Genomic DNA, 138,686 nt, shown 5'->3' on the forward strand with positions numbered 1-138,686 from the left:
AACTATATTATTAACTATATGTATAATATGTACTGTGTTAGAGTGTCATTTTGGTAGGTGGTGTGCCCCAGGATTTTATAAATGTAAAAAATGTGCCGCGGCTCAAAAAAGGCTGAAAATCACTGCTGTAGAGTCAGAATTAATGAGGAAAATCCTGGACAAGCAAAATATCCCATTCTGGGACCAAGGCCTGAGCAAGAGCAGAGCTGAGCTCCCTGGAGCTTGAGGCCAGGGCAGCTCAGGATTGCTTACTTGACACCGAGCACCTCCACTATCAGGTGGCTTCTCTGTGTCTCTCCCCTTTTTGAAAGGAATCAGTCATCGGATTTAGGGCCACCGTAATCCAGAATGACTTCATCTTAACTTGGTCACATCTGCAAAGATCCTGTTTCCAAACAAGTCCCATTCAGAGGTACCAAGGGGTTAGGACATAGACATTCCTTTTGGGGACACCATTCACCCCATTACAGCAATGAAGGGCACAGAGGCAGGGACATGGGGACAGAGTCAGTACCTATGTAATTTCTCCTATGACAGTAAGCCATACCAGCATTCCTGCACATGGGGCTGTCCCAGGTACAACCTACACACCCATGTACCGGGCACCACTGTGGGCATCACAGGGCCCAGGGACATCCATGCCTTCTGGGACTCACTCACCTCTGGCTCCCCCACCCACATCCCCAGAATGGGCCATCCTTTCCTGCTTCCACTGAGGATGTGGCCCCAGCTCGGGATGGGGGAGTAGTCATGTTGCTCCCCCCAGTCCTGTGTAGGGGGATGCAAGTGTGCTGTGGCAAAGGGGAAGGGATCTCCCCTAGCTGAACTTTTCAACCCAGGAGAAGCCCTGCCCATCAAGCCCACCACCATAGCTGTGCTCTGCAGTGTGAGGATGAGGGCTTCCCACCTTTGCCAGAGATCAGAAGGCAGGGTATAGCCCTCCCAGGAAAGGGAAGATGTTTGGAGTTCCAAGTTGGCCTGGCTGGGGCCACCCTAGCCATCCAGGGAGACACACTATAATCTGGGAATGGGGCTTGAAAGAGCTTCATCCTTAAGTAAAAATGGCTCCAGGAAAAGAAGAGCTAATTCCTTACATTTGTAATGCTCCTGTCACAGAGCAGGGCTGGCTGCAGTCTCTGCAGGGTCCAGGCTGCAGCATGGGGGCCGGGGAACAGGAGCAGCCATCTTGCCTCTGCAGTCCTAGGCCCCTGAAAACCCACAACTGCGCTTCCTAGAGGGCAGTGTCTGCCATGCCTGGGCACAGGGGGACAACAGTGTCCCCAGTGCTGTGAGGGGGTCCCCGTGGCCTCCAGGCCAACTCAGCCCAGAGCAAGCAGCAGTGGGCCAGGGCCAAGGGCGAGGAGAGGCTGCCCAACTGTGGGCAGAAATGAAACCGGAGGGCTGCCTGGGGGACCGGCCATCTGTCATCATGGGGGCAGGTGCTGGTCCAGGAGCCCGCTGGCACATTCCCCACCCATCTGGTGGCCAGGGTGGGTGCAGATAGGCCTTCCAGGACACACTGCAAACTGGCAGTGCCACCCTCCTTCACAGGGCCACACAGGTCAGGCAGAGGGGTTGCAGCTGACCCTCTGCAGACCCCTTGGTGTTCCTTCTTTCTTCATGGTTTTTAATTTATGCTTTATTAAAAGCTGTTTCTCACTCAGCATATATATTTTTTTTTATGGGGTGAAATTCACATAACATGAAAAACCACTTTAATGTGAAGAATCCAGGGCCAATTTGTGCATTCACTACTGTGTGGGTCCAGAATGTGTCCATTGCCCCAAATCAGACCTCTACCCGTGCACCCTAACTTCCTAGTATCTTGTCCCCAGCCAGCAGGCACTGTCTGCATCCTGTCTATGGATTGATCACCTCTCCTGGTCACTCAGTGGAGCAGACGCTCGGAACAGGTGGCCTTGGTGACTGGCTTCCTCTACCGCACAAGGGTTTCATGTTCAGCTGTAGCACGCTATGCTTCTCCCCTTCACGCCAAGAACATCCCCCTGTGGGACGCAGAGGGGTGTCCGTGCCGTGGGGACAAGGCCGCAGTGTGAGGACATGTGGGGAAGTGGCCCACTCCAACAGGGCTCAGGCACCAGCTCGGTTGGGGAGCTTTAGGGGAACGCTTTAACCTTTGGGAGAATAGCCGGGTGTGTGGACCCTTCCAGCGCTCATCCTGGTCACCCCACTCTTGGGAATGAGGCACACATAAAACACTGTATGTAATGACAAACACGTGGGGGCCTGTGCAGAGTCCAGCGGCAGACGACCAGCTGAGGAAGTCACTTGGACGTCCCAAGCTTGCTGGCCAGACATGAGCTGTTTGAGATTACCCAGTGGTGGTGCCACACAACAAATGTCCACCAGGCAGGAGGCCCCAGTGGCTGCTGTGGTGCAGAGGAGATCTTGTGACCCAGGGGTTAGGAAGACATTCTGTGGTGCAAAATTGGGTAGTATGTCCCTCTCCGGTCCCTCTTTCGCATCCTCATGACTGCACTTCGGGGGCCCTGCCCAAGGAGAGAGGCCAGACTGGCCTGGAGTCACTTAGCCCTGTTCCCTGTGCCCAAGGGAGTCATCCTGGCCTGGCTCCTGGGCCCTCCACAGTGAACCAGGAACACAGGACACTGTTCAGCCAGGCTGCTTACCAGAGGCGGCCTCACTGTGTAGTGCCTTCAGGGACCCACTGGCCAGCCTGTGCCCCTCAGTGACTGTGGTAGCCCTAGCCAGCCATCTCCAGGACCATAACACTCCCTTCCCTCTACAAGGCCAGGAGGCAGGGTGGGACCTCCTGCAACAAACAGAAACTCTGTCTGCTCCCCCACCCTCACCCCAGGCTCTATGGGCCAGGCAATGCTGGTGGTCAGTCTGCCCAGTCCAGTGTGGATGTGCTAAGTGCCAGCGAGCCCATGGGGGTGGCCAGTGCCAGGCCAGAGTGCCCAGGAGGGGTGGGAGGACAGCTGCAGCTCCAAGCTGTAAACAGGCCAGGTGGCAGCAGGTATAAAAGCTGGAGTCTCCACCGCCTCTCAGCACCCAGACTGACCTGCCTCCCAGAGCCCTTGAGGGAAGCCAGGCGGAGGTGAGCCCTGCTGGGGAGGGGTAGTGGGGACACTGAGCAGCTCAGCAGGACCTTGGGGCTTTGTCTTCATCCACAGGATAAGGAGAGCCCCTGGGGTCTGCGTGGACCCCAGGGAGGCGTAGGGAAGGCAGGACCAGAAGGAGGAAGGGGAGGGGCAGCCCAAGGGAGCCCCAGTCTGAAGGTAGCTGTGTGGGCCTGGGTCTAGGAGGGAGGGTGGCACATGTGTAACATATACCTGTGTGGGGGAGGGGGTAGCTGAGAGTCAGGGTCAGTATGGGGAAGCTGAGACCAGCTCACCAACTTCAGGACCCCAGATGCTGAGTAGGGAGTGAAGGGCCCAAGCCCAATGGATCTGCCGACTCTGACAGGCACACTCTGGCTCTGTCCAGCCCCGTCCCAAGGGCACTCCTGCTGCCCTTATCACCCTTTCTCACCCCCTCCAGCCCATGAGGCCTTTTTCTCATGTTAGCACCTGAACTCATCAGGGATTCACTGATCAGTGCTGGATGCACACCACAGCAATCAGGAGGACCAGGTGGACGGTCCAGAGCGGTCTGGGGGAGGTTCTGGCCAGCCCTGGGGGGGCATCCAGCACTAGCAATGCTGGGACATGTGAAGGTCTGAGAGGGTAATCAAGCCCCAGCCAGCTCTGACTGGAGGGCAGTGAGGTGGGAGGGGAGGGAGGCTTTGGGTCCTTCCCCTACAGCCTCCCTTCCCTATGGCTCCTTGTGTGACCATGTCAAGGGGCAGGCAGGGCAGACAAGGTCCTACTGGGCTCGGGAAGCAGGACCCGGTGCCAGGGCTGCCAGGGTTGAGTGCAACCTTTGACCTGTGGCTTCTCCACTGGAGAGGAAAGTAGACTCCTCCAACCATAGCCCAGCCCTGTTCAGACCCATGGGCCCTGGGGCTGCCCCTCCCAGTGGCAAGAGCATGTTCCAAAAGGCTCCACAACCTGGTGAACTTTCAAGAGGGCCAAGGAGCCTCTGGAATTAGCTTGCTTTGCCACAAGCCCCAGAACCCAACCCGCCCTGGGGACAGCAACCTGAGAGCCCAGCGGGTCATAAGGCACTACTGTGAGGGGCACAGGACAGCCTGGTCCCGACTCCTGGGCCTTCGCCTATGCCCAGACCCCCCGCCCACCTGGCTGGGAGCCCTGTCTGCCTGCCTCCCGTGACTCTGCATGAAGTGGGGACAGGGATGTGTGTACCTCCTCATGGGCCGTGGGCAGATGCACCTCTGACTGGCCTTCCTGAGGGCTTAGAAAGTGGGCAGTGATCACTCTGCTCAGATGGAGAGTTCTGGGCCTCCCTCAGTCCAACAGCTCCAAACTGGCTTGTGCCCAGCACCCCTCCACACACACACACACAGAGGGGGCGAGCATCCAGCCAGGAGGACCAGGGCCCACTGGTCTGGGGTCCCAAAGAGTGAAGCCAAAGCCTTGGGCCTTGAGTTTTGGCCAGAGGAAGGGGTGCTTTGGGTAACCAGGACAGCTTCCCAGAGGAGGTGGCTTGGCGATAGGCCTGGAAGGACAGAGGGACTTTCCCCAGCAACACTGAGAGGTCAAATGGTCTGGGCAGAGTAAAGGAACTGGTATGCGTCACTTACCATCTCGGACCCTCATTCTCCTCTATGAAGTGGGGGAACCCTCAAGGTAGCCTGCCAGCGAGAGGTGGGGGCTCAGACTCATCTTCCTCGGGGCCTTGGGCACAGGAGCCTCTACAAGTCCAGGGGCCAAAGAGCAGCTCAATCTGGGCCCCTGGGGACTCCACTTGGAAGGCAGAAGCTAGAACCGTGCAGGTCCAAGGAGAGTGCCTCCTCCCACTGTGCATATCACCAAACTGGCTTGTGTCCACCACAGGGCCAGGATGGATGAGGATTTCTCCTCCCAGATGAAGAAGATGGCCTTGGCCATGGGCACATCCCTGTCAGACAAGGACATAGAACTGCTGCCCACAGACATGAGGCACCATGGTACAGCCTGTCCCCTCCATGGCACCCCCAACCCAGGCCAGATCAGCCATGGCTGAGGAAGCAGTGGACACAGGAGCCCATCTGCTCCTCCTTCCCGGGGCTGACGGGCCAGGACACACGGGGGAGGGATAGGACCCAGCAGCCCTTGCCCCAGAGCAGGGTCTCAGGGTCTCCTTCTGGGCCCCACCTCCTGGGCAAGGTGGTCCCATTGACCTTTGCCTGGTCATCCCAGGCTCCTTCAACTACCTCAAGTTTTTCGAGTACATGCAGAAGTTCCAGGCCTCGGGGCAGCTGGAGGGTGCCATCCACAAGGCCTTCCAGACCCTGGACAAGGACAAGAGCGGCTTTATAGAGTGGAACGAGATCAAGTAACAGCCAGTGGCTGAGGATGGGGAAGGGGATGTGGTGGGGGGCGGGGTGGTACTGAACCCTGGACCCCTGCCCAGTCCATGCTGCCTCGCCACCCCAGTAGACAGGCACTCTCAGCAGGACCCACCTGACCTTTCCAGATGTAGGTCAGGCCATCTAGGGCCACAGGGACAGCACTAGACCCAGGCCCAGAGACCCATCTCCAGCTGGGCCTTGGTTTGACCACCCATAAAGTGGAAAGTGAGCACTTTGTAAACCATTGGGTGCTGGCGAGACACCCTGGCTCTGATCCATGCTCACCTGGCCCAGGTACATCCTGTCCACCATACCCAGCAGTGGGCCCACCGCCCCGCTGACAGATGAGGAGGCTGAGGCGATGATCCAGGCAGCTGACACTGATGGGGATGGGAGAATTGACTTTGAAGGTAGGTAGCAGATAGGGGTATTGCTCAGGTCCCCGGGGTCAGGGGTCAGTCACACTCAGACAGTTTGCCCGATACCTGTCATCCCTCTTGGTACAGAGCTGAGTGGCTCCTTGCTGCCAAGTGTTGACCCCTTCCCCCAAAGCTTAAAGCCTGTGGTGGGCACCACCAATCCCAACTCACAGATGGAGAAACTGAGTTTCAGAGATGCTGAGTGTGGCAGAGCAGAGGTAGCCACTGCAGGCTTCTGAAGGGTGGCCTGAGGTGGCTTTGGGGAAGGTCACCTGGGCAGCTTCAAGCCAATGGTCAGTGGTACATGAATAGGAAGGGGGCATCGGAGATGGGCAGGGAGGTTTGGAGGCAGCAACCAGGGCTTGAGGAGTTGCAGGGGTGGACAGAGAAGGAGGGTGTTGGGGTGGGAGAGGGCTGTGGCCCCTGGGGAGTGGGTGTGAAGTAGGTGAGGTAGGGGCTACAGGCTTTTCCTGAGGTTCCATGGGGTCAGTGTCATCCTGCCTCCCCCCACTCTCCCCAGCTGCCAGTCCCAGGCCTGAAGGGCAGAGGGCAGCCAGACGGCCCTGGGGAAGGCCAAGCACAGGCTCAGAGCCCCAGATCAATGGGCCTTTAGACACCCCTGCCAGGTGTGGACCTATCCTCAACCCCAGGTCTCTACCTCCTGCCCACAAATGCCTGCAAACCCTGACTTGTGGGGTAGCCACAAGGTTTAACAGGTTGAGAGGTTTGCTTAGGACTTAGCCCCCAGCCCCTCTGTGCCCCAGTTTCCCCACTGAAGGCAGATAGGGGCTCTAAAGGGAATTTGGAGAGTCTCCACAGAGACCCAGTCCATCGTGAGCCCCAGGTGAGTGGGTGTAGAGCACCTAGCAAGTATGGGTGTTTAGGCTGCGGAGTTTTGGTCCCTCCTGTTCCCACCGCAGGGCTATGGTGGGCAGGGCACAGGGACCCCTAGACTATGGGGTCCCTGCTTATAAAGGGGCACACCTCCCCATCGGGCCTGCAGGGCTCTGGGTGGAGGCACCAGGCGGGGGGAGGGCGCAGTGTTTACCAGACATTTGTCTCCTGCTCCAGAATTTTCTGAACTGATCAAAAAGGAGAAAATTCCAAAGAAGAAGTAGCACCATGCCCAGCCCTGGCCCAGCAAAGGTCCCCAAGGGGCAACAGGGAACAGTGTGCCCACCAAGGAGGCGATGGGGGTGGACAAAGCCTGTGCCAGGAAAATGGAAGAAAACCGGCATTAAACAAACGACTTGGCCCATGTGTTTGTGGGGGGTGCGGTGTGAACTGGGGAGTAGGGCGACAGGTCTCTGAGGATAGCCGCGGGTAGGCAGGAGCGTGGCGTGCAAAGGAAAATGGGAGACAGGGTGGGTGTATCAAGCCCTGCCCCTCTGCCATCCCCTTCTCCCGACCTCATTGCAGGCTCCCATGGAGGGTGGGTGGTCCCACCACCAGCCCTGGCCCCATCGATTTGCCCTCCCAGCACAGTGCTCTCTGGGCCTAGAGCCCCAGGACTCTCTTCCAGACCCCCAGCTGGGGTTTGCTCAGGATTCAAGCCAGGCTGGTTCCTTGGCCCTGTAGTCCCAGGGTGTGGCTGAGGGGGACCCTGGCATTTGCCTGGGCCATGCACTCTGGGCTGGACACATCCAGGGCTTGGTTCTCTGGATACATCTCCTTGCCTCCTCCAGACCCCTCCTTCCCAAGTTCTTCCTAAGGGAGACAAACCCCTGCCTGGACCACCCCAGGCCTTTGACCCAGTTATACTTACCCACTCGGCCAGCTCCTGCTTTGTGGTCTAAGCACCACCTGGATAGTGCCAGCACCCACTCAGACTTCTGCCCTGTACTCTGGGCTCCTATGCCCATTTTGGCTCCCTGATGCCCCATTTCATGTGAAGGAGGCATCTGGAACTTTACACGCCCAAAACTGAACTCCAATCCGCCCAGAGCCCCACCAGCCCCAGCCTTCCCATCTGTTAGACCTCTGCCAGGAGAGGAGGGAAAAGCTCTCCATGCATAGGACCTGAGGTCCCAACCCAACCCAGAGGGGGATGGGAAAGGACTCATGAGGAGTCTGCCTCTGCACTGCCCCCCCCCCCCCCGTCATCCTGGTGGCAGTCAGGACTGACCCTTGATGGGATCACACCAGCAAGTGACCAGATCCCCCAGGGTGTTCAAGGATGAGGGAGGGGCTCCATAGGCAGCCAAGGCAATCCATGGACAGTGGTTTCCCCCACACTGTGCAAGAAGGGATCTCCTGGCCAGCTCAGGGTCTTCCAAGTGGCTTGGCCCCCGCACCATCGGCTCCATCGGCTGGGGCAGCAGCATCCAGATAGCCCAGCAGAAAAGGGGGCAGTGAACCCTTGAGTAGGAGAACCCCATCTGTTGCCCTTCCACTCCCTTGCCCAGACTCCACCCTCCTTGTGGGCTGGGGCACCTGGCAGGAGTGGGAGAGGAGGCTCAGAGCTCCTTCCAGGGCGTGGTAGGTGGGTAAGGGGGTGCGGGAAGCTCGCCAGGGCCAGGCTGGAGCAGATGATTAGAGCCAGGGGTATGTGGCGGGCCTGGCTGAGAGCAGAGCTGAGCCAGGGTCACCCCGAACTGGCCACTCTGTGGAGGGAGCTCTTGGGTGGCCTGCAGCCCTTCCTAGATCCCAGAAGAGAGACAGGCAGGGAACAGTGTTAAGAAACATCTCTTTACTGTTAAAACAGTGCCCTGCCCACAGGACAGGAGTATGGGGCAGAGGGAGGGACAGGGCGACGGGCCGGGGACCACTCCAGGATCCCGCCTACTTCCATCCCCACCACACCATGACAGCGGTGTCACTTGGCACTCAAAAGTGGCTGCCTGCGCTGCTCCAGCAGCTCCTCCAGATGGTCAGCCCGCTTCACCACGGCCTGCAACACGTGCCCAAGGTGGTCAGGCTGGACCACCCCCACCCCCAAGCCATCAGCTGCCGCAGGACCCACCTCATGCTGTTTCCGAAGGCTGTTTATGGCCTCTTCCTTCTTTGCCAAGGCCAGCTTCACTCTGTGGGACGTACAGTGGGGTTCCAGGGGAGCCTGCAGCTCCAAGTGTAGCGGGTGGCTAGTAGGGGCCTCTACCCCCACAGCAGGAGGCGTAGCAGCCCTGCCTACCCTGTCCCTGCCTGCTGACTGCAGACACTGGGCTGTCTGTAGGGGTTGGTGACAGAAGTTGTGAGCCCCACAGAACCAGCCTCCAAGTGAAGTAGTACCCAAAGCAGGGACCTTACAGGTGCCTTGGGAACTCCCACCCCACATCATCTCTCAAAGTGACTGTGGTAGGCACCAGGTGGGCAATGATCCAGGGAGGACTATGGGTCCTGTACATGTGCGAAGCCCTCCGTGCTAACCTCCGGGAGCCTCCACGCCCTCTGCACAGCACCCACTTCACCCAAGCTAGGGACTGGGGAACTGCACCTCTGGGGACCCACATGGGCTTGCCTGGCCTGGCCTCTGGGATGCATGGCACTCAGATAGCTGGCTTCGTCCTGGGCCCTAGCACCAAGCACCATAGAAAGGACCCAACCTGGGGTCTCAAACATGGAGCCTGAGTAGCTGCTGTGGATGGCTCGCTGCGTGTCCACTGGAGAAGGGCCCACTACTCACCTTGCTCAGCCCGGCTCCTCCCCTCTGGAGCTGGCCCCCACCCTGCCATGCTCCAAGCGCTGTTGTTAGCTGGCACCTACCTCCTGTGCACGTCCTCCAGCTCTGCCTGCTTCTCCCGCCTGAGCTGCTCCAGCTCTAGCTGCTGGCATGCCTGCAGTTCGGCCAGCTCGACCCTGACCTTCAGGTTTCCCTCCTCGGAGGCTGCCAGCTGGTCCGTGAATTCCTGGTGGAGCACCTGAGCCAGGTTGCTTCTCTCGCTAGTCAGCTGCTCATTCATCTGGCCCAGCATAGACGGTGGTGTGAGCCCGCAGAGGATGGAGTGGGGGCCCAGCCACCAGCTCCTGCCCCACTCACTGTCTTCACTTCGGCCAAGGCCTTGTCCTTCTGCCGCATCAGGGCCTGCAGACATGCGTTCTCCCCCTCGGCCTCCGCCAGCCGCCCCTTCAGCTCTGCGCATTGGTCCTGCAGCTTCTGCTCTGACTGCTCCAGCTCCAATAGCTCCACCTCGTACTTGTCTCGGATGTGCTTGATGCTGGCAGATGGAGGCGCAGGGTCAGGGGCAGCCCTGCATGGACAGGCACGGTGCCCAGTTGGCGCCTTGTGGGAAAAGGCCTCACCGGCTCTCGGTGGCCCTTTCACTCTCTTCCCTGGCCAGTGTCATGTTGGCCTCTAGTTGGCAGATGATCAGCTCGATGTCCTTGTCCCGTCCTCTCTGGATCTCTTCCCTCAGCTCCCGTTCCCGGTTCAGCAGCCATACTTCCTGCAGGGGAGGTGTATGGGACTCCGTGGGGATGGCTAAGACATTGGGAGGAAGCCCAGGGCTGGGCCAGGGCTGGATTCATGGGGACAAAGGGGCCTCAGCCTGCTTCAGGCCCCATCAGTACTCAGGGAAGGGGCTGTGTCCTGTCACTGGGTCCAGTGTGGGACGGCAGGGGCACAACTGGGACTGTTCTCAAGAGTGGCTGAGTGAGAGCCACAACTGGGTGAGAGCATCAGTGGGGCAGCCTCTCAGATAGGGTGGGCACTGGGCATATGCAAACACTCCCTTGACCTGGGCCAGACTCAGTGACCCCTCGTGCATGGATGCAGGAGCAGGACTGGGCAGCTGCTCAGCCACCATGGACTTGGTTGCCAGGCCAACGGGCATGTATATGCCCCACAGATGGCCAAGTGCGATCTGCTGGTTTGAAAGCAGCTATCTGGATGGAGGAAGGGAGAGAAGCATTCTCTTCCAGTCACTAGGGACCTGCTGGTACTGCTGGGGTCCCACAGAGCCCACTCAGGCGAAGAGCTGAGGCAGCACTTGGTATAGCTCAGAATGGACCACCAGCCCGAAGAGCCAGAACCCTACCCACCAAGAGGCCCAGAGGCAGAGCCCACACCGATGCCTGGGTGCTAGGTGCTGGGTACTGGCTGTTGGGTGCTGGGTGGGAGGGAAGGGGAGGGGCCGGGGCCTGCCTCCACCTGCTCACCCCTACCTGCCTGTTGTGCCTACCTCCTTCTTGGCACAGCTGGTCTCCCACATCTGCCTCTCCACCTGCACCTGGTCCTTCAGGGCCTGCAGCTCCATCTGGGGGTGGGTGATGCTGTGAGAACAGCCTCCCAGGCAGCTACCCTCTGGGCTGGTCTGCAGGGAATGGGCTAAGCATCCTGTTCTATGAACCCAGGCTTGCCATCACTCCAGGAATGGCCCTGGTAGTGCCCCTGACACAATCTCCCCCGTCACCCCTAAGACAGGCCCCTGGGACTGGGCTAGCAGGGACAAGTGGGGACAGAACCATAGACCTGATGCCGGTGTTCTAGCTCCTCTCTCTTCTTCTCCAGCTCAGCCCTCAGGGCCTGGCCCCGGGCAGAGCTGCTCTCCTCCAGCTGCTGCCTCAGTTCCTCCAGCTCTGCCCGCTGCCTGCAGGCCAGCACAGGTCAGCACATGGGGCCACAGGCCGTGGGGCAGGGGGTAGGGGGTGGGTACCCCTCCCACAGCACCTGGCTGCCTGTTGGCCCAGCCGCTCCTTCTCCTCTGCCACTTCACTGTAGAGCCGCTGTCGCAGCTGCTGCAGGTCCCACTGCTCCCGCTCCAGCTGCTGCTCGAAGCTGCAGAGGACAGAACAGCTGGCGATGCAGTAGGCATCCGACCCCACATCCTGGGCGTCCCAACCTCACATTGCACATTCCCACCTCACACCGCATGCCCCAACCTCACCCTGGGCCATCCTGGCCTCACTCTGAAGTCCACACACACCCCAGCTCTGCTATGACCTTGGCCCCTCAGTGATCCCATAAAGCTGCCAGGATGGGGACACTCACCGCCGCTGGGCATGCTCATGCTCCTGCTGGACCAGTGCCTCTTTCTCCTGCTCCAGCTGCTCCCGCAGCGCCTCTGCCTGGCGCCCATAGTGCTGGGCTGCCTGCTTATCAGCCTGCAGCAGCTCAGCCGTATGCAGGCTCCGCAGACTCTTTACCTCCTGCTTGTGCTTGGCGATCAGCTTCTGGATCTCAGGCTCCAGGCCTAGGATGGGGGCACAGTGCTGCAGGGACCTGACCTCTGCCCATTATGCGGCAGGGGCCATGCCCCCACCACCGATGCTATAGAGCAGGGGTCCCCAAACTTTTTATACAGGGGGCCAGTTCACTGTCCCTCAGACTGTTGGAGGCCGGACTATAAAAAAAAAACTATGAACAAATCCCTATGCACACTGCACATATCTTATTTTAAAGTAAAAAAACAAAACGAGAACAAATACAGTATTTAAAATAAAGAACAAGTAAATTTAAATCAACAAACTGACCAGTATTTCAATGGGAACTATGCTCCTCTTACTGACCACCAATGAAAGAAGTGCTCCTTCTGGAAGTGCGTCAGGGCCGGATAAATGGCCTCAGGGGGCCGCATGCGGCCTGTGGGCCGTAGTTTGGGGACCCCTGCTATAGAGGACCCCTAATTCTCACCCACTGTAATACCAGGGCTGCAGTCCAGCCAGGGGACCCCCACCAGGGGCTCCAGCTAATTCCTCTCCATGGGCAGCATTGCAACACCCCCCTTGTCACTCTGGCCAGTGGGCTGTCCCCCCGGCAGTACCCAGGGTTCTGGGAGGAGGGAGTCCCTGGGGAGAGGGTGTTCCAGGGCAGGAGGGCCAGGCCCCATCAGCCTTTAGATCTGCTCTCTAAGTGGGAAGGTACCACATGACAGGTGGCAGAAAACCTGGGATCCCTACCCTGAGCTCCCACTTAGCTTACTCCCCTGGAAGCTGGGAACCCGGATCCTGGGGAGAGAGCCAGCTGAGGGAAGGTGAGGCCCACTCTCCTGGCCCTGGCCCTGGAGGCCCTGAAGCCACACCACCCGAGGTCTGTACCATCCTCTCCACCACCATATACCTGAAACTAATGTCTTCACCCAAAGGCCCCCGGCTGCCTCCTGCTTGAGACTGGCCAGCATGGAGCAGCTGGCGGCTGCTCACCTCTGACCGTAATCTCCTTGATCCTGCGGGTCTTCTCTTTCATCCACTTCTCCCTGCCGACTTTCTCAGTGGCGCTCATTAGCTCCTTGAGTTTCTTAATTTCCTACCGGCAGGAAAGCAGCCAGTCGGCAGAGGAGCTGTAGGAAGTAGGTGATGCACACGACACCCAATCGGGCCACCTCCTAAGTTTTGGCAGAAGGGCTCTCCAGGTGCAGGCACACACTGCATCCTCCTGCGATCCCATCACAAGCCCCGTGACTGACACTTTGAGGTCAGGGAAAGAGGCTCAGGGTACCTGGTCTGCTGTCAGCAGGCACCTTGGCCAGTAGCAGTGGGTTGTTGGGAACCTGGGGGACTCACCAGCTCGTGCTGCTCCTGTATCTGGGCCTCCCTCTCTTTGCATCTCTGGTCCCCCTGCTTCAACTTGGCCACCAAAGCCTCACACTTCTCCCCCAGGGTCTTCTTATCTTCAATCAGCTGCGATCAGGGAGGGAGGTGAGCTGTTGCGCAGAGGTGAGGCCCTGTCCGGCATGACCTGACACCCCGTGTGACCCCCATCTCCCCTTGCCTGGGGGCCAGCACACAACTAGGGCTGGGCTACTACACTTCACCTTCAGTCGCCCCCCACCTGGGGCTGGGAGGGTTGGTCATATGTGGATAAGGGGCTGTAGCTTCTACCAGCCCTCCACTCCCCCATCCTCCAAGGCCTAGCTGGTGCCAGCGAAACCCGGATGGGGACTGCTAGGGATGGTGGCCTTGACTATAAGCCCCCTCACCATAGCCACATCAGGATTTTCCCTGGGAAGGGGGTCATTCCATCATTCTCATCACCCAGCTCATGGAGAAGAGCCTGCTCACTGCCTGTCAAGGGGTCTCTGTGAAGCCCCCTGGATGGCAACCTCATTGAGGGCTCCAGGCAGAGCCTCGGTTGGAAAACACCTACAACTGCCACAGAAAGTGTCCTTAATGGCCACTAGAGGCCACTTGGTTCCTCTGGGCTCCTTCCTTTCCTCGCAGAGCCCACACCTAGCATTTTGCCCAGAACAGGACCCAGCACAGGTGTGGTTGAGTGCAGGGCAGGGTGGAAGCTTCCATGGCTCTCACCTGAGGAACACTGGCTGCCCACTGGCCCTACCAGACAGGAGCAGCCACTCCAGACATGACAGCCCCAGAAAGCATGGAAAAGGCTCAGGGTGTGAGTCCGGGGGACACTTCCTACAAATAGGTCCTATGAGTGACTACTGTCTGGGTGTCCCGGCTGCATGCCCACTATGCTGGCCTGGGGGGGGGGGGCATGCTTGTGGGACAGTACCCAACAGGGTTGGTGAGCTTTGGACCAGCCCTTTGAGTGGTGGCCACCTCGTCTCCACAGGGCAAGATACTGCCCACTTCTAGAGAAGGGAATAAAATGCCCAGCCAGGAAGGCTGTGGGTCTAGAAGTCTCCCTGAGCTGAGGCTGAGCTGATCTGGAATTGGTCCTGTTCTCCTCCCTGACCCCAGGGGCCCTGACACCCCTGTCCTGGTGCCCCACTTTCTGGGTGGCATTACCTGGTTGATAAAAGACAGGTGCCGCTGGATGGTGGCCTCGTAGTGCTCCCTCTGCTGCCACAGCTGTTGACACAGCTCCTTCTCTGTTTCCTTGACCCGCCGGACAGTGAGGTCCTGTTGATGTACCTTAGGGGTGTGGGGAGGGGGACACAGAACACAAGGACTACTTAGGGTGGCACAGGCAGGCCACTCCAGGGGGTGACCTGGTATAGCAGCGGTGGTGAAGGTGATGGCGGGGCAGGAACTGGGCGGTGATGGGAGGTGGGGAAGCCACGGTGTTACCAGCACCCTCTGTAGCAGCACCAGCGCCTGCTTCTTCTCCTCCACCTCTAGCTTCAGCCGCATCATGCACGTGCTCACCTCTGACGTGGACTCCAGGCGCCCTGGCCCCTCCTCCAGCATGAGGCCCTGAGGATGAATGTGTGTCAGGCAGGGCCAGTCACCTGGGAAGACCTGCTGTCCCGTCTCTCCATGGGGACTCCTTCACACCTGGGGAGCAGAGGCTGGCCGGTCCTGACCCGACTTCTCCATCTCGTCCAGGAAGCTCATGATGCTCTGCAGCTTGGCCTCTGAGAGCAGTGTCCTATCCTCAGGGGGACCGGTGGACGTGCTGAACTTCCCAAATTTCTCCAGGTTGTCAGCTGTCAGGCAGCTGGCATCATCCTCCTGTGGGGGAGATGGCACAGCAGTGGGGGCTGTCAGGTAGCCAAGGACTCTGAGGTGGCCTTTCAGAAGCTCCTCTGGGATGCCCTGGGTAGAGCATGGGAGGGGAGAGGGCAGCTGCGCTGGGTTAGAAGGGCTTCTCAGGCTGCTTGGACTCTCACTGGGCACCACTGGCAGAGACGGTGTCCACACCGCCCCAGGTCCTACACCTTAACAAGCTCCTGGATGACTGGGGGTTCAAGTCTCTGTCTGGTACTCATTAGGGTCTGAAGGAAAGCAGGAAGAAGCCCAGTGGACTTCCCTGGTCCCTGCAGGGGATGATGGCAGTGCCCGAAACTGGATTGAGAGAGGGGTGTGCACAGCCACCTTATTGGTCCAGGTGTATCTATCCCTGTGATAGGCCCTGGGGCAGGGCAGTGGCTCTGGCTCCTCCTCCAGCAGCTTCAGTGTGTCCAGCAGCTCGTCCAGGGTCGCCTTGCACTTGGATCTGCTTCCACCAGGGCCCACCCTCTCCAGGGCTTCACCAGCCATGTCCTGGGAGCTGGCATCCTATAGCAAATGGGTGGGCAGAAGAAGCTAATGAGGCCACAGAGGTCAGCACACCCAAGAAGCATGGGAGTGAGGATGGGCATCCACTCAACCAGGTGGACTAGGCAAGCCCAGGCTCACCTCCAGGGGAACAAAACAGTGGCCAAGTGGGATGTGTTGGGGCCTAGCCTCTTCAGCCTAGTGGCCTTGCTGTCACCTAACCTCTGAGCTCCCAGCTTTCTCTGTGGACATCTGTCACAACCCAGCAGAACCCCAGAGCCATTCCTGTGGTAGAGCAGCGAGACCCACCTGGACAGCCTTTCCTGGCACAAGTGACCCCACAGCTGTGGAGGCTCAGGGACAGAACAGAAAGGGCTATGACCAAACCTGTGGTTTGTCCTCCGGGAACTGCTGGGGCTCTGGGGAGGAGTTGGGGACAGGTTGGCAGGGGTCCTCTGGGCCTATGGCATGGAAGCTGGCCTCTGTGAAACAGAACAGTGTTGGCCCACCTGGGCACTGCCTTGTCTGGAGGAGCCTATGGGAAGGGGCCAGGCACTGTCAGCTTCATGGAGCAGAGGGGACACTGTAGGGTCCCATGTGCCGCTCTGCAGAAAGTGGGGCAGGAAGGGAGGAGCAGGGCCTGGGGGTGCCACACAGCTGGGGCCCCTCCTCCACAGGGAAGGCGAGCCAACAATTGGGCAGCAGGGACCACAGCCTATTCTAGGGATGGGAGCTGGGAGGCAGAGGGAGGCAGGGGCGGGGTAGCCCCTGGATTCTCTCGGCTCACTGATGTTGTTGGCCTTGTGGGTCTGATGAACACTGTCTCCAGGCCTCAGGGGTGTCTCCTGGGCTGGCCGGGGCTTCCTTGTCTCCCGAGTCCCCTTCAGCAGCTCAGGTTTAGCATCGCCTGACTTCTGGGTTCGCTTCTGCTGCAGCTCCTGTGAGGGAGACCTAAGCAGCCTCGCTCATGGGACAGTGTGGTCCCCTCCCCCTCCCAAGCCAAGATGCCCAAGGGCCAGTGTCTAGGGGACCCCTCAAGTGCAGTGGCCCTCAGGCACACAGTCCTGCCTCAGCACTGGGCCCCCACAGGCTCAGGAGCCCCCAGCACCTGAATGGCAGTCTGTCGGGCCTGGCGTGCTTTCTCCTCCCGAGCCTTTTTCCTGGCTGCCTCCCTATGCTTGTGCAAGTCCAGCAGGTTTCCCTCTTCCAGCCGCTGCTGCTCCCCCTGCAAAGGTCACAGCTGTGGCAGGTTTGACTAGAAAGATGGGGTTTCCAGTTCAGGTATGGGTTTCCACAGCACCCTCACTGGCCCCCCAACTTGCCATTTCTCAGCACACAGAGGATAAACCTCTATCCTGGTGGTCAATGGCTCCTCTGGGTAAGAAGACACCTCGGCATCGTGTAGCAGGTGCCCCCAAACCAGAAACCAGCTCAGACTTCTCTGCTAGGGTGGACCCAGCTGGCATTTTCCAACATCCAGGCCCAACTAAGCGAGCGACACAGGGCATGGAGGAGGCTGGGCCCATGATGGGGTGTAGACCACAGGCCAGTGCAGTTTCAATCCACTGGCCCCAGAAACCCTGCTGTGTACAGCAGGAACCCCTGGGTTTTCACTTGCCCCCCAGGTGCAGCTCTCACACCTACACCGACCTCTTGTTTAGACGCAAGCAGGTGCTCCAGGCTGGTGGCACGGGCTTGGTGCTGCTGTGACTGGTGCCGGTACCAGCGCTGGATGGTGATGGCAGCCTGGTTCACCTGGTGGATAAACCTGCCCGGAGAGTGGATTCAGGTCCCATGAGGAGGTAGGTGGCTGAATAATAGCCCTCCCTCCACCAGAACTCGGGAAGCCCAGCAGGGCAGAACATTTCGCCATTGCCGTTCTTCAAATAGCCAAAGGTCCTATCTACACATACTCCACAATTTCCCAAAACTGGAAACAACCCTGAGGTCCACCACCTGCCCATAGATGAACACTGTATGTATGGAGAGCAGCTGCTACTCATGAACAAAAAAGCAAGAGCCTTGCCAGGCACAAAAAAAGATGTAGGCTGCATGTTCCAATCATAAAGCATTTTAGAAAAATAAAGCCACCAGGGAATAGATTGGTGTGGTTCTGGGTGGGGTGGGGAGACTCTGAAGGGAGGGAATAAGGGGACCTTGGGGGACATTCTGCATCTTAGTATATCTATAGATATGACTGTGCATGTGTCAAAACTCACCCAATAAAACACCTGAAAAGACGTATTTTATTGTACATAAATTATATTCAATAGAGCTGTTTAAACAGGAAACTTCAGCCCTACCTCTTGGGACCACGTGTCAGTTTGCTCGGCAGAGGCGCAAACAAAGCATCCTGAATGTGAGTGGTCACCTGCCACGGGACATGTGTCCAAGGGACCCTCGTGCTCAGAGGTGCCCTCCACCAAGGGGCCTCACCGAGGGGCAGGCAGGTGAGGGTGCATGCAGCTCCTCTTCCCACCTGCATGTTCCAGGGCCTGGTCCCCAAGCTCTAAGGGGAGAGCAGGCTGTGACCACCCTGCCAGGAGGTTCTTAAAGTCACTATGTGGTTCCTGACCCAGGGTGACATCATAGACCTAGGGCCACAGCATGGGGTCCCACTATGCCCCACCCTCCACATGTCCCCTGGAGCAGCCACATAGGTTGTTTTTGGTTTTTTAGTTTTATATCATCTTTCCATCTAATGCTGAACTAAGTTTCAATGAAGTATAATTTACATACTAGAACACTGTCCCTTTTGAGCATATGACTTAGTGATCAGCAAGTGCAGCTTCTGCGGTGGCCGGGCCCCAGGTGCCATGGCTCTGCATGGTCCCTACAAATCCATCTTGATGTTTTGAGTGAACAGACTCAGATGGCATGTGATCTTTCCAACCTCCATGTTTTAAACACTTACTAAATAAGCATTTCCACTGCTGGAGCCTCAGGCCTCCTCCCATCCCCAGCCCATGGTCACCTCTCAGCCTCCTCCTCCGTCACCTCCCTCCATCTAAGCAGGCCCTCGGCAGTCCCTGAGTTATTCCGGGCCACGTGGTTGCTGTCGGCGCAGTTCTTCTGTGGGTTCCTGAAGCTGCTGCCCTCACCCTCATCAGTGGCGGCCTTGATGAGATTGCTGACGGGGCAGAGAAAGGCTGTGCCTGACCTGCCCCACTCCTGGCCCCCAGGACACTGGCCACGGGCATGGGAGTCTCTTTAGCCTTGGGCCTGGGAGGAAGTGCCACAGGATGCGAGGAGCCAGCAAGGACCTGTTTTCTTGTCCCACTTCCTCACCTGTTCCCACTGCGACCTGCTCCTCCAAGTGCCCATCTGGTGGTACACACAGCTCATACAAAAAGTTCTGACCCTGACCAGTTTGCTCAGTGGTAGAGCATCAGCCCAGTGCATGGAAGTCCCAAGTTCGATTCCCGGTCAAGTCACATAGGAGAAGTGACCCTCTGCCTTTCCACCCCTCCCTTTCCCTCTTCTCTCTCTCTCTCTCTCTTCCCTTTCCACAGCCATGGTTCGATTGGTTTGAGCAAGCTGGCCCCAGGGTGCTGAGGATGGCTCCACGGCCTCGCCTCAGGTGCTAAAATAGCTCAATAGAGCAGCAGTCCCAGATGGGCATAGCATCACCCGATAGGGGGCTTTCTGGGAGGATCCTGGTCAGGGCGCATGTGGGAGTCTGTTTCCCTGCTTCCCCAACTCTCACTTAATTAAAAAAAAAAGAAAAAGTTTGCAAAAGTCACTGGATCCCAAAGCCAGAGGTATATCAGGAAACCCTGTGGCCATCCCTGACAGAGAACATGGGGGTGATGTACTGGGGCCACTCTGCTCAGCTCAGCCAAGCTCTTCCAAGACCCACTTTGGCTGTGGATTTAGCTGGGGGGCCTGAGACACAGGGTAGCTGTGGCTTCCTCAGTGGGACCCCACCAGTGAGCCCACCAGGCTCGTCTGCGCCCCCACCAGCATCCTGTGGAGCACCAGGGCTCACAACAGCCTGGGCCGCATCCTCATGTGCACTCACTCACACGCACGCCAAGGCTGGGGTCAGGCCCTTACTTGTGGGAGGGCACGGCGTGGTTGGAACTCTTGGGGGACGCCGTGTCCACTGAGGCGTAGCGGTTGGGCACCATGGTGGTGGTGCAGTTGCTCACAGCTGCCTTAGTGCTCCTGCTGGGAGAGATGAGAGGCAGCCTCAGGCTCTGGGAGGCTGATGAAGGTCCCCAAGTCACACTATGGCAGCTCCCTGCATAGCCACAGCACCCAAAGGTGGGGGCCTTCTGGGGACTGGGAGAACTCCAGCAGAGCATCCCGCCAAGTGGACCTGAGCTGTGAGCTGAAGAACAGTGACCCCTGACATTGGACAAGCCAACGGGAGAATGATCACAGACTGCTGATGGAGACTGGACAGACTTCTGCATGCCAGTTAAATGCAGCAGATGGAAGATACACACTGGGAGGGATAAAAGCGGTTTAAGTGGAGGACAGGGAGATGCAGCAGGACAGAGCAGCCCAGAGATGCCCACAGTCCTCAGGGGATGAGAGACAAAGGGCTGGTGGAAGTGAAGCACAGTGAGAGGGGTTCCTGGGTGCTGCAGGGGCTGGTGGGTAAGGCAGCACATCTGCCCCCAGGGAGGAGCACCTGCTCTCCCAAAGGAGCCATTGCACCCATCCCTCTTCCCCAAGCCCCCTTCTCTCACTTCCCTCCCCACAGCAGCAGTGGGCTGGCTGTCCAGCTGCAGCAAAGACTCTCCCATTTGGCTAGCAGGAATCTAACCTGAGGCAGGAAACTGAGGATCCTTCCCTTGAGAGACTGAGCACCTCAGAGAAAAGCCCTAGACACTGAAAGGGAGGGAACCCCAATACACCAGCCTGGTCCCTGCCTAACCACCCCAAAGTTAGGCCCCCAGGCAACTTTCAGGGCCTCCCTCTTCATCCTGACAGAGCCAGGATGCCAGCCATTGGAGGAGCAAGAGACCAGCAGACAAAAGGGATGTGACAGAACAAGCAGAGAGCAGGCATCCCAGAATCCACACACGGGCAGCTGTGCTGGCCTACAGCTGCTAATGGCAGCTCACTGGGTGAGGAGCTCGCCAGTTCTGTGGCGTGACATTCTCACCATGCTGGTTTCAGCTGTGGGAAAACAGAGTTGGGGGTAAAGGACAGTGTGTGAGCTGTACAGGCAGCTCTAGCTGCGGCTGCTTGATGTCCTCAAATACGTGACAGGTGACACAAGACCATGGTGAAGGGACACATTGGAACAAGAGTTCTGGAACTGAACTGGGGAGGGGAGGGTTGGGGGACATGGTTAGTACATCCCAGAGCTAATGAGAAAGAAAATCTGAGAAGATGCTGACCCGGCAGAATCAACCCAGGAGGTCCAATAACCAAGTCACAGAAAAAACAGAAGGATGAATAAAGTTGTCCAAGAAACAACAAGAGGACATTTCCCAGAAGCAAGTGACACTGAAAGGCTATCACAGCCTGGTGAGTGACAAAGGACCATGTCACAGGCCTGATGCTGAGATCTCTCAGCAGAGAAATGAGGACGAGCCAAATGCCTCCAGAGAGGACAGCACAAGACAGGACACGGGACCGGGGGACTGAGAGGCACTGGCCATCTCATTGGCTCCCACGGAAGTGGGCAATGGCTCCAATCGAGATCTCTGCACCAGCCAAACTCCAAGTCACGTGTGGGGCCGAGGCACTTTCAGACACACACATCCTAACAAATGCCCTCCCATGTGTCCTTTCCTGGGAATCCATGAAAGGACGTGTCCACCAGGAAAGAGAAAGCAGCAGCCACACAGAAAGGAGGCGGCAGAGGGCATCCCCTGGGTGAGCAGTGTGCAGACTGCATGGGGCAGCAGCTTGGACCAGACAGGAGAAGGGGGACCAAGGTGTTTCTCCAGAGGAAGGTGGACAGGCAAGGCCACTGCTGGCCTGACTGCATGAGGCCGACTTTAGAATTCCGTGGTCAAGTCTGGGAGAAGTGCCCAGTACACAGGCGAAGAGAAAGACAAAGAAGTTGCTTTAACTCCAGGAAAAACAAAAATGTGTCCCAAATGTCAAGGTTATTTTCTTTTTTTTTTTTTGACAGAGACAGAGAGAGAGAGACAGAGGGACAGACAGGAAGGGAGAGAGATGAGAAGCATCAATTCTTCATTGTGGCTCCTTAATTGTTCATTGACTGCGTTCTCATGTGCCTTGACTGGGGGGCTGCAGAGCAAGTGACCCTTTCCTCAAGCCAACAACCTTTGGGCTCAAGCCATCTGTATGATCCCATACTCAACCCAGCAACCCCGTACTCAAGCTGGATGAGCCTGCACTTGAGCTGGTGATCTTGTGGTTTTGAACCTGGGTCCTCTGTGTCCCAGTCTGACGCTGTATCCACTGCGCCACCTCCTGGTCAGGCCATCAAGGTTTTTTGAGCACTGTCCTGAGAGAGTCAGGTCTCACTGCCTTTAAGCCTCCTGACTCTGTGGAGCACGCCACCCCTGTCCCCCTAGAATGAATGAGAATCAGGGGTCCCAGGAAGTTAAATAATCCGTCCAAAGTCACACATCAAACAAAACACAGAATCAGAATTTAGAGCTCGTGGACACAGACACTGGCTTGACCATCACGGCTCTGCCAAGACCTGGGGACACTCGTGTGCTGGGTCGGCTGGGGTTATGAGAGCAGCCCCCTTCTGTAGAGTATGTCCAAGAAAATACTAGAATAGCTTGCAACTGAGTGCTTCTGGGAGCAGGGCTGGGGGGAGGGGAGTAATTTCGCCAGTTTTCATTTTAAGTCTGATAGAAATTAAATTCCAATTTAAGTTCTTTCATTGAAAGCCACAATCCCTGTGCCGACACTAGTGAACAACTATGGAATGCCTCTCAAAGATGTCCTGCGATGGATGGCTCCAAGTGCTGGGAAGTCTTCACTTGGGCTCAGGCAAGAGTGTCTCCTGTCTCTCCAACCACCATCCCGACCGAGTTCAAGAGCGAGGAGGACCAGATTGCCTCGCAGCTCAGGGCAGCTGTCCTTCGCGAACCTGGTTTCTCTTGAGACATCTCCCCAGGGCCCTGCCTATTCCCACAACTCCCGGCCACCAGCCCCGTGGTCTGAAGCACAACTGCTGTACACTCTCCTGACCCTGCTAGGCCATCACTCAGCATGTGTTTTGTTCTGTGACATCATGGTGGATACAGCTGAGAAGTGACCGATGCAGCTGGATGATGACCGGCTCTCGGCAAACAAGGAGCAGGTGTGGCCTGCGGTAACTCACTCTTCCCTCCCGAGACGTGCAGGCTGAGCCTCGAACTTGATGACCTCCAATGAGCCTTATAAAGTCGCCTGTGGCCTGCTTGTGTCCTGTCTGGGCCTGACCTCTTCAGGAGTAAAGCCCCTCAGCACCGTGCCCATTTGGGCTCTCCAGGCCACAGCAGAGCCCATGTGTGCAACACACCCCCTTGCAGCCCCTTCTCAGGGCCCTCGGATAGAAAGCCAGTTGTTCAGTCACTCATTCATTCACTTACTCCAAAGAGCTCTGGTCTGACCACCAAGACAAAGTGTCTACCCGTAGGTGGGTGGGCCAGCCCAACATCCGTGGAAAGGCGCACCTATTGTTGGCAGTGAAGTTGGGTGCCAGGGGAACGGTGCACTCTCTCCTCCATGGGCCCACCAGTGCATCCACAGTGCTGGGACTCTGGGTGTTGGGTAGCAAGGTGATAGCCCTGGGCTGGTCATCCTGTCAGTGAACACAGACCCCACCTAAGCCCATGATCCTGCCACACACTCCGCTGACACCAGGTCCCTTCCCCGCCCCCACAGCCTCACCCACTCATGGGGTGACTGGATGGCACAGGGGGAGGGAAGTTCCTGCTCCTCCCAGTTGTGATGTTGTGGTCAAAGCTGGCACACACACACTACACCCCTGCCACAGGGGCAGAAGAACAAAGAAGGATCCAGAAATCACTCTGAATAGGACACTCAGACTCAGCCCCAGCTCTTACTAGGATATTCCATGTGGCCCCTTTTTTGCTGGAAGTTTTGCTCAGACTGGCTGGCTTCTTCTTCCAGCCAAGGTTGCCCTCAAAGAGCCTCAGGAAGTCAGGGGGCTTTGCCAGCCTGTGTCAGAGTGGACACGAAGCAGGGACAGTCAGTCACTCAGCCCAGAAGGTCTATTCCTTATGACAGGACAGGAGGAGCCAAGCAGGTCACCAGCAGAGAATTCTGTTCTCGAGCCTGGAGTTCAAAATAACGTTTCTCAGTCCTGATCTGAAAACTGCCTGGAAGAGGTAAGGCCCCATCCCATGGCCACCTCCACACACCAGGAAAAGCACAGCAAGGACAGAGAGAGAGGAGTAGGCAGGGGATGTTGGCCTCAAGGTAGACTCTGCCACATGCAGATACAAAAGATCAAGAGTCATCCTGCCTGCCAACCCAGGACTGGCCCTGAGTAAAGTCACATTAGGCCCTACTGTCCAGCCAGTGTCTCTACTGATAAGGCCAGACAAGAGCAGGTGGGGGTTACCTAAGGGGGTCAGAGATTACCTGAGAAGGTCAGGGGTCCCTGAGAAGGCTGAGAATTACATGAGGGGGTCAGAGATTACCTGAGGGGACCAGAGGTTATCTGAGGATGTGTAGGGTTTCCTGAGAAAGCCAGGGATTACCTGAGGAGGTCAGAGGTCACACAAGGAAGCCAGGGTTGCCTGGCCTGTGGCAGCACAGTGTATAGAGCGTCAACCTGGAACACCGAGGTCCCCGGTTTGAAACCCTGGACTTGCTCGGTCAAGGCACATATGGGAGTTGATGCTTCCTGCTCCTCCCCCCTTCTCTCTCTCTGTTTCTCTCAATCTTCCCTCTCTCTCTAAAATGAATAAATAAAAAAAAAAATCTTTAAAGGAAGCCAGGGTTTACCTGAGGGGTCAGAGGTTAGCTAGCTAAGAAGGTCTGGGAATTACTTGAGAAAGCCAGGCATTACCTGAGGGGATCAGAGATTAGCTGAGGGGGCCGAAGGTTACCTGAGGGGGCCAGTCCATGCCTGCTTGGCTTGCGGCTGGTGGATCTGTGTGGTGCTATTAGATCTGCAAAGGTTGTTGTTGGCCCCGGAAGCTCCAGGCCCTGTGGCCTCCTGAAAAAAGGAAACCACCAATTATGTGGCGAAGGTTTTGGGCACTTGCTCCTTTACTCAGTGCTAGGCTATGCAGAACAGACTTAGAGGAAGAAAGTGGGGCGAGAATAGGGGACAGGAGGAGCAGCTACAGGTCCTGAGCATGCCCTCTATCAGTCTCCCCTTCCTGGAAAGAAGTAAGAGCCCCTCAGCCCTGGCTGGCAGTGGGTCCGAGAGCAGGTATGTGAGGCCAGGGAGCCGGAGTGAAGGCTGTGGCCTTCATTGTTACTTACTAACCAATGAGCCTGCCCACTGGGCTCCTCACAAGCCACCAGACCCCTTACCTAGTGGTCAGCCCATATTTTTTTTTTTTTTTTTTAAGTTTTTTATTTATTCATTTTAGAGAGGAGAGAGAGGACAGAGAGAGAGGGGGGAGGAGCTGGAGGCATCAACTCCCATATGTGCCTTGACCAGGCAAGCCCAGGGTTTCGAACCGGCGACCTCAGCATTTCCAGGTCGACGCTTTTATCCACTGCGCCACCACAGGTCAGGCCAGCCCATAATTTGAGGATTGAAATAAATCCAAACACTGGTGGAGCAGGAGGGAAAGAGAGCTTGGTCTAGGCTCTGCCTTGGGCTAGCTGACGTGCGCCCCCAACCCAAACCCACACAGCCACCCTGATGGTAACTCCCCAGGAGATGAGAGGCCCTGAGACCCCTGATTGCCTGGCTCTAGCACTCACCTGTGCCTTCCTCCTTGACTTACTGCCCATGACCGCAGAGATGGAGCAGGTGATGGGCTTGGTGGCAGAGGTGCTATTGGGGCGCTGGGACACGGGTGGAGGGAGCCCCATCAGACTCAGATCCAAACCTTCCAGGCTGCCCTCAGTAGGGCCCAGGGGACCACTAATGGCCTGGAAGCCTTTCATGGTGGACAAGTAGGCCCTGAACAGGCAAGGAGAGGGGTAGTGAGGCCCTCCAAAGAACCAGGTCCCACACACACCACCTCCAGCCCAGGGCACCTGACCTGCCTGCTGCCAAGTTCCCTGGGAAGGCTGCAGTCTCCTCCCAAAGATGAGGCTCGTGTCAGAGCAGGATTCTAAGCAATGAAGAGCAAAGACGAGGCCGCCTGGGACAAGATGACCTCTCCCCTGGAGGGTCCCTGCCTAATGGTGGTCTGAGCTACAGGCTCTTCTGGGCATGGACCGGCTCTCCACTTACCCTCTACCCCGTATAGGTACACCACCTGTCTGAGCCTATTGTCTTCATTTGTAAAGCACATATTTAAAAAGGTGCCCCTTTATGAGGCTGCCTTGATGGTCAGACAAGAAGACTGGCAGCTGGCACATTCTAGGTGTAACATTTTAACCAGGACTTGGACTGATGAATGCTGCCCGAGCCAGGGTCCCAAAGTTATCTGGCTACGGAAACCCTCTACTTCCTCAGAACCCACTAACAGCCCACGAGCTTCTTAGATTTGGCATCTGCTCTCTCACTTCAGGTTGCCCTCCCTCCCCTCCTCAGAGGTCCTCCTCTGGACCCCTGGAGTGTGAGGGCCCCCAGCTCAGGCTGGGCCTCTCTTCCATCCACCAGCTCACCTAGGGGACAGCCTCTGGCCTCCTGCCTTCACACAGGGGCTGATGGTTCCCACAGGCATTACACCCACCCCCACTATCCCCATCTCTCAACTTGGACAACTGCCCCCACCCCTGGCACCTCAGACCCCAGGAGACTGCAACAGATTCCTAACTTCCTCCTCCAGCTGCCCCCACCCAGTAGGCATGGTCTGTAACTGCCTCAGGCCCAGATCTCACCCTGACATCTTTTCCCTCACTTCCACACCTGCTCCCTCTGCCACCCACCTGATGCCCTTTCCCTGCCAGTCCCTTCCCTATCCCATGTCCTCAAACCTGGACAACTGCAGCAGTCCCTCCCCACACTGTGGCCAGAGCGCGCCTTTCTGCATGGGGTCTTAGATTACCCAGCAGTCCAGCTGAAAACCCTCTGACGGTCCCCAGGCACAGAGAAGAGTACAATTGCCCACCGTCCTCAGGTCCGACCCAGCTCTCTTGATTCTCCCTTCCTCTGCTTCAGCCACACCAGTGCTCCGCTGCATGAGGGACCAGAGCCAGGCAGCCTCCAGAGCAAGTCTTTGCACCTGTGGCCCTCTGCCTGGAGCCCCTTCATTCAGGGAGCCCGCCAGTCCCCATCACTCTTCAATCTCTCACCCTGTTTTATTTTTCCTCACCTATGAACCTGGCTACGTAGCCACACAAGCTGGTCTGTGCATTATGACCCCCTGGGGGAGCAGAAGCCCCAAGAGGGCAGGACCATGTGGCTCCGACATCTGGACTCGGCAGGCAGTCAGTGACCAAGTGCATGAGCCAGTCAGCATCAGGAATGACCACAAAGGAATGGGCGCGGTCCTCCCTGCCCGCGAGGACTCGGGTGGGCCAGCGGACACCCACCCATCGTCCATCATCCACAGCCAGTGCTGTGGCCCCCGGCCCAGATCCAACCCAGAGGCTGTCCCTGCCACTCATCAGGTTCTGTCCTCAGTTACGCATTTCCGGTTGTGTGAAACCCAACACTCCCCAGGCCCAGGCCCAGGCCCAGGCCCAGGCCCAGGCCCAGGCCCAGCCTCCCAGCAGCAGCCTGCGGGGCGCAGGACCGGTAAACACCCTCTCCGTGGAAACCTACAGGCCAGACCTCACCTGGCATACAAAAGTGTCCCTCACCTGAACCTCTGCCTGGGTCTCTCGGGATAGGGAGACTCAGAAGCCCCCCAACTTCTCACCCGGCAGCTTCCCATCTCCCTGGGGTCCGGCTCAAGGTGGTGGGACCGGACTCTGTTGACCAGACTCAACCTCGTCCCCCGAGAAGGCCGAAAGAGGTAACAGGGACGGGGACAGAAGCTCCTCCTCACCTGTGCAGGGGCCTCTTCACCTGAACATTCTCCCTCACCTGCGCGAGCTGGGCCTGCCCGGGCCAGACCGCGAGAGGTGCGCGGGATCCGTCCAGCTGCGACGCGCAGGGCGCAGGTTCCGGCTGACGACCTCGCGCCCCACCCCCCACCCCACGGCCCCGGCTCAGAGGACCTGGTGACAGTGAGGCTGACGAGCCGTCGGACGAACAGCGCCTGCTGGCTGCTAGCAAACAGCAACCGGCCGGACACCTCCTCCCTCTTCCGTCACGGAGGCCCGCCTTTCCGGCCCGTGCCGCGCCCGGATTGGCCCTCCAGTTGGCCGTGGGGACTGCTGTGGCTGCAGATTGGACCCGGCGGGAGCGGGCGGGCCTCGGCTGGAACGTGGGGAAGAAGGCCGGGGAGGAGAAAAGGGCGGGGCGCGCGCGGTCCCCGGGCACCCCCGGCGCACACAACAGGCCCGTACTCCCACGCAACTCCGTAAATTTTGGTTTGGTTAGTTTTCATGAATGAAGGTGGAATTTTTTTTCTTGCTTTTTCTGCCTTTTTTTCCCATTAAATGTATGGTGAATTACACTGATTCTCAGATATTAGACCAGGGGTCTCAAACTCGCGGCCGTGAGGCCCGCCCACCATTTTTGTGCGGCCCGCAGACTAATCAAACTTCGTGGATTAATCTGCGGGCCAGTCTGCGGCCGCACAAAATTGGTGGGCGGGCCGCATGCGAGTTTGAGACCCCTGTATTAGACTATCCTGTCACATCCAGGGTAAGTTCTGCATATTGTGATGTATTACCATTTTTATGTTTCTGGGTTCGTTTTGCTTTTATTTTGTTAAGAATTTTTTCATCTACAGGTATGTTCATGAAAGATAGTGGTTTGTAGTTCTAGACGATAGCGCACATGAAACATTCCTCACATTGGACCTGTGGTAGTGCAGTGGATAACGCAAGGACCTAGTGCTAGCTTGAAACCCTGAGCACAGATGGGAATTGATGTGTTTTTTTTTCCCTGTATTTTTCCGAAGCTGGAAACGGGGAGAGACAGTCAGACTCCCGCATGCGCCCGACCGGGATCCACCCAGCACGCCCAGCAGGGGGCGATGCTCTGCCCCTCCGGGGCGTCGCTCTATTGCGACCAGAGCCACTCTAGCGCCAGGGCCATCTTTGCTCCAACGGAGCCTCGGCTGCGGGAGGGGAAGAGAGAGACAGAGAGGAAGGAGAGGGGGAGGGGTGGAGAAGCAGATGGGTGCTTCTCCTGTGTGCCCTGGCCGGGACACTCTACCACTGAGCCAACCGGCCAGGGCTGAATTGATGTTTCTTGCTCCTCTCCCCTTCTCTCTCTCCCCCCTCTTAAAACAAAACAAAAACAAAACATTCCCCACAACAGATTATAGTCTGGGCCTTAAAACAAACTTTAATAAAAGTTTGAAATTTTTACAGTAAAATTTAAGTCATACAGAATGTTATCTTACTATACCAATTAAAATAGTAATAGTAGGAAAACAAACTTTTAAATAACCCATTGGAGAAAAAGGAAGTCTCAAGAGAAATTAAAAAGTATTTTGAACTGAATAAAAATAAATTGAAGTTCATGGGATGTAGCCAAAGCAGCACAGAGGAAAATTAGTAGCATTAAAATGCTTATATTAGAAAAGAATAAAGGTCTCAAATAATCTAAGCTCCCACCTTAAAGAACTAGAAAAAGAATATAAACACCACACTGGCCCTGGCCAGACAGCTCAGTTGGTGAGAGCATTATGCCAAAGCGCAAAGGTTGCTGGTTTGATCCTCGGTCAGGGCACACACAGGAGCAGGGCGATGTTCTCTCTCTCTCTCTCTCTCTCTCCCCCCTTCCTCTCTCTAAAATCAATACAATAAACATTAAAAAAACAACAACACACTGAAGGCAGTAAGAGCAGAAATCAATGAAGTAGAAAACATAAAAGCTGTAGAAAAATAAAACCAGAAGTTCTTTGGAAAGATCAGTAATATTAATAAACTTTTAATCAGACTAATCAAATAAGGAAAAATGGTCAATATCAGAAATGAAGAATGGAACATCATTACAGACCGTACAGAAATTAAAAGAACAATTTGATACCTTTTATGAAATAGTTTTACGCCTGACCTGTGGTGGTGCAGTGGAAAAAGCATCGACCTGGAATGCTAAGGTCACCAGTTCGAACCCCCGGGCTTACCTGGTCAAGGCACATACAAGAAGCAAGTTGATGCTTCCTGCCCCCCTCCATCCTTTCTCTCTCTTTCTCTGTCTTCTATATAAAGTCAATCAATAAAAGAATCTTTAAAAAAAAAAAAGTTTTACTACAGAGTTCTTGGATTTTTTTTTTTTTTTACAGGGACAGAGTCAGAGAGAGGGATAGACAGGGACAGACAGACAGGAACGGAGAGAGATGAGAAGCATCAATTATCAGTTTTTTGTTGTGACACCTTAGTTGTTCATTGATTGCTTTCTCATATGTGCCTTGACCGCGGCGGGCCTTCAGCAGATCAAGTAACCCCTTGCTTGAGCCAGTGACTTTGGGTCAAAGCTGGTGAGCTTTTGCTCAAACCAGATGAGCCTGCGCTCAAGCTGGCGACCTCGGGGTCTCAAACCTGGTTCCTCAGCATCAGTCTGATGCTCTATCCACTGCGCCACCGCCTGGTCAGGGCTTGGAAATATTTAAGAAAGAAATAATACCCATCCCTAATTTGAGAAAAGTCCTCAAAGTGTACCCCTTATTAACACTACCTCATTAAAACACATGCAGGAAAGACAAGCACAGGGTTCAGCTTTGTGAGACAGCGGGGTTTATTCAGGAAATGTCCTGGAGCTTCTCTGCAAGGCTGCCCTGTATAGTCTGCAGGAAGCAGTCATGGCAGAGGGAGCTGATGTGAGTCAGTGCCCCACCCTGATGACCCAGGTGTGTGGCTGTTTATTGTCCCTGAGGAGGTAGGGTTCTGAGCTCAAAAACAAACATCCAAGCAGTGATTCCAAACCCACACACACAAGACAACCTTGCTTCTGAGGACAAGACAGGCAGAGGTTTCTCCAAGGGACCCCCTAAGGCCCTGTCACTTGCCTGCGCATTGCCATAGGGACTCAAGGCCAAAAAGCCAGCCTCTGGTGGGAAGGGGGCAGGGGGAAAGAACCAAGGGTAGCCTCCTCTCTGGGCTTGGGCTCAGTCTGCAGATGGGCCCTTAACCTCTCCTCCCAACATGTCTCCCCCAAGGAGTTGGGTGCCATTCTGTGCTCTGCTCGTGAACTTGGGCAACTAGGGGGGATCTGGTCTCTGAGCTTGATCACCAGGATCCCCTCCTGTCCTGTCCCCTCCAGGAAGGCCATGGGACACCCTCTGTCCTACTGAGTGTCTGCAGATGGGAACAAACATACAGTGTGCCCATGTCATGAACCAGATGGCTATGAGGCAGGAGGCCCAGCAGCCTAGGGCCCACCAGCTGCCAATTTTAATAAGGGCTTAGCTCCTGATACTGCCCAGAAACCAGCTGGGCTGTGTGTCCCGCCCTGCCTGCTAGTCCTGTGAGCTGCTCCCCCAGCTATTACACCCCCAAGAAGGGCTGTCATGGTTCTGGCTAGTTGGTGGGCTCCTGCTCATTCCTGGATGGCTCGTTCATGCCAAGCTCACCTGGCTGGGTAACTCCCTGCACCAAGGTGAAGGAAAGAGGCTGATGTAGATAGACACCTGGGGGCTGAGGGCAGAGGGGACAGTGTTGAGCCACGGGGTCCTGGGAGTCACAAGACAGGGAGACTCTGTATGTGGCTCAGTTCCATGAGGTCATGAGTTTAAGAAGGCGAAAGCTGACAACTCTGAGCTAGGAGGCTCTTTGGCTGCTACCATCTGTGATGACACCCACAGGGACTGGGGGAGCTCCTCCACAGCAGGCCCAGCCTCCACCAGGCGGGGACAGGCCACCAGCTCCATGCCAGCAAACAAGGAGCTGTGGCCACTGCTAGCCACCGGGCTCCACAGGCAGCTACTAGGGCCTGGGCTGAGCTCTGTTCCTCCATTTGGGGTATCCGTGCCTGATGGGGCCCCCTCAGGTCTGGCTTCCTGCTCTCTGGAAACTGCCTGTCTGGTTTTGGCCTCCTTGCCATCCCCGAGGGCTGGGAGGGGGCACCCATCCAGGGGCAGAGGGGCTCTAGGGTCCTTGGGCGAGAACAGGGTTGAACTCAGAGACTGGAGAAATGCCTGGCCCCTAGCAAAAGTAACAGCTTCGGTCAGCAGGTCAGACGGGCCTACACAGGTGGCTGCAGGGCTGGACTTGGCCAGAGGTCTCTGGACGGAGGCACACTGTCGGCAGGAGGCTTCAAAATGTCTTAGGATCTGGACAGTGGGAGAAGAGGGAAATTGGTGAGGGTCCTTGTGCTCCCGAGGCATCACGAAGGCACAGCTCTCTCTAGGGCCCTCCTCAAAGCCGCTGCCCAGACCAGGGCCAACTCTATTCACAAGTGACCCCCTCAATGTCATCCCACCAAATTAGAGGGCTGCTGTTGACCTTGAGCTGCTTAAACACCAGGCCACACCATATATGCCAACAGATACACGCCTGTGGCCTGCTCTCCCACCTGCTGTCACATAAACAGCATTTTTCCTGCCACTGAACAAGCCAGTGCAGGGAGAGGCAGCCCCACAGAGGGAACAAAGGTGCTTTGAACCATTGCTTTTTAGAAACACCACTGTGACACCCCACACCATATGTGTTTTGTGTATTACACCCTCACTGATGCTTTGATGAAAGACAATTTAGGAACTGGCAACTAAGGACTTGAATTTTCGTAGCCACAGGAAATGAGAAGAAGCTTGAAGGATGCCAACAGGCAATTAAGTGTAGGGCCCAGCATGGGGGTGGGGGGTGGAGTGAGAGTCCAGGCAGCCTCCACATAACGCAGGCATAAGCGGGAAAGGAACTCAAATGAATGCAACAGGCTCTGCTCCTCAGGAACGGCAGATCTGGGAGCCAAGCACAGACCTGTAAATTGTGACATGGGGTGGAGAATAGCAGAATAAACCCGTCCAAGCAGGAGGGCTTCCTGCAGGAGGCTGCACATGAGCTCAATCATGTGGATAAGGAAGTCACCAATAGGGCAAGAGCTGCTAGGCAGGAAGGTGGGCGAGCTTGGGCAGGGGAGGGTCCAGGATCAGGAAGAGGGGAACAAGCTTAATGTACCCCAAGCAGATGTGAGATGGGGCCCCAACTGCTGTTCTAAAGGCACAACCTGTCCCAGGAAGCAAAGGACAGTGATGAGAGGGATATTTCTGAAAAAGCCTGATAGAATGGGGTATCCCCACACCCACTCTTCTGGCCCCCAGCTGTTGCTCACCTTGGTGGCCTTGTTGGTCACAGGTCCGGGGCTGCCCACACTGAGCTCCTGTAGGTGTGGCTGGGCCAGAAGCAGGATGTGCTCCTGGGAGAGCAGGTCTGCAAACCCCAAGGAGGCAATGGCACCCAGAGTTCTCTGCAGGGTGGACAGGGGGCTGGGAGAGTCAGCTGGCTCTACCCCAGAAGGCCTGAGTTCCCAGGATCCCCTATGCAGCCCCGCTGGAACCCTGGGTACCAACCCCCTCCCTCCTATCTCCCCAAGGCAGGCGCCAGGGTGAAGGTCACAGTGCCCCATCCCCACATTCACGTGGCTCTCACCATCTGCACACACTCGCTGGTCCCACTCAGGTGGCAGATCAGCAGCTCAAGCACAGCCTCACAGTTGAGCAGCCCACACCTGCGAGAAGGGGTACCTGGGCAGGGTGGGCAGCTGAGGCCCTTCCCTAAGTGGACAATGGGAAGAAGGGCAAGGAGGGGGTGTTGAGAGGGCTGGGCATTGGTCGAAGGCTCACTCTTTGATGAAGCGCTGTGCCTCCTCTTGGCTCAGGAAGGCGCGTGGCCCCTGTGTCACCATGTGGACCAGGCCTAGTTCCTGTTGGCAGTCGCTCAGGGTCATGGCATCGACCCTGTTGGGGGCACAGCAGGTTAGGGTGGAGGCCTGGCCCTCACAGGTCACACCTTCCACTGGGATGGGATCCTGGAGAAGTACATGGAGGGGCCCATGGTGCTTGCTCACCTCTCGGCCAGGTCACTGGGTGCACAGCTGACCCCCGAGGGGCTGTCGCTGCCCAACCAACTGCCTGAGTCTGAGGCCTTGCTCCAGCCATTCTCCTGGGAAGAACTATGAGAGCCAGGGCTGCTGTGCTGCTCGTCCCACCCCCCACCGGCCTGTCCCGGATGATGTCTTCTGGCTGGAAGAAACAGTGGTCACAGGTCAGAACAGAGGACCTCAGATTGGCCTCACACCTACTTCTCAGGGACCCCAGAAAGAACCAGGGATGGGTACTGGGTCCCAAGATGTAGCTAGGGTAGCCGACTGGGCTCCAGCTCCAAAAACACCAGGATGAGGAGCCCAGGGGCCAAGTGGGGTACACCCTCACACAAAGGTCAGGTGGAGACACAGCAGCTCTGGGCACCAAGGCTCTCACTGTGACCCTTGCCCCTCAGTAACACCTGTCCCCCTTCCTGTCTTGTGGTACATCATTCTTTAATCGACCTGTGCTGCTGATCGCCACTTCCCCCACTAGGACACACGCACCCAGAGGCCAGCTGTGGCTGAGAGCCCGGACAGGTACAGAGCCACCCGAGTGTGCTGGGTGAGTGGATGAAAGCTGTGGCCGGGGCTCCTGTTCCAGCATCTGAGGAACTGGGACCCTCAGGGAGCTTCCCCCCAACCAGGGCCATTCCACTCAGCAGCTGGCAAGAAAGAGTCTGGATACTGGGAGTTAACACTGGGCAATGGGGCAGCACTGGTCTGCATGAAGCCACAGAGGTTATAGGGAATGTGCATGACATGGGTGGCGGGCTGGGCATGGTTCCTGCATGACCTATTGAGTAACTGGCAGCATGTCGGAGGGCAGCGAGTCCCCCCCCTCCTCTGCCCTGAGTTGGAACCTGGGCTCTTGCTGGAACCTTGTTATGTGCTCTACCTGGCCCCAGCAGGTGTCATGAAGATGCCCATGGGAGGGGAAAGCCGGACCCCAAAGGAAGAATCTCCCCGATACCTCGGGTGCCACGAATGGCTCCAGGTAGTGGGTTCCCAGGCATGTGGTAGCCATGACTGGCTGGAGGCGTTACCACAGGCTGGTAGGCATTACTCCGAGACAGGGGCCCCTGGATACTGGTGCTCTCAGCCTCAGGGCGCACAGCATTGGCCACCACTTCTGCGGCCTTCTGGATGGTGGAGAGGAAGGCTTCACCTGCAAAGCCTGCACCAGAGGGACAGGGAAATGGCATCAGCCCCTCAGTCTTGTCCCTCAATGTCCTCCCAGGATGTGAGTCCCACAGCTGCTCCCTGCTCAGGGCTCAGAATACGAGCTGCAGTTACAGAGCAAAGGCCATGTGGCATAAACCTGGGCCCTTCCAGAAGCTTCTCAGGAATTCTTCAGTATACCTGCAGGCCCAACAGAGCTTAGGACAGAGTTACGCCTACCCTGGAGCAAGAGTCCTTCAAAGGAGCTTGTGCAGCTACTCAACCTCCATGGCCAAAGACTCACAGCCAGTGCTGGGGGCAGGGGGCTTCCTATGTGATTGCCCTTTGAGGGTGAATCCAAAGTAAGAACAGGTGACACCTCCCAGGCAGACCTACTCCAGGAATCTGTGCCTCAGAAGGGCCAGGGGCTGGGGCCAAGGGTCGGGACCACAAGGGTCAGTTAGCACAACAGCCGATTCAGCCCTGAGCCCATGTTGTTGGGTAAAGTACGTTTGTAAAATGTGATTTTTACGTTTGCTCACTTTGTTAAAAATGGTGCTGCCCACATGAATGGTGCTGCCCAGGTGAAATTGCTAATTACCTTCCACTTGGGAAGGGTCACTGTTATTCTAATGTGTGCTGGAGGAGGGGTCTTTGTGAGCCCAGGTAGTTTTTTATTATTTATTTTAAAATTTTTTATTTATTTATTTTTAGAGAGGAGAGAGGGAAGGAGAGAGAGAGAGAGAGAGAGAGAGCGCGCGCGAAAGGGGGGAAAGAGCAGGAAGATCAACTCCCATACGCGTTTTGACCAGGCAAACCCAGGGTCCTGAACCGGTGACCTCAACATTCAAGGTTGACACTCCATCCACTGTACTACCACAGGTCAGACCCAGGTAGTTTTTTAGAAGGAGAAAAGGAAGAAGGAAGCCAAGATGGCAGGGTGCTAAAGGAGGAGCCAGTTTGTGCAGAGAGAACAGAGAAGGTGTGCAGATGGGGAACCAGAGGTGACTGAGGCTAGTGGGGACCTTTAATTCTAAAAAAAACCAGATGAGTCAGTGGCTTTGGGAGCCCTGAATGGAAAGGGAAGTGTTTTCCCACTGTGTGTTTACTCGCCGGCCGGTTGCGAGGCTAGAATAAAGGACTGGCCCACCATTTTTTGGCTCTGCAGTTTCTTTACTGTCTGCCCGAATCTAATGGGAACCTGCACGTGCCTGGCTGTGACTACTAGCCATATACACCATGCAAGGTTCATGTGGCCCACATGGACCTTCTGCAGGCCTCACACACCATCCTGGCCGACTGGGCTGGTTGTGTCTACTTCTCATGACCAGTGTTCCTGCCCTAAGTCACCTGCCACAGCCAGCCCCATCCCTGTACCCTGAGAGCCCATGCAGCACTCACCTGTGTGGCCCCGCTCCTTGCTGTAGCCAAAGCCCTGGAGGGCGCTCTGGGGCCTGGATTGGGAGCCCATGCCTGCGGGAGGATCTAAGTCACTCTGACACCGGGGAGGGAGAGGAGGTCCAGACACTGCTCCACCCTGCCCTGCCAGGGAAACCCCTGGATTATACAAGGTCACGTACCTGCTGGAGGCAGGGTCCTGTAAGGCTGGGAAGTAGGTAGAGTGGACAAGTTGTCCAAGAACAAGGTGCTCCCCAAGTCCTAGACAGGAGGTTAGGGCACTCGATGTGGCTACATGTCCAGCTGTGACCCCCACCCCCCACCTCGGAGAGCCCCCACACAGGAGATCTGGTCCCATAGCAGGAGTACAGCTGGGGTCCTAGGGGTGACCTTGGTCCTGGGCTCACCTGGGCAGCTGCCCGCACTTTCTGGTACAAGCTGTTCCCATGGAGAGGATCCGGGGGCCCCGTGAACACTGCAGGGCAGGGAGGGGCAGGGCTGAGCTGGGCACTGTGGCTGAGATACAAGGTTGGAGCCCCTCCCCCCAGCATGGTAGGTTTCACTATCCCAGCCCCTCCCCCATGATCAGCTCTCTCCCTCCATCCCAACACTCCCATTAGGTCTGACCTTGAATCCCTCCTGTGACATCACTTATAGGTCAAAGTCCCTTCCCCACCCAGAAGTCTGGGAAAGTCCCCCTTCCCTGAGCACCTCTGCTCCTTAGACAAAGCCCAAGGAGCCCCATAACCCCTCCTTCATGACCCACTGCTATACACCACTCTACAGAGATGTGCCACCACAGCACCTGGGCCCCCCTTGCCAGCCCCTGCAGCAGCAAGGCCTTCAGAACGTCACCATGGTGACTTCCCACCCCATTGCTGTCTCTGCCTTAGTTCCTCATCTTCCACCTATCTGCCTCCTTCAACTCACTCTCCATCCAGAAGTAATAGGGAGTCTTGTCCAATTCAAAACTTCTCAAAAGTTCCCAGAGATTTTAGGATAAACCTCAAGTTTCTTGCCTGACCAGGCAGTGGTGCAGTGGATAGAGTGTCAGACTGGGATGTAGAGGACCCAGGTTCAAGACCCCGAGGTCACCAGCTTGAGCGCAGGCTCATCTGGTTTGAGCAAAAGCTCATCAGCTTGGACCCAAGGTCGCTGGCTCGAGCAAGGGGTTACTCGGTCTGCGGAAGGCCCCACAATCAAGGCACATCCGAGAAAGCAATCAATGAACAACTAAGGTGTCGCAATGCGCAATGAAAAACTAGTGATTGATGCTTCTCATCTCTCCGTTCCTGTCTATCCCTCTCTCTGACTCTCTGTCAGTGTAAAACAAACAAACAAACAAACACCCATCAAGTTTCTTATCACAGGCTGAAAGACTTCCTGAGCCCTTCCCCAACCTGGACATGTGGGAGACTGCGAGTTGACAAAAATCTTAAGCCAAAAGGATAAGCTCTTCCCCACAAATCTCTATTTGATTAAATTGCTAAAGGCTATGTCTTTCTCCCCACCTCCGTGCTAGTTGTGAGGCTGCTGGTATTCACTCTTCCCATCCCCCATGTCCCTCTAAGAGACTGGAGGCAGTTTTTTTACCCTTTGTTTTGTGAAGTTAAGATATTATGCAGGGTGGGGGTTTTTCACACTTGGGAGAATTCTTGATTTGCCTCAGAAATGACTTTGCATCTGCAAATGACTTTTTTGTTTTGCAAATGAATTTTCTTTATACTATAAAATAAAGCTTTTGGGGGTGAAGGCTCAGTTCTTGCAAGCTATCAGCTTGGCAGGAGTACTCCTGATCCCATTCTGTTTCTTTCTGTTTATTTCTTTTTTTCTGTGTTTATTTCTTAATCCCCTGCGGTTCTCACTCAGGACTGGGCCTTGTTCTGGAGATGGCTACGCCACGTTTCTGCCAAAAAGCTTCAGGTTGCCTTGGGGCCTTTGCACATGCTGGAGCCCCCACAACTGCAGAAGCCTCACTCAGCAGAATCCTTTCAGGCTCAGTCTGAGTGTGAGAGCAGGGCCTCCCTGTGTCCTCATAGCCAACGCACCTCACTTCCCACTCTGTAGTGCTGGCTTCACCTGGCAGCCCTCACTGTGCAGACGAGGCCCATGTCCCCAGCCAGGGCTGCCCACAAGAAGCTGAACCAGCAAGTGAACGGCGAGCACCTTCCTCACAGGGCCCAAGACTTTCAGCCCCTCCTGTGTGTGAGTACAGCCATCCTGACCATCTCTCTGTATCTCTCCCACCCCAGCACCACCATACCCTCCGTTCCTAGTGGCAACAATAGCCCCACACAAACCTCTCTGGGCACTGTCACCCTGGGGGTCATGCTGAGAGCACATGGGCCACAGGTGACAACTGGAGAGATTTGGGTGCCAACAAAGAACGATGGTCACCTAAAGGTTTCCAACAAGCTAGGAAACAAGGGTCTCCCACAACCAAGAAGTGGCCAAGAGTGGCTTGGCCCCTCCCTGGTGCTACCCTCTTTGGACAGCCTGGGCAAGGGTGGTCCTCCTTTTTTTTTTATCTCCCTCTCTCTTCAGACAGCCTGGGTGAGGGTGTCCTCTTTCTCCCTCCCTCCCTTTCTTTTTTTATTTTTAATTTACTGATTTTAGATAGAGACAGACAAACAGAAACAGCAATCTTTCCTGTATGTGTCCTGACCAGGAATCAAACCCACAACCATTGGATATAAGGAGAACACTCTAACCAACTAAGCTATTCAGCCTGGCCTGGGTAAGAGCTGTTCTGGCCTTGGGGCCAGGCCTTTCCAAAGATTCATTCAGGGCACATGTTGGGGTATAGGGATGGTGTGCCCCCAAGACTGACCCAGGGCAGTACTCCCACACCACCACATGGAAGATCTCAGGCCATGTGCCCCCAAATCTTGTTAGGGAGAGAGATGCAAGACAAATCTTGGTCTGGGGGGTGAGGGATGGGGCTCCACCCAGACATACCTGTCACCTGGATCAGGCCAGGCCAGGACCCTCTCCCCAGATGGCCTCACCTGTTCTTCCCACAGCCCTCCTCAGAGCAAAGGCTTCCTATGCTCCTTCTGTCTAGGGCCCTGGGGAGGTGCCCTGGGGAGGAGAGCCCGTGGCAGGGGAGGGGACTGTGTGCTCACGGAGCACCTACTGTGTGATTGCTAGGCATCAGAACAGACAGACAGGAAAGGTCCAGCCTGCAAAGGCCGGCAGAATACAAACAGAAACAGTCACTAGCACCCACATAGTGAGAGTGGCAGGCAGCACAGGGCACAGGAGGAGGGGGACTCAGAAAAAGGACACAGTTCAGGCCGTTTCAGAAGAAGAGGGCCCAGAGCGGGAGCAATGGTGAGGGTGAGTCCGGGAAGTAGGGGCTGCACATGGTTAGGGACCTTGGGCTGAACCTGACCCTGGCCTCCCTCCACCCTGCTGCCTCCCTCAGGGCTATACCTGCTGCTTCCTGGATGAAGGCCGAGTTGTGCTTGAGAATGAGCAGGAAGGAAGAGGAGCCATGACCACACAGATGGAGCAGGATCTTAAGCACCTGGGGGGACAGGCACATGGGGTAGAGCCAGGCCCAGAGGGTACCCCCAGCTGTATCCCTCTCCTCCCATCTCACCACCTGCAGGTGTGAGCTCAGGCCCTGATCTGAACCTGGAGGGTCTGCAGGAGCAGCTCATGGCCTCACCTTAAGCTTCACATGGCCAGAGCCATTGTGCAGTCGGTTCAGAAGATACTCCAAGAGGCACTGGCTGCTGCCCAGGGACTCGTGGGAGATTTCTGGGAGGCGCTTGGGTTAGGGAAAGAGCAAACTGACCCTGGGCCTCACTATCACTAAAACTCTCAGTGCATCCACCCTGCAAGCAACCAACCCAGGCCCTGCTTTCAGGAACGTCAGACTTCTAGGGCATCCTGGGCTCTATATCATCAGTAATGTTGCTTTCAGACCCCATTCACATCTGGTTACTCTGGTGAAAGAGCTAGAGACCCCCCACCCCCCAGGATAGAAGCCCAAGAACCCAATATGTGGACACAGGAGGATACTGGCAATCTCCTCAAACAGGTAGCCCGGACATGGCACGTCATCATCTGATGTTCCCTTCAGGAGAATCGGGAGCTGAAAAGCAGCAAGAGTCCTGCCCATGAGTGCCCACGAGTGGCTATTGTACACAGGGGTGAGCCCACAGCCACCAAAGTGGGTCCTGGGGCACCAGTTTCCACATATCTCATCGTTGTCTCGCCAGCTGGCGAGGGACCCCAGAGAAGACATCAATGGGGACCCCAGAGAAGACATTAATGGCCCACCAGCTACGGAGAGCTGACAGGAGGAGCCTCCCTTCTGGAAAGTCATGGCAACAGTCCATTCTGCTTGGGTCAGGACGTGACACAGCCCCCCAGGCCTCTATGCTAATAACTTAGCAAGACAATTAAAAGGCACTTTTAATGTACCTATCAACTGGCAAAAGCAAAAAAGCAGGAGGTGAACCCCTTTCCCACTCAGGGGGCTGGAAACGGTCCATTTTTCCCGAGCACAGATCAGCAATGTGACATAACCCCTAGGCCTGACCCACCACATACAGCTCAACTTTGAGGAACAGACCCTACAGAAACAAGCTTCCAGGAGAACAATGGACTGTGCAGTGTCAGTTTATTTGTTAGCACAACACACTCCTCTTCATGTTACTCCTTAGCAGAAGGATGAAAACCAGACACTCGTCCTAAATGAGCCTCAGCATGAGACAGGACACAGGCCTTAGGGCCACTCAGACTGTGCTGGCCACAGATTACAGTTTGAACTGCAGCTGTCCAGTGTCATAATACGTGCCTGGTTGTCACACAAGCCTGGGTGCAAATCACTGACATCACCCGTCCACGGAGACCCAAAGTGGAGGGTCTGTAGAACCTTGACAGGTAAGGAAACATCTGCACTGAAACTAATGGAGGAGGGGGCTTCAAGCACCAAGAAGATGACCCCGTCTCCCTTAAAGGTCCACCTAAGAAAGCTCTGGGCACCAGGAAAATGTACTGTTTACTCTGGCCGATACCTGGCCACAGGCCGGACCTCCTTTCTTGCCGCATTTACTGGAAAGGGTTCACAAACGTTAACACGGAGGACCCTGACTTGGATAACCAGGAGCAGGCAGCCACAGCCAGCCTGGTGACATTCACATGACCAACTCATCACCATTTTTCAGGGAGCCCCACTCGCCCTTCATTCTCCCCTTAAGATGCCCGGTCCTTTGCACAGCCTCGGGACGGAGCTCGGGGCGGCCCAAGGGCAGTTGCTGTTCACCCTGCTCCCCAGACTGGTGGCAGGCCGTGTTTATTCTGAACAGGATCACTAGAGTGTTTTTTTTTCTGCAAAGGTCCTTTAGCAATAAGCGCCCACAGTTCCTTTCCTGCTCAGGTTCTATTTAGGGGCTTGACCGTCCTCAGTGGACCTGACGCAGGAAAGGTACTGACCTGCCCCCGCCACGTACGTGGGGTGATGTCCCCCAGCCCCGGGAGGCGGCGAAGGAGGAGGGGCTGGAGTGGCCAGGAGGGTAGGAAGGAGCTGGAGGGGGCCGCGGGACTCGGGAAGGGCCGGAGCACGATGCCCTCGGCAGGGCCGATCGGGGTTCGGGAGGTGGATTGCTGCGGCTCAGAGCGAGCGGGGGAAAGTGCCGCGCAGCAGGGTCGGGCCGCCCGCACTCACCCGGTGTAGGAAGCTCAGACGGTCTCTAAGCAGCAGCATGGCCGCCACGACGCCGGTCACCTTTTCGACCCCGCCCCGCTTCCGCCAGGCTCGGCACCGCGTGGGTTTGGCCCGGCTGGCCAATCACTCGCGTGGAGTGGTCCCTGAGGTCGACTTCGGTAAACAATTTGAGCCTAAACCAATCCGAAGTCCCATTTTAAAGACAGACAGGCTATCAGCCAATTATAGGGATCTGAGAGACCGCGGTTCCGTACAGCCGCGGTTAAATCTGAAGGCTGACCAATTAGAAAGCTGAGCAAAGGCGATGGGTGGAAGCGTCGACCTATCAAGATGTTGGGCACCGGAAGAGGACGGACCTAAGGTGGTGGCGCCCACGGAAGAGCCGCTCATGACAGGGAACGGAGCCGTATGGGGGCGCGTGCGATGTCGCCTTCGCGCCTTCCCCGAGCGGTTGGTGGTCTGTGGGGCCGAGGTGAGGAGCCGTCGGGCGGGGAAGTGCCTGCGGGCGTGGGGCGGACACAAGGCAGATGTGGGGCACTGACTGGGGGCGGAGCGGGGTGGGAGCCGCCCCGGTGACTCGCGGGGGCAGCCGCGACCGTTTCCCGCGCCGCCCCGCCCCTAGGCCGCGGCTTACGGCAGGTGCGTGCAGGCGTCCACGGTCCCGGGTGGCAACCTGAGGAAGGATCTCTGCGCACAGGAGTTCGAGGCCTTGCGGAGCTGCTTTGCCGCCGCGGTAGGTGGGCGCCTCCCAACCCCACGTCCAGCCCGCCTCGGGGGAGGGACCCGCTGGCCACTCTTCTCTTCTGCGTTCGGTGTTGGGCACCCTCTGGTGCTTCCGACGCTGCACGCCGACCCACAGGCCCGCGCGACTCTGCCACCGCAGAGCCTGTGTACCTGTTAGCGGGGGGGAACACCACCCTCTCTGAGTGGTATTGGGGGTGACGGAATGTGTGAAAGCGCCCAGACCAACCGCAACCCGGACTCCCAACCGCGCCCCAGCGCCCGCTCTGCCTTAGCGACACTGGCGTTCCCTGCTACGTGTGTGCAGCTTCTACCGCCGGGGCACCCAGCCGTACCGGGCTCTCCAGCCAGGTGCCCACTACCCCGGCCAACAGCCTAATTTACAAGGGATGGAGGCACAGCCTATTGGTTACTTATGTTGGCTTTGTCTTCATAACAAGGTTAAGAGAGGTGGAGAAGACTGTGTTGGAACAGTCAGTTTTTTCTCTTGGTTTGGACGCTGGGCTGCCTCCAGCCATTCAACAGCAAGTCTTTTCTGTTTCTAAGCCAGGACATTTCCTGGTCCCTGTTAGATCAACCGCTGTGCCAGTGAAAATATGGTGGAATCATCAGGCCATGTAGGCAGGTAAAGAATTAGTGTCGTGTTTTCACGTTTCCATAAAGGACCTGGAGGAATAGTTGGGAGAGATGTCTCTGGGGAATCTCCCGGGAATTTCAGACAGCAGAGGGAGGGATTGCCTGCCATGAGACTTTAATGACCATGGTCTTGGGTTGGTACCCCTGAACTCACTGGATCTGGGGGTGGGTGCAGTGGCAGAGGTCATCTTGTCAGCATTCAGGGTTTCCTGATGTTCTAGAATCATCCCAAGTGAATGGTTGAGAGGACATTGGATATCTGTTTGTCCAGCTCAAGACAACAGTTCACATATTCATTTTCTGGGGGCTCAGGGAACTCCTGGCACCTTCCTTGTGATTATTAGACAATTGTGGCTGGGACACACTGGCCTCATCCTGCTACCCCAAGTGAGCCCTTTTCACCAACCTCAGACACCTATGCAGGCTCTCTATTAAAGTTGCACTTGTCCCTTGGACTTGTTCCTTATAGCTCTCCCTGAGGAACAGGACCTTCCTCTGTGGTTACTGGTTGAGAGATAAAGGTCAAACACTTCTAGTTACACACAGGTTGTTCTCCACCACCTTTTGTGGTGACTCAGGAATTCCTGGTACAGGGGTCTGGTCATCTGTGACTTACCTTGTGCTCCTTTGCCTCTGTCACATAAAAACATTCCCGCAGGTATGCCCTGCTTCCAGAGCCCTGTGCTGTCACAAGTGTTGTTTTTCACTAAGTGACCTAACTGCAGAACCTGGGAACTTAAGTGTTTCTCAGAATGGAAGATGTGCTAATAAACCCGTTCTTGGCTATTCTGCCTGTAATCCAAGGCTGGGGGCTGCAAGATGAGACAGAAAGGGCTCTCAGGCTGCATCCTGTGAGCCCTGCCCCTGGGCAAGCGTGTCAGCCTCTCTTACCTTGCGGGAGGAGGCCTCGTGCTCTGACCAGCCAAGCCCACAGCCAGGCTCTCTGTAAGGCAGCGGTTCTCAACCTGTGGGTCGCAACCCTGGCGGGGGTCGAACGACCAAAACTCGGGTCGCCTAAAGCCATCAGAAATTATGTATTGTATAATATGTATTTTCCAATGGCTTTAGGCAACCCGTGTTTTGGTCGTTCACCCCCGCCGGGGTCGCGACCCACAGGTTGAGAACCGCTGCTGCAAGGTATTTAAGAGAAGATGGTATTTGGAATGGTAGTGCTCTTTCTTACTTTGGAACCACATCTAACTTGGAAGCAACCCAGTTGGACAAAATACTTTCTTTTCCAGGCCAAGAAGACCTTGAAGGGAGGCCATCAGGAAGGACTGAGGGCACAAAGCCGGGTACCTGGTACTGATGGCCCCAAAGGCCAAGCATTTTGAAACTTGGCCAAGCCCTAAAGTTCCTAGGGCTACAAGGACTGACCCTGTTAGGGTGAGCCATGGGCAGAGGGGGAAGTGGTCTCTGACATCATGCACGCAAGGATCTGGGTTAGAACAAGCTGCAGTGAACCAGCAGTAAAGCCCACACAGGTCTCTGTCCTGTGTGGGTGTGTGCATGGGCCTGGCCTTACCCTGAAGAACCTAACACTGTGAGCTGCAGGACACGCTGCCCTAGGATTCTCACTTTTTAAAGAATTCTCACCAATAAAATATTATGTGACTGTCATGAAGCCTCTAGATGTAACTGCTGGTTTACAGGTCATGTCAAAGATAGAAGACTGAGCCCTGGCCGGTTGGCTCAGCGGTAGAGCGTCGGCCTAGCGTGCAGAGGACCCAGGTTCGATTCCCGGCCAGGGCACACAGGAGAAGCGCCCATTTGCTTCTCCACTCCGCCACGCTTTCCTCTCTGTCTGTCTTCCCCTCCCGCAGCCAAGGCTCCATTGGAGCAAAGATGGCCCGGGCGCTGGGGATGGCTCTGTGGCCTCTGCCTCAGGCGCTAGAGTGGCTCTGGTCGCAACATGACGACACCCAGGATGGGCAGAGCATCGCCCCCTGGTGGGCAGAGCGTAGCCCCCTGGTGGGCATGCCGGGTGGATCCCGGTCGGGCGCATGCGGGAGTCTGTCTGACTGTCCCTGTTTCCAGCTTCAGAAAAATGGAAAAAAAAAAAAAAAAAGATAGAAGACTGACAACATGAGGGAGAGACCACTGTAGGGAACCTGAAATGGGTGATTAATCTAGAATTGGAGGGAAGAGGGGGCTCTTTTGTAGAAGGCAGTGGAGACAACCCAGCAGCTTCTAGACCAGTGAGACTATAGGCCCCCTCCCCCTGTAGGGTCACCCACGCCCTTCCACAGCCTCCTATCCTCTCTAATCCCACAGCTCTCATCCTGAGAACAGTCCCCCAGTGCCAAAAGCCATTGGATTCCAGGGCTCCTGAGTGCCACCTGCTGGGTGCATGGGGCTGTTCCAAAAGCCCTTCCCAGGGGTATGGAGGTCACTCTGTCCTTGGGCTCCATCAGCCTAGTGTTCCTGATCTCCAGCATGGAGGTCCACACTTCTGTTTTTTCCTAAACTTCTGCTCCAAAATTAGCCCAATGTTCCCCAGTTGGTGCAGTCCCAGGTCTCTGAGACATGAGTATCCATCTCAGTGAGATGTGGGTCCCTAGTAGCTTTGGAGGGGCAGCCAGCACCGTTCAAGGGCTGGGGGCATGTTTCACAGCAACCACTGGAATTCAAGACCAGAAACTGGTGAAGTGACCCTCTGCCAGGATGAGAGAGACCTACAGATAGCTGGAGGGGTGGGTGAGCCAGAAAATGGCCTTACCTCTGTCCAGACCTTACAGCTCATACCCAGGGGTTGTGGCCAGCTTAGAGCATGGACTTCTCTCTCCCTGACCCTTCTTCCTGCTCTACTCTGATTTTTGACAGCCTCTAGCATCTCCACTGGGCACACCGTCTCTAGGCACCTCCCAGAACTGTTCCACCAGGTGCTCCTTCCTGCTGCCCTTTTAAGCTCCAATCCAGGGTGGCAGATGAAGTCACCACCCCATGTCTCATCCTAGGGCCACTGCAGGCTTGCTCTGCTGGCTGGTCAGGCACACTCCAAACACCAGCCTCCTCAGCTCTTGGGGCCTTCCAAGATGTCCAGAGGCACTTTCCCCTGGCATGAGCAGTGCCCAGGCACCCATGCCTCCCCCCCCCCATCCCTAGGATTCAGGAGGAATCAACTCGGCCTCCAGAAAATTCCACTCCATTCATTATTGGTTTCTAGTTGACAAGTTGCCCAGAACATTGAAATTACAATAAAAAGTAATGACTTGTAAGGCCCTGAGGCTAAGGTAGCTGTGATCCTCCCCTACCCCCACATAGCCCCTTTCAGCATGGCTGAGAGCTGGAGTGACCCCATCCCTTTCTGGGGAGCCAGGAAGTGATACCCCAGACAAAGCAGTAAAAGCCCTGGGCTCTCTTGACAGCTGCCACACCTGCTAGGCTGTGGCTCCAGGGGGCCACAATTGGCTTTTCTGCTCCTTAAAAACCAAACAACACAAAATAGCAACCTGACAGGGGAGCAGGTTCCAGCAAGGATTGCCAAGTGGGCAGACCCAGGAAAAGCAGCACCCAGCACAAGCCACTGCCATTCATAGGGAGGCCACCCCGGGCCCGTCTCAGTCACAGTGTGTTTTGACTGCCAGCCTGGCACTGCGGGCCATCTCTGGGCATCAGGTCTGATTGCCCTTGGTCTTTGCGGTTGCACGGTTTGGTCACTGGCCTGTCCCTTCACAACCCCTAGTCATGGCTGGCTGTTGTACAGAAGCCTGTACTATCGTCTTTCAGGTAATTCACCTCAACACCAACCTCCCTTTTTTATTTTTAAAAAATCTCATGGTTAGCCTGGCCTGTGGTGGCACAGTGGATAAAGCATGACCCCAGAACACTGAGGTCAGTTATAAACCCTAGGCTCACCTGGTCAGGGCACATATGACAATGAACAACGAAAGTGAAGAACTATGGATTGATACTTCTCCTCCCTTAGTAAAAATTAACGTTAAAAATCTCTAAAAAAAAAAAAAAAAAAAGGCCCTGGCCGGTTTGCTCAGTGGTAGAGCATCGGCCTGGCGTGCAGAAGTCCCAGGTTCGATTCCCAGCCAGGGCACACAGGAGAAGCGCCCATCTGCTTCTCCACCCTCCCCCTCTCCTTCCTCTCTGTCTCTCTCTTCCCCTCCCGCAGCTGAGGCTCCATTGGAGCAAAGATGGCCCAGGCGCTGGGGATGGCTCCTTGGCCTCTGCCCCAGGCGCTAGAGTGGTTCTGGTCGCAACAGAGTGACGCCCCGGAGGGGCAGAGCATTGCCCCCTGGTAGGCAGAGCTTCACCCCCTGGTGGGCGTGCCGGGTGGATCCCGGTTGGGCGCATGCGGGAGTCTGTCTGACTGTCTCTCCCTATTTCCAGCTTCAGAAAAATACAAAAAAAAAAAAAAATCTCTAAAAAAAAAAAAACTCATGATAACTTGGGGAAGCAAGCAGAGCATGTGACAGGTGAGGGCACACTTAGGCCACTCTCTGACACCCAGGGATGGAGTTGCAGTCCTCTCCCCAGGCCTCTTGGACAGGAAGCAGTGTTTGTGGTGATGGTGGAATGTTTATTAAGACTTTATAGAACACTCAGAACATCAGAAGTAAAATCTGGAGTAACAAGATCTGTGGCCAGGGCTGGTTTCCACAGCCATGTCGGGATGAGTAAGCAATGGACAGCACCAGCCTCACAGGTGCACAGGACTCACTGTCTCAGAACATGGAGGCCAGCATGTGGCCGCAGTGAGCTCAGTCACCTGGACAAGTGAAGAGCTGTGGGTGATCACTCTGGGAAAGGACGCACGGCGAGACAGAGCTTTCGGACAGTCACTCTGAAGTATGATCTCTGGAACTCGGGACCCCCCTGCGCTCCTGGGTCACTGGCAACCTGGCCACGGCTGGGTGAGACCAACTGACCAGGAGGATGGCAGCCACTCAGGAGCACTCAGGTTTCCTCCAGGGCCCCCAGCACCTGTTTGATCTGGCGGCTGTGGACCACCTGCAAAGCACTCCCTGCGGCCTGGCGAAGTTGGGTGTCCAGGGCTCTGTGGAGGTCACTGACCTGCATGTCAGATAGGGGGTTGAAGCTGATGATGACCCCCTCTTTGGGGGCTTGCCCCCCATCTGCAGGAGGAGCGACATCCCGCCGTCTCCTTCTGAGGTCAGCACCAACCTGGACTTTTAGATCTCGGTTGAGTTTGGCATTATCCAGCTTCTGAACCCCGGGTAAAACCTGATTGGGCCCAGGCTCAGGGTCTGGCCTCTGCTTGGGCTCTTGGATGGCAGCATCCTCCCCAGGGGCAGGCACATGGTCCCCATCCAGGTGGTCCCTGCCAAGGACCTCCTTTCTTGCCTCTGGGTAACCTCCCTGACCTCTGGCAGAGACAGCTGGTTGTTCTGGCTGACGTAACACAACCTGGGCCCAAGGGGCTGCTCCTCCCGACCTGCTGGACACTACAGCTTTCCGGTCTTGGCTCCCTTGCTGGAGCTTCATGTGAGGGTCCCCAACCTCTGTAACTGCTCCTAGTGCGCCTGCCTCCTCTTGAATGTTGGGACCAGCAGCTGCCGCCTCTTTCCTGGATTTGTTTTTCTCCTGGGAGCCTCTGCCAAGAACATCCAGAATCAGCCCAGGGGGATTCTCAGCCTCAAGCTTCTCTGGGCTCTCAGGTGCCCCAGGGACATCTGGCTCTAGGACTCGCTCCTGCACACCAGCAACATTAGGCTTAGCCTGGGCTTTCCGGGGCTCTGTGTCAACACCATTAGGAGGACCGGCTAGGGCTCTGACTATGGCCCCCTTGGGCTCCTCCAGGGTGTGCTGGCTGTGTCCCTGGGGCAGAGCCTGGGGCTTCTCAGGAGCCCTGAGCTCTGGTTCCAAAGGCTGCATGGGGGGATGTGCCACCGTCCCAGCTTCATGGGCCTCCTGCTCCTTACTCCGAGGTGCAGCCTCCCCAGGCTCAGGCACGTCCACTGCAAGTAAAGACATCGGTTTAGCCACAGAAATGAACAGAAGCCACTGATGCCAGGACAGAAAGGAACAAACTTGCCAGCAGTTAAGAAATAGGCATCGCCTGACCTGTGGTGGCGCAGTGGATAAAGCGTCGACCTGGAAATGCTGAGGTCGCCGGTTCGAAACCCTGGGCTTGCCTGGTCAAGGCACATATAGGAGTTGATGCTTCTAGCTCCTCCCCCCCTTCTCTCTCTCTCTCTCTCTCTCTCTCTCTCTCTCTCTCCCCCTCTCCTCTCTAAAAATGAATAAATAAATAAATAAATAAATAAATAAATAAAAAATTAAAAAAAAAAAAAAAAAAATAGGCATCACCACAGAAATTTACCCAGCAGGACTCAAGCCTCCGAGGAGCCACCAGCCACACTGGAAGCCAAGGAGACTGGGGCCCCTGCATTAAGCAACACCTTCTCCCCAGCCCCGCCCCCACATGCACTTGCCGTCCATGCTGTCCTGCCTCTGCTGGTGGATCTCCTTGTGCTGCTCCTCAATCACCGCCAGCAGCTTCTCCTGCTGGTCCAGGAGGCGCTTTTGCTGAACCTGCTGCTCCTTGATCACCTGCAGCAAGACGGCGTGGTCCAGCATCTCCACCCTGCCGGCCTCTGGGGGTCAGAGAACACCATCGGGGCCTGCGCTGGGTGTGGTGAGGACTCTTTCTGGGACAACCTGCAGGCTCTTCTTGTCCCTTTGCTGGTCAGGTGTCATTAAGTGCAGAGGGGCCGCCCAGGACCGCTCCCAGATGCACAGCCAAGGCCTATGTAACATAGTACTGACCATTCTAACGGCCTTGCTCTCATACTGGCCCATGGCTTAGACACCCCTGGCAGAGTCCCAGGTACCGTAACTCATGAAGAGCCTGCCAGAGCGGCAACCGTGTGATCTGGGCTGGGTGATTCAAGCTAGAAACCATTTTGAAAAAGATTACTGGCTCCTATAGAATATTTCCTCCAGCCTGACCTGTGGTGGCGCAGTGGATAAAGCGTCGACCTGGAAATGCTGAGGTCGCCGGTTCGAAACCCTGGGCTTGCCTGGTCAAGGCACATATGGGAGTTGATGCTTCCAGCTGCTCCCCCCTATCTCTCTCTTCTCTCTCTCTCCCTCTCTCCTTTCTAAAATGAATAAAATTAAAAAAAATTCTTAGAATATTTCCTCCAAGGTGAGAATTTTGAAAACAAATAGAACCATCTTGCTTTCCAACAGAGATGATAGCTGGGACCTCTATGGGACAGGCCACCGCCAATATCCTGGTCCCGTCCCTCAAGACAGGGCTGCAAGCCCCACACAGAAGGAGCTCAGTGAGCTGGGGGGAAGGCCAGAATGGCAATGTGGCCAGGCCTTGCTATGCTGTCCGTGGCCCCACGCAGAACATGGTCCAGGGGAGGCCTGAGGCCAAGCACAGGCACCTGCAGCACCCTCTACAGCTGGACAGGAGCCCCATTTTTCTTCCAGCTCTTCCTGCCAGCCTGGCACACAGGACGTGCTAGCCTGTCCTCCCAAGAGTGATCTGTGACCTGCCAGAACAGTGTGGGGTCGGCCTTCTCCCAGGGACTACAGGAGGCTTTCCCCTTGAAGGCCGGTGCAAGGATGTGCCTATGAGGCATGCTAAGGCTGACCACAGGGTAGACAAGGCCATGGGGAGGGCCGGAGGGAGGACAGGGACCTTAGCCAGCTGAGGTGCAGCAGCCCCCTGCTTCCCTCCAGGTAGGTACCCACACAGACATCCTCAGATTGTTAAGATGTCTGCTGAAGCAAAGCCACATTCATGGGTGGGCTCAAAGGATCCACACACCTCCCTTCAGAAGAAAGAAGCACACAGTGCTGTTCCCTGAAAGTTTTGGCTTACCTACCTTGGCCACAGGACATCCCGTCACCCTGGGTACCTGTGTTTATGACCACATACTGGTCAATGGTACAAGGCCAACCCTACGACCAGCCAATACTGCCTGTCCCCAGGCGGGTTCTGGAGGAGCAGGCCCCATGGCCACACTGGCTCCTCAGAGGACCAGCCTTCACTGACACTAGAGAGGGAAGCGACACATGGGACAGACATGGAATGGAATGGTGGAGGTGACAAGCGATACACAGCCAGAGCCCCTCCTGCAGCCCACCAAGACCACAGGGACCAGTCTCGTAGATGAGATGGGAGCTGCTGATATTAACATACATGCAAAATGTATTAGTATCAGGCCATGCACATGGCAGGGGTTACATGCAACCCCCCAACTCTTAGATGGGCCCTTGAGCAACCAGTCTTACAAACTGTCCTTTAGTGACCACAGAGCCACCGAAGAGCTAAAAAGACCAGGACTTTTTTTTTTTTAAAAAAAACAGAGAGAGTCAGAGAGAGTGATAGATAGGAATAAACAGACAGGAATTGAGAGAGATGAGAAGCATCAATCATCAGTTTTTCGTTGCGACACCTTAGTTCATTGATTGCTTTCTCATATGGGCCTTCAGCAGACTGAGTAACCCCTTGCTCAAGCCAGTGACCTTGGGTCCAAACTGGTGAGCTTTGCTCAAACCAGATGAGCCTGCACTCAAGCTGGCGACCTCGAGGTCTTGAACCTGGGTCTTCCGCATCCCAGTCCGACGCTCTATCCACTGTACCACCGCCTGGTCAGGCAAGACCAGGACATTTTTAAGAGAAGGGAGAGAGTCGGGATCAGTGGACCCAAACAGAGGGGCTGTGGCCCAGCTTGGGCTGGGGGGTTGACCATGTGTGCCAGATCCTGGGTTCTGCTGCACATGCTCTGCACAAGGTCGTTACGAGAACGTGTGCCTTGCCAGCCCTGTCCTTGCATTCTGACCCTCCACACATGCCTCTTCCTGTAACACCTGCCTCTCGAGCCATACCTGCTACTATCTTTTTTATCTCAGCTGCTCATCCCATTGAGACGCATGAGGAAGAGAAGCAGGATAGAAACATGAAAATTTCTTTTCAGAAAGAAAAAATTAAAAAATCAAACAGGCTTAGGTAACAGATTTTAAGAACTGGAACCAATAAACACGAAGACTAACACCAGAGACAAAGCAACGAGGGCAACTTCCTTAATGTAGCCCCTGAATTGGGACACCCCATGCACCAGGCTGGCCTCCCCCAGACCCCGCTGAGAGGCAGCTTAGGGATAGTAAGGCGTGTCTCAGAACCCCACTGAGGCAACTCCACCTCGATCCACATGTCCAGAGAGCACACAGTGAAATTAACAGCCCATGGGGCTGCTGCTCAGACAGTGATACCAAATACAGTGATGATGGGGGGGGGGGGGCCTCAGCTGGGGTGGGGACATGAACAGAAGCTACTGGGTCACCAAAGACATCAGGATCAGCAGTTGGGCCAGCAGGCAGCTGCCATCAGTTCTAACAACAGAGGCCCTGCCTGACAGGTAGGGGCACAAGAGGTCAAAGGCCAACAGTTAGGATCACCCAAAGCTGGGCAGAAGGTCTGGAGAGTCATAGCAAGTCTCCTTACTTAACAGAAAAGGCAGGAGGAGCTTTCATTTCAGACAGGGGAGAGGTCTCCACTGCAGGTGACACAAAGTTTCCCTTGTCCCCCTTCCTTTGGCTAAGGCAGCAGACGGGGGGTGAGAGCCGCTGTGTGTGGGGGTGCTACAGTAATAATCCCCAGCCCTCCCCAGCTGGCCAAGAAGGTCCACCCTCAAATTAGCCAGGCCTGGTGCGCTGACACCCACACCTGCTGGCTGCAAGGCCACACACTTAGAAACACCAACATGTCTGCTTTGAGGTGAAACACCAATGGTACTAGAAAGCCATGTGGCAGAGCAACAGGTTTTTTAAGGGGAGAAAGGGACATAAAAGTGGTCCTAGGGAAATGCCAGAGAAAGAGGCGGTGGTGGGGGTCAGCTATTTAAGGCCTTTCTGTCATAGGAAACCGAGAAAGGCGCTGAGGCTGGAATGGCCTGAAAAGGGCCCCCAAGACAACAGGCACCTGTGGCTCTGTCCCAGCCATTGTCCAGGGTCTACAGGGAAGGGGCAGATGTCCTGCGAGGGCCTGGGGATGATACAGTGAGAAAGCAAAGCCCTTACCCTCCAGCTTGCTGCCTGTGTTGTCTCCACCCTGTCCCTCCACAAGATCTCCAGCCTGTCCTTCCGAGTTCCTCTGCCCTCGACGCTCTGCCTGCTGCCCGGCCCCAGGGGCCGGCTTCCCACCTGTACACACAGTGAAGACACAGGTTTGCAGGAAACTCAGAAGGAAGTGGGGGGCACAGAAGAAGGTAGAGGAAGGACAAAAGGTGGCAGATGTTCCCTAAAATTGTCCCCCACTCCACCCTTCCCTCCCGTCAGCAGTTTATGTTCAACCTGATGATTACCAGGGAAGTAATAAAAAAATATTTAACAATCTCACTAGCCATAGCAGCAAGCTAGCGTTAATTACCCTGGCCAATTAATGTGCATTAGCTGACACTTAAAAATGTGTTAGTTGTCAAGTGCTGGCACGCCATCCCCCATATGCGCCCAGACACACAGAAGCAGCATGGCATCTGACGTTTAGTGGTTTGGCAAATGAGTGTGTGACAGATACTACGATAGCTATCAAGCCACCAGCCTCCTGCCTCCCTGTAGCTGCTGAAGGGCCGTTGCATGTACATGCCAGCGTTGCAAGGCGAGGATCCAGACAGGCGGGCTAGTCGTTCCTGTTCTCACACCCACACCAAGGGCCCTCTCCAGATAAGCTTAGGCCGATACCCACCGGGCTCGCTCTCTGCTGGCTTGCCTGCGGCCTCTGCAGCATGGTCCAGCATCTGGACATCCGCTCTGTCCCTGGCACCTGCCCACAGGGTACCCTGGCCCTCAGGAAGCATGGCCCGGGGCCCAGGATGCAGGCCCCTGTCACCTAGCTTCATGTCCTCCTTCAAAGACTCCATGGCCAGCACATGGTTTCCTTCTGCACCCTTCTGAGGATCCTTAGGGAGACCCCCCATGGCCTCCAAGGCCGGGGCCTGTGCACGTCTCTCTCTTTCTGAATCCGGCAGAGGTTGCGCCATCTGACCGTTTCCCCCAGGAGCCTTTTCACCCACGTATTGGAAGGAATGTTTATCCTCCTCCGGTCCTTCTTGGTCTTGACCTTCATCCACCACCACCTTGTCATGAGGGACGGGGGGTTCATGGCGATGGGCCTCTCCCATAGGTATGGCGACACCTGCAAAAACACAGGAACGTGTTGGGGACCAGTAGGACAACCCAGCCTTTGTCTCAGGGACTATGAACTCAGTCCCAGTGCCCAGTAGGGTGGCACAGGCCAGCAAGAGCCGCCTCTCACAGATCTGACTGCTGCCTAGCCAAGGACTGATGCTGTTTTTAGAAAATTACCTGATGGGCAGTTATAACCAGCTGCTTTGGACAGGGCAGAGCAGTCCCTGAACCCAAGAAGGAAGGAGGCACAAAAGACTAGAACGAGCCCTGGCCAGTTGGCTCAGTGGTAGAGCGTCGACCTGGCGTGTGGGAGTCCCGGGTTCGATTCCCCGCCAGGGCACACAGGAGAAGCGCCCATCTGCTTCTCCACCCCTCCCCCTCTCCTTCCTCTCTGTCTCTCTCTTCCCCTCCCGCAGCCAAGACTCCATTGGAGCAAAGTTGGCCCGGGCACTGAGGATGGCTCCATGGCCTCTGCCTCAGGCACTAGAAATGGCTCTGGATGCAGCAGAGCAACACCCCAGATGGGCAGAGCATCACCCCCTGGTGGGCATGCCGGGTGGATCCCCATTGGGCGCATGCGGGAGTCTGTCTGACTGCCTCCCCATTTCCAGCTTCAGAAAAAAAAAAAAAAAAAGACTAGAACACGGGAGGGCTGAGGGGGAAACACCTCGGCCCTGGGAACCTCTCCCACAGCCCCAAGCACCCTGCACACCCTCAGCCTTCCCGCCCAGTCTGCACCACCTTGTCCAGGCCGGTCCAACTGCACCTCCTCCTGCTTCTCCTTAGCATCCTCCCTCGGGGGGATGTCCACAGGGCCCTTAATCTGGGCCTGCTCCATCTCGTCTTTCTCATGAGGCGGCTTCGGTTTATCTTGGCTGTCCACGGCCACGTCCACAATTGGGTCCTGATCTGTAAGCACAGAAAAGCAAATTGAGCAGCATTTCCACATGGCTTCCCCACCAATCAGCATAGAACCAGGCAGGTTTCCTCGGACTGTACTCACATTTCCCAGTAAAATGGCAGGGTCTAAGCAGCATTTTTTTTTTCCTGTTTAATCATTAGCAGCTAAGTATCACCAAAAAAACTCTGTAATCTTCCATGTGTATTCACAACAAAAATGTCAAAATGAAATTTACACCTAACTGGGTGCAGAAGAGCAATGTTCCATGTGACACTGGCCGTTACCACCAGATGGCAGCAGGAGCCCACCATTGGTGGGCTGAGGACGAGGGGGTGGACTTGCAATTCTGTCAGCCTCTTCCTGCTGATCTGAACATCAAAAGGAAGACAAGCAAGACCCACAGCCCACAGAGCTGCAGTGCCTGCCTCCTACAGGGCCTCACGACCACAGCCATCCTCTTTGCAGTCACTGCAGGTCCTTGGGAGAGGGTACAAAGATGGCCCACAGAACTGGGCCACAACAGACCCTGTTAGGAAACTATCTCCATTAAAACAAACACTTTCTACATGTTAGGCAATTGTGGCAAAAACTAAACTACCAAGGGGATAGAAGCCTTAAAGAATAATCATTTCACCCCTGAGGCCAGAAAAGGGACTGAAGTCTGCAGGGGTGGTGGTCTGCTGGCCAGGCTGCAGGGGCGTGAGCAGGGACTGTGTGAGAAGCACTCATACTCCTGCTCAAATGGGGTCCTGTCACCTCCAAAGGGGAAGCAGCTCGGAGAGAGGGCTTGCCAGCCAGGGAGGCTGTCACATGAGGTGGAGAGACAGGCCTTGCTGGCTGGATTCTGGAGTTTAATCAAGTGGTTGGTTCACAGAAGTGTGTGGCCGTCACCTGTACAGGTGAAAATGTCCTGGTCTCTGCCATATGACCATTCCCATACAGACACCCCATGCCAACAAGAAAAGCACCATAGGCCTGGTCAGATGGCTCCATGGATAGAACATCATCCTGGGGTGCCGAGGTTGTGGGTTCAATTACCCGTCAGGGTATATACGCAAAGCAACCGAGTGCACAACTAAGTGGAACAGCGAGTTGATGCTTCTCTTTCTTTCCCTCCCTCCCTCAAATCAATGGGGAAAATTTTTTTTTAAAAAGAAAAAAAGAAGTGCCATCAGTCTGAGGTTCCTCCAGCACACTGCAAAGTTAAGAAAGAGGGCCCGGAGGGGATGGGCTGATACGACCAAACAGAAAATCTCCACTGTCATAGGGCTGAGCCACCCTGACCAGTCATTTCTCAGTGGGAAATCAGTCCATTATCTGGTGTGGAAGGGCGGACTCAGGCAAGCTCCATGCAGTTTGCCAGGCCAGGCAGTGACCACAGTAGGCATGCAGCCACCCAGGAACTTGCGACTCTTAGCCACCTGCAAGGAGCAAGAGACCCTACATGCCTTCGGTCTGGGCTCCACACTCCAGAGCTGTCCACAGGCAATGGCCACAGCATTTTAACCAAGCTCTTCACTGGAGACAGTTTGTCAGCAACGCCTCTTGGCCGCAGTAAAACTGACATAAAACTTCAAACAATTAGCTGAAAACAGTCCACATTCTGCCTGGCTTGGCTTCCAATGGCAATGTGACCACAGGTTGTGAAAGACAGGAAATAGCCCTGTGTGGTTGGTGGTGCTGCCACCAGTGAACAGGGGCAAGAACGTGGAAGGGACTGTGGGGGAGTGGGGCTCTGGGACCTACTTTCTCCTGGGTGGTTGGCAGCCTTCAAGGCACAGGAACAACCAGCAGAGGGCACTCCATGACAGGGCAAAATCCCTGAATCCCAAAGGTCAGTGCAAGCCATTTAACTGGTCCTGAAGGTCATCAGCCCACTTACTCATCCTCAAGGTCATCATTTCCAATTACCAAATCAAGACTTGCCAGCAATTACTGGCCAAGGTAACCAGATCCAGGAAATTTCGAGTTTATGGCTCTTATTGCCTGGCTGTGGAGGATCTAACCTGCCCAGGGCAGTCTTATAGTCAGTGGCCTCCCTATATACTCAGAACAGTGGTGATGAGGGACACACTCACCCCTGAAAGGTGCTTTAGGCCAGGAGCTCCCGAGACAGCAGGTCACTAGCCGGTGATCCATTGGACTGCTCAGTGGCCAATATGGCATCAGTAATTCTCTAGCTCTAGCTCAGGGAGATAGAACTGGGGGTTGCTAATACCTGCAGGCCCTGGGTATCCCTGGGGTCAGATGCATGACAGTGTCCAAGGTGCAACATCCAAGCAGCCCGTCCACGGCACCGAGGACACTGCATTTGAGGCTGGTCACCGCAGCAAATGGTGCATAAGGACTCTCTGCTATCACCAGCATCGACCAGTCTCTGCGTGTCTTTTGATCAGTAAGGACAGGAACAGTAATCTCAGATGCCAAGCACCAAAATAAAGTTACTTAAGGCCTGACTGGTGGTGGCACAGTAGATAAGAGTGTTGACCTGGAACTTTAAGGTCCCAGGTTCAAAACCCCGAGGTCACCAGTTTGAGCACAGGATAATTGACATGATCCCAAGGTTTCTAGCTTGAAGTCCAAGGTTGCTGGCAAGAGCCCAAACGTCACTGGCTTGAGCAAGGGGTCACTGGCTCTGCTTGAGCCCCCTCCCCCATCAAGGCATATATGAGAAGCAATCAATGAACAACTGAAGTGAAGCAACTACAAGTTGACACTTCACACTCCCTCAGTGAGACGGCTCAGTCAGGGTTTATTTATAAACCCTACTCATTCTGACCTAGTGGCAGAGGGATCCTGACTATTACATTCTCTCATCTGTCAAATGTGTAGGACACCTAGTAGTTGTTCCTGGGACCCCCATTGTCCCATCGGGTGGATCACTCCTTGTGGTTCTGCAGGGGCAGGGCATGTGGACTGTTCATTGAGAGACAAGGCGGGCCCAGGTCACTTGACACGGGGATACAGAAGGCCATGCCCTTCCCTGCCCCAGGGGCCCTTCTGCATCCAGCAGAACCCCCAGGTGAGGCACCAGAGAAATGGGCCCACCACCACATCCTGACAGAATTGCAGGATGATGAGCATAGCACATCTAGCAGCCATGAAGGCCCCTCTGGGCAGGGTACAGGGGAGCTACAGCACACGCTGCTCCCAAACCTGAGGACTGATGGCAGACATGGGAGCCGTGTCTTCCTCGCACACATGTTGGCATTGGTCAAGAAGTGGGGATGCTTTCCAATCTGTGTGCATGGGCAGCTGGTGCAGGCGGCACAGGACAAATGCTTGGGAAAAACAGTGGCAAGCCCCACTCAGGTCTGTGGTCACCCTCTGCCACCTGCATTCATAAGCAAGGATGCGTTGCCATCTGTAGGTCTTCCTCCCATGCAGTAGGCACCCAGATACCCTGACCTGGCCCTTCTTCCCCACAGAGCAGAAGCATGGCTGTGTCCCCCACACTGTGGGAAGGGGACGTACTGTACAAGGGGTGTGGGCTAGGCTGTTCCCTGCCCATGGGACAGGGGTGCAGTCCCTGGAAGAAAGGAAGGAAGGGAACTGGAGGCCCAGTCACAGGAAGGAGCCTCCACGTGACAAAATCCTTGCTCGCCTGCCAGCCCCCTGGGGTGCTTCCAAACATGAGATAAGTGGCCTAATTAGCTTTCCCTAGATGGGTGACTACTCGTGAGCCTTCACAGGGCTCAGCACCTCTCCCCCTTGCTGGGCCCCCACTAGCGTGTTTCCCAGGCTCTGTGTTCACCAAGAGTGCTAGGCTGTATTCCAGTCACATGTGTCACCAGGAGGGCGAGACTCCAGTTGTCATTCCCAGGGCCAGTGCAGGGCTCTGAGGAAAGTTGGTACTGTTTTTGCATTGCGACATCAAAGAGACCAGGAAATGTGATACACACGCCAATGGCAAAGTCTGACAGGATCAAGGCACAGGCCCCACAGCTCTACCTTAGTGAGGCAGCCCATCAATTATGGGGGAGGCCAGGGTGAGAAAAACGAAGAATGCGCTAAAAACAAACAGCATGTGGTTCAGAGGGGCCATGTGTTTTGTATAGCCTTGTGCAATAAATGGAAACCAGATGTGGCCATGGCGGCTCCAGGTGAGCCAGCACCCGCCTCCAGGACAGGATGCAGCTGCTCGGTCAGAGAGGACTGCCTGTGCTGACTCACACTAAGAAATCAGCCACTGGGCATGCCACAGCCAACTTGGGAAGGAAACCCAAGTCCAATTCTGTCTGGGTGTCCCCTACACAAAGATCAGGCATGCCCAGGGGCAAGGGACCCAGTGGGGTACGAACATGGTAGGTCCTCAATACACCTCCATCTTTAAGTGAACTTTTTTACCCGTCCAAACTACTGAATCCTGCAACTGGCCGCTCGAGTTGTTTCTTTTATAAGCCCTGCTATTCCTAGGGGTCTTCTCTGTAGGAAACCCACTGAGAGGGGATCGCCTTGCCGGCCATGTGGGCCCAGGAAGACAGAAGGAAGCATGCCCACACCGCAGAGGTCCGACAGTCCCAACAGAGATGGCTGCCGGCAGTCAGGGGCTCTCTAAGCACAGGGAGTGGAACCGAACAGAGGCAGCAACAAATTCAAGGGCCATGGCCCCCACTGTCCATAGCACCTAACCATATTTACCCCCCACCACCAGCCAGCCCTTCCACACGACCTTGTCTTTTATCAATCATGGTGGGAGAGACACCTTAACCAAGCTCAGAAACCACACATGGGGCAATAGGGCCACAGCACTGGGGGCATTCAAGGAGCCTCAGCCGCAGGAGGGAGTAAGAGTCAGCACTCTACCAACAGGCTAGTTGACCACGAACAGAATGTAAACAGGCCACAAGCACAGGAGCGTCACTGACTGTCCAGATGAAACTTGGCTGAAATTGACACCCTCAAGTTTATTACCTGAAAGCTCACTGCATGAGGCATGGGGGTCTCAGCCCTGCTGTCCCCACCCACCTTCTGTACCCTGTACACAGGTGACTGCCCTGCCTAGTTCCATTACCCAAACAGGATGGAAGCAGCTGGGCAGGTGAGACAGCCTGGACTGTGCCACCTGTATTTCCATGACCCCAAGGTGTCGCTGCTGGGGCACCTCCCAGAGGGCTGCAGGGTCTGGGGGCTGTGGCGTACCTAAGAGACGCATACCTGAGAGCTGGGCTGCCTCCGCCTTCACCACACCATCATCAGCCTCTGCAAACCGACCACCAGGAGCTTCCTTTGCCAAATCCAAGTCCACAGGGGCCTCCTCGCTTACAGACAAGGTTGTGAGCGTGCTGACCACCAGGATACCCAGGCCGACCCAGAGCACCACCTGGATGAGACAAAGACCTCAAGAGCAAGAGGGGTCATGTAGTCCCTAAGCAACCGCCCTTACTGGGCAGGAGGAAGCACAGCAGGAGGGCCCGCGGCACAGTGTTTGAAGGCCCGCCTGCTGGTCAATCCTGTTGGCCACTTGGAGACGTTGGTCCCTAACTGATCAACGTGACTGCATCATCAGCCAAACCTGCTGGAACTGCAGTGGCAATGAGGTAGGGCAAGAGGATGAGGGCAGCCCACAGAGAGAAGGGCACGTGTGTGACATGGAGCTCCTGCTGGTGGAGAACCAAGGTCTGCGTGTGCAAAACTGCAACTATGTTTCTAAGTGTTTCTTAGAAACTCAAAGCAACAAGTCAGGAAAGAAAAGGCGGCAGCAGCATGGTGGACAAGGTCAGGCCGGTCATCCAGGCCTCTTGCTGTGGACAGACAGCACACTCTGTCCCCTCGCCTTCTCTACACAGGTGGTTAATGAAGTCAGCGCACTTTCTAGATTCCAGAAACCACAGTGATACAGGCACAGTACATGCTTGGTTCCCTTGAGTCTGTGCACATGTGTACATATGTGTGCAGGCGTGAATGTGCACTCATGTTTGTGCACTGAGCAAAAGCTGGCATCAGGCTCAACAGGCAAGCACTGGACACCATCCCAACTGAGTTAGGAGGAAGAGGAGCCTGCCCCTCACACCACCAGCTCATGGCCTCGGATGGAAGGGGACACTCTAAGAAGGAGGAGGTGAGATCAAGAGATCAATTACCATTTGAAAGGCACAGCCTCAACATCCAGTTAGGAAAACCAGGAAAGCCCAAGCCCCAGAACCACAACCACAACCATGTGCTGGTGCTGTGGGGTGGCTGTACTCTGGACATGGAACCCTAGGCAAAGGCCATGCCCCGCCGCACAGTGAGTCCTGAGGACATGATGTAGGTTAGCGAGAACATAAAGATATTGACTCTTTCTAAATTCATTTCCAGCTTCCAATTAGACCAAAACACAAAAAGCTGGAGTTATTTTTGTTAAGAGTCAAAGCAGCTAATTTGAACATTCACATGAAAAATAAACAAGTGAGAACACCCAGAAATGTTATTAATAAAAGCAAAGAAGAGGAATTAGAATAAAGCATCTCAACAGCACGTCCAGAAGCGAGACATACTACCACACAATAGTAATTATAGGCATGTGGAGGGTGGTGGACTGGACAGGCCTGCCAGCGAGTTAGAACCTGAGACCCAAACACACATCATAATGCAACGCAAGGAAATAGATGACATCTCCCATCAGTGACGGACCACAGCCTGACAACTAGCGAGCCACCTAGAAAACACTTAGCTGACCGCCTTGTTTCTTACACTGAAGCAGAAGGCAGATGGAACCAAGAGCTAAGTGGAAAAGTGAATCATGAAAGCAGCAGAATGAGGGAAAAAATTTTTTGTGTGTGTATTTTTCTGAAGTGAGAAGCAGGTAGGCACAGAGACAGACTCCGCATGCGCCCGACTGGGATCCACCGGGCATACCCACGGGGGGGGGGGGGTGATGCTCTGCCCATCTGGGGTGTTGCGCTGTTGCAACTTGAGCCATTCTAACACCTGAGGCGGAGGCCATGGAGCCAACCTCAGCGCCCAAGTCAACTTTGCTCCAATGGAGCCTTGGCTGTGGGAGGAAAAGAGAGAGAAAGAGAGAAAGGAGAGGGGGAGGGGTGGAGAAGCAGATGGGCACTTCTCCTGTGTGCCCCGGCTGAGAATCAAACCCGGGACTTCCACATGCCGGGCTGATGCTCTACCACTGAACCAGGGCCGTGAGGGAAGAATTTTTATGTAGCACTGGAGTGGGAGGGTCTTCCTAACTCTGACTTTTCTCCCCAAAAAGAGTGGAACACTGAGACCTGACAGGCTGGGGAAGCAGTTGCGATCTGGCAGGCAAGGGGCTGGCTCCCTGCTATGTGAGCATTCTGAAGTCACCAGGTACTTCTGGTTTGGCAGGGTGGTGGTCTGGCAGCACACAACCCCCAACTCACAACTACTGTGGAGCTGAATAAAAGCATTCAGATGCCCACCAAAGAAACCTTCACATAACCTCAGCAGGCAAGCTATGAGGACAGGGCCCATCAGCATGGCGTAGAGACAGGGCGCTGAGCACAGGATACAGTGACCCAGACCGGTAAACGCGCACAGGGCAACACCAGGAGTGAGGGGCTCCACTCCTGGAGAAGGAAAGGGCCCGTGTCTTGCATGTCACTCCTCCTAGGCCTAGGCCCATCAGCTGTCACTATCCTACAGAGAGTAGTGCCAAGAGGTGGGCGCTCAGCAGAGCACGAGTGAACTCAGATGATGGCATTTCGTTGAGACCCAGGGAGACTACGCCCGAGCAGTAAGGGCAAAGCAGAGGCAGATCTGTGTCATCTGGACACAGGTCTCTGCCATCCTGTCTGGTGGAAGAGAACTCTGTCACAGCCTCATAAGTTCTCTTAAGCAATGTCCACAAGCTACCAGGAATGCTAGGGGGCAGAGCCAAAGGATGGGAAACCAAGAAACCACAAGGATCTGTGTAAGTAAACATTGACTCTCTGAAGCCACAATGTCTTGAGTTTAAAATGTATGTAAAATTAGAATACACAAAAACAATAGCACCAAAGGCCAGAGGTGGGTAAATGGAGTTAGAATAGCGAGGGGTCCTTGTCTTGCCTCAGCAGCGGTGAAAACTAACTCAGCATCAATGTTGACAAGACAAGGCCCCTATTACACTGCCTTGTGTAACACCGGAAGAACAGGCATGAGTAGCACTGGCTAAAGAAGAATAAAAAACAAATATGGAAAATACCTAATTTATCCAAATGGTAGCAAAAAGAAAAAAAAAGAACAGATGGGAGAAATAAAAAACAAAGAGTAAGACAGAAGCTTTAACACCGCCATTCCAAAGCAGTAATTACATCAAGTGTAAACAGTCTTAAATACTCTAATTAAGAGACTGAATAAAAACAAAACAAGACAAAAGCCAACCATACACTATTTTAAGACATATACCTTTAAAAAAGAGAGTAAGAGAGAAACATACCTTAAATACATTGGCATAGAGAGATTAAAAAAAATAGGATGAAAAAAGCTACATTGTGCATATAGAAATCCCAGACAAGGCTGGGTTAGCAGCCTGACCAGGCGGTGGCGCAGTGGATAGAGTGTCAGACTGGGACGCGGAGGACCCAGGTTCAAGACTCGAGGTTGCCAGCTTGAGCGTGGGCTCATCTGGCTTGAGCAAGGTTCACCAGCTTGGACCCAAGGTCCCTGGCCCTAGCAAGGGGTTACTCGGTCTGCTGAAGGCCTGCAGCCAAGGCACATATGAGAAAGCAATCAATGAACAACTAAGGTGTCCCAACGAAAAACTAATGATTAATGCTTCTCATCTCTCTCTCTGTTCCTGTCTGTCCCGATCTATCCCTTTCTCTGACTCTGTCTCTGTGTTTAAAAAAAAAAAAAAAAAGGCTGGGTTAGCTACAATATATCAGACAAAACTGACTTTAAGGACAGAAGCATTTCCAAAGATAAAAAAAAAGGGGCATTTCACAAGAAAAAGGGTCAGTTTAACAAGACATAACCATCTTAACCTGTAACACAGCATCAAAATAAAAGGTAAGAACTGTAAGAGAAATAAACCTAAAATTATAGTGGGAATGATCATCCCTTCCCCAGAATGATAAACAAAGAGATTTAAAAGTGAGAGTGTGAAAAATCTGAACATAGCATTTGGTAAAGGTGACCTACACACTGCTCCCAAGTGAAGACCATGCAGTGCCATGAACACCCACCAGGGGACCGGATGGTCCACAAAGTGAGTCTCAACTAAGGACAAAGGACTGAGATTCAGTTTGTGTCCTCCAGCCACACAAGGATGATGCCCAAAATCAACAGACAAGGTTACTAGGAAATCGCCCAAAGTGGATAGGAGAAACAACCATGGAAGTTAGAAAATGCTGTGAATCTACTGTTTGATGCAATCTCAGTCAGAGGCCAACGGGCAGTCTTGAAGGAAGTTGACCAGCCACTTCTAAAGCTTGGTCAGAAATGCAAGGGCCAGCAGTAGGAAAGACATATGGCAAAAAGAATGAAGTTGGAGGACTTCTACCTGGCACCAAGACTCACATAAGACCACCCCTGCTGAAACAGATGAGCACTGGTGCACAGGAGGCCGACAGCCCCACACCGCACAGGTGGCTGGTACCTGGGGAAGGGGGAGCTAGCAGCCAGAGTCCCCTGTGGCAATGAACGAGGAGTCAAGAAGCCCTGCAATGTAACAGGAGACTGCCTTCAGGACCTGGGTGAAGCAGAGCTTTCTGAGGTCAGCATAAAAGCACCCAGCAAAGGAACAGGACCAATAGGCTAAACTACGCTAAAGTAAGAACATCTGCTGATCAACATGGGTCATTCGAACATAAAAAGGCAGCCAGCAACAAGAGAAAACATCTGCAATATGTGTGTCTAAGAAGGAGTTATATCTAGTCTTAAAAACTCCAAATCAATAGAAGAGAGACAACCTAATAGATTAAAAATGTTTCAAGACCACCCCACTTGATGGATAAACACCTGGACAGGCCCTTGCCTCATCAGTCACTAGGGGACCATTCCCTACACACCCACCAGAAGGCTGAAATCTGTAGAAGGGATAGTGATAAAAAAGCCACTGGAATTCTAATATGATGCCGAGGACTTCAGAAAAGCAAAAAAAGTTTGGTAAAATCCACTAAAGCTGGACAGACCTGACCCAGGCCCAGCAATACCCCACCCAAGTGAATAACCAACAAAGTGCACACATGTGCAACAGGAGAAACTAGAACAGCCCAACCTGGACCCTGGCCATAGCAGGGTTCACCCAGCAGTGAGCTCAGGCACAGCACTGCCATGGTCCAGCCCCGCAGGTGTGTGGGTGAACGTAGACACAATGCTAAGGAACCCAGACACACACAAACATGCATTGTAAGACTCCATTTACGCCAACTCAAAGGACAGGCAAAATCATTCCAAAATGTTAGAAGACAGACGAGCAGTAACCTTTGACGAGGAAGACGGCAAGGCATCCCTGGAAAGCTTTGGGTGCTGGAAGGTTCCAGATCTGCCCTGGACATGGTTCCGTGGTGAAGTCACTTAGCAAATGTCAAGCTGTAAAAAGGGATTCTGTTTTGCTGTAAGTACACTATACTTCTAAAACTACCAAAGGTAGCAATTAGGAAAAGCTCAGCAACTCCACAAAAGTTAAGTGAACCACAGAGCAGTTCACAGAAAAAGAAACGCCATGCTTCTCAATATGACAGGATGCTCATTTTGCTGCCAGGTGATGAGTGGCAAGAGGCCTGTGCCAGGTTGCGGAGTAAAAGTGGCTGAACTCCCTCCACACAGGTGCCAGGCAGAAGCCACCTGGTTCCACATGCTCATGCCCTCCGACACTACACTTCCATTCTAAACTTCCTACAGACACACCCCCAAACACACTGAAATGCTCATGTGTATAGACACTGTCCCAGTGTGTCTGTAACAATGGAAGACTAGAGGGCTGACTCCATAAGAGTCCCTGCAAGATGGGGGGCTGGCCTCAGGAGGACACACTGACAGTGGCGTCCCCACATAGACACACATTTGGGGAACAGCTGTTCAATATTTGATGTTGATAAGTAAGTTGGTGCCACGCCCACGCCAGGCCCCCATGACCTCCCCACGCACACCTGCTGGTGCTTTCCCATGCACAGACCCCCTCACCTTGGCTTACCCCTGTGTTTTGCCGACCACTGGGACCAAGCAGAAGCCATGAAGTACATGCCCCCCTCTGCAAACCCCAGACAACACTGGCCTGCTGAGGCCAAGCAGCACTCACCTGGGAGAAGACCGTGTTCTTGTGGATCTTCTTATAAATCAGGGCGGGGCAGATAAAGCAGATGAGGCTTCCCATGGTGGCGCCGGTGAGACCCAGGATCGTTTCCACTAGGGATAAGAGGCAGGAAGGGCTGAGTATCAAGGTTGCTCTAGCCACCAAGCCAGCCTGCCACAGAGGCTCACTCAAGCATGACTCCAGAGCGCTGGTAGGGCAGAACCACCTGGTCTGTGCCTACAGGACATCCAGGACCGTGCAGGCCACTACTTCCCAGCTCTTGTGTCTCAGGCAGGTTACCTGCTCTATTCCTGTTTCCTCATTAACGCCACTGCATCCCATGGCCATGAGCCTCACTGAGGCAGCAGGAGCACCTCCCTGGGGCCCCCAGCACAAGGCCCAGCACCATTGCTCTAGCTCCTTGTAGAAACCAGGGAGACTTCTTGACAGTTCAGCACCCATCATCCTGAACCAGGGGCTGGCTCCACACTGCATGGCTCCATGTTAACTGCCATGCTGCTCAGAGTGACCGAGCAGGACTGTCCCAGGACACGTGTGAATACCAGGAGTATGGGGCCCTGGGCTGTGACTTGAGGAGGGCATGTGCAGTTCCACTCAGGATCTGATGATAAGTTTGTCTGTCCCCAGGGAGCTGGAGGCCTGAAAACAGACACCCTGCACATTCTCACCTTTACCCTGGTGAGGCATCAACTAAATCAGGTGACAGGCAGGAAGGAGCTGCTTTGTAGCAGCCACCTGCACAGATCAGGCTGGCTGCCTGCAGCATGGTTTCTGCCTGGGTCAACTCAGGTTTTCACACCTGTTTGTAGTCCCCATAAGCTGCCACATTTATCCTACACCTTTCCTGATGCTGAGGAAGATTCTTGGGTGCCTGAGAATTTCCAGATTGTTTAGGGAACAGAAGAGCGGCAGGAGACTCAGAGATGAGGTGGCCACTAAGTGTCCATATGTATTAGCAGGACGCACAATAGGAGGGGAGTGCGTGGCAAGGCCGGTGCCAGAGCAGCAGCACCCACTTACCACTAGGGATCATCATCCCACCAACCATGGTTCCAAACACAACCGAGAGTGTGAGTGCCTTGAACCGCAGGGGTGGCATGTAGCCTCCAGCCGCGAAGGTCCCATCTTTCTGCTACATGTAAGAAAATGCAAACAAAAAGGTTTTGAGATGCTGGTTTCCCCCACTGCTCTCCTGGGAACAAGACCCAAAGGGCCCTGCTGATGCCCCAGGGGTCTGCACGGAGGCCCCACACTGTGGTCAAACAACACTGATGTGAACCTGCAACCTGACCTGTAAGGCCCAGGTCACCCCTGTACTATGGACAGGCTCCATGACTTCAGGTGGAAAGGTCAGTGGCAAGTCCCAATATCCTCTGGGAGCAATGCCACACAACTTCATGTGAGCCCCCCCCAACAGGTCTCAGGGTGGGACCTGCACACTCACACCTTGCAGTTGTGTGACATGCAGGGAGAAAAATAAAGGGAACAGCTGAGAGGAGGCACACCCAGCTCCTTCACCTCTGTACCTCAGTTTCCTCATGTGTAAACATGGGATCAGATGGCAGTGAGGACCAATTAAAGTGACGGAAGTGAAGCTTCTAGAACAGGGGGACTATAAAAACACCAATACAGGGAGGCTTCAGAACCTTCCAGACTAGAACTTCGAGCACCCAATTTCCAAGTCCGAGGTAATTTTCTTTTGACAGATGGGAGGCTACGGACAGAATTTCTTTCTTTTTTTTCTTTTTTTACAGGGACAGAGAGAGAATCAGAGAGAGGGATAGATAGGGACAGACAAGAACTGAGAGAGATGAGAAGCATCAATCATCAGTTTTTCGTCGTGACACCTTAGTTGTTCATTGATTGCTTTCTCATATGTGCCTTGACTGCGAGCCTTCAGCAGACCGAGCAACCCCTTGCTTGAGCCAGCGACCTTGGGTCCAAGCTGGTGAGCTTTTTGCTCAAACCAGATGAGCTCGCGCTCAAGCTGGCGACCTTGGGGTCTCAAACCTGGATCCTTCTGCATCCCAGTCCGACACTCTATCCGCTGCACCACCGCCTGGTCAGGCCGGACAGAATTTCTAAGCAACCTCAGGATGGTAACTGTCTCTATCTTCTGACCCAGGACTTCCTATGCAAGACATTCACCCAAGAAATACTCCAGAGATAAAAAGGAGGGCTGTGTGTGTGGACTTCATGAGAGCTATCCCTGAGAGGTCAGGGCAAAAGGCCAGCAACAACCGGAGCATCTGACCAGGTGAAAGAGCAAGGGCACAGAGATAGCGAGTTTCCATGGAAACAGAAACCCTCAGCCTGTCCCCTGAAGACAGAAGACAGTAAAGGCTATGCTGCTGTGCCTCTGTGAGGAGACACTCGCCTGGCCGTCCCTGTGATAGGTGTTTATTTCCTGAGTTAATGCTGCCTCTGGGCCACTGTGGATTTTCAATGTTAAAACAATAAAAACAAGTCACATACAGCAGCACAAACTCTGCTTAGATACAAAGTGCACGTGTGCCTCAAACAGTGAAAGACATGGGCTGGTAACCCACAGGGTGGGGCCAGGCTGGACATCAGGAAGACCTACAGCCACATGAGATGCCTGCCACCACCACCCCCACCAAGGGACAAAGTGCTAAGTCAGGCCTGGCTTGGCGCTCACTGCCTAAACAGCTAATGGGTTGAGGGGGGCAAACCAGACAGGGAGGGTGGCCAGTACTTCAGGGCTCAACCTCTGTCACGAGCTGCTGTCTCTAATGGCAAGATCCATGGGAAGTGCTCTTAACTGACGTGCTGACGTGGACAATGAGCCCTATTCCAGCTGTTTCAGGGCCCAGGGGTCCCACCCTCTGCAGTCTGACTGAAACACTCTCCCCTAGAGTCTCTGGACAACAGTCTGTGGCCTAAACAAGTCACATGGGACTTGTGTGGCCACTAAATGTCCCAGTTGACGCCAGAGACCAGGCTCAAGGACCTCAGACAAGGGACACAACATTGCCACAGAGAAAACCCACAGATCTCGGACTCCCAAGATGTCTTTGGGCATGAGCCATTATATGTGTGCCTTCTGTTGTCAACTTAGGAGCAGTCAGAGCTGGAACGTTTGAAAGCGTGTTATCAAAGCCTCAGCAGCACCGTGTCTGCACACATGATGGCTCAGACCTCTTTCGTCACACCGTGAGAATGCTCAGTCACACTTAGTTGAGGTTGACAGTGCACTGACCCCAATGCCCATGATCAATCAGCTCCTGCCCATCAGGCCGGCCCATCCCCATCCCAACCCATTCCTCACTCCCCAGGACTGCGTGAACGCAGGCTCCTGAGGTCTGGCTCCTTCTCTGGGGAAGCAACTGCATAGCTGGGAAGTCACAGTGATGACCAGACCTGCTTGGACAATGGGCTGACTCCACGTCTGACTCAGTCCCTGTCTGTTCTGGTACTGTCTCTTTTCCCCAAAGTTGGATTTTAAAAAATCCCTATTAAAAGATTTCATTTTAACTGAAGCTTTTTTTATGTTTAGCTAAAAGAGCTTGCCTACCACTGGCCAGGAAAGTGAAAACTAGCAAAGCCACTAAAAAGAACATAATCAGGATCAGGAAACTCACACGTAACCAGCACAGCGTCATCTGGAGGGTGGAGACCTTACCTGCTGCTCGAACAGCAGGGTGTTCAAGGCCTGTCTGCAGGGCAGGATCATCATGGGGAAGCCCACAGCCACCGACATCATGAAGCCAGCGCGAATCATCTGGGTCACCAAGTTGGAGGGGAAGTGCATTAGCACGTTGCCAGCAATGGCCTCGGTGAAACTCACGTAGCCAAAGAACCCCACCTGCCAGAAGACAAAGCAGAGGGAGTGTGCTGAGTCAACCCTCCCTGGAAAGGCCTGCGGGCACCTCACAGGCACCCTCCTGCCTCGTAAAAGGTCCTCCTTGATAAAGGTAAACACCTAAAAGTGAGGGTCCCACAAGGCTTTTCATGAAGACAACAGGGCACCAAGACCATGGAGCTCCTGAGGGCAAAGGGAGGAGCCAGGGGCCCCACAATCCCTACATGCAGAGGGCAGACCTTAATGTGGTTTGAAATCCCAAGCAGGGCACCGTGGGATAAACAACATCCCCATGGACAGAAACACTCTGTCAGCGATGATCTGCAGGGATCATTTGTAAACACAACTAGATTGCTGAAACCATGGAGCTCAGGGCAACGAGCCACAGCCTTTGCGTATTTGCAATTTTGTCTGTAGTGTAATGAAACAGCACATAGGAGCATTAGAGGCTGGGGGAGAAATCAACCCACTGCACTGTCACTGCCAGTGGCTGCAGCCCTTCTGCAGGCACCAGCCGGGGCCCAGACAGCGCCATCCACCTGGAGCTCCTCCTGGGACAGGAGCACCAAAGCTGCCAGGGCAGAGTGGTTCTCAGGGTGGAGTTGAGGAGCTTGCGACCACTGGGCTCTGGGACACCTGTACAGGGGTTCTGAGCTAGCCCAGAACCGGTCTGTGCCAGGGGACTGTGAGTAGCTGGCAGGAGGTAGTATCACTCTCGGCACAGCCACCCACCCGGACATGGCGGGAGGGGGGTTGTCCTACCATGACGTAGAAGGTGGTAACCACGTTGAGGGAAGAGGCAAATATGGAGCTCATGGTTTTCACTGACGGCTCATCCAGGCTGTCATAGGTGGGCAGGACCTGACTGTGTAAAAACAGGTGGCTTCATAAAACAGATTCCAGAGACAGACATGCCCTCTCAGGCTCCCAGTCCCACATACCCAGCCTAGAATCTATGACACCTCCCCTCCCACCACACTCTCCACCACATAACTCAAAACTGAGTCAAGATGTTGCAACATTGGGAGGGGGGCCAGGTATGCACTCAGAGCCTTCCCCACATGTTCCCTGCAAACACTTGACAAGTGCCACAGAATGAAAGGCCGTTTGTCCCACTGAAGCAGGAGCGTGACTGCTCCGGGCAGCATGTTTACAGGGGAAGCAGGAAGCGGTTCAGAGCATTACTGTCAAAAGACTGCAAAGTTAAACAAACACAAGCTGGCCTGGATGCCCGCCCATCTCTGCGCCTCAGCAGTGCTCAGAGCCGCATGGACAGGAGACAAGAGATTCCAGAGCAGCGGCCTCTGTCCCATAGCCCCAGGCCAGGCATGCAGTGCTGCTGGGTGGGGAAGGGACACATCCATGTGGGCTCTCCTGCAAGAATCAGAAATGGGGGGACATGGAGGGGGTCTGAGGGCAGCCCCAGGAAAAGGGAGCTGTGCTGGGGGCATCCAGACAGGAAAGCAAGGGTGATATTGTGCTGAGGGTGGCCGCTCTCCAGTCTCATCCACTGTGCTCCCAGTGGAGCTCACAGACATGGCCCCAAGGCAGCCGTGGGCACTGGTCATGCAGTGCAAAAGTCACACAGGTCCTGAGGCACTGGGGGGAGGGGGTGCGTCACAACAGAAAATCATCAGCATTAAGGAGACAAGCACAGCAGGCAGTGGAGCCAAACCTCAAAACCACCTTTAGAAAGTGAGATACAAACAAGAAGGATATGCAAACTTGACCACAAAGCGAAAAATAAGAACAGGTGGAGAGGCCTGGCTGCCAGAAACTGAAGCCTGACACCCGGTCCTGTGCATAGGTCTCATCAGGCACCCCCATGGGCAAAGGTCACCAGAGGACTGGGATGCTGCAGGCCTGTGCAGCTGGGAGGTGGCAGAGGACCTACAGGGGAAGCAGCTTGAATGTGCCAACTGGCTCCTGGGGCTGGAGCAGGGTCCACACTAGGGAGCCCAGCTTGGGGAGTGGCATCAGCTCCAGGACTTGGGACTTCCCTCCTCGACCCCTGTACACACAGGAGGAGTCCCTGACCTGGATGCTGTGGGCACTGTGGGGAAGGGCCAATATATAGTCAAGTGTGGAAAGGCCAGCCGTAATCACCCCCAAACATGTTGATGTCCCAGCGACCCCTGGTGATGAGAGCCACAGACACCCATGATGGCCCATCTCAGCATTCTACCTTGCTAAACAGCCCTCGTGACTCAGTTTACCTAAGTCAGACGGAGCTTTCTCCATATAACCACCAGGCACACTCTTCCTGCCCCACTGCACAGATCCAGGCCCAGAGTGCCCTCCTTTGGGTACTGCTGGTTCTGCATCCCAGCACTCACTGGCCACAAAGGAAGACCAGGAGCCACACCTATATGGCAAAGCAGAAGCCTGGTCATCCCTGCAACAAGGAGACCAGTCACATAGGGGGAGCCTGGAAGTCACTGGCAAGGGCAGACAGGAGCCCCAATCCCTGCACATGCTCCAATGCAGACACAGTGGGAGGGAAGAGCTGTCTCTGCCCCTGATGGGGAGGTCAGCAGGCTGGCTGGACCGGGCCGAGGCCTGTGGACACCCCCACTGTTCAATGGAAGACATGAGCATATCTGCAGGCCAATATCCTCTGTGAGGGGCAGAATGACCCGCGCTCATAAGCCTTCCAGACCTATCATTTGACCTAACAACCAAACCTAACAGATGTGTGCTAGCTGCCATGTGGCCACTACCAAAACAGACCAACAATGGGGTTATTTACTCATTTCTTTTTTGTATTTTTCTGGAGAAGCAGGGAGGCAGTCAGATAGACTCCCACATGCACCCGACCAGGATCCACCTGGCATGCCCACCAGGGGGCGATGCTCTGCCCATCTGGGGCGTCGCTCTGTTGCAACCAGAGCCATTCTAGCACCTGAGGCAGAGGCCACAGAGCCATCCTCAGCGCCCGGGCCAACTTTGCTCCAATGGAGCCTTGGCTGCGGGAAGGGAAGAGAGAGACAAAGAGAAGGGAGAGGGGGAAGGGTGGAGAAGCAGATGGGTGCTTCTCCTGTGTGCCCTGACCGGGAATCGAACCCGGGACATCCACATGCCGGGCCAACGCTCTACCACTGAGCCAACCAGCCAGGGCCAACCACGGGGTTATTTTTAAAAATGCAAACTCCAGACAAAAGGGACAACTGATAACCAGGTGCCAGGGAAAGAATGTGACTTCCATCACCAATTGTGATGGAACGCTGAACAGCAAGAGAGGAGTGTGTTCTGCTGGAAACTGAGCTGCCAGGAGATGAGAGGTGGGGACAGAGACTTGGCTGGATCTTGCATGTGATGTGAACACAGGATGAGTGCATTTCATGTCACACTGGTTTGTGATCGGCGCCATCATGTCCATGAGAGTGATGAAGGTGGGGGGATCGCTCCGCCAACCCCCGCACGCTGATGGTCTTTTCCCATCTGCACTGGATTCACACCTCTTTACTGAGCGGGTGACTGGCTCTCGCCACAGTGGTAAAGGTACTGCTGCTGGAGTTATAGAAACAGCCTCGTCTGCACTCAAGAGCTCCATGCCAGGGAAGGCTCACACTCACATGCATACAGACCTCTGAACACATCCCAGAGGCCGCCTGCAGGCAATGTTTGTGCCACTTCCTTCTAAATATTCTCATGTAAACAACTCACTTCTGGAAAAATGTTTGGGACTCTGCGGATCAGATGGTTTGGGCTGTTTCACACTCCTACAGCCAGCTCTTCTCATGGGGGCCTGAGCCAACTGGGTGCTCTCACCAACAGTGCCACAGCATTTCAGGAATAAAGTTGATTTCTCAATAGAAAAGCTATATAGGTGCTAGCCGGGTAGCTCAGTTGGTTAGACCATCATCCCTATATGCCAAGGTTGTGGGCTCATACAAGATGTGCTGGTTAGGGCACATACAAGAATCAACCAATGGCCTGACCAGGTGGTGGCGCAGTAGATAAAAGTGTCAGACTGGGACACAGAGGACCCAGGTTCGAGACCCCGAGGTCACCAGCTTGAGCCCAAGGTCACTGGCTCGAGCAAGGCGTCACTCAGTCTGCTGTAGCCCCTTGGTCAAGGCACATATGAGAAAGCAATCAATGAACAACTAAGGAGCTGTAACAAAGAATTGATGCTTCTCATCTCTCTCCCTTCCTATTTGTCCCTATCTGTCTTTCTCTCTGATTCTCTCTGTCACACACACACACACACACACACACACACACACACACACACAGAAAGAATCGACCAATGGCCTGACCTATGGTGGCACAGCAGATTAAGCATTGACCTGGAATGCTGAGATCGCTGGTTCAAATCCCCAGGCTTACCCAGTCAAGGCACATACAAGAAGCAACTACTACTATGAGTTGATGCTTCCAGCTCCTCCCCTCCCTACTTTCTCCCTCCCAACTTTCTCTCTCCTCTCTCTAAAAATCAATAAATAAAATCTTAAAAAAAAAAGGAATCAACCAATAAGCCTGACCAGTAGTGATACAGTAGATAGAGTGTCAACTAGGGACACTGAGGTCCCAGGTTTGAAACCCCAAAGTCTCCAGCTTGAGCATGGGATCATCAAGCCCAAAGGTTGTGGCTTGAGCAAGGGGTCACTGGCTCAGCTGGAGCCCTCCCCCCATCCCAGTCAAGGCACATATGAGAAGCAATCAAACAACTAAAGTGACACAACTACAAGTTGATGCTTCTCATCTCTCTCCTGTCTTTTGAAAAACAAAAAATCAACCAACGAATGCACAAATAAGTGGAATAAATAGATGTTTCTTTCCTCTTTCCCTTCCTTTATTTCTAATCAATAAAAAAAATTAAAAGCTATATAAAAATATAACTATCTTCCTCAAGGCAGAGGGAGAAGATCACGACTGAAGAGGACACAATTTTTGGTGGCCTTACTGGGCAAGTAAGAAAACAGACAGATGAAACCCATGGCCCAGCACTGGACCCCCCACCCACACAGAACACAGGCCCACCTAGGCTCTGGAAGCAGGTGGTACTTACGACTGGCAGGCAAAGGACATGCCAAAGATGGGGATGCAGCGGAAGATGCCCTCCCAGCGAATGTAGCTGACCCGCTGCAACCATTGCCCACCAAAGAGGCCGTGCTTGAGCGAGGACAGCACAATCTGTGTGAGGAGGAGAAAGAGGTGCTTGGGGACCAGTCAGTCCCGCTCCCCATCTCAGCCGGCATGCACCCATAGCAAGCCTGGTGCCAGGAGGCCGGGATTCTGCACCCTCAGGGTTCCCTGCCCTCTGGTGGACAACAAGCTGACCAAGTGCTGCCACAAGGAAAACTCACTGCAGGGCCCACCTGCACTCAGGCAGCTGCCTGTGCAGGGGCCACTTAGCCCACACAGTGAGCAGTGAGGCCTACTGCAGGGCCCACTCCGTTGCCCCAAGGACAGGATGGTTCCCCCAAACTGGGCAGGTCCTTGCCCAGCCCCATGACGACAGGCTTATGGAGAGCAGTGGCTAGCCGACAGGCTGGCACTCACAGCTAAGGGCTGCTAGGAACACATACAGGTGCTTGATCCTCTAAGGAGAACTAACTGCAAAGACTTCTAGGTCCTGTTTCCCAGGGCAGATCATTCTGACCTTGCCAGTGAACGGGCAGATCATGGCCCAGGTCCCAGGGAATCTGCTCAGCCTCTAAGCGTAAGAACCAGATGCTCCGAGTACCCACTGTACATGGGACCATTCCATCCGGTTGCTTAGAAACGCTCACTTAGAAAAAAACACCCCCATGACCAAATACTGGCACTGTAACTCCTGACCACACAGTCACCTAAAACTCGTCCCCTAATATGAGACACGACTTCACTCTCACTTCCCAGGGGACCAGCTGCAGGTGCATATGGACCAACCAGCGAGCCCCTAACACTCACCACAAACATGAACGCGGCATAGAAGAGCAGGGCCATGGCACTGAAGGACTGGATGGAGGCCATCATGTTCCGCTGCAGGCTTAGTGGCAGCACAATGCACAGTGACACCACGAAGAGCAGGAGCATGCGGAAGGTGTCTGTCACCTGGGGGCCAAGCAATGCTGGGCAGGTGCCACACAGGAGTATCTTGTGCTTCCAGCCCAAGTGCCCAGACCTGACACCTCCTCTTCCCACAGGTCTGAGATGGGGACTTACAGGGTGTTACATAAGCATCCAAGACACCAGACACCTGAGGGGTGTCCTTACCTGAAATCCAAACAGCCGAGCAAAGAAGTTGGTCCCCAGATCGCCAATGACGACATAGAAGGCAATGCAGGTCCCCAGCATCAGACCAATCATGCTACAAAGAAGGGGGTCGTGACTTTCATGGCACTTTACAGGAGCCTGTGGTCTCACCACAGCCAGAGCCAGCCCTAAGCTGAGGATCAGGCTCCAGCTGTGCTCGTGGTTCTGCGGGGATGCTAAGGCAGATGCTGGGCCTTGCCGGCCACTACTGACATCGCCCAAAGGCTGGGCTGCATGAAAGATGCAATTTCACATGTTTACAGGACCTGGATACGTCTGTGAAGTGCAATTTTTACTTGGAACGTATACTGAATAACAGTACACTTTATGGGGTTTCATATTCTCTCCACAGAAGCTTCTGAGAGTTCTCTCAGGTGCAACAAACACGCATTGTGATGTCAGACAAGTCACAGGACAGCGCCTTTCGGAAAGGGTGATCCCATATTCAGAATCCTGAAAGTGTAATTTCCCAGCAATGTTTTCATCTCATAAAATTTTACTCCAAAGGGAGAAAAATAGGACATTCCCAGTTTAATGCTACCTTAATGCAACAGTGTGTTCAGGGGTGGAGCATGCCCGTGTGGGAACAGCCCTGAGAGGGAGACCACCGTGGTGGTGTATTCCCGAGCTTTCCATGTCATATTTTCCTTTGAAAGACTTAAATGAGGCATTCAACCTTGAAATGGATCATTTTAAGGGTACAATGAATTGAACTTTGAAATACTTACTAACACTTGAGAAAGGCACTATAAGGTATAAACCAACCCTGGTCTGAAGCATAGGCTTCATTTTGTAACCATCCTCAAGTTTCCCTGTTAGGTACAGGGCTGAGGGGAGAGGGGGAAGACAGAGAAAAGCCTCCCCCAAGGGAGTACCACCTACCTGGTCTCCACTAGCATCTTCCCAGCTTTTCCATAGGCATGAAATGCTAGTGCAGAACAGAAAGAGAATCAATGCTTGACAGCACAAGGAGGGTATCAGTCAAGACGGGTCCTGGTACAAGTTGTGAAATGCAATGTGACAAGAGCCCGCTGGTCTGGCATTTCACGGTGTAAGGGGGGCATACTTTTATTTTAGTCCCATGCTTTTCTTAGATCTGTCATTAGGAAGTGGAAACCACATAAAACAAGAAGAAAGCAAGGAAAGACAGGCAGTTGGTTGTTTTTTTTTTTTTTTTTTTTTTTTTTTTTATTCATTTTTAGAGAAGAGAGAGAGAGGGAGAGAGAGAGATAGAGAGGGAGAAAGAGAGGAGGGGGGAGGAGCTGGAAGCATCAACTCCCATATGTGCCTTGACCAGGCAAGCCCAGGGTTTCAAACCGGCGACCTCAGCATTTCCAGGTCGATGCTTTATCCACTGCGCCACCACAGGTCAGGCAGGCAGTTGGTTTTTCACAAAAAAGAAAGGAAGAAAGGAAGGAAGGAAGGAAAAGAAAAGAAAAAAAAAGAAAAGGCCTAGTTGCCTAGCCCAGCATACCCAGTATTCACAGCTTGAGCCAGAAGGCCTAAGAGCTTTTATGTTCTCTATCTGTGATTTTGAAAGAAAATTTAGAGAATGCTTTCAAGTATGGCACTCTGGGACGGGAGGGGCGAGCACTCTGGGGCTGGCCCACTTTCAAAGTACACAGTGGAGAGCAGTGTCAGTCCTTCTTTCCTGACCACTGAAACACTTCCAGCAGATGGGAGGTACCTCTCCCAGGACCTGACAGTGGCTAGGTAACCCTGCAACACGCCCCTTCCACAATGGTCCAGCAGGATGAGGAAAGAGGGAAGTTTCATCTCCCAGGAACAACCAGAGTAGGGTGTATGTGATAGGAGGGCCCCAGTGTCCAGCCCCTCGTTCCTCCTTCATCAGGGCCAGGGCCCTCCAGGGAGACCTGGGAAGCAGGAGGCATGCAGGCCATTGGTGTGAATGACTCCAAAATAAACACTCGTCCTCACTTTCAAGTTACTTAGAAAGAGAGCGTTGCCAAAAGCAAGAGAGCCTGGCACCTGGCTCAGCTCCATGGTCATGGCGCCTAGGCCAGGCAAAGACTGCTCTCAGGGTCCCTCTGGCCTCCATGGCTGGCTGACCCTGGATGGAGACTCGCATCTCAGGTGCCCCTAATAGAACCTATTTGTAGCACAAAGCAACCTGTACTGAACACAGGTCCTTGCACAGGACACTGATCAAGATGCAACTTCAAAAACTGGGAGTTCCAGACAGCATCCCAAGGCCATGCTGTCAGCAAAAAGAAGCTCTCAAAGCCTCTCAAGGATGCCCCCGACACCACACAAAACTGAGTGCCCTGAATGTGGAAGCGGCACACTACTGGCTACCCCATCCTTTTTCTTCTCCAAAAGGAAGCTCAGCATCTATGACATACCCTAAATACTCAGAGCAATCACCAGAGAAAGTTCCTGAGCACACCTGCATCCTAGACAGAGGGAAGGGGCTCTACAAGGTCAGAGGACAAACTCAGGAGGTGGCACCTCTTCACCCTGAAAGATGCAACTGGTCCCAGAGTGACTCAAGGTGCTGTTCCTACAGAGAGCGACCTGCAGTTCAAGCCTACCTGCCCTCCCCCTTTCCTTCACTGGGGGAAACCCCCACCCATACTCATACCACACACACCCCACACTCCCCACACCATTTCAGGTGTCAATCCCTCAGCAACCTCTAACTCTAAATCTCAAATACAAAAGCCTAGGAGTCACCCCCAGCCTCCTGACTAGTGTGGCTCTGGGAGGATGGAGGGGCATGGTCTGCCCTCTGTTCCTCTGGGGGGAGCCACAGCACCAGATCATCCCCCAGGACTGGGCAGCATCTTCCTGAGCAAGCACACATGAATGCGGACTGGACACTGAGGTCCAGCCTTCTTCCTCAGTTGTGACAGGCATTCTGCAGTTAACAGGCCAGGCCACATGGGGACAAAGGCCAGTGGGGTCTAAGCAGTACTCTTGCTGAATGCAGAACTGGTGTCAGGAGGAGCACCGAGCACTGGGTCAGCTTATTCTCCTGGGGCCACATCATGGCCCACAGGCCAAGGCTGCTGTGGACAAAGCTAATTCCTAGCCAGCCTCATTCGGTGAAGGATCCTGGCCCCCCACACCTCCACTCACATCCTAAGACTCTCTCTTTTTTATTTTTGTATTTTTCCGAAGCTAGAAACCGGGAGAGACAATCAGACAGACTCCTGCATGTGCCCGACTGGGATCCACCCAGGACGCTCACCAGGGGGCGATGCTCTGCCCCTCCAGGGCATCGCTCTGTTGCAACCAGAGCCACTCTAGCGCCTGGGGCAGAGGCCAAGGAGCCATCCCCAGCGCCCGGGCCATCTTTGCTCCATGGAGCCTCGGCTGCAGGAGGGAAAGAGAGAGACAGAGAGGAAGGAGAGGGGGAGGGGTGGAGAAGCAGATGGGCGCTTCTCCTGTGGGCCCTGGCTGGGAATTGAACCCGGGACTTCTGCACGCCAGGTCCACGCTCTACCACTGAGCCAACCGGCCAGGGCCACATCCTAAGACTCTTGCTCACCAATACCCCACAGCAGCAGGGCAGAGATGGGAGTGCAGCATGCATGGAACCATACAGGTGAAGTTGGTGGGATAACCTTAACCCAGCCATGCCCAGAGCCAGGGCTTGGATGACAGTTGACGCCCCATTGCTACTTGCACAGAGGACAATAAACATTTGTTGATAAATGAGGGTTAGGAGGGTGTAAAGCCCCCAGGTGTGAGAAAAGCCTGGTTTTATGGTCCTTATTTCCCAAGCCAAGTAGCCATATGTCTGGGTCACACATCCCAGGACAGTGGAAGAAACTGCTCTAAACAGCCTCTGCAGGCCCCGCACCAGCACAGTAGTGGTGGCGGGCTGACCAGGGCCACCGATACATGCAGTCGGATGACTGAGGGATCAGGAGACCACATGCTGCTCACACTGGAGGGTCCCAAGGTGCTGGCTACACCCTAAACAGTGCAGGACTGGGACACGGAACCCTAAAGGCAACTGACCAGCTGGCATTTCTGCCTATCTTCTGAAAATGAGGTTTAGAAATTTCTCTGTGGAGGAAGGGCATGCAGGGCATGCAGGTAAGGGAGAAGCTGGTGAAATTCACAGCCCAGGAGCAGACAACAAAACACAGTAGCACCAACAACAAACCACTGAAGCTGTGAGTCCCCAGCTGGCACAGTCTGCTATGCAGCGAATGCCACACGTTATGCCCACTACCAGGGGCTAGGCCAATGGGAACTCTCAAAAACTCAAACCCACCCATCCAGGGAGTGCACGATCCCCAGCACTGTCCCCAGGTCTGGACAGAGGCCATCTGTCCATCCCCTCATCCCCACAGATACTCAATGCCTGAGGACTTGCTAACTAGACTGTCTGCCCCAGCCTATGGCTAGGGCTCTCCTCTTGGGTCACCCTTTTGGGCCCAGCACAAGTTCTGGTGGCATATCTCACCCAGGAAAAGGGAGGACAGGGAAAAAGGCCCTTGAAACAGCAGCAAGAAGTGGCTGGGAGGCAGGCACAGCTGCTGACCATGGGGTTGAGACAAAGTCTCGGCTCCTCCTGTCTAGGGCTCCTTTCCATGTGCTGGGTCCCTCCATTTCTGAGATGGGGTCACAACCCAACCAAGACCAAGGGTGGCTGACGCTGTAGACTGGGCCCAGGGACACTGTGTGAGCCTCTGCTTTGGTACACAAAACACAATGGACCTGACCTGTGGTGGCTCAGTGGATCAAGCATCAACCTGGAATGCTGAGGTTACTGGTTCAAATCCCTGGGCTTGCCCGGTCAAGGCACATATGAGAGTTGATGCTTCCTGTTCCTCCCCCCTTTCTCTCTTTCTCTCTCTCTTCTCTAAAATGAAGAAATAGGCCCTGGCTGGTTGGCTCAGCGGTAGAGCGTCGGCCTGGCGTGCGGGGGACCCGGGTTTGATTCCCGGCCAGGGCACATAGGAGAGGCACCCATTTGCTTCTCCACCCCATCCTTCCTCTCTGTCTCTCTCTTCTCCTCCCGCAGCTGAGGCTTCATTGGAGCAAAGATGGCCTGGGCGCTGGGGATGGCTCCTTGGCCTCTGCCCCAGGCACTAGAGTGGCTCTGGTTGCGGCAGAGCGACTCCCCAGAGGGGCAGAGCATCGCCCCCTGGTGGGCAGAGCTTCGCCCCTGGTGGGCGTGCCGGGTGGATCCCGGTCGGGCGCATGCGGGAGTTTGTCTGACTGTCTCTCCCCGTTTCCAGCTTCAGATAAAAATGGAAAAAAAATAAAAATAAAATGAAGAAATAAAAATAATAATAAAAAAAACAACCCTGAAGTTTCTCTTTAAAAAAAAAAAAAAGACACAATGGGAGGCCACTGGTGGTTTCAAATCCTTTTGCTTCTGATGTGGGAACTGGGCTATGGTCATCCAAGCAGGAGCCCCCAGCCACCGTGTGGAAGGTTGTCCACAGGTAGCCTTGCTTTTTTCAGCCTTTCACATCTAGCCAAACTGGTATGCCTTCTCAGGACTAAGAATAATCAAACAGCGGTCAAAAGCCACAGCCTCTGCCCTGGCCGGTTGGCTCAGCGGTAGAGCGTCGGCCTAGCGTGTGGAGGACCCGGGTTCGATTCCTGGCCAGAGCACACAGGAGAAGCGCCCATTTGCTTCTCCACCCCTCCGCCGCGCCTTCCTCTCTGTCTCTCTCTTCCCCTCCCGCAGCCAAGGCTCCATTGGAGCGGAGATGGCCCGGGCGCTGGGGATGGCTCTGTGGCCTCTGCCTCAGGCGCTAGAGTGGCTCTGGTCACAATATGGCGACGCCCAGGATGGGCAGAGCATCGCCCCCTGGTGGGCAGAGCGTCGCCCCTGGTGGGCGTGCCGGGTGAATCCCGGTCGGGCGCATGCGGGAGTCTGTCTGACTGTCTCTCCCCGTTTCTAGCTTCAGAAAAATGAAAAAAAAAAAAAAAAAAAAAAAAGGCCACAGCCTCTGCAGTCTGTGGTCACCGCCATCATTCAGGCACAGACAGGCACTTCGTGGGGCATCGCCCACAAGAACCCGGCTGTACAGAGACCTTCAGTGAGGAGGAAAGGGGTCACCTCGCAGGCCCCAGCCCTGCAGATAAAGGAAAGGCCACACCGGAGCACATTTCATCCCAAGTAAAACTAGTTCTCCCCATGGATCAAGTTTAGCAAATAAATTTCACTTCCTCAAGTGAGTCCAATGATGAGTCTGACAGCACCATTCTCATCAAATAGGAAGAAGGACCTTCAGGCCTGAGATCAGAACAAACCAGCACCTGGGTGCCAGTGCAAAGCAGACAGATGGAAGCTAGAGGCCATGCCCCACATGGGTCTTGCAGGTGTCATCATTTTGTTTATCCCCCTGAAACTCTGCATACCATTTCCTCCCTACTTCGACAGCTGTCAGCTGAGGACCAGTGTGGGCCCTACCAGGAGGACCCAGTGTCCCAGCTGCACATGGGCTGGGGGGGTCAGAAGCTTTCAGCCAGAGGCCAGGAGTTTTCCCCAGACACACACAAGGTTGGCTCCCACCCTCAATTTCCCAGGAACGGAAGGCCGAGCCAAAGGGTCCTGAGGCAGGCACAGACATGGCAGCCTTGACATGGTCCTCAGAGCCAAGCTGTCCAGCAAACATTCCAAATCAAAAGGAAGCAGAAGTGCAGCCTTCTCTTCCTCAGCCAAAATCCAAGGAAGAAAGAAAGAACTAAAAGGAAACAAAATTGCAACCAACAGCATCCGGAAACAGAGAAGCCGTTGGACAGACAAGCAACTTGATCCCAGTGACAAATCTGTCCAGGAACACTGTCCTCTGTGGCATTCAGAGTGAGGCAGGAGAGCAAGACACTGTCAGGCAGCTTTGAGAAGGCTCTGGGACTCAGCAAAGGCAAGCAGAAAGCAAGTCAGCAAGGGGTGAGGGGCTGCTGGTACTGCCTGAACTTGAAGAGGCCTCTCTGTGTGTATTTGCTTAATGGAGAGCATCAAGGTAGGAGGGTGACGGCACCTCAGAATCTTTCGTATCACCTAAATTTTAAAGAATGTGACTATATAACAGTTTTTTAAAAATTGCATTAAGTATAAAAATAAGGAAAATAATTGCTGTTGAAGACACACCTTAAGAACAAAGTGGGCCTGACCAGGTGGTGGCACAGTATATAGTATCAGACTGGGACGCAGAGAACCCAGGTTCAAAACCCCAAGGTCACTGGCTTGAGCACAGGCTCGCCAGCTTGAGCAAGGGGTTGTTGGCTTGAGCCCAAGGTTGCTGGCTTGAGCAAGGGGTCACTTGCTCTGCTGTAGCCCCCCGGTCAAGGCACATATGAAAAAACAATCACTGAACAACTAAGGAGCTGCAATGAAGAACTGATGATTCTCATCTCTCTCCCTTCCTATCTATCCCTCTCTCTGACTCTCTGTCAAAATAAATAAATAAATAAATAAAGTGGAAGAAAAGTGAATACTATATATAAAGGCATAGGCCCCACTCCCATCTAGAACCCTATGCTCCTTAAGGAGGTACTTAATGCCTTCCCAGCAGAGCCCACATCCTCACCCAGGCCTGCATAGGTCCTCCGTTTGCTCAGGCTGGCAGCTTTCACCAAGAACATGCAGGACTGGTGTGTCATCCAAGAGCAGAAAGCCAAGAGCAGAGCCCCCAGGACGATGCCACACTAGAAGGTTAAAAGAAAGACATTGACAAAATAAAACTGCCCTATCTTTACCTTACACACTGGTCATCACATCCATGGCTTCTGAAAGCCCCTCCATTACCCATCTGTCCCTAGAGACACAAGGTCCCATCTCCATTTCACTCCCCCCCCCTTGACTTTTTTAAGATTTTATTTATTTATTTATTTATTTATTTAGAGACAAAGAGAGATAGATAGGGACAGACAGGAACGCAGAGAGATGAGAAGCATCAATCATCAGTTTTTCGTTGTGGCATCTTAGTTGTTCATTGATTGCTTTCTCATATGTGCCTTGACCACGGGCCTTAAGCAGACTGAGTAACCAGCGACTTTGGGTCCAAGCTGGTGAGCTTTTGCTCAAACCAGATGAGCTGGGCTCAAGCTGGTGACCTCAAGGTCTCGAATCTGGGTCTTCCGCATCCCAGTTCGATGCTCTACCCTTTCAATGGGATCAGTCCTGGCCCTGGCTGGTTGGCTCAGCAGTACAGCGTTGGCCCGCTGTGTGGAAGTCCTGGGTTCGATTGCTGGCCAGGGCACACAGGAGAAGAGCTCATCTGTTTCTCCACCCTTCCCCCTCTCCTTCTCTGTCTTCCCCTCCTGCAGCCAAGGCTCCACTGGAGCCAAGTTGGCCCGGGCGCTGAGGATGGCTCCATGGCCTCCGCCTCAGGCACTAGAATGGCTTCAACTGTAGTGGAGCAACGTCCCAGAGGGGCCGAGCATCGTCCCCTATTGGGCATGCCGGGTGGATCCAAGTAGGGCGCAGCATGTGGGAGTCGGTCTGTCTGCCTCCCCACCCCCTTCTCACTTAGGAAAAATGCCATAAATAAATAAATGATTTCAGTCCCAGGATGTGGAGGCCACATGCTTTGTCCAGAGACATAAGATCTGTTTGTGATCCTGAAAAAGCACCAGGGACCATCTCTTCCCAGCCCCAAGTCTGAATGCACGCTTCATGGGGTCTCACTTCTCTGCACACTCTACACCATGTGCGACCTTCTAGCTACTTGAATCAGCAGCAACAAGTGGTAAACATATTCTGGAAGAGATTAAAAATGACATTTACAACTTTCTTATAAGTTAAATAGACACCTACCATCTGACCTAGCAACTGCACTCCTGGGTATTTACCCAAGAGAAATGAAAACATGTGTGCATGCAAAAACCTGTGTCAACGTTTATAGATTTATCTGTAATCCATAAACTGAGGAAACATCCTACTTGTATCTACTAGAGCGGAACATACACTACAATCTGACTCTTTACTCAGAAGTCAATACCCCACAAAATGCAGACACAAAGTCAGAGCCTATGCCTATGTTCATAAGAGCTCCAAACAGGAAGCACCCTACGTGCCCAACTAAGGTGAAAGAATAAATAAATTGTGGTAAGTCCATACGGTGGAATACCAGCCAGACATTAAAATCAACGTATAGGCCCTGGCCGGTTGGTTCAGTGGTAGAGCGTCGGCCTGGCGTGCAGGAGTCCCAGGTTCAATTCCAGGCCAGGGCACACAGGAGAAGCGCCCATCTGCTTCTCCACCCCTCCCCTTCTCCTTCCTCTCTGTATCTCTTTTCCCCTCCCGCAGCAAGGCTCCATTGAAGCAAAGATGGCCCGGGCGCTGGGGATGGCTCTTTGGCCTCTGCCCCAGGCGCTAGAGTGGCTCTGGTCGCAACAGAGCGATGCCCCTGAGGGGCAGAGCATCGCCCCCTGGTGGGCAGAGCATCGCCCCCTGGTGGGTGTGCCGAGTGGATACTGGTCGGGCGCATGAGGGAGTCTATCTGACTGTCTCTCCCCATTTCCAGCTTCGGAAAAATACAAAAAAAAAACCCCAACGTATAATAGATTCTATTTACATAGAATTCAAACAAGCAACACTGATTGGGACCTAGTTATATGTGCTTGTTCACTTTATGAAAACTCATCATAAAAGACTTCACGTAAAATGTGTGTAGTTCTCTGTATGTACATTAGACATCAATAAAATGTTATTTTTTTTTAAAGTACTAAAATTACGCCTGACTTGCAGTAGCACAGTGAATAAAGTGTCAACCCCGAGCACTCAGGTTGCTGGTTCAAAACCATGGGCTTGCCTGGTCAAGGCACATATGGGAGTTCCTCAACTCCCTTTTCTCTCTCTCCCTTTCTCTCTCCCCCAACCTCTCTAAAATGAATAAATAAAAAAAATTAATGAAAGTATTAAAATTACTAAAACAAACAAAAATGAACTTTAAAAAAAAATGACATGGCTATGACACACTAAATGTACATATTCCCCGCCTGATCCGGCGGTGGCGCAGTGGATAGAGCATCAGACTGGGATGCAGAGGTCCCAGGTTCGAGACCCCGAGGTCGCCAGCTTGAGCACGGGCTCATCTGGTTTGAGCAAAGCTCACCAGCTTGGAGCCAAGGTCTCTGGCTAGAGCAAGGGGTTACTCGGTCTGCTGTAGGCCCACGGTCAAGGCACATATGAGAAAGCAATCAATGAACAAATAAGGTGTCACAACAAAAGGCTGATGATTGATGCTTCTCATCTCTCTCCGTTCCTGCCTGTCTGTCCCTGTCTATCCCTCTCTCTGACTCTGTAAAAAAAAAAAAAAAGTACATATCCCCAAACTGCCCACTTGCTTCCCCCTATGCTCCAGCCAGGGGCTCCTCTGGGAGATGCCGAATCCATAGGACAGTGGCTGCCCTAACTCTGCCAGGCCCTCGGGACAGGAGACTGTTTCCAGTCCTTGTCTTGCAGGCAGCCTCCATCACAGAGCTGCGAGCTCTCACTGAGCAAGGCAGCTTAGCCATTTTTAAATGCTCTGGGAGGGGCTCATGCCCTCCACATGGCAGATACACAAGTCTGAGGACAGCCATAGTCACCTCCCATACAGGCAACAAGACTGGCAGCACAGACATGCTGATGGCTAGTCGTGTTGGCAGGACCAGCCAACACGACCCAGGATGCAGTTTTGTGCCAGGCAAGTCGCAATGCACATTGGTATATGTAGTTCTTCCAGAAACACCCCACACTAGCCACCCACAAGGGACAGGCAATGCCAGGATACTGATGCTGCCCCAAGGATGCTTGCCACCAACATGCCCACCAGCCAAGTCAGGCACAATCTCACCCAGACAGGCTGGAGGGCTCCAGGTGGGGTATCAAAAATCCCCAGATTAGCCTGACCAGGCGGTGGTGCAATGGATAGAATGTCGGACTGGGATGCAGAGGACCCAGGTTCGAGACCCCGAGGTCACCAGCTTGAGCGCAGGCTTATCTGGGTTGAGCAAAAGCCAACCAGCTTGAACCCAAGGTCGCTGGCTCCAGCAAGGGATTACTCAGTCTGCTGAAGGCCCACAGTCAAGGCACATATGAGAAAGCAATCAATGAACAACTAAGGTGTTGCAACATGCCACACCTAATGATTGATGCTTCTCATCTCTCTCCGTTCCTGTCTGTCTATCCCTCTCTCTGACTCACTCTCTGTCTCTGTAAAAAAATAAATAAATAAATCCCTAGATTAAAAACTTTTTTGTTGTTGCTATTTTTATCCAAAAGGTGCTGAGTATGAAAAATGCGAAGTGTTGTTTAAATCTAAAATTAAAATACTGGGGCCCGTTTTCAGTTCCAAAATGTCCATTTTATTTTCATTTTTCTACCTATCTGGTTTCATCACTTAAGAATGGTCTTGGCCGAGCCCTGGCCGGTTGGCTCAGTGGTAGAGTGTCGGCCTGGCGTGCAGGAGTCCGGGGTTTGATTCCCGGCCAGGGCACACAGGAGAAGCACCCATCTGCTTCTCCACCCCTCCCCCTCTCCTTCCTCTCTGTCTCTCTCTTCCCCTCCTGCAGCCAAGGCTCCACTGGAGCAAAGATGGCCCTGGCGCTGAGGATGGCGCCAAGGCCTCTGCCTCAGGCGCTAGAGTGGCTCTGGTCGCAACAGAGCGACGCCCCAGATGGGCAGAGCATCACCCCCTGGTGGGCATGCCGGGTGGATCCTGGTAGGGCGCATGCGGGAGTCTGCCTGACTGTCTCCCGTTTCCAGCTTCAGAAAAATACAAAAAAAAAAAAGGTCTTGGCCAATTTAACAGCCACCCACCCTCCCCAGGATCCCATTCCTTCAATTCCCCACCCTCAGGTTCTCTGCAGTGGGCACACAGGAAGCTGAGAAGGGAATGTTTAGGGAAGAAGTGACCCAATTTGATGACTCTATCAACCTCCCTTTTGTAAAGTACCCAAAACCTGTCTGTGGATCATTTAAACAGAAGCCAGTGGGTTCACAAATCAGAAATGGTGACTTTCTCTCACATGGTGTTTAATATTGGCAGGAAACGAATTCTCTTTTATTTTTTTCAATGTTTTCGTCTGCACATGGGACCTGAGCACATCTTCTGTGCAAAACCCGGCGAACTTCGCAGCCAGCTGGTAACCAGCGCCCCGTGTACTTCCACGGGGAAGCTCGCAGTGCCCGCCCCCGAACGCCAGTGCAGCGGAATTTGGGTTTTCCAAAACAACCAGAACAGCAGCACTGACTGCGGGCCACTGCCCGTGTTAGGACGTCATTTTGCTCTGCTGCATTTTGCTCGCTGCCCAAAGTGCGGAACTTGCTGCCGGCGCCCAAACTGGGAACTTCTCACAGCGAACATTCTCCCGGATTGTCTGAGGACGCGGGGGGGGGGGGGGGGGGGGCGGGCGCGGAGCCCACTCAGCCCCGGGCCCACCCGGCCCGACGAGCAGAGGCGGCGACCACTGCCCGCTGCACTCACCTGTTTGAAGCAGAAGGGCATGGTGAGGACACTGACTCCTACTATACTGTTCACTATGTTCATGATCAGCCCCCAGTTGGAGGCGGCGGCCGCGGTCATAGCGCGGGACCTGGGGCCCGCGAGCCCGAGAGCCCGGGTGCGAGGCGCCGGGACCACTGCGGGCCGCGAGGCTCTGACGGGGACGGGCAGCTGCCTGGAGGAGGCAGCCTCGCGGGAAGACGACGAGGGCTGTCAACCTGTAAACCCCACAAGGCCCCGCGGCCGCCTCATGACATCGCCTTCCGCTCACTCAATCCCGCCAGTCGCCTCCCTGTCCCCGCGCCCAGGCCCGGAAGAGCCGTCAGCTGCCAACCAAGCACACTTCAGACCGGCCTCGTAGCCTCGGACCTCACACTTCCGCCGTCAAAAGGCATCTCCTCCCGGAAGTGACTACACGAGGCGGAGTTTGTGAAGGTTGTGAGTGGACGGGGCCTGTTAGGGACCAGCGGGGCTCCGTAGAGGCGGGGCCCTAATGGGAGGGTCGCAAACCAATAAGAGGCAGGAACTGTCGCGTGGGCGGGGGTTGAGGGGGTTGGAGTTATGGCCCGGCGGCGGGAGAGCTGGGCAGCCCGGGAGATGTGCTGCGCTAGTACTCCTGCAGAGCTGGGCTGCTGAACCCCACCTTTCAGGAGCTGGAGCATTAGGGACTCTCAGGGTTTCGAGGGTTCGTTTTAGCTAGTACATCCTAAGACCGAAGTCGGAGGGTGTAGTTGTACTCTGGGCGCCGAGGCAGAGCCATAACTGTCGGGGCTGAACCTTTAACCTGTTTGAAAGTGTTAGCACCTACGTTTTACGAATGAGACGCTGATGCACAGAAATGTTTGGTTTTTTAGTTAAGGTCTCAATGCTCGTAAGAGTGGCATGGAATTTGCTCCCCTGGCCGGCGCAATTCAGAACTGCACCGGGAGCAGTGGGAAGAGAGAATCCAACATTCTAATATTAATGGCGCAAAGGAAATACTGTGAGGGAGAAGAGGTAAAGGCCTATATGATCAAAGAAATTTAGAAGGGCTTCAAGAAGAAGGTGGTTTCTAGGGCCTTGAGGGACAAATGGGAATGAAGGATAGAGTGTTTTGTGGAGAAAGAGAACAAAGAAGGGCTGTGATACATCTGAATTCCTAGCACCTGGCAGATGCCCAAAAGTGTCTGCTGAATAGATACATAGAGACGGGAGGGATATGAAAGACCTTCCCAGGAAGAAACAAGTAATTCCAAGATGGCTGGAACTGTATTCAGGAGGAATTAAAGGCTGCCGGGAGAGGTTATAGGGAACCAGGCATATAGGCGCATATAGGAACTATCTCTTGGAGGAGCTGCTGATTCTTCAGCTACAGGCAGTACAGCTACTAGGTAAGGTTCTGTCCCACCCCTGAGATCTGAGGGAAATAAGAGAAAATGCAGGGTAAAGTAATTAGATTAAAAACCAAAATAATAAATGCCATTTGTTCATTTTATATATATCATACATATACTTTATAACCTGTTTTTATGAATATGTAATTTTATAAAATATTATGTACCCATGATAGGATATGTATATTTTAAGTGTATGATCTAACAAAGAACAATAAATACTCATGAACTCACCCTTTGACTTTAAGACAGAATGTTAGCAGAAATTTAGATATTCCCTTTGGTCCCTCCACAATCCCACCTTCCTCCCCTCTTCACAGCCATCCTGGAATCATCACTATCCAGATATTTTTTTAATTTATTAAGTTTGGAGAGATAGAAGAAGGGAGGGAGAGAGAAGCATTCATTTGTTATTCCACTTAGTTGTACATTCATTGGTCACTTTCTGTATGTGTCCTAACTGGAGATTGAATCTGCAACTTTGGTGTTTCAGGACGATGCTGTAACCGACTGAGTAACTGGCCAAAGCCTATCCAGATTTTATCAGGTCACTACTTTTCTTTAAAGGTTTATCACATATGGATATATCCCTAAACAGTTATAGGAAAGATTACTATTTGTCTCTTAACATTCATTTATTCTATCTTCCAAATTTTGCCCAAACGTGTGGCTGCCTAGAATAAAGAACATACTCCTCAGCCTCCCTTGCAGCTAGGGATGGCCATGTGACTAAGTTTTGACCAGTGAGCAGAAATGACAGGTGCAACTTCTAGGCAGACCCTTAAAAAGAGAGGATCTGTGCCTTTTTCCACATCCTTTCATCCTGCTGCTTAGAATATAGAGGTGATGGTAGAAAGCCATCTCGGGCAATGTGGACTATGACCAGAGAGGGAGCCTGAATCCCTGGACTACACCATGGATCACAGTTGCCATCCCAGCCCCTGACTGCCTCCTCCAGACTGCTCCATGAAGGGCAGACAAACCATCTCATTTAATCCACTGTTATTTTGGACTCTGTTTCATGAAGCCAAAGCTTCAAAGTTTAACCAATTCAGTAGCATATTGGGACAGAGCATTTTGCTTTTTTTTTTTTTTTTTTTTTTTTTTTTTTACAGAGGCAGAGATAGACAGGGACAGACAGACAGGAACGGAGAGAGATGAGAAGCATCAATCATTAGGTTTTCATTGCGCGTTGCGACTTCTTAGTTGTTCATTGATTGCTTTCTCATATGTGCCTTGACCGCGGGCCTTCAGCAGACCAAGTAACCCCTACCAAGTAACCCCTTGCTGGAGCCAGCAACCTTGGGTCCAAGCTGGTGAGCTTTTTGCTCAAGCCAGATGAGCCTGCACTCAAGCTGGCGACCTCGGGGTCTCGAACCTGGGTCCTTCCGCATCCCAGTCCGATGCTCTATCCATTGCGCCACCACCTGGTCAGGCACATTTTGCATTTTTTATTTTTATATTAATGAACTTATATGTATAAATTCTTCTGCAACTTCCTTTTCCCCTGCAACTTTATTTGCAAGATTCACCATTATAGTACAGGTACTCTGAGTCATTCATTCTCACTGTTATATGGAAGTCTTCTGTTTAAAAAGTCCAGAATATATGTGTCCATTCTCCTGCTGAGGGCACCTGAGTTGTTTCCAATTACTTGCCATTATAAACATAATGCAGAGACATTCTGGTACTTGTCTCCTTGATATGTTAGAGTGTGTCTAGGGTAAATACCTAGAAGTGTAATTGCAGGTTCAAGCCCATGCATACTTTTGATCTTACTGGATACTACCGATTGCTCTTCAAAGCAGTTATGAGTTCCTTTTTTTTTTTTTTTTTACAGAGACAGAGAGAGGGATAGATAGGGACAGACAGACAGGAACGGAGAGAGAGAGATGAGAAGCATCAATCATCAGTTTTTCGTTAGGACACCTTAGTTGTTCATTGATATAAGAGTTCTTGCTGGTTTATATCAGAGGCCGAGAAACTTCTGTATAGAGTCTGACTTACCAATATTTTCCATTTTGCAAACTATACAGTCTCTGTCACAATTGTTCAATTCTGTCTTTGTAGCTTGAAAGCAGCCCTAGAGGATACATAAACAAATAAGTATGTCTGTGTTCCAATAAAACTTTATTCACAAAAGCATCAGCTGAGTCCTGGCCAGAATGCTCAGTTGTTTAGAGCAGCAGTCCCCAACCTTTTTTGGGCCACGGACCAGTTTAATGTCAGAAAATATTTTCACGGACCAGCCTTTAGGGTGGGACAGATAAATGTATCACGTGACCGAAACAAGTGTCAAGATTGAGTCTTAGACGATGTAACAGAGGGAATCTGGTCATTTTTAAAAAATAAAACATTGTTCAGACTTAAATATAAGTAAAACGGAAATGATGTAAGTTATTTATTCTTTCTCTGCGGACCGGTACCAAATGGCCCAAGGACCAGTACTGGTCTGCGGCCCAGGGGTTGGGGACCACTGGTTTAGAACATCGATCCAGTACGCCAAGGTTGCAGATTCAATCAGAGCATGTACAAGAAGCAGCCAATAAATGCACAACTAAGTGAACAACAAATCAGTGTTTCTCCCTCTCTCTTTAAAATCAATCAATAATTTTTTTGCATCTACTGGCCCAATTTGACCAGAGGGCCAAAGGTTGTGAACCCCTGTTCTACAGCAACGTTTGGTATCATCAGTTTGGCCTTTTAGGGAGTAAAATGGAATCTCATTGTGGTTTTTTAATTTGTTCTCCCTAATTACAAATGAATTTAATCGTCTGCTCATATTTTTATTGGCCATTCCTATTTCTTCTGTGAAATGCTTGTTCATTCTTGCCCATTTTTCTAATTAGCTGTGTGTCCATGTTCTTATGAATTCTGAAGAGTTTATGTACTTGATAACTAACCTTGTGTCCCTCAGTTGGCACTAGTTCTTTATTCTGTCCTAACAAACCACTGCAAACTTAGCTTAACCAACACAGCTCCATTATCTCACAGTTGGCAGAACTCCATTCCTTTGGGCGGTTGGACCTTGTTTTCTTGCCAGTTGTATACTGAGGGCCATTCCCAGGTTCTAGAGGCTATTGTGTTCCCTGGTTCATGGCCCCCTTCCCACAACTTCAAAGCTGGCAGGGAAAGGGTGAGGGAGGTTGTAAACTCATCACATGGCCTCTCCCTGACCCAGCCAGGAAAAAATTTTCCAATTTTAAGGATTCATGTGATTAAACTGAGCTCATCCAGATAATCCATGATAATCTTCCCATCTCAAGGTCTGTCACCTTAATAACATCTGCAAAGTCCCTTTTGCCATGTAAGGTAACATGTTCATAGGTTCCAGGGATTAAGGGAAGGAAGCATTTCCTTGGGGGTCCATTATTCTGCCGACCACACTCATGATGAAATTCAAATTATGTTTCTTTAGCAGAAACATCACGGGAGTGATGCCCTGTTTCCATGAATCCTGTCTGGTGCTGCTCAGTTTTAGTTTGTCCCATTACACCTGATGTGCCCCTTGTCACTTGATTAGGTTGGCTCCTCCATGGTGAAGTTACCTCTTACCTCTTTGTAATGAATGAGTGGTTTGTGGGGAGGTGCTTTGAAACGAACTATCCTAGTCTTTATCAACCTTACAATTTATTTATTTATTTGTTTGTTCAGTGAGAGGAGGGGAGGCAGGGACAGGCTCCCGCATGCACCCAGACTGGGACCCACCCAGCAAGCCCACTAGGGGGCGATGCTCTGCCCATGTGGCCATTGGTTGCTCCATTGCTCAGTAACTGAGTTCTTCCTAGTGTTTTACCCGGAGGCCATGGAGCCATCCTCAGCACCCAGGGCCAACTCGCTTTGATCAAGTCATGATTGCAGGAGGAGAAGAGAGAGAGAGAAGCGAGAGAGGCAGGGATGGAGAAATAGAAAGGCACTTCCCCTGTGTGCCCTGACTGAGAATCGAACCTAGGACTTCCACATGCCAGGCCAATGCTCTACCACTGAGCCAACCAGCCAGGGTCTCAAACTTGCATATTTATTAGTTCATCTGTATCAGTGTATACTTATGGTTTCCTATTTTATTCAAGGGGTAATAATCCATTGCTACCTTTGCTATTTATCCTGATGCTCAAATTGTCCCAGATTTCGATCATGAGAGTCCCTTCAGCTGGTTCTTAGGTTCTTGGATGTGTCCCTGTCATTCTCTGAGCACTTCCTCTCTTTCTCGAGCCACGAGATGTTCCCAGCTCATCTGGATTCAGTCATTTCTGCAAGGAACCCTGGCTCCTTCTGGTGGAGAATGGTAACAGAGGCCACAGTCTGGGTACTGGGTGTGCACACAGCTATTGGGACACCATGGCTTCTGAGTCCTGCAATGGACAGAGCTGGGAGACACATACATATGCTCACACATTCACCTCTAGACTTCTTCCTGTCTACATATATTGAAAGCCACGAGTCCACAGCAATCCCCCAAATGCCCCTGGAGATTCAAAGCCACAGCATTCTTCCTGTTGTCTGTCCCTTCATATCTGTAATGCCAGGCTGATGTTCTCCCTCCTCCCTCAGTTCCGATCTCTACCCTGGATGTGCCTGGACTCCCTCCCCATCCCCAACCCCCCTGGCAGTCATAGCCTTGCCCTGCCCCACCTTAAGGTTTTAGGACTGAAGTGTAAGGCAGGAAAGGATAGAGATATAACTCCTAAGTGGACACAAGGCATGGTAGCCCCAAAACCCCCTCCATTATGAAGCCATTCTTCTCTGTTCCCTGAGCTGAGCTGAGGAAGGCAGCACCTTCCAGCCAATGGTGGAGTCCTGCAGGTGCCTGTGGAACTGGCCCCTGGGGACACTGTAGGCCACTTTAGGGAAAAGAAGACATAATGGGCATTACTGCACCACTCTAGACCCAACACCAGGCCAGCCTGCATGTAATCCCTCTGCAGATCTGGTCTCCACTGGGGCATCCTCTTTCCTTGGTCTGAGTGGGGAGCTGTCAGCCAGGTCCTGTCCAGCAGCCACAATGGGAAGTGAGTCCCCAGACCCATCAGAAAGATGCAAGGATGAGCTGGAGGGAGGAACAATGTGATCTTTTTGATGTTCCAGAGCTCAGACAAAAAGCTGCAGATTATCATCTTGGCCACCAGGAGGAAATTGCCCTTGAATCAAGTCTCATTATTCTCTTGTAATTCGAGGGGTGGCTGAGAATTCAGCAAGATGAAAAACCTGCTTTCATCTACATTTTCCCCTTTTCTAAAAATTTCAGACAGGAGGGGAGAGTGCCCGGACACAGTCTCATGTCTGGACATAGGGCAGCTCCCTCCCTATAGTCTAAGCAAGGTGGGTTTCCACCTGGATATTCACAGGTGGGATCAGGGCACTGGAGCAGTATAGGCCATTTCTAAGCATGTTCTTCATCTGGGTTCATTCTCCTGACACACCAAGCATGTCAAAAACTGGCATTGGACTCCTATGGCACATGACTGCTAATCATCAGACTGCACTGCTTCCCAGCCTCCTCTGTGCCTCAGTCCTCCCTCAGCCAGGACACCAGGCCCAGAATAGCCAGGCAGTCCCAGGGCCACCTTCTGTCCAGCTCAACCTGGCAGTTTTGGAGTGAGGCCAGGGCTGAGACACCAGCATGCACAGCCTGCCTTGTTCCCTGCCCTACAGACCATCTGCAGAGCAGACCAGCAAGGGGCACAGGGCTACATTCCTGCACCCCAGGCTGGCAAGGATTAGATGCCCCAAAGGCTTTGAGAGTAAGCAGGAACCAGCTACTTTACCCTACAGAAGGAAGAGGGCAACAACGGTGGCCCACGGGACAAATGTGGCTTATGGGAGAGTCTCCTAGGGGTCTCCACCTCCCCTCCTTTCCAGTCCACATCAGGCTCCAGGAGGCCCCAGCAACAGGGAGATCTCCCCAGGATAGGCTTTCCCACAGGACAGCAGCCCAGGGTGCAGAGGTGGCACTGTCTCCCCTAAGAGGTGCACCCCAAACTTGTCCAGATATGACAAGCCTCGCGGGCCCTGCCCAAGCGCCACAGAAAGCTGTGACCCTCGGGGCACGACCCTGGAATGTCAGATGGCCCCACCTCACCTGGGACGATCTCCATCTCGGGACTCTTCCCCTTCCCCTCACTATCAGAGCACCAGAGTTCCTCCAGGTGGCCCCAGCAAACTCCCCATGATACATTCCTGAACTGTGTTGGGGAAGACTACAATGGGGGTGGGGGATGGACAGACATAGCTGGAGCCCTGGGGCACAAAGGGGCTGGACCCAGGCTCCCCATTCACCAGTTGTAGCTCTCAGGCTTCCTGTACTCTGGCTGCCCTGCAGTGGGGCAGGAACAGTGGGCCTGGGGAAGGTATGCAGGAATGCAACATGCCTGGGCAGGGCAGAGCTTCTGAGAGCTTCCCCAGTTGTGTAGAGGCCCAGGCAGATAGACCCTGGGTAATTAGAGCCTGCGAGAGCCCACATGGGTGATGGAGACAGGAAGCATAGATGGAAGTTGGGAGATAGGCTCTTCTTGGGGACCCAGGGCCCCCTGTTCCCCTGAAGAAGGGTTGGAGCTGGGCCTGGAGGATGGCAGCTTTCATGGAGGCAGAGTCCCTCAAGGCAGGGGTCCCAGCCAAAAGGAAGGCTGTAGGGTGCCGGGGACAGGGACCAGACTCATGACCCCTGCCAAGAGCCCCACCAGTGTGAAGGCAGCCAGCCTCAGTTTACAGCTCTTTGCCAGAGGAGCAGCTGTTGAGAGGCTTCCCCAAGGTGCAAGTCACCCCTAACTTCCAGTCAGAGGGACATACAACCATCTTTATTTGAACCTCGGTTTCCTTATCCCCTCCTGTGACCATGGCAGTAAATTAAGTGAGGCCTACCAGGCCTGGTACACAGCAGGATATTAATCCACAGGACCCCCTTCCTAACCCCAGCACCGCCCACCCCTTCCTCTGGGATTGGCCACCTCAGGCTCTGCCCCTGCCTCTGCCCCTGTCTCTGCAGGCCACTGGCTGGACCCTAAGGATGGAGGAGGTGGTCACAGTACCTGCTGAGAGGTGTCACAGAGGTGAAGCAGCAGGTGTGTCGAACATGGCACCATCATGGCCAGCTGGTGTTATTATTGTGGTTTGAGGTCCCAAACACAGATGAAGTTTTCAGGTAATGCAGCAGGGTTTATCAAACTTCAGGCTACTGGAGTGCTGAGCCCCAAGCCCATTGCACAGCCAAGACCCGTCAGGATGACAAGGCCACCCCAACTTGGATTCCTAGCCCAGGCTCTTGCAGCTGTCCCCACACTCCTGGAATGAAGGAAAGGGGGGTGTTGCACCCTCTGCCTGTACGTGACCTGACTCTAGGCAGGGTGCTCACCTTGAAGAGGAACCTGGAATGAGCCTGAAAACAGTCAAACCTCGCTCCAACCCCAAAAACACAAGTTTTCACTCCTCTCCCCTTTCTGCAAGGCCTGAGAAGGCGGCTGGTCACATTACCTCTGCAGCTCTGAGCCCCCCCAGACTGTTCTCTGGTCTCCTAGAGTCCCCCACCTTGAGGAAATCAGACCTTTCTTGGCCTCTGCTCAGGAGGCCCTTCCTCTCTACTCATCACAAGGCTTCAGAACCTGCTCCTCCTGGAAGACTCCTTGGCCCTCTCCTCCCCCACCTAGGTTATATATGTTCCCAGATCCCCCTGGATTCACATGTCTCTCCCCCCATATCGGTACTCATGCAAAGTCTGTGTGCCATTGTGGTCTCAGTGCCTAGTACCAGACCTAGAATACTGTTAGTGCTCTATACCGGATGGTGGGTGGGTAGAGGGGAGAGTAGATACATAAAGGATGGAGGAGTGGATGAATGTACAGATGGTGGGTAGGTAGATGAATAGGTGAATGAATGAATGGATGAATGAACAGTGAACAGGTGGATGGATGGGTAGGTGGATGGAAGATGGAGTTGGTGGGTGGGTATGTGGGTGGGTAAACAGATGGATAGATAGTAGAACAGATAGGTAAGTACATGTATATATTGATGAATGGATGGGTGGGTGGATGGCTGGATAAATGGGTGGGTTGGTGGGTATGATGTTCCCCTCCAATTGGAACCTCAAGTTCTAACTCTGTTAGATTCATCTTACTGGGGCTTATAGCAGCCAAAGTCAGTTTTGTCAACAGAAAACAGCACTGTTGTTGCCATCACACAGAATAAGGCTGGAAGGGCCTGACCAGGCAGTGGCGCAGTGGATAGAGCGTCAGACTGGGATGCGGAAGACCCAGGTTTGAGACCCCGAGGTCGCCAGCTTGAGCATGGGCTCATCTAGTGTGAGCAAAAATTCACCAGCTTGGACCCAAGGTCGCTGGCTCAAGCAAGGGGTCATTCTGTCTGCTGAAGGCCCATGGTCAAGGCACATATAGAAAGCAATCAATGAACAACTAAGGTGTTGCAATGCGCAACAAAAAACTAATGATTGATGCTTCTCATCTCTCCATTCCTGTCTGTCTGTCCCTGTCTATCCCTCACTCTGACTCTCTCTCTCTGTCTCTGTAAAAAAATAAAATAAAATAAAAATTTTTTTAAAAAAAGAATAAGGCCTGACCTGTGGTGGCGCAGTGGATAAAGCGTCGACCTGGAAATGCTGAGGTTGCCGGTTCAAAAAACCCTGGGCTTGCCTGGTCAAGGCACATATGGGAGTTGATGCTTCCAGCTCCTCCCCACCTTCTCTCTCTGTCTCTCTCTCTCTCTCCCTTTCTCTCTCTTCTCTAAAATGAATTTAAAAAATTAAAAAATAAAAATAAATAAATAAATTAAAAAAATAAAAAAAGAATAAGCTGGAAGGGTAATGGGATCTCTACATGGACCAGAAAGTGGGGCCTGGGGAACAAGGATTCCTAGGAGGTTAGAAGCAGGGAGAGCATTACCTATCTCTTAGCAGGCACAGCCTGGCCTGGATACATAGTCAGCCATACTACAAGGACTCTCCTTGTCCTGGTGACTGGGTTAGGAGTCAACACCCAGAGCCAGGGGAGTGTGCTGGCCAAGGTCTGGGACCAGCTGCAGAGGTCCTCCCTCAGCCAAGGATCGAGATGATCCCTGCCAGCCTTGGGGGCAGAGCCCAGTGGGCAGGAGTGGGGTCTGCTGGAATGCAGTCTGCCTAAGGACAGCCCCACAGTGTGACAGTTTGTATCTCCTCAACTGGAGGGGAGGAACCCAGGTGGTCAGGGCCAAGACTCACCTGCCTAGAGATGCCCACATAGTCCTGGATGTTGGGCTTGGTACACCGGCTTGATTGCCCACCAATCAAGTGAACAGCACATCGTGTCCCTGAGGCAAACCCTGGGAATTTGTGGAGATGGACTGAGGGTGGTGTCCAACTTGTTGGTTAGCAGTGACACCCCAATTAATACCCCAGGTACATAACAAAACCATGCAGAACCTATGGGGTATGCAGAGGAAGACCCACAGTCCCAAGTTCCCAAAATTCTCCTTGGGAGGGATGGGGAATAGCACCTTGCAGAGATGCGGGCCACGTGAACCTTGAGCCATATTCACATGCAATGTCCACTAAAAGTTTTCTAAATATGCTGTAGTCTAGACCACCACGTCACAACAGATGGAGAGCTAGCCGACTGTATACAAAAGGTTTTTGTTATTTCAGAAGGCGTTGCTAAGGCCTGGACTATCCCTTCCTCCAGAGATATTAAGAGAGACCCTCATCACCCTGGTCCCCAGATGTACTCAGAGGGTTCAGCTATAATATCAAGTAAGAACTCAAAACAGGCCCTGGCCGGTTGGCTCAGTGGTAGAGCGTCGGTCTGGCGTGCAGGAGTCCCGGTTCGATTCCTGGCCAGGGCACACAGGAGAGGCGCCCATCTGCTTCTCCACCCCTCCCTCTCTCCTTCCTCTCTGTCTCTCTCTTCCCCTCCCACAGTCAAGGGTCCATTGGAGCAAAGTTGTCCCAGGCACTGAGGATGGCTCCATGGCGTCTGCTTCAGGCGCTAGAATGGCTCTGGTTGCAACAGAGCGACGCCCTGGATGGGCAGAGCATCGCCCCCTGGTGGGCATGCCGGGTGGATCCTGGTCGGGTGCATGCGGGAGTCTGTCTGACTGCCTCCCCGTTTCCAACTTCAGAAAAATCGAAAGAAAGAAAGAAAGAAAGAAAGAAAGAAAGAAAGAAAGAAAGAAAGAAAGAAAGGAGGGAGGGAGGGAGGGAGGGAGGGAGGGAGGGAGGGAGGGAGGGAGGGAGGGAGGGAAGGAGGGAGGGAGGGAAGGAGGGAAGGAAGGAAGGAAGGAAGGAAGGAAGGAAGGAAGGAAGGAAGGAAGGAAGGAAGGGAGAAAACTCAAAACAAAAGCCAACCTAACATAAAAAAAACACTTATTGCAGCAGGCCCACCTGTTGCGAAGGGACACAGCGCACCCCCCAGTGGCTGCTCCTTCATTTTTCTCCCAGTAGCCCCAGGTGGTCACTCTTCACCTGTGCAGGTGGTAAGGAGGATGTGGCCAGGGTTACCCCTTCATCAGGAAATTCAAACTACTGCTAGACAAGCCCTTCCCAGGAAACAAGGTGACAGTGACACAACCACATGGCCTTCTTCCCCCATTACAGAGGCAAGCTTGGTCCAGTGTCTGTAGGTGGCCCAGGTCAGGAATCCCCTGGGGACAAATTTCCTCTAACCAGGGCTTAGACACTCAAATGGACAATGAGGCACAGCCCTGCAGAGGCCAGGTGAAGAGAAGGCTTATGAATAAAGAACAGGTAAAAATATTGATCAGCCACCAGATCACATTTCCTGCTCTAAAAGGTCCTGTAAAACAGGGGCAAAAATGGACCTGTCAAGGGGATAGATGGGCAGTGATAGTAGCCTCCAGCCGAAGACCAGGTTCCCTGCACCCTTGGGGTCTCACCTGCACTGGGGGGCCCCTCCCCACCTGCCAGGGGCTGGGCTCCTGTAGCCTGGGCAGCCCCTAGAGAATGCCAAACAGAGGAAGAGGTGGTGGGTCCATGAGGACACCCTGGGGGGCTGGCTCCTCACCCCACCCCCACACCCTGCCGGACAAGGCCAGCTATGTGAGCCATCAGGCTATAAAACAGATGGAGACCAGAGATGGTATCAGCAGACAGCTAGAGTACCTTTTAAAAATGTAATCTCTTTTTATTTCCCTCCTCCCTCCACACTGTAACCTCCTGCTCACCCCTCTCCTCTCCCTTCCTGCAGCAAGAGCTGGTGGTGACCTTGGGGCCTGGACCTCAGGGTTGGGCTGCCAGAGCCTTCAAGGATGCCCTCCTTGCCTCACCGTGAGGAGCTCTGTGCAGGAGTGAGCCAACATGTGGGCTGGGGTGGGGCGGGGGAGCAGAGCCCACGCCTGCCACAGTGATCCCACTTCCTGCAAATCCTGCAGCCCTGGGCCAAGATAAGACTAGCCCTGGGTGGCCTGGATACCTTGTGTGTTGCCTAAGGAAAAAGGCAGGGGACCATGTGGCCTGCTCCTCAGGACGATGGGGGGGGGGGACCAGACAGCCCAGCCTCCACTCTGTTGTACCTCCATCTCTAGCAACCACTTTATGGCTCCTGGGGACTCCAGTGCTCATCCAGCCTTGGGCTTCCCCTCTGGCCCCCTGTGGCTGCTGGCCCATGGCTTCAAAGCCCCCACAGCCTGAAGGTCTCCAGCTCTCACCCTTTGGCAGAGTGACAGGCCTCTGTTTTCTGAGGGGAAAAGCCAAGAAACATGGTTCTGAGGCCCTGCAGCCTCTCACAGGGCAGGATGGGGAGAAGTCACCTGCAGAATCACGCCTGTCTTTGGAACTGTGAACAGCCCCATCCTCCAGGAGGCAAGCACCCATGCAAGCAGAAGGAGGGACAGGAGCCTGCGTGGCTCTCAGCCAGGTGCTTGAGCATTGGGGTGGCCTGGGAGGAGGTGAGGAGAAGCAGAGCATGGAGGCTGGGAAGGCTGCCAGCAAGTCAGGGCACTGCTCAGGGTGCGGCTCAATGTCTGAGAATCAAGGCTGCTGCACTGGTGGAAAATCAGGCCTGGTGGCCTCAGGGACACTGTCAACAAAGGCATGTGCCTCTGGGCAGCCTCTCCTCTGTCCCTCCAGCAGACTGACCACTGTGGAGGACAGGCTGTGGGGGCAGGGTGGAAAGGGATACAGAGATGGGGAGATACCCACAGACACAGAGAGACACAGGGAGAGACCAAGAGATGAAGATCAGGCAGAGCCAAGGGCAGGGGCCAGATGACCGTGTGCAGAGCAGGGCTGGAGCTGGGCCCCTGGAGGGACACAGTGCCTCCTGTGTCTGCACACCAGCTGGTCATGTACACCTTCCCAGGTGAAGAAAGTGCTGTCCTGGCTTTTAGCCAGGTTCTCCTAGCCCTGCATGTGGGCAGAAACACTTCCTAGTGACAAGACGCGCTGAGAGCAGGGCCCCAAGGAAGCTGGTCTTTAGAGTTCCTCCCCAAGGGGCCACAGGGAGGCAAGGGTCTGCCCTGGACCAGTACCTAGGAGGGGTGATCCACAGCAGCCAAATCTGGAGACAAAGGCAGCTCTACCTTCTTCCTGCATCCCTCAGGCTGAACCATGGATGAGGGGGCTGAGAACAGGGAGGTGGCCCTGAATTCAGCTCTCACTCCAGGTACTGCCCTGGGGTCCACTGGCTGCCTCACACAGCTGGCCCTGGGGAGTCGCCCTTGGACCTGACCCTGAATGGTTGGCTGACTTAGCAATTGGTGTCTGTGCTCTCCTCTTTTGTGGAACAATGGCTCTTTCAGCACATGGGCAAGAAGCCACTCGCTGGCAGGGGCAGGCCGGCACATGGGCCGACAGTGTGCAGGAGATGACGGATAAGGCTCCTGTCCTGGAAAGGTGGTTCCCCTACTCCCTCAGACTCCTTGATGGTGGGCACCTGGAGATTCAGGGCAGCTAAGGAGGGCTGGGCTCAGCCCCATCCTCAGAGTTTGAAGACTGGAGATGGTGCCTGGTGGTGGGGAGGTCAAAGGTTTTGGTATGGTTAGAAGGCCAGGCTTGGGAGCATTGGTGCAGGGCTAGGACGGACAAGGTAGGGAACGGCTGTGGTAGGGTGTTCCCACATCACAGAGCTCTCTTTTTACCCAGGCAGTCTGTCACCCCCTGCTCTCCCAGGCTGAGGCCTCTGGACCCCAGCACTACCCAGCTCTCCTCCACCCGCTGGCCTCAGCCCTCCAGCTGCCTATTTACAACAGGCTAATATACCTAAGCTGCCTCCTAGCCATGTCTCCCTCTCCCTGGATCTCCCAGGCCTTACAGTAGCCCCAGCCCTTGCACCCACTCTCCCACCCTGGGATTCTGTCCCATTATTGCCAAAACCCCACGACCTCACCCTAAATGGGGGAGATGATACATTTACAAGAAGCCCTACCATTCATCACCTGTATACACACACTCCTGGGTCCAGGAGCACACCTTCCAGCTTTAGATTCCTGAGGGTATGGGGGCAGGCAGTGGGAGTTGGAGTGACCCTGTCTCCCACATGCATGCACACACAGAGATACACACCATGTGCACATATACATGCACACACATGCATGTACACATGTGCAGACACACCACACACACACATAGTTTCTTCCCACCCTCCCCTAGTGTCCACCCATCCATCTGTCCACCACTGGCTGGTTTTATATTCTCTGGCCAGCAACCTGACCCAGTGACCCCGTCCTTTCTGCCCAGCGACACCCTGTCTGACTGCCCTTCCCTGCCCCAGTCCATCTCCCTTTAAAATCCTCGACATTCGACATTCGAGTTGGCTTCTGGGAGGCCCAGGCACAGACTTATTATGTAGGGCAGGCCTCAGCTCCCTGGGACACTGTGCTAATGAGGCCACAGAGCCTGGGGCTGGCATCTTCTAAGAACCCATCAGGAAACGCAAGTGGGCCGGCTCAGGTAGGTATGTGTATGCAAATAAAAGGCAATCCATGGTGGAACAATTGCCCGTGTCCTTCAGGACCCTCCCATCCAGGGCCTGCACAGGGCTGCTTGATGAGCAGGCATCCATACACTCCCATTCAGTCCCCAATTTTGGTGATGATATCTTTAAAATACAACTTAACTTTCCATTTCTCCAGAAAATTAGGTTTTCTAACTTTAATGAAACAAAGAGAAATCTCTTGAAGCCAGCAAAGTTAGGTGCCCACATGTGGATTGGTGAAGGCAGGACCACCCGTGGGGGCGTGCAGAGTAGTGAGTCATCTATAAATAAAAGTGCATGGGACAGGGCATAGGGAACCTTGGGGCCAAGAAGGGCACGTAGACCCCTGGCTGCTCTTGGTCCAGCCATATTGAGGGAGCTCCTCCTCCTCGAGTCCCCCCAACCCTAGGCTCCCCACGGGGGGCAGACAGGACCAAGGTTCCCTCTTCCCAAATATACACCTCTCTCTCCCACAAAAATAATTTAATGCAACTTAATGACTTGGAGTTGATGTAAAAATTATAGGCATGTGGGGGTAGGGTGGGGTGGGGCCACGTAAGAAATCCTTTTGAGGAACCCTCATACACTGTTGGTGGGAATGTAAAGTAGTACAACCATTATGGAAGAAAGTATGGTGGTTCCTCAAAAAACTGAAAATAGGCCCTGGCCGGTTGGCTCAGTGGTAGAGCGTCAGCCTGGCGTGCAGAAGTCCCGGGTTCGATTCCCGGCCAGGGCACACAGGAGAGGCGCCGATCTGCTTCTCCACCCCTCCCCCTCTCCTTCCTCTCTGTCTCTCTCTTCCCCTCCTGCAGCCAAGGCTCCATTGGAGCAAAGATGGCCCAGGCGCTGGGGATGGCTCCTTGGCCTCTGCCCCAGGCGCTAGAGTGGCTCTGGTCGCAGCAGAGCGACACCCCGGAGGGGCAGAGCATCGCCCCCTGGTGGGTGTGCCGGGTGGATCCCGGTCGGGCGCATGCGGGAGTCTGTCTGACTGTCTCTCCCCGTTTCCAGCTTCAGAAAAATACCAAAAAAAACCAAAAAACAAAAAAACCCTGAAAATAGAACTACCTTATGACCCAGCAATCCCTCTACTGGGTATATACCCCAAAAACTCAGAAACACTGATACGTAAAGACACATGCAGCCCCATGTTCATTGCAGCATTGTTCACAGTGGCCAGGACATGGAAACAACCAAAAAGCCCGTCAACAGATGACTGGATAAAGAAGATGTGGCACATATACACTATGGAATACTACTCAGCCATAAGAAATGATGACATCGGATCATTTTACAGCAAAATGGTGGGATCTTGATAACATTATACGAAGTGAAATAAGTAAATCAGAAAAATCCAGGAACTGTATTATTCCATACGTAGGTGGGACATAAAAGTGAAACTAAGAGACATTGATAAGAGTGTGGTGGTTACAGGGGGGAGGGGGGAAAGGGAGAGGGAAAGGGGGAGGGGGAGGGGCACAAAGAAAACTAGATAGAAGGTGACAGAGGACAATCTGACTTTGGGTGATGGGTGTGCAACATAATTGAACGACAAGATAACCTGGACTTGTTATCTTTGAATATATGTATCCTGATTTATTGATGTCGTCCCATTAAAAAAAATAAAATTATTTATTTTTTTTTTAATTTTTTTTTTTTATTCCTTTTTTTAGAGAGGAGAGGGAGAGGCAGAGAGAGAAAGAGGAGAGACAGAGAGAGAGGAGGGGGAGGAGCTGGAAGCATCAACTCCCATATGTGCCTTGACCAGGCAAGCCCAGGGTTTCGAACCGGCGACCTCAGCATTTCCAGGTCGACGCTTTTATCCACTGCGCCACCACAGGTCAGGCTAAAAAAATAAAATAAAATTATTTAAAAAAAAAAAAAGAAATCCTTTTGAAAATATAATTGAGTTGCCTGACCTGTGGTGGTGCAGTGGATAAAGCTTCGACCTGGAACGCTGAGGTCGCTGGTTCAAAACCTTGGGCTTGCCTGGTCAAGTCACATATAGGAGTTAATGCTTTCTGCTCCTCCCTTCTCTCTCTCTCTCTCTCTCTCTCTCTCTCTCTCTTCCTCTCTTTGTCTCTCTCCTCTCTAAAATGAATAAATAAATAAAGTTTAAAAAAAAAGAAAATATAATTGAGTTAATGGAGCCATAACTGTGTCTCATTTGGGGGGTAATTGGCCTGCTTTTTGTCATTCTGTCCATTTACATACTCCTGTTTTCTTTTTGCTATTGATTTTTTCTTTATAAAGTGGGCCACTTTACTGCAATTTTAAAAGCCCCAGTGATGAATAAAAACCTATCTTCCCACTCATCAAGACACAGGAATTAGCCAGCTAGGGCCCCACTAGTCAATTTGCGCAGCAATCCTGGCCTGCATGTTTTGGTTGAGGTGGGAGAGGGAGACTTCCTGCTAATGGCTAGGTGTTCAGAAGCAGCCAGTGGGGGCAGTTTCTGTAAGGCGGATCCTGGGTAAGGGGCATCTTCAGACAGGTCCACCTCCAGGGAAGGAGGAAGACTGAAGGTCACCCAGAAGTCCACAGACATACTTGCCCTGGGATCAATTTGGATCTCCTAGATCACAATCCTGAGATGCCCCTACTGGTCCAGGTCCTTCTCCCCTGCCTTGAGTCCCTCTACCCTGCACCTGACTTCTGTGGCTATAACTCAAAAGGCGTCATGCACCTGCCTTTGACTGCAGACCAAGGTCATATTTCCTTTAGAAAATACATTCTTAATTATAAAATCCATGCACACACAAAGTAAAAGAATGCAGTGGCACAGAGAAATAGAAAGTGTCAGTACCATCTCCCCACAACCTCCAGAGGCAACATTTGTGAATAGCTCCCTGCTACCGGCACCTTGGTTGTTTGTTTTAGGGAGGCAGTCAGACAGACTCCCGCATGCACCCGACTGGGATCCACCCGGCACACCCACCAGGGGGCAATGCTCTGCCCATCCCGGGCGTCGCTCTGTCGCGACCAGAGCCACTCTAGCACCTGGGGCAGAGGCCAAGGAGCCATCCCCAGCGCCCAGGCCATCTTTTGCTCCAATGGAGCCTCAGCTGCGGGAGGGGAAGAGAGAGACAGAGAGGAAGGAGAGGGGGAGGGGTGGAGAAGCAGATGGGCGCTTCTCCTGTGTGCCCTGGCCGGGAATCGATCCCAGGACTTCTGCACGCCAGGCCGATGCTCTACCACTGAGCCAACCGGCCAGGGCCACCTTGGTTGTTTGGTCTCACTCTCTCCCTCTGTGACACCTTCTATGTTTGTACACAGAGATTCATAGGTCACTTCTCATGACTTCCTAGAACCCCCTGGCATGTCTGTGCCATGAGTGTTTAGGGCAACCAGCCATCCAGATCTGTGGGGCCACCTAGGATTTAGTGTTAATTTTGGTGATTACCCCCGGGTCCAATAGGGATGGTCAGTTGGTTTACAGGTATTGAATCAGTGTTTTGCTGTTGGACATTTAGGCTGCTTCTAGTTTCTCCGTCTCTGTGCCCTTACACCAGCATGTCTGGAAGATACACATTCCTGGAAGAGAAACTGCAAGGTGAAAAGGCACTCATATTAAATTTTTTTGTTGCTATTGCCAAATCTCCCGGCAATAGGGTGCCAACACTCTCCCCACCACCACCAAGTGGAAGAGCATTCGTTTCTGTGCATCTTGACAAAGCTAGAGACTGTCAATCGTTTTGGCCTTTGTCATCTGATAAGTGACCAACAGTATCATGTAGGATTTTTATTTTCATTGGCTTTAAGATATGACTTAGATACAATATAGCACCCATTTTGAGTGTGCAGTTTGATGAATTTTGGCAAATGTATACAGCCCTGTAATCACTGCCACAATCAAGACACAGAGCTCCCAGCACCCAGGAAAGTTCCTTTGGACCCCTCTGCTGTTAACCTCCCACCCAATCTCAGCCCCCAGGCAACCACAGACATGCTCTCTGTCACTGCAGAGTAGTAGTTTTGCCTTTTCTAGAAGTTCACATAAATGGAATCTGACAGAATGTCCTGCTTCTGTCCTGCTTAAGCACAAGACTTAAAGACTCACTGAGTGGTTGTGTTGAGTGCCCTTTCCTCTTGTTGGCCAGTTGGTATCAGTGGTCTGAGAGTATGGTGTGAGCACCAGGCACCTGTGCTGGGACATTTCAGCTCTTCCAGTTTGGGGCTATTAATGAATACAGCTGCTATGATCATTTGCGTGTAAGCCTATATACGCATGTACATTCTCACCTCTCCTGTGTAAATCCCAGGAGTGGCACGGCTGGGTCACATGGCAGATGTGTGCTTCACTGCCACACTGCTTCCAGCCAGCTGCACCTCTCCTGCTCCACCTCAGTGCGTGAGCGCCAGCTCCTTACCAGCACCTGACATGGCTAGCCCAGTTCACTTAGTTGCACCAGAAGGTATGTAGCTGTAACTCTTTGTGGTTTTAATTTGCATTTTCCTAAGTGGACTGCTGCCTTTGACATTTGTTAATAACGGTGCTTTTATCGTGAAAAAAAATTGTTTATGGTTTTTGGGGTTTCATCACAGTTTCCTTTTATACTTTAATTGTGATGGTTTTGGTCCCCAGAAATTGACCCCTCAGGCTGATGCCCACTTATTTTTTTAGGCATTTCCAAAGTGATAGAACCCACACCAGGGCTCATGAACCTCTCCTCTCCCCTCCTCTCTGACCACTTATGGGAAAGCTATGTAGAGACCCACATCTCTGCGCACCTGGGACACCAGCACCCATGTCAAAGGTGCTATTCTTCTATTTGGTCAAATTTGCCTATTTTTGACTCTCACTCTGACCACAGGGTTCACTCCCAGATCCAAAAGCTTGGAAGTTATAAAGGTAAGCTGTAGGCACCCACAGGATGAACCCATGTGTGGGCAGCTGGGGCCCAGACAGAGAAAGCTGGAGTGAGGTCTCCACGGTGTCAGCCCTGACCAGTGAGCCAAAGCTGCTTGTCCTACTAGGGTTCAGAGAGCCCCAAATCCAGTCCCCTTTCTTCCCAGCACACGGTTGGGTTTCCAGCACCCCGTGCAGCCATGATCACCTTGTGTCCAACTTATGGACAAAGGATATGAGTGGAGGTGGAGGGAAAAGGAAAAATGGAACCTCCTCAGGAGGTCGCCCAAGCCATCAGCCTGGAGCCTGGGTAAGATGGAGCCCGCCCAGGCTGCTGGATGAGGGCTGGGCCATGGCATTGGGGGGGGGGGGGCACATAGATGGTACTTTTCTGTCAAACAGGCCTCTAGGGTGATGCGGGGCGAGGACAGCACAAAAAATTGAGGTTAGACTGTTGGAAGTAAGCATGGTGTTAGCAAAGGAGGTTGGGGTATCATCTTACAGATGAGGAAACTTAGGCTCAGAGGTTTCTAAACCTTATACAAGGCACAAAGGCCATGGAGAGCCCACGCTCTCAACGACCAGAGGATGCTGGCAGACTTCACTTGCCCGCTCACACCTTGCACTGGTGTCAGTCTTGCTGGTCCCATCCCTACTTGCCCAGGGGAATCAGGGCAGTGTGTCTCCAGCCCGGTCCTTAGTATTCATTTCTCTAACATCTCAATTTCCCCCGCCCTATGCTTGTTTTTACAAAAACACAGATATTTTAAGGGATGGGAAGGGGGTCATTTAGGCCCTTGGGGGTCCCCAACAAAGTCTAGAAAGGACTTTCCTTGCCAGCTCCTGCCAGAGTCTATCCTGCAGCAGTTCTCACACCTGAGTAAGCATCAGTCCTCTTCTTCACCTAGAAGCTTCCCATTAAGCAGGTAGGGTGGCCCCACAATCTGCACATCTCTCCATCGTCTGGGTGCTGGTGGGGACCACACTGCTCCAGGCAAGTCCTCAGTATGCTATCCGCAGCTCTGCTGACATGCTCTGGGGGAAGGGGTGTCTTCTGGTGCAACCCCCACAAGTCCCCTATGCAGAAAGGGAAACCCGTGTTTGGGCAAAGAAAAGTCTAGGCCAGTGGTAGTCAACCTGGTCCCTACCGCCCACTAGTGGGCGTTCCAGCTTTCATGGCGGGCGGTAGCAGAGAAATCAAAGTATAAATAAAAAGATAGATTTAACTATAGTAAATTGTTTTATAAAGATTTATTCTGCCCTGGCCGGTTGGCTCAGCAGTAGAGTGTTGGCCTGGCGTGCAGGGGATCCGGGTTCGATTCCCGGCCAGGGCACATAGGAGAAGCGCCCATTTGCTTCTCCACCCCCACCCCCCTCCTTCCTCTCTGTCTCTCTCTTCCCCTCCCACAGCCAAGGCTCCATTGGAGCAAAGATGGTCCAGGCGCTGGGGATGGTTCCTTGGCCTCTGCCCCAGGCGCTAGAGTGGCTCTGGTCCTGGCAGAGCGACACCCCTGGTGGGCGTGCCCGGTCAGGCGCATGCGGGAGTCTGTCTGACTGTCCTTCCCCGTTTCCAGCTTCAGAAAAATACAAAAAAAAAAAAAAAAGATTTATTCTGCCAAACTTAGCGAAAACCCGACATAAAGTACTTGGTAAGTAATTATTATTATATGCTTTAACTTGCTGTAACTCTGCTTTATAAATTTTATAAAGTTACTTCCCTACTTTATAAATCATCATTACTGTGGAACTGGTGGGTGGTTAGAAAATTTTACTACTAACAGAGATACAAAAGTGGGCGGTAGGTATAAAAAGGTTGACTACCTCTGGTCTAGGCTGAGGCGGGTCAGGCTCTGGGGCAGGTCAGGCCCCGGGCCTGGCATTCCTACTGTCACCACTTGTTCACAGGAGAGGAGTCCCTAGCAGACCAGACCCACCCCACAACACCCTGTGCCCTCTGCTGGGGGTCGGATTCCCACAGTGGGGGGGGGGAGAAAGAGAGAGAGAGAGTGGGAGAAAAGAACCCCTTCACGTGATCAAACATAGCCTGCTATGATTGGCCAGCCTGCCCCCCTACCCCCCCACCCTTCTGGAGCTGGCAATGTAATTGACAGCCTGATCAGGAGAGGGACTGGAGCAGGGGTCCCCAAACTTTTTACACAGGGGGCCAGTTCACTGTCCCTCAGACCATTGGAGGGCCAGACTATAAAAAAAACTATGAACAAATCCCTATGCACACTGCACATATCTTATTTTAAAGTAAAAAAACAAAACGGGAACAAATACAGTATTTAAAATAAAGAACAAGTAAATTTATTTATTTTTTTAAATTTTATTTATTTATTCATTTTTAGAGAAACAGGAGAGAGAGAGAGAGAGAGAGAGAGAGAGAGAGAGAGAGAGAAAGGGGGGAGGAGCTGGAAGCATCAACTCCCAAATGTGCCTAGACCAGGCAAGCCCAGGGTTTCTAACCAGTGACCTCAGTGTTCCAGGTCAACGCTTTATCCACTGCACCACCACAGGTCAGGCCAAGAACAAGTAAATTTTTATTTTAATTTATTTATTCATTTTTAGAGAGGAGAGAGAGAGAGAGAGAAAGTGGGGAGGAGCAGGAAGCATCAACTCTCATACGTGCCTTGACCAGGCAAGCCCAGGGTTTTGAACCGGCAACCTCAGAATTCCAAGTTGACGCTTTATCCACTGCGCCACCACAGGTCAGGCAAGAACAAGTAAATTTAAAACAACAAACTGACCAGTATTTCAATGGGAACTATGGGCCTATTTTTGGCTAATGAAATGGTCAATGTGCTCCTCTCACTGACCACCAAAGAAAGAGGTGCCCCTTCCAGAAGTGCAGCGGGCTGATAAATGGATAAATGGCCTCAGGGGGCCGCATGCAGCCCCCCGGGGCCATAGTTTGGGGACCCCTGGACTGAAGATTCAAGCTGTCTGCACAGCGTCACTTTTTAAATCTGCGTCAGCCTTTTCATCCAAAGTCCTGTGATCTCTATGAGTTTTAAGTAAACAAGTGTTTTTTTAGGTTTGCGCTTGTATTGGGGCAGCATCATGTGTGCATAGTCTACAGAAGGCTGCGTGCTTACCCTCAGGGCAGCAGATTGCAAATTGCTGACTGCCTGCTGCCATGGGGCATTGGGGAGGGGTGATTGTTTGCTGGAGAAGGGTTTTTTCCCCCAGCCTGTTTTACTGGAAAGTGCAGAAAGAAAGAGAAAGAGAGAGAGAGAAAAAGAAAAAAAACTGAGGGGCTTGGGAGCCCTGAGATTTCGGCCTGGCCTGTTCAGCTGAGCCCTGCTGAGGCCGGGAGTCTCAGTGGGTCAGCAGTGCTGAGTGAGGGGCTTGGGAATGCTGCCTGCTTGCTCATCCACTGTTAGGAGACTATAATAAACAGAATGCCCCACCATTTTCTGGCTCCACAGTTCCTCTACTGTTTGTCCGAATCCAATGAGAACCTACGTGCCTTAAATGAGTCTCCCTCCATTTTTGCTCTGCAGGATGGTATCCTGGGTGGTGGAGTGAGGGCAGATGAGGTGGGTTGGGTACGGTCAAGCCTGGCCACCACCAGGTCCCCAAGAAGACCTGGGCTGTCTGGCTGTGAGCATGTGGCTGGCCCCTACCCCAGGGCTGTTGTCTGAAATATGATCTGAGCCTCTCTGCAAGGGCCACTAATGCTACTACCCTAGAAATGCCACACCCCATCCTTCCCATTCCCCAGGAAGTCCCAGACTCAATGTGACTTTGAGTAACACCTGGGTTGACCATCACAATGCCTCCCCCAAGCCATTGCTGACTGTTCCTGGGTTGGGGGCAGGTCTTGGGTGCCACTCTGCATCCTCCTGTGCTCAGGCCTTGTCAACAACCCCCTTCCTGACCTGGGCCTGGACCCAGGGCCTACTCTCAGCCCCTACCCTTCATAAGGTAGACCCTGAGCCCTTAAAGCAGGTAGAATGTGGTTCCCTGCAGCAAGGGAGATGACCTGGCATCTAGGCCACACTGGCCAAGACATGATGCTGGAGGACAGGACAGAGGACCCCCCTGAATAGCTAGGCCAAACTGGTCTTGTCTGTTTCTTCCCAGTCTGGAGGTCACTGGGTTTGGCCTCCTCTGCTGGAGCATGTGGTCTGGGGTTGCTGTGGGCTGGGGTGGGATGGAGGTGTCCCCCTGTAACGTAGAGACAGAGGGGTGCTGAGATATTGGGGAAAGGGGTAGCCATTCAGCCTGGCATTCCCACACTAGACCCCCAGGCAGCCTTCCCTACCTGCCCTGAGGAAGACTCCCAGCAGCTGTTTTTTGAAACAGCTGGAAGCTGAGGTCAGGGTGAGAGCCCTGGTGGGGAATACAGAAAGGAGGCCCCCCTCCCAACAGAAGGCCTCAGTCCCTTGCCTTTGGAGCCAGGCCTGAGGAGGGTAGGGGTGGCTGGCCAGCCCAGGAGCCACAAAGGGCATGGAGAGGGCAATGCTGCGGCGAGCCGCCAGCAGCCTCAAACAATGTGGTTTCAATCTAATTGTCCCAAAATATTGTTACAACACAAACCATGTGCCATCCACTCACCTGCAACTAATCAGCAGCAAAGCTACTGAATAAATCGGTTCCACACTCGTGGGGCCAACGAACCAGCAGCCTGGCACGCAAACCAAGCTGCCAAGTCCAAGGCCACCGCTGCCAGGCCTGTTTCCTGTTGGGAGTGAGAACCATCAGGACAAGTGAGGGACACCATGGGGGCTCCTCATCTCTCTGCAACTCCCTCCTCACTCTGAGGGGCAGAGCTGGAAAGCACCAGCACCTTATGTCATGATTTGTCTAGGTCCCAGAGGGTCAGCCAGGGCACTGGGGCCACAGTGGGGCCAAAGCCAGGTAAACTGAGGTCTGCCTAGGATCTGAGAGCTCAGGGAGTCCCCAGTGTCCTCTCTCTGCCTTGACTATCCCATCCGAGACTGTGGGCCTGGAAGTCTTCACCCCTTTGTGAAATATTTGCGTACCCACAGAAATGACAACATAACAGCCTTTGATGCCACCAAGGCCTTTTGGTAAATGATTTGAGTGAACATTCCACTCAAGTGAGTTAAGGATGTCCCCCATTTAGGTAACAGAAAGACTGATGCCCACAAAGGACCCCTGGCATTCTAGGGCTCATTGCTGATAGGCTAGAACATCCAACACCTGGTTCTTCCCAAGGTCCACACTGCCCTGCTGGCAACTTGCACACTGCTGGCAGGTCAGACTGAACACAGGCCTTCTTGGAAGAAAGCCCACAGCTGAGCCCTGAGCTGCAGAAGAAGGGACAAATCAGACTACAAGTGTTAAGTTCTGGAGTAGCAGGCAATTCTCACCCCTTTTCTGTAGCCAGAAGGCCCCAATGGGGAGGGCAAATGATATGTCCACAAGCAAGAAAGGCAGCATAACAACGGGCTCCTTTTTCCAAATAACATCACATTCACTTTTTTCAGATGGACATACCTTATTTCAGGGGGAGGTATCTTTCGTGTGTGTGTGTGTGTGTGTGTGTGTGTGTGTGTCAGAGAGAGGGACAGATAAACAGGAAGGGAGAAAGATGAGAAGCATCAATTCTTTGTTGTGGCACCTTAGTTGTTCATTGATTGCTTTCTCATATGTGCCTTGACCGCGGGGTTACAGCAGAGCTAGTGACCCCTTGCTCAAGCCAGGGACCTTGGGCTTCAAGTCAGCAACTTTGGGGTCGTGTCTATGATTCCACGCTCAAACCAGAGGAGCCTGCACTCAAGCTGGTGATCTTGGGGTTTCGAACTTTGGTCCTCTGCATCCCAGTCCAACACTTATCTGCTGTGTCACTCCTCAGTCAGACATGGGGAAGGTATCTTTCAACCCACTATAAAGTGTCAGCCTCACCTGTAATTACCCCTGAGAGCACATTCTGCATTAGGTGACATGCTAATAGTTTTCCCATACTCGTTTTCGCCACATTTCTGGGCTGTGAATGTTACGCTGCTTTATAGATAAGGAAAGTGAGGTTCGTGAAGCAGATGGCCCACGGAGCAGATTCACACAGGGCCCATGATCTTCCTCCAGGATTCAACATTGCGCTCTGCAACAGAAGAAAGCCTGCCAAGTGACAACTGAGGCCCCAATACTAAGTGACAGGCATCGGAGTGACCTGCAGGGAGGAGCCCCACGTCTATTCAGCGGCCCAGAAAGATTGCGGGTGCACCCAATGCCACACAGCTGGCTGTGGCTGAATGAGGTTCTCACTCAGGCTCACACACACTGCAGCAACCCAAAGTTAAGGTCAGTTCAGAACAGGTTTTCTTGGGGGGGGGGCACGGAGAGAAGATATCAGGCCCAAGAGAGGCGAGGATGACACAGTCCCCAGAACTAGGCAGAGGTCAGTGGCAACCACACTGCCATCTGGCAGCTACTTGTGCAAAAATCCACAGATGACCACCAACCTTCTTTGTTCTGAAGGCTTCACCTACTCCTCATCCATTCTTTGAATAAGAAGTAACGTGGGCCTTACCAGGCAGTGGTGCAGTGGATAGAGCACTGACCTGGGATCATGAGGACCCAGGCTTTAGAGTAGGGTCACCAGCTTGAGCGTGGGATCAAAAACATGACCCCAGCCCTGGCCAGTTGGCTCAGTGGTAGAGCGTCAGCCTGGCGTGCAGGAGTCCCGGGTTCAATTCCCGGCCAGGGCACACAGGAGAAGCTCCCATCTGCTTCTCCACCCCTCCCCCTCTCCTTCCTCTCTGTCTCTCTCTTCCCCTCCCGCAGCCAAGGCTTCATTGGAGCAAAAAGTTGACCTGGCCGCTGAGGATGGCTCTGTGGCCTCTGCCTCAGGCGCTAGAGTGGCTCTGGTTGCAACAGAACAATGCCCCAGATGGGCAGAGCATCGCCCCCTGGTGGGCATGCTGGGTGAATCCCGGTAGAGCGCATGCGGGAGTCTGTCTGACTGCCTCCCTGTTTCCAACTTTAGAAAAATACAAACAACAACAACAACAACAAAAACCATGACCCATGGTCAGTGGCTTGAGCAAGGGGTCACTCACTCTGGGGGGAGCCCCCCCAGTCAGGGTCCATAAGAGAAAGGAATCAATGAACAACTAAGGTGCCACAATGAAGAGTTGATGCTTCTCATCTCTCTTTCTTCTTGTCTGTCCCTATCTGTTCCCCCCACCACCCCCCAAAAAAGAAGCAAGGTGGGTGGAATGGATTTTCTTTTTATCTCCTGTTCAGCTGGCACTGATGGGCAGGGGAGGAGCCAGGAAGATGGGCTAGGGACTCACCCTCAGAGGGATGGGACAGTGAGGGGGATGCCTCTGGGGGCCCTACATACCTCTAACAGGACCCTTCTTTTTTTTAAGTCATGTATTGTGGTAAAATATATAGCATAAGCCTGACCAGGCCATGGTACAGTGGACAGAGCGTCAGACTGGGATGCTGAGGACTCAGGTTTGAAACCCCGAGGTCTCCAGCTTGAGTGTGGGCTCACCAGCTTGACCACAGGGTCGCTGGCTTGAAGCCCAAGGTCACTGGCTTGAGTTCAAGGTCGCTGGCTTGAGTTCAAGGTCACTGGCTTGAGTTCAAGGTTGCTGGCTTGAGTCCAAGGTCACTGGCTTGAGCAAGGGGTCACTTGCTCTGCTATAGCCCCCCAGTCAAGGCACATATGAGAAAGCAATCAATGAACAACTAAGATGTCACAATGAAGAATTGATGTTTCTCATCTGACCAGGCAGTGGCGCAGTGGATAGAGCATCGGACTGGGATGCGGAGGACCCAGGTTCAAGACCCGGAGGTCACCAGCTTGAGCGTGGGCTCATCTGGTTTGAGCAAGGCTCACCAGCTTGAGCCCAAGGTTGCTGGCTCAAGCAAGGGGTCACTCGGTCTGCTGCAGCCCCCCCAGTCAAGGCACATATGAGAAATCAATTACCCTGGCCGGTTGGCTCAGCGGTAGAGCATCGGCCTGGTGTGCAGGGGACCCGGGTTCGATTCCCGGCCAGGGCACATAGGAGAAGCGCCCATTTGCTTCTCCACCCCCACCCCTCCTTCCTCTCTGTCTCTCTTTTCCCCTCCCACAGCCAAGGCTCCACTGGAGCAAAGATGGCCCGGGCGCTGGGGATGGCTCCTTGGCCTCTGCCCCAGGCGCTAGAGTGGCTCTGGTTGCGGCAGAGCGACGCCCCGGAGGGGCAGAGCATCACCCCCTGGTGGGCAGAGCATCGCCCCTGGTGGGCGTGCCGGGTGGATCCCGGTCGGGTGCATGCGGGAGTCTGTCTGACTGTCTCTCCCCGTTTCCAGCTTCAGAAAAATACTAAAAAAAAAAAAAAAAAAAATCAATCAATAAACAACTAAGATGCCACAATGAAGAATTGATGCTTCTCATCTCTCTCCTTTCTAGCCTGTCTATCTCTCCATCTCTATCTTACTATATATATATATATATATATATATATATATATCATAAAATTAGCTGTTTTAATCATGTTTAAGTGTACAGTTCAGTGGTTTTACTACATTCACATTGTTGTGCAACCATTACCACTATCATTTCTAAAATTTTCATCACCCCAAATGGAAACTCTGTCCCCATTTATGCAATAACTTCCCATTCCCCAACCTTACCCTCCTAGCCCAGGGTAACCCTTAAATCTACTTTTTGTCTCTATGAATTTGCCAATTCTAGATATTTCATAAAAGTGAAATCATAGCTCTGGTGGGTGGCTCAGTTGATAGAGTGTTGGCCCGGCATATAGACATCCCAGATTTGACTCCAAGGTGGGCACACAGGCGAAGCAACCATCTGCTTTTTCCCTCCTCTCTCTTCCCCTTCTCCCCCCCCCACCCCCCCAGCCGTGGCTCCATTGGTTTGAGTGTGGCCTCGGGTGCTGAGGATAGCTCGGTAGGTCCGAGGTTAGCTTCAACGCTAAAGATAGTTTGGTACTCGAGCATCGACCTCAGACAAGGATTGCCAGGTGGATCCCAGTTGGGGCACATGTGGGAGTCTGCCTCACTATTTCCCCTCCTCTAACCTCAAAAAAAAGTGAAATCATACACTATTTGTCTCTTTTTTGTCTAGATTCTTTCACTGAGCATGGTGTCTTCAAGTTTGTCCATGTTCTTCAAGATATCCAGGTGTCAAGATTTCCTTCCTTTTTGTGGCTGAATAATATTCCATTTTATTGATAGACCATGTTTTGCTTATCCATCATCCATCGATGGACATTTGGGTTGTTTCCACCTTTTGGAGATTGTGAACAATGCTGCTGTGAACACGGGTGTCCAGATATCCATTCAAGTCCCTGCTTTCAGTCCTTTTGGGTCTATCCCCATAAGAAGACTGCTGGTTTATGTGATCATTCTATGTTCGACTCTTTTTCTTTTTTTTTTTTACAGAGACAGAGAGAGAGTCAGAGAGAGGGATAGACAGGGACAGACAGACAGGAACGGAGAGAGATGAGAAGCATCAGTCATTAGTTTTTCATTGCGCATTGCAACACCTTAATTGTTCATTGATTTCTTTCCCATATGTGCCTTGACCGTGGGCCTTCAGCAAACCAAGTAACCCCTTGCTCGAGCCATCGACCTTGGGCTCAAGCTGGTGAGCTTTTTGCTCAAATCAGATGAGCCCTCACTCAAGCTGGTGACCTCGGGGTCTCGAACCTGGGTCTTCCGCATCCCAGTACGATGCTCTATCCACTGTGCCACCGTCCGGTCAGGCTATGTTCGACTCTTTGAAGAACCACCACACTCCCCTTCCTTTTAGAACGCATTTGTAATCTTTGAAAAGGAAGAGGTTTTTTTTTTTTTCCCTCCATTCCCTCTCCTGGGCCAGAAGCCATTGCAGGTGAGTGAGGTGGCCTCAAAGTCCCTGTGTTTCCAGGAGGGGTTGGCCATTCCTCGGCAGCTGACATGATCCACAGATGGCCTGACAAACTTTTCAAAATGCATGATTTCTTTTAGCGTGCATCAGAAAAACAGAACTGACACATCAAACCTGTGATTTCACAGATATGGACACTTGGACAAGATCAGAGGGAAAGAAGCTGGAGAAAGCACAGAACACTGTTGAGTCAATGGCACTGTTGAGTCAATGTTGAGTTAGGAAAGTCACTCCCCTTCCCCCATCTGCTTTCTCACCACGCAGGGGTCTTGGAGGCCTGGGCCACTGATGGACTAGAGAGAGGAAGGTACTCAGGGGGTGGGAGCTGCTTCTGCCCCTACCACTGGTTTTTCCTGTCTGTCTTTGTTTTCCTAACAGGCCGGCTGGCAGGCTGTGTGGTGATTCATGCTGGCCAAGGCCCATTTGCCCTGCATCCTGCTTTCCAGTGAAGTGAAAAACCTGACTGGGCTCTAGCACAGATGGGAAACCCCAACCCAGGGCCCAGGGCACTAACAGGTGTGGCTAGGCTGGGGCTCCCTCCCACACCCACACAGGCCTCTGGCCATGGCATCTGAGCTGGCTTGGTTCTGTCCCTGCATTGACATAGCAGCTGTCTCACCCCAGGCTGGAACCCAGGATCCAGGCCTCGTTCTCACCTGGAGCATAGGGGCAGCTATTACAGGCTGCAAGGACAAAGATCAGGGTCTGTCACAGCTCTTCCATGTCTTCCCTGGTGGAGGGACCAGGACCACTCAGGAGTGAATAGGGCTCCCTTCCAGAGGAACCATCCTGTGAGAGCTGCAGTGCCCAGGCAGCTGCCACGATTCCCCACTGTTTTCTGTTTTTTTCTTCTTCTCTTGATCCTGGGAACCACACGGGCACTGGGGTGATTCCTGGGGAGGGCTGGGGTAGGTTCCCAGTAGCAGCAAGCGAGGCCTTCATGTTGGTGTGTTGAGTGGTCCAGGTGTGTGTGGCTTGCACTTACTTCAAAGCATCAGGTAGGGTGTGGTTTGGATGCATCAGGGTCCCAGAGAGCTACCCAAAGGACTATGTGCAGAGGGGTAACAGGGCTGGGGAGTCAGCACTTAGTAAGAGTTGTCATTCTCCTGGGGCAGCAGGACAAGGAGAGAGAGTGTTGCTGAGTGTTGCTGGAACGTGGCTCAAGGGGGTGGTGATTGCACCGTGGCCCAGGGCCTGAGATAAGTGGTGCACACTCCCACAGCCCCACCTTCAGGTCCCTGACCTGTGCTACTCCTTGGCTCCACCTGCCCAGATGTTAGAGGGTGAGGAGGCCACTGTGATGTGCAGGCCACAGGGTAAGCCCCAGGCAAACACAAGGCACAGAGAAGGAACACAAAGCTTAGGCCAGCAACCTCTTTCCATTTGACTCCTTAAGTCAATTCATGTCGCAAACCAGCAAGACTTGTAATTGTGCAGGTATCAAGTGGGAACAGTGCAAGATTAGGAAATAAACACAGACAGAAAAAGGATGGAATCAGGAGGCCTCCTATAGGTTGATGGCATACAAGAATAGGGTGGGAGGGGACCCCCGGAGGGGATGCCCCCGGCCAGCTTTATTATATAGTGCAGAGAACAAAAGCCATTTGTCAAACAAGGAAAGTTCTAATACGGAGTCACATATCTAAGGTATAAACAGGAATCCTCTTAAGAATGTACCATTCTCCACCATGCAACAGCCAAGGGTGTGGGGAAGAACTTAGTCTTAGGCTAAGCCCTCTTTATCAGCTTATAGACTGTCTTCCACAAATACGTGCTCAGAATAAATGGTATTTTAGTGAAAGCATCACCTAAGAGCAGAGTTCCCAGCCCCAGGATTAGGTTCCAAGAGCCAGGGTCCCCCAGGGACCACTCACATACCTGTTAGGACCTGCCCAATGGGACAGGGAGGAAACACATGCCTTCTGCTGTCCACCTTGGTGCTATGATGTGGGAATGATCATCTGGGGTTGGGATGGGGCAGGTAAGGCCAGGGAGCATAGAGAACTACTGGGCCAGGAGCTAGGGGATGGGGTGTGGGTTGTCAAGACTCAAGGATGGACAAAGACTAGCAGGTAGAAAGGCAAGGAGGCTGGAGGCAGGGGGAGGGCAGTGACCTAGTGAGTGACACAAGGGGCCAGGCTGAGAGGGTGACCTTAAACTAGAGATGAGACATCAGGGATAGGATGGGCAGGAGCTGGTGAAACCAGAGGTCAGTGTAGAAAATAGCCAACGCCCTCTGCCTCCATGCCTTTGCCCCATACCTGAGGGTGTCCTCAGGACCCAGGGCCCACACCAGATGGTTGCATCTGCAAAATATTCCTAAGTCCACAGAACGTCTCCCAAGCCTTCCTGAAGCCAGGACACCATTACCTGTAGTCACCAGGACAGGGGCTCAACCCAGTAGCACTGAGGCTCCCAGTCATGGTGGCAAAGGTGAAATCTGAAGGGATCGAAGCCCAAGCCACTTCAGAACACTCCAGACCAGTCTTACAAAGATTAGAAAGCAAACAGCAGGCCCCGTGTGACCTCAACCTGAAGCTCTAAGGCAAATTGGAATGTCTGTGTTTGAAGGGGCCACATTCCCAAACTGCATAAAGGAAGCAGGGACCCATGTGTTTTGTGCTGACCTAAGCAGGGCACCCATGTCAGTGTAAACAGTGAAATATACTCCCAGAGGGAGGCACCCCATTTCCTGGTGATGCCCTCAGGTGGAACCTCCCCCACCACACTGCCCCTGGCTTGCCCCAAGCCCTAGGCTATATGGGGAGGCATGAGCCCTCATAAGCGGTCCACCCCAGCCAGCCTAACCTGGGAAGCAGGGTCAGCTGTCTGGCTCAGGGCCATGGGGAAGGGATCCGTCAGGTGCCCTGCTGGGAGGACATCTTTTTTTTTTTTATATTTTATTTATTAATTTTTAGAGAGAGAAGAGAGAGAGAGAGAGAAGGGGAGGGAGGAGCAGGAAGCATCAACTCCCATATGTGCCTTGACCGGGCAAGCCCAAGGTTTCGAACCGGCAACCTCAGTGTTCCAGGTCGACGCTTTATCCCACTGCGCCACCACAGGTCAGGCTGGGAGGACATCTTTAATTAATCTGCAATATGTTCTGTCTTAGACAAAGACAAGCTTCTCAGACAGACCTGGTTTAAACCTTGTTGTGTGGCTTTGGACAAGTTACTCAACCTCTCTGTGCCTGTTTTCATAGTGGGGACCCAGAGTGCTAACGCTGTACACATACAAGGACATGTGCCACTAGAGCCAGCACTTTCTTTTCCTTTTCCTCTCCCTTCCTACTCCATGTCCCTGTGGCCTTGAGACAAAGCATTTTGCAATTCCTGTTTGGGGCTAGGCACTGGCAGTCAGAGGCGGATTTAACAGTGGGTGCACCAGGTGCATGCCCTGAGCCTCAACTTCTGAAGAGCCCTGCGAAAGCCCAACTTTACACTTTTTTCTAATAACAAGGGGCCTAATATTTTCTTCTGCACCTGGGGCCTCAACCAACCTTAATCCGCCTCTGATGGCAGTGTAGGTCAACACAAGCCCACCAAGCCCAGTGAGGGGTTAGCACTGCTCTGGGTGGACAGAGGATGGCCACGGTGTAAGGTGGGTGGAAAGGCAGTGTCCAGTGGTGGCCATTGTTCGGGTTCCTATCCCACCAGGACACTTGGGCCTGCCATTCTCTCACAGCCCCCAATCTTCACGTCTCCCTTCCCCCTAGATCATATCCCACCTCCTCCAGCTTCATTTAGTCATGTTTCACCAGCATGAAGATGCTAAGGTGGGCTGAAGTAGGGGGTGGGCTGCATCCCAGGGTCTCCCTACAAGGCCCTGCCCTGGTTGGGGGAAGGGGTCTTCCTTGTGTCCCTTGTGAGCTTGATTACCACAGGGAAGAGGCCAGGAAGCCTTCTCGTCCTTTCGAAACTTTGCCTGTCTCCCTCAGGGTTGGCTCTGATCTTCGGTTCGCCACGGAAAATTTCTGGGGGTGCCAATGAGATCAGCTTGGCCACCAACAGGCAGCATGGACCATCGAAGGGCCAAAGAAATGACCTTCGTTCCTACTAAAACCTCATCATCCATCCATGAATCCATCCACTATTCATTCAATAAACGTCCTGTGTGAGGAGCCCTCTACCACAGATACTTTGCCTCCTTGGGTTGACCCTACAGCCCATCAAGGTCTCCTGGGTGGTGTGCCTGGGTCAGAACCATCTGGGAGACTTGCTAGTCACACCAACACTTCCCAGGCCACTCTTCAGGGTGTTCACCAGGGGCCTCTGAGAACCTTGCTTGGCTGTGTCTTCAGAAGGTGCCAAAGGCCCAACCAAGAAGCCAGGAGCTGGCAGAGCAGCTGCCTGTGGTGAAGTTGGGGATGTAGTCACCAGGCACTGTGCCTCCTTGCTTCAGAGGTCGCAGAGGCCTGCCTGGTCTGAGCCCTGAGCCCTGAGTCTCTACCAGCCTAAAGAACAAAGCCTGTGGCCCTGGCCAGTTGGCTCAGTGGTAGAGTGTCGGCCTGGCATGCAGGAGTCCCGGGTTCGATTCCCGGCCAGGGCACATAGGAGAAGCACTCATCTGCTTCTCCACCCCTCCCCCTCTCCTTCCTCTCCGTCTCTCTCTTTCCCTCCCGCAGCCAAGGCTCCATTGGAGCAAAGTTGGCCCAGGCGCTGAGGATGGCTCCATGGCCTCTGCCTCAGGCGCTAGAATGGCTCTGGTCGTGAAAGAGCAACGTCCCAGATGGGCAGAGCATCGCCCCCTGGTGGGCATGCCGGGTGCATGCAGGAATCTGTCTGACTGCCTCCCCGTTTCCAGCTTCGGAAAAATACAAAAAAAAGAACAAAACCTGTGATCTCAGACCCCAGAATAATGGGGTGGGGCTGTGCTTTTTATAAGACAGGAGAGTCTGGGGACAAAGGCCTTAAGGCCCTAAGTGCTAGTCACCCTCTGCCTTGGGTAGACCACAAGACCGTGGTCACTTGTCTCCTAAAGGAAAGCTCCAAAGGGGGGCAGGCCACCCTGGTCCCCACCTCTGCCCCCATAGCATCCTCTCTGGTCCTCCTTTGGGGTTCCCAAGGGCCCTTCCCCCACAGCCTGGAGGACCTGGGGCATTTAGCCAGGGCTCCTCCTTCCTCTTCCTTAGCGTCAGAATTTCCAAAGGACCTCATCAGGGCTAGGTGACATAGCAAGGGACCCAGGGTGGGGTTGCAGGGGTGGTTGGAACCCTTCTGAGAGTCCTCATCCCTGCCATGACTGCAGAACTACCCAGGAGGAACATCTGGACTGCAGAACAACTACCCAGGAACCCTGAACATCTTGTTCATGCTTAAGGCTTTGCAGGGATCTTCCTGCCTCCAGACCCCTTCCTCCCAGCTGACATGATTAGTAAGGAGTGCAAGGGCTGGGAAAATTATTAATTTCTATCTGTCAAGTTTACTTCTAGGAAAGTTTGCCAATTAACTCGACAAGTTGAGGCAACCAGAACAAAAGAGAGGCAGGCAGAGGCTAGGACAGTTTTTGCTGGGAGGGGGTGGGGAAGGTAGACCCCATATTGCTAAGGAGCCTGGAAGCTTAGGACAGAGGAAGGAGGAAGCTGCCACCAGCCCCGTTGATGGTAAGTAGCGAAGGGTGGGGGGCAACGTTGCCTCAGCCTTGTCCTTCCTGGCCACAGTAGCATCTTCTAAAACGTGCGTATGTTGTGGACGGTGACAGGTTGGGGCCCTGGCTCTGAGAGCGTCCATGCATGGACTTTGAAGCTGACTGTCTAGCACAGGTTCTGAATGTCAGGAGCTAGTGGCCAAGGACCAGGTGACCACCACAGTGGAGTATTCTGCGTTTTAAGGTGTCCCACCTGACAGTCCCCAGCCCTGGTCCTTTACCCATTTTCTTGCCCCCTTTTGTGTGAAGCCAGGCTCCTCCCCAGGCAACTGACAGTCCCTGGAGATGGATAGCTGCTGTTACAGCCCTTGGCTCAGCTCTGCCTGAGGTCTGTGGGGACTGAGGAGCAGAGGCTATCTGGGCCCTTGGGCCTTGGTGCTGCATATGCTGTCCTGGTTAAGTGCACAGCATCTGGCCAGGGCAGTGTGATCCTCCACAGGCTGAAGAAACAGGAAGCAGATCCACACAGGCCAGGAGAAGTGGGCAGAGCCAAGGCAGGCCTCTTGACACTATGGGTCTCCACAGGCAGTTGGCAGGTTGCTTCTGGGCCTGAGAAGCCTACTAGCTGCCTCTGCTCATGGTGTGTGCTGGGGGAGAACCACTGTGCCCAAGGTCCCAGGGCCTTAGGGGACAGCCCTGTCCAGCAGGCTTCTGGATGTCTGGCTCAGGGACACTTCCCCAGGCCCACTCTGCAGCAGCCAGGGACAAAGGCAAGACCCAGAATGATTTTTCACCGTTTCTTGAAAGGCAGCCTAAAATATTCATCTCCTACCAGCCCAAGACCACAGCCTGCTCTTTTAGTTTCCTGTTTCCTGCTATCCAAATCTAATTTCATGTTGACATTCTGTCCCTCCAAATGGAGGGGCCCAGCCCCCTCCAACGATGCCCTAGCTGCCCCCCATCAAGTCCCATAAGTACTTAGAAACATAAATTAAAATAAATTGCATTTTTAAATCGCAAATAGGGGGCATTTTATCGTTTTTATTGCATAACAACCATTAATGAAGTATAGTCCCAGCCGCCTTAATTGCCTGGAGACTAAAGTTCAATTCCTATAGTCCATGCAGGCCAGGGACACCGTGTGTCACATCCAAGTCACATCCATGCACCTGGTGTAACTTAAGTGTAAATAAATTATGGGCAGGACTAGGTTCAGGAAAGGTCCTGAAGGCTACATGGTAGAGATCCTGCCTCCTGAGTGATGGATGAGTTGGAGGTCCTCTTCCCTGACCCCTCCCCTCCTGACCAAGGAGGATGTACTCAGGGAGGGCTGAGGCCCTATCAGGAGGCCCAACCCAGCCCAGCCACAGGCTGGCTTTCCCCAGCCCCTCCTGGGTAAGACCCAGAACACTTTCCCAGGTTTCTGGAACCACTGGAACAAGGAGCCAAGAAGGCCAGAGTTTCCTCCTTTCCATGGTATGCACCTGGAGTTTGCAGGAAGCATGGTCATGTTTGTTAACATTGGAGCTGCCCAATCTCCTTTTTGGCAGACAGGTGAACTCACAGCTGCTGCCCCATTGAGCTCACTGTTCAGCCCTTCGGGTGGGGCAGTTGAGACAATGGAGAGTGCAGAAGCCATCAGGGGCCTGACTGCCCAGGAGGGACCAAAAGCTGGCAGACTCCCTTCCTGTTGCTCCTCCCAACTCCCAGGGCCCCAGGCCCCTGGCCCATTATTAATCTTTAACTGCCTTTGGGCTAGTGCTGACCCTAAAAGCAAACAGGAATAGAATCCCTGGGGATGGGACACCAGTGGCCACAGGTCACCTGGAGTGGGCTTGAGGTAGGGGTGAGGACTGTGCAGAAAGGCCCTATCTCCCTGGTGCCTCCCAATAATGGAGCTGATTTCTGCCTTTTCTCCAGTTCAGAAAGTTGCTACCTCTGCCAGGATTGATGAGGGCAGGACCTCAAGGCTGAGGTAGATTTGCTGGGCAGTCCCCACAGAGGTCCCTGAAGCAGCTTGAGGGCAAAGGCGTCCCTGGAGAATGGGGGGGGGGGGGCTTCCTTCAGAAATCCGCTGTGCTATTGTTACACTTTCAAGGCCAAGGAATTTTTTCAGGAGGTGTGACAACCAAAAATTGACAACTTTTCTCCCCCAGCAGCAGAAATTCTGGGAAAAACAGCTGCTGCTGTTTTCAAGCAGAGGAAAAAAACAAGGTCAGGTGCCACGAACTGGCACACTCGCTGTCCTCCCAGCACTGATTCGGGGTGGGGGGGAGGTTTGCAGGGGTGGGCCGAAGCCACGTGGAGCGCTCAGCAGTCCTAGAGGCCTAGGAGGACTGGGGCTTGGGTCTTGGCCAAGGTCCTGGCTAGTGTGGCTGTCACAATGGCCGGATCCTCTGGGAGGGGTTGGAGTCTAAATCCGTCATCAACAAATCACCTAATAATTGGGGGTGAGGTGAGGGGTGCCGCCGCTGTTCGGAGAATGGAGCCCAACCTTACCCAGAAATGACAGTAGAATGGGCTGCAAGCGCTGGCTGGCCAGGCCAGAGTTGGGCCAGCAAGACCTCAATCCCCACCTCTGTCCTCCGCTGGCAGGTGGCCCGGCGGCCTCGCCTTTCTCCTGCGGCGAGGGACCAAATGGATGCAGGGTCTGCTCAGAAGCTGGGGGTTGGCTGGGCCTGTAAAGTTCTGCGCGCTGACGCCCACTCCCCATGGGCCGCGAGGTGGATGAGGCAGTGATCCTGGAAGCGGCTCTTGCAGCGCCCTGGGTGAGCCCTCGTCTCTGGACTGGTGGAGTAGGAGCTGCTTAGGGCGTAGTGATTCTGCACAAAGTGGTGTGGCCGAGCCTGCTTTCAACGTCCAGTATGCCGCTGAGGGTCACGACCCGGCCAGCGCTGGGCCCTTCCGAGGGGCACCCTTCTCCATCCACGCGCACTGCCAAGGGAGGCTGTCGGGCAGAAGCTTCGGTCCCTGTGGGTGCTCCAAGGACCCTGACACTTCTGAGCCTGTGCTGGCAGTATCCGGGGATGGGGGGGGGGGGGAGAGCCCAAGCCCTCGCATGTAAGCGGCACCGCGTGCGCAGGTGGAGAGTGGACGGGTGGTCGAGCGGAACAGGACACGGGAGACACAAGGTCCAGTGCTCCCCGGTGCCCAGCCCCAGCCAGGAGCAGCACTCTCCTGACCAACCCCTTCCTGGGTGTAAGTTCCTGTCTCTCCAGCACAAATCAACAAATAATTCTCGGTATTTCCCAAACTGGGGTACCTGGGGTGAAGAAAAGGGATGGAGAGAGGAGGGGACGGGGGTCGAACCCGCTGGTGTTTTCTTTAAAAATTATATATTTTATGTCAAAATCGCTTTTCGTTAAGACCACAAACATCCAATTTGGCTTGGCGTAATAAAATCAGCCGGAGCTCCTTTAAACGGAGCCATTCCGGTGAATTAAGTTGTGAAATCTAATCTATTATATCCATAAAGGAGAATGTTTTCATTGTAAATTCAGGTTATAAAGAAACTATACCTGGGATGCCAGCTTCCCTCTCGGATTTGCTACTTGGAGGGTTATCAAATTACTTCAAAATGCTGGGCTACGCTCTCCATAGCTCATGGCAACAAAAATTAAATGTGGCAACGTTTATTAGTACGAAGAGGTCAGAAACAGCCACAAGGAGGTATGATTAAAAAAGGCTCCCTCCCCTCTTCTCTACGTTCAAAATCGAAGTTACTATTTTCTCTATTAACTTGACTTTTTAAAACAATCTAAATGGGTCAGGACTTCTTTGACTTTTGTCTCCATACTGGAGATGTCTGGGGCGCAGCTCCCGGGTGGATCGCATGTGGGTCCCAGAGATCTGGGGCACGCAGCAGACCTCGGTCAACAGCGTGGAGACCTCGTGGCTCTGTCCGATCTGCGTTGCGATCGCGGCCCGCACATCTGGACCGAGAAGGGGCCCTGGAAGCCCAGCGGCTCCTCAGCATTGGAATTTAGCTCTCAGGCCCAGGCACCCGGCATGCTTCAGTGGTGGCCGAGCCAGACAAAGGAGTCGCCGGGAGAGGGGTTAATATGTACTCCCCCTTCTGGGTCCATCCCACCACACCCTCCTCAGGCAGCCTGGAATAGGGGAAATGCAGCACCTTTATATTTATTTGATTTGCAACGGGTTGGGGGTATTTACTGCCTTTCCTCGGACAGGGGTCTTGGACCCTGGTCACTCAATGTCCAGACACCCCCTCCCCCACGATAATATCCACTTCTGAGAATTAACTGATTCCAGGCTTGGATCTAGGGCTTCGTTCGCTGGCCAGAAGTGGGAGGCGGTCGCCTAAAGGCTCTCTCTGCCCTCACTCTGAAGAGGGTTGTTGTGGAGGCCGTGAGGCAGCCATTGAGTAGTTTCGAAAATCCCGGGTAACCCGAGGCCTTTGTCAGACCCGGAAGATTTGAGGCAGTGGCGGAGTGTCGCCCAGGCCTTGCCTAGGCCGCCAGCGTACCCCGTTTTATCTTTGATTTCTATTTTTTTCATGCCACTTCCAACTCCATGTCTGAGATGAGAATAAAAGGAGGAGGGTGGAGGGGGATGGGGCCACCAAGCATCAGTGAGGGGGTCCCTCCAGTGCAGTGGGGCCCCTTCAACGCGCAAGACTCATACCCAGAGCGGAGGGGTGAAGGGTGATCAGACTGGGACCATGCGGAGGTTCACCATCCGACTCGGCACCCAACCGCTAACCCAGGTTGGGAGTGGCAACTCCTGAGTTTAATAGAGCCTCACCGAGTCTGCCCTGCACCAAGCGCGCCTCCCTGCATGATGTTAACACCCTTGGGCAGCAAGAGAATGAAAAAAAATACTACCCTAAATTGCTGTGAAGGGGGGCGCAGAGGGGTCTCGACAGGCCGCATGAGCCCAATAGAGGCAAAGGCAGAAAGAGGCCTTTTTTTTTTTTTTTTTTCTTGCCACGCGAAAAAGATCCGCCCAAACGGGTAAGAAAGGAACGGTGTTTTTTTTATAAGTTCCAAAATGGAGAATGATCTTAGTGGTCTACACCCATATGTGAACAAAAAGTAAGGATGTAATTAGTGTGGGGAATTCAGGAGATTGTAAATCTTCGGCGCTTTTTCCACTGGAATTAGCAGTCTTTCTAGCTTGAGTTTATTTCGAGATAAGTGAGGTCCCGGGCTTTGGTGGATGCGGGTCTGCACGCGACCGCCACGCAGGGCGAGCGGGGCGAGCGCAGCGAGGATGCTGCACATACCTTGTCCAGTCCTCGGACGGTGGAAACCGAAACTGCACGCCTTGCCCCCAGGAGGGGCTCTTTCCGCCCTCGGTGCCCCCCTCTCTCCACGCCGGGAGCCAAGATTTGTGATGAGTGGGGCAATCTCGGGGGCTGGTGGCTGGGCACTGGAACAGAACCCACTCTGGGCAAGGGGCTCCTTTCCTTTCCAGCCCGAATTCTACTGAGAATATTCGCGGATGCGCGGGAACCGGGACACTTTTCACAGCGTGCTCCATTCGAGCCCCCTCCCCATTCTGCTTTCGGCCTTGGCTCTTTGTTTCAACTTATGGGGGTGGCGGAAGAAAGGGACACAAAATCACCCCTCCCCTTTAACTATCAAACCCCTTTTCAATCTCCGCCCCCCCCAAACGGCAAGAAATACATTCACTCTGTGGTGGATTTCCCCCCCACCCACCGCGTGGTCAGATCTCCAACTTACACGTAATGAGGACTCTTCTTTTTCTGAAAGCCTGCAACACAACCCCCCAATCTAGAACTCACCTAAGGCCCATTAATAAGGGAAGAAAGAGAAGATGCATCCACTCTCTTAAAGGATGCCCAAATAAAAGCACGCCCTTTCCTTCAACCCTTTCCAACAATACCTTTTGTTGTAAAGAGTCAGTCCCGTCTTAAGAACAGGGGCGGAGGACTTACAGGTTTATATTCAGATTTCTCCCCCAAAACGATTCCAGGGCTTCTTTTGTTTGAAGTAGGCAGGGGGGAGGGGAAGAAGCCCGGCCTCTCCCTAACCCCCATAAAAACAAAGCCCGCGGGCCTCCCTTTAACCCTCAAGTCTCCGGCTCTTGGGTATGGGAGGGGCCACTACAGGACAAGGGGAGCTGCCAGCCAGCATGGGGCCATGGTGGGGGGCCTCTCCATTCCGAGCTTCCTCCGGCCTCCCCCTCCAAACTGAGCGTCTCCGCCGGAAGAGCCCGGTTTTCCAGGGATTGGGGTGAGAAAGGGTGAAGGGAACAAAGCACCATTGCCTGGCTCGGGGTCTGAGGCAGGACGCACAGAATCTGCAACGAATTAAACGGAACCTGGAAAAAAGAGACAAGTTTTTCTAAAGAAACACTCCTTCCGAGCCCGGAGGTGGAGTGGAGAACGGTTCCCCTGCTGGTGCTGCGGGCGCACCCTGGACCAGAGTCGATTCCGCATTTAGTGACCCTCTCAGAGCCCCCAAAAAAGACACGTTTGCAGCAAAAGGCTCTTACACACCAGCCGGGTTTTCATTCGTTCCCTACCCAGAGTGCGCTCTGGGCACGCGGGAAACAAGGGAAATGCACGTACCTGGCGGCGCTCCGAGGGCGGCCTCTTGGGCCCCCCGCTGGCGAGGATGCCCCCAGAAACCACTCCCCGCCCAGCCGGTCGCCCCACGGTTCGTCCCTCCCTCCCCGGCGACGCACCCTGCCGTAGCCAACTCTGCAGGAATCGCGAGAAGTTCCCAGTCTCGGCGCCGTATCCATCTTCTAGCGCCATGGCCCTCGCCTCCTCCCCGAGCGAGGGAGAACAGATGTCCTCGCGGTCAGCAGACCTGGAGGAGGGATCCGATGCGGTCTGGGGAGCGGCGCGTCCCGGCGCTGGGCTGCGGTACTGCTGCAGGTCGGGCCCGGGAGCATCCTTTTTGGCTCGGGTCCGCGCCTTCCCACATTTCCGCGGAGCTGCGGAGACGGACGCGGAGCTCCCGGTGAAGACGAGGCGGCGGTGGCCGCCGCGGTCCGGGCAGGAGACCCGGGGCGGGAGGGGTACTGGGCGGAGGGGCCGGCGAATTCCCCCGCGCCCCGCGGCCACCGCCCTCCAAGAGCGCCCCGCCCCGGCTCCGCACCGCGCCTAAGCCCTCCTGCAGCACACCCCGCGCCTCCCCCTCCCGGCCTTAAACTCAGAGTCCCTTCTCCCTCCACCTCACGCCCGGCGGTTCCTACCCCGCCCGCGCTGCTGCCGCGGGTGTTACTCTCCCCTTGTCCCGAGTCCGCATTCCTTCGCGCCTCCCCTTCCCGCCCATGCCCGGCCCAATCACCGCCCGCCGCTACCGCTCTCTTTGTCTGGGCCGTGAGCGCAGGCCAATGGGGTTGCGCGGAGATGTGGGGGTTGCGTGGAGATGTGGGCGGTGCGCGTCTTGGCCAATGGGCGGGCCAGACGGGCGGTGAGTGGAGGTACCGGGTTCCGGGTGTCGGTGAGCCGGCCTCACGTCGACCCGTCCCACAGAGCCCGAGTGTGCCTTGTTAGTGATTGTTGTTATGCAGCATTGCTGGGGCTACAACTGACTAATACGCCCACACTAATTAATACAGAGAGCCAGCGTGACAAAACCCCAGAATATGTGGCATTGGCTTAGTGATTGGCTTATGGATAACGAGGAAACGGATATCGTGAATTGGAAATAACATGCTTCCCTGGTTACGTCGTGGCAAAACATTTGGGAAGACTAAGAGGAGATAGAGCCAGAATGTGAGTGCTTGCTGGTCAATCCTTGCAGCTTTCCCGTGGAGTTATCCGGAGGTGGAGGCCAGTCTGCAGTAAGAGAAAGCCCAGAAATTTGGGATCACAGGCTGGAAAAGCCGAGTGCTTGTACCGCAAACAGTAGATTTTTGCCTTCTTCCTTATGATTTTATGTATCATAAAAATTTTTACAAGGATATACTACTTATATATTTTGGGGGGGAACAAAACTTAAATTTAAAAACTTTCCGGCCCTGGCCAGTTGGCTCAGTGGTAGAGCGTCGGCCTGGCGTGCAGAAGTCCCGGGTTCGATTCCCGGCCAGGGCATACAGGAGAAGCGCCCATTTGCTTCACCCCTCCCCCTCTCCTTCCTCTCTGTTTCTCTCTTCCCCTCCCGCAGCTGAGGCTCCATTGGAGCAAAGATGGCCCGGGCGCTGGGGATGGCTCCTTGGCCTCTGCCCCAGGCGCTAGAGTGGCTCTGGTCGCAACAGAGCGATGCCCCTGAGGGGCAGAGCATCGCCCCCTGGTGGGCAGAGCGTCGCCCCCTGGTGGGCGTGCCGGGTGGATCCCGGTCGGGCGCATGCGGGAGTCTGTCTGACTGTCTCTCTCCCGTTTCCAGCTTCAGAAAAATACAAAAATTAAAAAATATTAAAAAAAAAAACAAAAAAACTTTTCAAAAGTCAACTGGATATCTTGGGACATAAAAAATTTGAACACCAAACTAAAAAATACATAACACGTGGGCCGAGGAGTAGCATGGACACAAGTGAGCCTTGACAGAGTGAGCTGGATGGTCAAGCTGAAGAATTCTTAAAACACTGAGTAAAATATTAAAATTACAATGTGGAAGGGAGAGTGAAGAAACATGGAAAATAAGCCGATAGTTTCCTTTTTGGGTTTTTTTTTTTTTTTTTTTTTTTAATTTAGTGAGAGGCAGGGAGGCAGAAAGACAGAATCCTGTGTGCACGGGTCTGGGATCCACAGGGCAAACCCACTAGAGGGTGATGTTCTGCCCATCTGTGGCAATGCTCCTCTGATTAGCAACCAAGCTCTTCCTAGAGCCTGAGGTGGAGTCCTTTGAGCCATCCTCAGTGCCCCAGACCAACTCAGGCCAATTAAGCCATGGCTGTAGGAGAGGAAGAGAGAGAGAGAGAAATGGGAGGGAGAGGGGTGGAGAAGCAGATAGGTGCTTCTCCAGTATGCCCTGACTGGGAATCGAACCCCGGACATCCACCTGCCAGGCGATGCTCTACTACTGAGCCAACCAGCCAGGGCCAGACTACTTTCTCATACATGCCTTGACCAGGGGGCTCCAGATGAGCCAATGACCCCTTACTCAAGCAGTAACCTTTAGACTCAAGCCAGCAACCTTGGGAGTCATGTTTAGGATCCCACTCTCAAACTAGCGACCCTACACTCAAGCTGGTGAGGCTGCACTCAAGCCTGCAATCTCAGGGTTTCGAACCTGGGTCTTCACAATCCCTGGCTGAGGCTCTGTCCACTGTGCTACTACCTGATCAGGTTGATTCTTGTATGTGACCTGACTAGGGATTGAATTCCCAATGTTGGCATATTGGGACTATGCTCTAACGGTCTAACCAACTGAGTTACTGGCTCAGGACAAGCCCTTAGTTTCTGAATCCAGTTAGAGTAATTAAAAGGAATTCCAAAGGGTAGAGACTGCAAGGCAAAGGCTATAGGAAAACCACCCTGGGCTGAAGGAGACCAGTGAAGACATTTTAGAACAGAGTATAAAAGGATCAACTACAACTTCCCAATGTGTTTGGTGGGGTGGGGGGTAGGGGGAACAGATTATGTCCAAGAAAAGAGAAAAGGAAAAAAACGGCCTGACCTGTGGTGGTGCAGTGGATAAAGCATTGACCTGGAATGCTGAGGTCTCAGGTTCAAAACCTGGGCTTGCCTGGTCAAGGCACATATGGGAGTTGATGCTTCCTACTCCTCCCTCACTTCTCTCTCTCTCTCCTCTCTAAAATGAATAAATAGGCCCTGGCCGGTTTGCTCAGTGGTAGAGCGTTGGCCTGGCGTGCAGGAGTCCCGGGTTCGATTCCCGGCCAGGGCACACAGGAGAAGTGCCCACCTGCTTCTCCACCCCTCCCCCTCTCCTTCCTCTCTGTCTCTCTCTTCCCCTCCTGCAGCCAAGGCTCCACTGGAGCAAAGTTGGCCCGGGCACTGGGGATGGCTCTGTGGCTTCTGCCTCAGGCACTAGAATGGCTCTGGATGCAACAGAGCGACGCCCCAGATGGGCAGAGCATCGCCCTTAGTGGGCATGCCGGGTGGATCCCAGTCGGGCACATGCGGGAGTCTGTCTGACTGCCTCCTGTTTCCAACTTCAGAAAAATACAAAAAATAAAATGAATAAATAAATAAATAATTATAGAAAAAAAAAAAAAGGAAAAAACGATGTCAGACATGGAGGACTGTGGATTCCCCACAGTCGGGTAGCTTCACTGTTTGGAGGGAGAAGGATTGGAGCCTGGGGTTCTCTGCCAGGCTTGCAGCCGTTCAGTTGAGAGGAAAACCAAACTCTCTTTGGGTCATACCAAGTGTTGGAAGAGTTTATTTCCAACAAATACTATCTGAAGTAATTACTACATTATATACTCTAGCAAAATGAAAAATCAATCAAAGAGGAGGCCTGGGGTACAGGAGCCGTGAAACTCTTTTTACCAGGGAGGAAAGTTGTAATATGCTCTTCAGTCTGGGGGAAAGGATAGATGACCTTATTCTGGGCAGTGGTGGGGTGGGCTAGGGAAATATTGTAGAACTAGAAAGCCACGGGTCTTTGTGATGGGGACAGCCTGGATACTAATTCATTCTCAACCTGGGTAGAGAAAGATGAGTTCAGATGTTCTCATTAAAAGTTTAAAGTAACCACTAAGTGAATAGTATGATGATATAAAACCATGAGTAGAAAAAAGAAATTGGAACAAAGACAACTTGCTGTATCTCACAAAAACAGGATATGGGGACAGGAGTTACAGCAGGAACAGCAGGGCACGTGCAATTGAAAACTGGAAGCTGGATCACAGGAAGCTGTTTAAGTACAGTGGTCATCACAATAAATGCTAACCAGTTAGAGCCATGCATTAACTGAAAGAGACACTCCAGATGGATAACAATTCAAACTCCAGACACCTGTGTCAATAAGGCTGGCCCCAACAGGTGGCTGGTCTGGACTAACAGTCCCTAACCTGGGTCCAAGACCTCAGGCAAGAAGTTCACAGACAGCCAGGGGCCCAGGAACTTGGATGGGATATTAACCCACCTTGCTTTTCACTGACTTCTAACTAAAGTTTGTCATTTCCTTCAGTTATGAATATGCAACTTCACTGAAAGGACAGATATTTTCAAATCAGGCTGCAAATCTTGCAGACCTCTTGAAAGACTGTTTCTGGTCACCAGTACTTTAAAAATTGGGGAGCTATTTAATGAAGAAACACATACCACAATTTTTTTTTTTACAGAGACAGAGTCAGAGAGAGGGATAGACAGGGACAGACAGACAGGAACGGAGATATGAAAAGCATCAATCATTAGTTTTTCTTTGCACATTGCGACATCTTAGTTATTCATTGATTGCTTTCTCATATGTGCCTTGACCACAGACCTTCAGCAGACCGAGTAACCCCTTGCTTGAGCCAGCGACCTTGGGTTGAAGCTGGTGAGCTTTTGCTCAAACCAGATGAGCCCGCACTCAAGCTGGCAACCTCAGGGGTCTCGAACCTGGGTCCTCCGCATCCCAGTCCAACGCTCTATCCACTGCGCCACCGCCTGGTCAGGCACAAATACCACAATTTTTGTGATATATTCCCCTCCCTGTGGATACAAAACATAAATTATGTATGACTTTGATGATTGTGTATCAATATATAATTGATTTCCTTTATAATCCAATGTAGTTTATGTGTTTAAAAACTTTATTACAGAGGGGGTCCACAGACTTCACCGGGTTTCATGAAGGGTCTAGGCCAGTGGTCGGCAAACTCATTAGTCAACAGAGCCAAATATCAACAGTACAACGATTGAAATTTCTTTTGAGAGCCAAATTGTTTAAACTTAAACTATATAGGTAGGTATATTCCTTATCAAGGTAGCGCCCGCACGTGGTATGTTGTGGAAGAGCCACACTCAAGGGGCCAAAGAGCCGCATGTGGACCACTGGTCTAGGCCAATTACAGTGATTCCACTGCTGAGGCTAGAGCAGGACTGGGCGGCCCAGGGCCAGCCTTGCTCAATGCACAAAAAACGACTGGTGCTCTAGGCCTGGGACAAGCTCCTTATTTTGACCAGCAGTCCAGGACATCCTTCAGATTCCCTTGGGTCTGGGCGGGAAGGCTGCAACAATCAGCTCCCTTGCCCAGCCTGAGGGCATAGCAGGCCCCATCCCATCTCCCTGAATGGAAGCAAAGGACCCTGGGTCTGAGAAACACTGTTGGACCTCTGAGTAGCCAACCTCAATCCCTTGACACGTTAAGTTACATTATTGTTGCCAGTTGGAGGCAGAGTTTTTGCTAAGCACACAACAGTGCAGCAGCACAGAAAATGAAGGAAGGGACAGGGCCCCAACCAAGCATCCCCTTTCCAGACTTGGTGTTAGTTGCATGGGATGTGTTCAATATGTGAACATTCTGGGACTGTACCTGTGAGAAATACAGAATAAAACGAAGGGTTGGTGCTTTTTTTTTTTTTTAACTGAGAGGAAGGGAGGCAGAGAAACAGACTCCTGCATGAACCAGACGGAGATCCACCGGTTAAGCCCACTAGGGGCTGATGCTCTGCCTATCTGGAGCCATTGCTTAATGAAGCCATTTTTTTTAGCGCCTTAGGCAGAGGCCATGGAGCCATCCTCAGCACCCAAGACCAACTCCCTCGAGCCAATCAGCTATGGCTGTGGGAGGGGGGGGGAGAGAGAGAAGGGGGTAGGATGGAGAAGCAGATGCTTGTTTCTTCTGTGTGCTCTGACCAGAATCAAACCTGGACTTTCACACGTCGGGCGGATGCTATACCACTGAGCCAACTGGTCAGGGCTAGGTTAGTGCATTTTTATACATGTATATGTTGCTTTGATATAAAGGTTTAAAATGCCCTATCAGCGGTGATGGTTACACAACTTTGTGAATGTTCTAAATGTCACTCAACTGTACACTTAAAAATCGTCAAAAGGGTAAATTTTATCATCTATATTTGTTTTATTTTTATTGGTCTTTGAGCCCTGACCAGGAATCAAGCCTGCAACCTTGGCGTATCAGAATCACACTTTAACCAACTGAACTACTGGGTCAGAGTTTGTCATGTATATTTTGCCACAACTAATACAAAACCAAACAGACCTCATAGGGTTACATGAAACATACTAACAAAGAAGGTAGATATGGTAATATTAATAGAAGATAAAGAGGCCTGACCAGGCAGTGGCGCAGTGGACTGGGATGTGGAGGACCCAGGTTTGAGACCCCGAGGTCACCAGCTTAAGCGTGGGCACATCTGGTTTGAGCAAAAGTTCACCAGCTTGAGCCTAAGGTTGCTGGCTCGAGCAAAGGGTCACTCGGTCTGCTGTAGCCCTTCGGTCAAGGCACATATGAGAAATCGATCAATGAACAACTAAGGTGCTGCAACAAAGAATTGATGTTTCTCATCTCTCCCTTCCTGTCTATCTATCCTTATCTGTCCCTCTGTCTGTCTCTGTCTCTGCCACACACACACACACACAAAAGAAGGTAAAAAGAATTCAAGGCAAAAAGTATTTAAAGGGATCACCGCCCCAAACCCTATTGGATTTATTTAAATGCCATCAGAGATATGCCCATTGTATCAGTGGTGCCTGTGACTGTTCAACAGCAAATAACAAAAAACTGAACAAGTAAAGGGTTGGTTTGTCTCAGGCAGCAGTAAGGCGGAAGCTGAAAGATTAATACAGCTACCTGAGGAACTTACCAGAAACACAGATTCTGTCTTTTGGTGCCATCTGGCTTTTGTCCTTGTGGTTGCAAGATAGCTACTGCCTGACCTTGGCTGGGTAGCTCATGTCTAGGTTGAGGGTTCAATCCTCAGTCAGGGCACATATAAGAATCAACCAATGACAGCATGAATAAGTGGAACAATGAATTGATGTTTCCCTCTCCCTCCCTCCCTCTCTCTCTCTGTCTCCATCTCTCTTCCTTCTTCTCTCTCTAAAAATCTAAAAAAAATAGTGATAATAGTAGATGGCTGCTGCACCTTCAGTCATATCTTTTTTTTTTTTTTTTTTTTTTTTACAGGGACAGAGAGAGGGATAGATAGGGA

The 138,686-nt window shown here is 53.4% G+C and overlaps 5 protein-coding genes and 1 long non-coding RNA gene across 26 annotated transcripts; 2 read left to right on the forward strand and 4 right to left on the reverse strand.

Moving 5' to 3' along the window:
* The first annotated feature begins 2,947 nt into the window (after positions 1–2,947).
* On the forward strand, positions 2,948–7,922 carry PVALEF (parvalbumin like EF-hand containing). Its single transcript, XM_066237745.1, has 5 exons — positions 2,948–3,079; positions 4,938–5,050; positions 5,283–5,418; positions 5,729–5,844; positions 6,925–7,922. The coding sequence occupies exons 2-5, from the start codon at positions 4,945–4,947 to the stop codon at positions 6,969–6,971; spliced, it is 405 nt and encodes a 134-aa protein (XP_066093842.1). The 5' UTR covers positions 2,948–3,079; positions 4,938–4,944; the 3' UTR covers positions 6,972–7,922.
* A 605-nt stretch (positions 7,923–8,527) lies between these two features.
* On the reverse strand, positions 8,528–27,868 carry CEP131 (centrosomal protein 131). Of its 12 annotated transcripts, XM_066237718.1 has the most exons (27): positions 27,731–27,847; positions 25,794–25,865; positions 25,510–25,711; positions 24,678–24,787; positions 23,667–23,781; positions 23,274–23,401; positions 19,726–19,839; positions 18,644–18,799; positions 17,320–17,437; positions 16,778–16,894; positions 16,457–16,607; positions 16,057–16,151; positions 15,508–15,690; positions 14,968–15,144; positions 14,761–14,886; positions 14,479–14,604; positions 13,291–13,407; positions 12,931–13,033; positions 11,780–11,981; positions 11,459–11,566; positions 11,261–11,378; positions 10,971–11,045; positions 10,093–10,235; positions 9,830–10,007; positions 9,556–9,752; positions 8,816–8,876; positions 8,528–8,743 (listed from the first exon to the last, which is right to left on the reverse strand). In XM_066237718.1, exons 3-27 carry the CDS (start codon positions 25,693–25,695, stop codon positions 8,669–8,671), a joined length of 3,279 nt encoding a protein of 1,092 aa, XP_066093815.1. In that variant the 5' UTR covers positions 25,696–25,711; positions 25,794–25,865; positions 27,731–27,847; the 3' UTR covers positions 8,528–8,668. The 12 variants fall into 12 exon arrangements, with proteins under 12 accessions (XP_066093815.1, XP_066093812.1, XP_066093814.1 ...); XM_066237715.1 differs by lacking the exon at positions 25,794–25,865 and having other exon boundaries at positions 27,731–27,868; XM_066237717.1 differs by lacking the exon at positions 25,794–25,865 and having other exon boundaries at positions 27,693–27,812.
* A 1,240-nt stretch (positions 27,869–29,108) lies between these two features.
* TEPSIN (TEPSIN adaptor related protein complex 4 accessory protein) lies at positions 29,109–42,238 on the reverse strand. Of its 5 annotated transcripts, none has more exons than XM_066237730.1 (13): positions 42,021–42,237; positions 40,370–40,442; positions 40,014–40,105; positions 39,776–39,869; positions 36,748–36,878; positions 36,523–36,601; positions 36,344–36,415; positions 34,755–34,958; positions 33,767–33,941; positions 33,543–33,656; positions 33,349–33,427; positions 33,032–33,166; positions 29,111–32,033 (listed from the first exon to the last, which is right to left on the reverse strand). In XM_066237730.1, the coding sequence occupies exons 1-13, from the start codon at positions 42,057–42,059 to the stop codon at positions 31,485–31,487; spliced, it is 1,836 nt and encodes a 611-aa protein (XP_066093827.1). In that variant the 5' UTR covers positions 42,060–42,237; the 3' UTR covers positions 29,111–31,484. The 5 variants fall into 5 exon arrangements, with proteins under 5 accessions (XP_066093830.1, XP_066093829.1, XP_066093831.1 ...); XM_066237731.1 differs by having other exon boundaries at positions 29,112–32,033; positions 36,748–36,815; positions 42,021–42,236; XM_066237732.1 differs by lacking the exon at positions 36,344–36,415 and having other exon boundaries at positions 29,110–32,033; positions 42,021–42,238.
* A 114-nt stretch (positions 42,239–42,352) lies between these two features.
* On the forward strand, positions 42,353–45,017 carry NDUFAF8 (NADH:ubiquinone oxidoreductase complex assembly factor 8). 3 transcript variants are annotated; one of them, XM_066237747.1, is made up of 4 exons: positions 42,353–42,492; positions 42,643–42,753; positions 43,308–43,386; positions 44,639–45,017. In XM_066237747.1, the coding sequence occupies exons 1-3, from the start codon at positions 42,409–42,411 to the stop codon at positions 43,380–43,382; spliced, it is 270 nt and encodes an 89-aa protein (XP_066093844.1). In that variant the 5' UTR covers positions 42,353–42,408; the 3' UTR covers positions 43,383–43,386; positions 44,639–45,017. The 3 variants fall into 3 exon arrangements, with proteins under 3 accessions (XP_066093844.1, XP_066093845.1, XP_066093843.1); XM_066237748.1 differs by having other exon boundaries at positions 43,312–43,386; XM_066237746.1 differs by lacking the exon at positions 43,308–43,386.
* Positions 45,018–47,889: 2,872 nt separating this feature from the next.
* On the reverse strand, positions 47,890–89,515 carry SLC38A10 (solute carrier family 38 member 10). Of its 4 annotated transcripts, XM_066237726.1 has the most exons (17): positions 89,087–89,513; positions 84,203–84,320; positions 77,562–77,607; positions 76,641–76,734; positions 76,335–76,478; positions 75,451–75,575; positions 71,199–71,301; positions 70,257–70,439; positions 67,634–67,745; positions 66,599–66,705; positions 60,574–60,739; positions 55,257–55,424; positions 54,073–54,522; positions 53,409–53,531; positions 49,805–49,966; positions 48,534–49,327; positions 47,890–48,422 (listed from the first exon to the last, which is right to left on the reverse strand). In XM_066237726.1, the coding sequence occupies exons 1-17, from the start codon at positions 89,183–89,185 to the stop codon at positions 48,306–48,308; spliced, it is 3,111 nt and encodes a 1,036-aa protein (XP_066093823.1). In that variant the 5' UTR covers positions 89,186–89,513; the 3' UTR covers positions 47,890–48,305. The 4 variants fall into 4 exon arrangements, with proteins under 4 accessions (XP_066093823.1, XP_066093822.1, XP_066093824.1 ...); XM_066237725.1 differs by having other exon boundaries at positions 47,890–49,327; XM_066237727.1 differs by lacking the exon at positions 49,805–49,966 and having other exon boundaries at positions 47,890–49,327; positions 89,087–89,515.
* Positions 89,516–113,381: 23,866 nt separating this feature from the next.
* LOC136309517 (uncharacterized) lies at positions 113,382–128,366 on the reverse strand. The gene is made up of 3 exons (XR_010726286.1): positions 127,178–128,366; positions 113,797–113,920; positions 113,382–113,406 (listed from the first exon to the last, which is right to left on the reverse strand). It is a non-coding gene; the product is annotated as an uncharacterized lncRNA (long non-coding RNA).
* Between the last annotated feature and the right edge of the window lie 10,320 nt (positions 128,367–138,686).

The sequence above is a fragment of the Saccopteryx bilineata genome, chromosome 6 (genome assembly GCF_036850765.1).
Source record: "Saccopteryx bilineata isolate mSacBil1 chromosome 6, mSacBil1_pri_phased_curated, whole genome shotgun sequence".
Classification (NCBI taxonomy): Eukaryota; Metazoa; Chordata; class Mammalia; order Chiroptera; family Emballonuridae; genus Saccopteryx; species Saccopteryx bilineata.

Bases quoted from the DNA above. Each gene is read 5' to 3' on its own strand.
- PVALEF (XM_066237745.1), top strand. From the start codon at position 4,945: ATGGATGAGGATTTCTCCTCCCAGATGAAGAAGATGGCCTTGGCCATG. The intron at 5,051-5,282 runs GTACAGCCTGTC...TGGTCATCCCAG, and splicing joins CACAGACATGAGGCACCATG to GCTCCTTCAACTACCTCAAG. The intron at 5,419-5,728 runs GTAACAGCCAGT...CACCTGGCCCAG, and splicing joins ATAGAGTGGAACGAGATCAA to GTACATCCTGTCCACCATAC.
- CEP131 (XM_066237712.1), bottom strand. From the start codon at position 27,578: ATGGGAAGCTGCCGGGTGAGAAGTTGGGGGGCTTCTGAGTCTCCCTAT. The intron at 13,408-14,478 runs GTAATGCCACCC...CCCTGATCGCAG, and splicing joins ACCTGTCTTTTATCAACCAG to CTGATTGAAGATAAGAAGAC. The intron at 10,236-10,970 runs GTAGGCACAACA...CCTCCCCTGCAG, and splicing joins CCAGCTGTGCCAAGAAGGAG to GAAGTATGGCTGCTGAACCG.
- TEPSIN (XM_066237730.1), bottom strand. From the start codon at position 42,059: ATGCTGCTGCTTAGAGACCGTCTGAGCTTCCTACACCGG. The intron at 40,106-40,369 runs GTATCCTCCTGT...AGCGCCTCCCAG, and splicing joins CCTGTTTGAGGAGATTGCCA to AAATCTCCCACGAGTCCCTG. The intron at 32,034-33,031 runs GTGAGCAACAGC...CCCACTGTCCAG, and splicing joins TGACCAACAAGGCCACCAAG to ATCCTAAGACATTTTGAAGC.
- NDUFAF8 (XM_066237746.1), top strand. From the start codon at position 42,409: ATGACAGGGAACGGAGCCGTATGGGGGCGCGTGCGATGTCGCCTTCGC. The intron at 42,493-42,642 runs GTGAGGAGCCGT...CCCCGCCCCTAG, and splicing joins TGGTGGTCTGTGGGGCCGAG to GCCGCGGCTTACGGCAGGTG. The intron at 42,754-44,638 runs GTAGGTGGGCGC...TTTCTTTTCCAG, and splicing joins GGAGCTGCTTTGCCGCCGCG to GCCAAGAAGACCTTGAAGGG.
- SLC38A10 (XM_066237725.1), bottom strand. From the start codon at position 89,185: ATGACCGCGGCCGCCGCCTCCAACTGGGGGCTGATCATGAACATAGTG. The intron at 70,440-71,198 runs GTAGGACAACCC...GTCTTCTGGCAG, and splicing joins TTACCACCTTCTACGTCATG to GTGGGGTTCTTTGGCTACGT. The intron at 53,532-54,072 runs GTGGGTATCGGC...CTGTGTGTACAG, and splicing joins GCCAGCAGAGAGCGAGCCCG to GTGGGAAGCCGGCCCCTGGG.